Source organism: Triticum urartu, chromosome 4A (genome assembly GCF_056163025.1).
Source record: "Triticum urartu cultivar PI428250 chromosome 4A, HENAU_Tu73, whole genome shotgun sequence".
Classification (NCBI taxonomy): domain Eukaryota; kingdom Viridiplantae; phylum Streptophyta; class Magnoliopsida; order Poales; family Poaceae; genus Triticum; species Triticum urartu.
Window position 1 is genome coordinate 580963413 of NC_141876.1, and position 138471 is coordinate 581101883.

Genomic DNA, 138471 nt, shown 5'->3' on the forward strand with positions numbered 1-138471 from the left:
TGCTCAGAGTGGTGAGTCTATAAAATCTAGGGGGATTCTAGTCCTAAAAGTGTGCCCATGCTTTCTGACAGCTAGTTCTTGTTGGGGCACACATTCAGGGGGAGTTCCGTCTAGATTTCATTGACTTATCTCTTGCAAATCGTGTTGTTGTCATCATCCACCAAAAAGGGGGAGATTGAAAGGGCATTTCCCTTCTTTATGTTTTGGATGATGATGACAACCCTTTGTGGTCTAATCGTGTGCTATATATTTTAGGTTCTCGATGCTTAGGCTTACATCGGATTGCTATTGCCTCTCGAAGGAAAAGATCGAAGACGTGTCCTCTACGCTTTCATTTTCTTTGGTCGTAGAGTACCCGTACTATCAAGAGGGAATCCTCATTAGGAAGCTCTGGGGGAATCAGGTCACGTACACTTTCATCACCCTCTTTTTGCCTTCCTCAGGTGTGTGTGAGAGAGAGAGCTTTCCTTGCCTCTTCCCCTTTCTTTCCTGCTCACTGTTTCTGCCCAGCGGTTGTACCGCTCTCTGGAGCGTTTGTACCACTGGGTCTTGTCGCTCACCAGTTTTGCTCGAGCGGTTGTACCGCTGCTGTTGGAAATATGCCCTAGAGGCAATAATAAAATGAATATTATATTTCCTTATTCATGATAATTGTCTATTATTCATGCTTTAATTGTATTATCCGGAAATCGTAATACATGTGTGAATACATAGACCACAATATGTCCCTAGTGAGCCTCTAGTTGACTAGCTCGTTAATCAACAGATAGTCATGGTTTCCTGGCTATGGACATGGGGATGTCATTGATAACGGGATCACATCATTAGGAGAATGATGTGATGGACAAGACCCAATCCTAAACATAGCACAAGATCGTATAGTTCATTTGCTAGAGTTTTTCCAATGTCAAGTATCTTTTCCTTAGACCATGAGATCGTGTAACTCCCAGATACCGTAGGAGTGCTCTGGGTGTACCAAACGTCACAACGTAACTGGGTGACTATAAAGGTATACTACGGGTATCTCCGAAAGTGTCTGTTGGGTTGACACGGATCAAGACTGGGATTTGTCACTCCGTATGACGGAGAGGTATCTCTGGGCCCACTCGGTAATGCATCATCATAATGAGCTCAAAGTGACCAAGTGTCTGGTCACGGGATCATGCATTACGGTACGAGTAAAGTGACTTGCCGGTAACGAGATTGAACGAGGTATTGGGATACCGACGATCGAATCTCGGGCAAGTAACGTACCGATTGACAAAGGGAATTGAATACGGGGTTGCTTGAATCCTCGACATCGTGGTTCATCCGATGAGATCATCGAGGAGCATGTGGGAGCCAACATGGGTATCCAGATCCCGCTGTTGGTTATTGATCGGAGAGCCGTCTCGGTCATGTCTACATGTCTCCCGAACCCGTAGGGTCTACACACTTAAGGTTCGGTGACACTAGGGTTGTAGAGATATGAATATGCAGTAACCCGAAAGTTGTTTGGAGTCCCGGATGAGATCCTGGACGTCACGAGGAGTTCCGGAATGGTCCGGAGGTGAAGAATTATATATAGGAAGTGCAGTTTCGGCCATCGGGAGAGTTTCGGGGTCACCGGTATTGTACCGGGACCACCGGAAGGGTCCCAGGGGTCCACCGGGTGGGGCCACCCATCCCGGAGGGCTCCATGGGCCAAAGTGGGGAGGGGAACCAGCCCATAGTGGGCTGGTGCGCCCCCCTTGGCCCACCCCATGCGCCTAGGGTTGGGAACCCTAGGGTGGGGGGGGCGCCCCACCTGGCTTGGGGGGCACTCCACCCCTTGGCCGCCGCCCCCCCTAGGAGTTCCCATCTCCTAGGGCCGGTGCACCCCCTAGGGGGCCTATATAAAGGGGGGGGAGGGAGGGGCAGCCGCACCCTTGAGTCTTGGCACCTCCCTCTCCCCTGCTACACCTCTCCCTCTCGCAGTATAACGGCGAAGCCCTGCTGCGGTGACGCCATGCATCCACCACCACACCGTCGTGCTGCTGGATCTTCATCAACCTCTCCTCCCCCCTTGCTGGATCAAGAAGGAGGAGACGTCACACTGACCGTACGTGTGTTGAACACGGAGGTGCCGTCCGTTCGGCGCTAGGATCTCCGATGATTTGGATCACGTCGAGTACGACTTCCTCATCCCCGTTCTTTGCACGCTTCCGCGCGTGATCTACAAAGGTATGTAGATGCAATCCGATCGCTCGTTGCTAGATGAACTCCTAGATGGATCTTGGTGAAACCGTAGGAAAATTTTTGTTTTCTGCAACGTTCCCCAACAGTGGCATCATGAGCTAGGTCTGTGCGTAGTTCTCCTTGCACGAGTAGAACACAATTTGTTGTGGGCATAGATGTTGTCAACTTTCTTGCCTCTACTAGTCTTATCTTGCTTCAGCGGTATTGTGGGATGAAGCGGCCCGGACCGACCTTACACGTACGCCTACGTGAGACTGGTTCCACCGACTGACATGCACTAGTTGCATAAGGTGGCTAGCGGGTGTCTGTCTCTCCCACTTTAGTTGGAGCGGATTCGATGAAAAGGGTCCTTATGAAGGGTAAATAGAAGTTGACAAATCACGTTGTGGCTATTACGTAGGTAAGAAAACGTTCTTGCTAGAACCCTTTTGCAGCCACGTAAAACTTGCAACAACAATTAGAGGACGTCTAACTTGTTTTTGCAGCAAGTGCTTTGTGATGTGATATGGCCAAAGTTGTGATGAATGATGAATGATATTATGTGATGTATGATATCATGTTCTTGTAATAGGAATCACGACTTGCATGTCGATGAGTATGACAACCGGCAGGAGCCATAGGAGTTGTCTTTATTTTTTGTATGACCTGCGTGTCATTGAGAAACGCCATGTAAATTACTTTACTTTATTGCTAAACGTGTTAGCCATAGTAGTAGAAGTAATAGTTGGCGAGCAACTTCATGGATACACGATGATGGAGATCATGATGATGGAGATCATGGTGTCATGCCGGTGACAAGATGATCATGGAGCCCCAAGATGGAGATCAAAGGAGCTATGTGATATTGGCCATATCATGTCACTATTATTATTTGATTGCATGTGATGTTTATCATGTTTTTGCATCTTGTTTACTTAGAACGGCGGTAGTAAATAAGATGATCCCTCATAATAATTTCAAGAAAGTGTTCCCCCTAACTGTGCACCATTGCGACAGTTCGTTGTTTCGAAGCACCATGTGATGATCGGGTGTGATAGATTCCAACGTTCACATACAACGGGTGTAAGACAGATTTACACATGCAAACACTTAGGTTGACTTGACGAGCCTAGCATGTACAGACATGGCCTCGGAACACAGAATACCGAAAGGTCGAGCATGAGTCGTATAGAAGATACGATCAACATGAAGATGTTCACCGATGTTGACTAGTCCGTCTCACGTGATGATTGGGCACGGCCTAGTTAACTCGGATCATGTTATACTTAGATGACTGGAGGGATCTCTATCTAAGTGGGAGTTCATTATATAATTTGATTAGATGAACTTAATTATCATGAACTTAGTCTAAAATCTTTACAATATGTCTTGTAGATCAAATGGCCAACGTTGTCCTCAACTTCAACGCGTTCCTAGAGAAAACCAAGCTGAAAGACGATGGCAGCAACTATACGGACTGGGTCCGGAACCTGAGGATCATCCTCATAGCTGCCAAGAAAGATTATGTCCTACTAGCACCACTAGGTGATGCACCCGTCCCACAGAACCAAGACGTTATGAACGCTTGGCAGACACGTGCTGATGATTACTCCCTCGTTCAGTGTGGCATGCTTTACAGCTTAGAACCGGGGCTCCAAAAGCATTTTGAGCGACACGGAGCATATGAGATGTTCGAAGAGCTGAAAATGGTTTTCCAAGCTCATGCTCGGGTCGAGAGATATGAAGTCTCCGACAAGTTCTTCAGCTGTAAGATGGAGGAAAATAGTTCTGTCAGTGAGCACATACTCACTATGTCTGGATTACATAACCGCTTAACTCAGCTGGGAGTTAATCTCCCGGATGACGCGGTCATTGACATAATCCTTCAGTCGCTTCCACCGAGCTACAAGAGCTTTGTGATGAACTTCAATATGCAGGGGATGGAAAAGACCATTCCTGAAGTATTTGCAATGCTGAAATCAGCAGAGGTAGAAGTCAAAAAGGACCATCAAGTGTTGATGGTGAATAAAACCACTAAGTTCAAGAAAGGCAAGGGTAAGAAGAACTTCAAGAAGGACGGCAAGGGAGTTGCCGCGCCCGGTAAGCAAGCTGCCGAGAAGAAGCCAAAGAATGGACCCAAGCCCGAGACTGAGTGTTTTTATTGCAAGGGAAGTGGTCACTGGAAGCGGAACTGCCCCAAATACTTAGCGGACAAGAAGGCCGGCAAAATGAAAGGTATATGTGATATACATGTAATTGATGTGTACCTTACCAGTACTCGTAGTAGCTCCTGGGTATTTGATACCGGTGCAGTTGCTCACATTTGTAACTCAAAGCAGGAGCTGCGGAATAAACGGAGACTGGCGAAGGACGAGGTGACGATGCGCGTCGGGAATGGTTCCAAGGTCGATGTGATCGCCGTCGGCACGCTGCCTCTACATTTACCTACGGGATTAGTTTTGAACCTCAATAATTGTTATTTGGTGCCAAGTTTGAGCATGAACATTGTATCAGGATCTCGTTTAATACGAGATGGCTACTCATTTAAATCCGAGAATAATGGTTGTTCTATTTATATGAGAGATATGTTTTATGGTCATGCTCCTATGGTGAATGGTTTATTCATAATGAATCTCGAGCGTAATGCTACACATATTCATAGTGTGAATACCAAAAGATGTAAGGTTGATAATGATAGTCCCACATACTTGTGGCACTACCGCCTTGGTCACATAGGTGTCAAACGCATGAAGAAGCTCCATGCAGATGGACTTTTAGAGTCTCTTGATTACGAATCATTTGACACGTGCGAACCATGCCTCATGGGCAAAATGACCAAGACTCCGTTCTCCGGAACAATAGAGCGAGCAACCAACTTATTGGAAATCGTACATACTGATGTGTGCGGTCCAATGAGCATTGAGGCTCGTGGTGGTTATCGCTATGTTCTCACCCTCACAGATGACTTAAGTAGATATGGGTATGTCTACTTAATGAAACACAAGTCTGAGACCTTTGAAAAGTTCAAGGAATTTCAGAGTGAGGTTGAGAATCAACGTGACAGAAAAATCAAGTTTTTGCGATCAGATCGTGGAGGAGAATACTTGAGTCACGAATTTGGCACACACTTAAGAAAATGTGGAATAGTTTCACAACTCACGCCGCCTGGAACACCTCAGCGTAATGGTGTGTCCGAACGTCGTAATCGCACTCTATTGAATATGGTGCGATCTATGATGTCTCTTACCGATTTACCGCTGTCATTTTGGGGCTATGCTTTAGAGACCGCCGCATTCACTTTAAATAGGGCTCCGTCAAAATCCGTTGAGACGACACCGTATGAATTATGGTTTGGGAAGAAGCCTAAGCTGTTGTTTCTAAAAGTTTGGGGATGCGATGCTTATGTCAAGAAACTTCAACCTGAAAAGCTCGAACCCAAGTCGGAAAAATGCGTCTTCATAGGATACCCTAAAGAAACTATTGGGTATACCTTCTACCTCAGATCCGAAGGCAAGATCTTTGTTGCCAAGAATGGATCCTTTCTAGAGAAGGAGTTTCTCTCGAAAGAAGTAAGTGGGAGGAAAGTAGAACTTGATGAAGTATTACCTCTTGAACCGGAAAGTGGCGCAACTCAGGAAAATGTTCCTGTGGTGCCTGCACCAATTAGAGAGGAAGTTAATGATGATGATCAAGATACTTCTGATCAAGCTCCTACTGAACTTCGAAGGTCCACAAGGACACGTTCCGCACCAGAGTGGTACGACAACCCTGTCTTGGAAATCATGTTGTTAGACAACGGTGAACCTTCGAACTATGAAGAAGCGATGGCGGGCCCGGATTCCGACAAATGGCTGGAAGCCATGAAATCCGAGATAGGATCCATGTATGAAAACGAAGTATGGACTTTGACTGACTTGCCCGATGATCGGCGAGCCATAAAAAATAAATGGATCTTTAAGAAGAAGACAGATGCGGATGGTAATGTGACCATCTATAAAGCTAGGCTTGTCGCTAAGGGTTATCGACAAGTTCAAGGGGTTGACTACGATGAGACATTCTCTCCCGTAGCAAAGCTGAAGTCCGTCCGAATCATGTTAGCAATTGCCGCATACTATGATTATGAGATATGGCAAATGGACGTCAAAACGGCATTCCTTAACGGTTATCTTAAGGAAGAACTGTATATGATGCAGCCGGAAGGTTTTGTCGATCCTAAGAATGCTGACAAGGTGTGCTCCAACGCTCAATTTATGGGCTGGTGCAAGCATCTCGGAGTTGGAACATTCGCTTTGATGAGATGATCAAAGCGTTTGGGTTTATGCAGACTTATGAGAAGTCTGCGTTTACAAGAAAGTGAGTGGGAGCTCTGTGGCATTTCTCATATTATATGTAGATGACATACTTTTGATGGGAAATGATATAGAGCTTTCGGACAGCATTAAGGCCTACTTGAATAAGAGTTTTTCAATGAAGGACCTTGGAGAAGCTGCTTATATATTAGGCATCAAGATCTATAGAGATAGATCAAGACGCCTCATAGGTCTTTCACAAAGCACATACCTTGATAAGATATTGAAGAAGTTCAATATGGATCAGTCTAAGAAGGGGTTCTTGCCTGTGTTGCAAGGTGTGAAATTGAGCTCAGCTCAATGTCCGACCACGGCAGAAGATATAGAAGAGATGAGTGTCATCCCCTATGCCTCAGCCATAGGTTCTATTATGTATGCCATGCTGTGTACTAGACCTGATGTAAACCTTGCCGTAAGTTTGGTAGGTAGGTACCAAAGTAATCCCGGCAAGGAACACTGGACAACGGTCAAGAATATCTTGAAGTACCTGAAAAGGACTAAGGAAATGTTTCTCGTTTATGGAGGTGACAAAGAGCTCGTCGTAAAGGGTTACGTCGCTAGCTTCGACACAGATCTGGATGACTCTAAGTCACCGTCGGGTGGTAGGTGCGACATATGCCAACGGGTGGCTTATCATTGTGGGAGCCAGTAAGACATCGCCGGTGCCTGGAAACGGGATAAGGCGAAGACATGCACGCCGGCGGATCTTACCCAGCTTCGGGGCTCTCCGTGGAGATAACACCCCTACTGCTGCTCTGCGGTGTCTCCGCATGTTCACTAGATGAATCAAGTGGCTACACAATGCTCCTTGAGCTGTTTGGTGGGAGGAGGAAGAAGGGCACGGCTAGCCTGCTTCTTCTCCTTGTGTGGTGTCTAGAACTAGCAAGGGGTCGAACCCTTTGCATGGGTGCCCTGGGGGGTTTATATAGGCCTACCCCCCAGGGGTACAATGGTAATCCGACTGGGCGCGGGGCCCAGCCGTCTGTGACTGCGCTCGCCGGCTTCTGCGCCGACTGCTGGGGCCCGCCGGCTGCCAACTCCTTGGCAACAGGCAGGTCCCACTGTCCAGGACCTGGTCGGCGGCTGGTTACTGTGGCTTCATCTTGGTGACGTAGGCTTCGTCGTGGTAGGCGTGGCTACAGTGCCGCCGCTCGTCTGGCGATCGCTGTAGCCTCACCGTGTCTTGTCTCTTTAATAGGGCGTCTCCTTCGAGGGAGGCGGCTAGCCGACTACGGGGAGCCGGCTCCGTCTCGAGCCGACTGGTTGGAGGCGTGGCCGCCTTCGGGCGTCTCTCAGCCCGAAGGGGCCCACCGTCCGTGGGCCACGCTGGCGGCCCGTCGTGGGTGACGCCAAGGTCAACATGGCAACAGTGCCGCGCCGGACGGGTCATGCCTACCCCGTACGGCGCACTGTGCCAGGCGTGCTCCGGGATTCGGGGGTGGCAGGCTTTACTGTAGCCACGCCCCGTCGCAACGCCGTTAGGTGGGTGCAAACTTTGAGGGTACGGTCTCGACCGCTTTATGGGAGCCGGCTTCTTGGAGTCGGCCTTCTCATAGCCGGCTTCTTGGAGTCGGCCTTCTCATGGCCGGCTTCTTGGAGTCGGTCTTCTCATGAGGGCTAAAGTCGGACCGCCTTCCGAAAGTCGGCCTGGGTGGCAGCCAGCAAGGGGAAGGCGGCCCCATGTCTTGGATTCTTGAGAGCCGGGCGGGCTCGTAATTTTTTCAGAAGGGCCAGGGGAAGCCGGCTAGGCTACCCATGGCTATTTACTCCGACAGTCACAAACCGGATACGTGTATATTTTGAATGGTGGGGCCAGTTGCAAGCAAAGCGTTGTGGCGGGATCTACATGTGAAGCGGAGTACATGGCAGCCTCGGAGGCAGCACACGAAGCAGTCTGGGTGAAGGAGTTCATTACCGACCTAGGAGTCATACCCAATGCGTCGGGCCCGATGACTCTCTTCTGTGACAACACTGGAGCTATTGCCCTTGCCAAGGAGCCCAGGTTTCACAGGAAGACCAGGCATATCAAGCGTCGCTTCAACTCCATTCGTGAAAGTGTTCAAAATGGAGACATAGAGATTTGTAAAGTACATACGGACCTGAATGTAGCAGATCCATTGACTAAACCTCTCCCTAGAGCAAAACATGATCAACACCAGAATTCCATGGGTGTTCGATTCATCACAATGTAACTAGATGATTGACTCTAGTGCAAGTGGGAGACTGTTGGAAATATGCCCTAGAGGCAATAATAAAATGATTATTATATTTCCTTGTTCATGATAATTTTCTATTATTCATGCTTTAATTGTATTATCCGGAAATCGCAATACATGTGTGAATACATAGACCACAATATGTCCCTAGTGAGCCTCTAGTTGACTAGCTCGTTAATCAACAGATAGTCATGGTTTCCTGGCTATGGACATGGGGATGTCATTGATAACGGGATCACATCATTAGGAGAATGATGTGATGGACAAGACCCAATCCTAAACATAGCACAAGATCGTACAATTCATTTGCTAGAGTTTTTCCAATGTCAAGTATCTTTTCCTTAGACCATGAGATCGTGTAACTCCTGGATACCGTAGGAGTGCTCTGGGTGTACCAAACGTCACAACGTAACTGGGTGACTATAAATGTATACTACGGGTATCTCCGAAAGTGTCTGTTGGGTTGACACGGATCAAGACTGGGATTTGTCACTTCGTATGACGGAGAGGTATCTCTGGGCCCACTCGGTAATGCATCATCATAATGAGCTCAAAGTGACCAAGTGTCTGGTCACGGGATCATGCATTATGGTACGAGTAAAGTGACTTGCCGGTAACGAGATTGAACGAGGTATTGGGATACCGACGATCGAATCTCGGGCAAGTAACGTACCGATTGACAAAGGGAATTGTATACGGGGTTGCTTGAATCCTCGACATCGTGGTTCATCCGATGAGATCATCGAGGAGCATGTGGGAGCCAACATGGGTATCCAGATCCCGCTGTTGGTTATTGATCGGAGAGCCGTCTCGGTCATGTCTACATGTCTCCCGAACCCGTAGGGTCTACACACTTAAGGTTCGGTGACGCTAGGGTTGTAGAGATATGAATATGCAGTAACCCGAAAGTTGTTCGGAGTCCCGGATGAGATCCTGGACGTCACAAGGAGTTCCGGAATGGTCTGGAGGTGAAGAATTATATATAGGAAGTGCAGTTTCGGCCATCGGGAGAGTTTCGGGGGTCACCGGTATTGTACCGGGACCACCGGAAGGGTCCCGGGGGTCCACCGGGTGGGGCCACCCATCCCGGAGGGCCCCATGGGCCAAAGTGGGGAGGGGAACCAGCCCATAGTGGGCTGGTGCACCCCCCTTGGCCCACCCCATGCGCCTAGGGTTGGGAACCCTAGGGTGGGGGGCGCCCCACCTGGCTTGGGGGGCACTCCACCCCTTGGCCGCCCCCCTAGGAGTTCCCATCTCCTAGGGCCGGATCACCCCCTAGGGGGCCTATATAAAGGGGGGGAGGGAGGGGCAGCCGCACCCTTTAGTCTTGGCGCCTCCCTCTCCCCTGCTACACCTCTCCCTCTCGCAGTATAACGGCGAAGCCCTGCTGCGGTGACGCCCTGCATCCACCACCATGCCGTCGTGCTGCTGGATCTTCATCAACCTCTCCTCCCCCCCTTGCTGGATCAAGAAGGAGGAGATGTCACGCTGACCGTACGTGTGTTGAACACGGAGGTGCCGTCCGTTCGGCGCTAGGATCTCCGGTGATTTGGATCACGTCGAGTACGACTTCCTCATCCCCGTTCTTTGAACGCTTCCGCGCGTGATCTACAAAGGTATGTAGATGCAATCCGATCGCTCGTTGCTAGATGAACTCCTAGATGGATCTTGGTGAAACCATAGGAAATTTTTTGTTTTCTGCAACGTTCCCCAACAGCTGCCTCCGGGCGGTGGTACCGCCACCATGCTCTACAAAAGCTGGGGCGGTGGTTCCGTCCATGCACCGCTCAAGTACCGCTCGCGCTTCTGTGTTGATGCGATTCTTGGGCGGTAGTGGCCCGGTTGGTCCGGTCGTTCCACGATGACCGGTACCACTGGTGGTCCGAGCGGTTCTTCCGCTCAGGACTTAGCCGCCCAAGAGCTCAAGGCCATGCGGTTGTTCTGGCCAGGCACCGCCCAAGTACCGGTCAAGCTCCTGTTTTGATGCGGTGGTTGTGCGGTGGCCAGGCGGTTAGTCCGGTTATTTTTCTTAGCCGGTACTACCGCCCCCCCTGATCCGGTTGTACCGCTTGGTAGGGTTCTGCAGATACACCGTGAGTCCCGGTTGTACCGGGACGAGGACCGGTTGTACCGCTGTAGTGCAAAAATCGCAGTAACGGTTGGAAATCGAGGGTGACTATATAAGGGAGCTTCTCCCACCTACCACTCTCACCTTTGACCTCTCTCACTCCACCATTAATGCTCTTCAAGCTCTCTTGCCCGATCTCTCTCTCTAGCCACTCAAACTTGTTGATTTGCTAGGGATTGAAGGAGGAGACCTAGATCTACACTTCCACCAAAGGATATTTGCTTCCCCCATACTTTCTTGTGTGGATTTTGTTACTCTTGGGTGTTTGAGCACCCTAGACGGTTGAGGTCACCTCGGAGCCATATTCCATTGTGGTGAAGCTTCGTGGTTTTGTTGGGAGCCTCCAATTAAGTTGTGGAGAGAGCCCCAACCTTGTTTGTAAAGGTTCGGTCGCCGCCTTCAAGGGCACCAATAGTGGAATCACGGCATCTCGCATTGTGTGAGGGCCTGAGGAGAATACGGTGGCCCTAGTGGCTTCTTGGGGAGTATTGTGCCTCCACACCGCTCCAACGGAGACGTACTTCCTCTCAAAGGGAAGGAACTTCGGCAACACATCCTCGTCTCCACCGTCTCCACTCTTGGTTATCTCGTGCCTTTATTTGAGCAAGCTTATTTGTTTCATATCTCTTGCTTGCTTGTGTTCCTATCCTTGTTGCATCATATAGGTTGCTCACCTAGTTGCATATCTAGACAATCTACTTTGATGCAAAGTTTAAATTGTTAAAGAAAAGCAAAAATTGTTAGTTGCCTATTCACCCCCCCTCTAGTCAACCATATCGATCCTTTCAAACTCCCCATTTGCAATCTTACTCATTAGTGGTGACCGGTTGACAACATTGATGTCATTCAAAGATCCAGGCATTCCAAAGAATGCATGCCAAATCCAAGTCTCTTGATCAGCCACCGCTTCAAGGATTATAGTGGAACCCTTTTTTTGGCCGTGGAATTGCCCATGCCATGCCTTTGGACAATTCTTCCAAGTCCAATGCATGCAATCTATTAAGCCAAGCATGCCAGGAAAGCCGCGAGCTTTGTTCATCGCTAAAAGCCTTGCGACGTCTTCAGCGTTGGGAGATCTCAAATACTCCTCGCCAAACACTTGCACAATTCCGACTGCGAAGCGCTTGACACACATGATGGTTTGGCTCTCACCCATAGCCAAGTGATCATCAACTAGATCAGCCGGTTACCGTATTCCAACATACGCAAAGCGGCTGTCACCTTCTAAAAGGTGCTATGCCCGAGCTCTCCGGCGGCATTCCTCCTTTGCTGAAAAAAGCGGTTATGGCTCACTAGTTTCTCTGCAATGCGCCTGAACAACTCGGTGCTCATCCTAAACCGGCGACGAAAATATGACTCGGGGTATGTGGGATTCTCCGCAAAATAATGCCTGATCAACCTGTTGTGGGCATCGATCCTATCCCTCCAAAATTTTTGCCGACCCATAACCGAACCACCGTGCTTCGGTTTTTTTATTTATATGCATAGCTAGGATCATTGCAAGATCCTCCTCCTCTTCCATATCAAATTCTTCTTCGGAAGAATCATACGACGAACTCATCTACAATGTTGAATACTATGCTATAAATAAAAAACTACAATCAACATGCACGAAATTTATGGCTTTTGAGCAATACATACCTTCTAGGCGTTTTGTCGAACACCTTGCGGGCGCCGAGCGGCAGCGAGCGCGCGGGCGCTGTTCGTCGGAGGACCAGCACGCGCGCGGGGCGGCGGGACTAGAGGGGGGCCGGAGAAAGCACGCGCGGGGCGGGGATAGGCCGGGGAAGCGCCGGAACGGTCGCCGGGTGGCGCGGTCGGCGGCAGCGGCGTGGCTGGATGGGGGGTGGGAGGTGCGAGCGAGCGCGCGGGAGCGGGCGCAGCAAATAAGCGGCGCACGATTGCGTTTCGACCCGCGCGCTGGACTACGTATGCCGCGCGCGCTGTTTTCGCGCGCCCGCTAGAGCAACTATTCCGGTTGCGCGCGCGCTAAAACGGGGGATTTTGCGGCGCGGCGCTAGTTTGGCGCACCTGTTGAAGATGCTCTGAGGGTGATATGGCATGCTTACATGATGGTGCTCAGGTGGGTGTGCCCCCCACTCATTAGTGACTCGTCCCAACACAAAAGAATTATTCATTACATGTTACATGTAGCTAGTTGAACTCATTGGTGATGTGACACCTTTGTATTGCTTGACGTTGCGGCTCTAGAAGAAGACCTTGACAAGAAAGGTGTGTGAACTGGGAGCGAGGGTTGACAATGCCAACATTGACGTCGCTGTCCATTGAGGAATGATGTTTCAAAGATGAAGCAGGGGAGGTCGAACACGAGGTTGTAGTTGGGGATGACGTGACAAACATGGTGGGCTGGAGGGAGCGAAGCGTGAAAAGAGGGCGTGCAAGCGTGCAGTAGGTTATTGGTTGTGGGCATCTAGGAGGCATGACAACATGAGGATGCGAGAAAGGGCTATGCGCCTCAATGACATGAGATGCTAGGAGAAACACAACCATAGGGGAATGGGTATTGTGGTGGAAGGCGACGCACATGGAGGCAAATGCGGAGCTCCATTATGATGATGGTAGGATACAAGTACATAGCATGCACCATATTGCCAACATATCACTGAACCAAACTTGCAACACATCTTCAAAACGATCTGGTTTATACTCAAAAAGTTCCAATAGACAGGCTTACCAAATACACTAGAAAGCACCATTAAGTTATTAGCTAGACAATGAGGTTTAGATCTTTCTCTCTCTCTCCACACAGACACACACACACACACACACATTCTACTTTCTTATTCAACCATTCACTATACCACTTAGAAAACAATTTGGAAAATGTCTACTTTCTTTAATGAAACACAGTTCGTTACATTTAAAAAAATTCATGAATTTAAAAAAAGTTCATCGATTTTGAAAAAAACTTCATCAATCTTTGAGAAGTTCATTGAATTTGAAAGAAATTCATCGGATTTGAATAAGTTCACCAATTTTCAAGACAAGTTCATCGAATTTGAAAAAAGTTCACCAATTTTGAAAAAAGTTCATTCAATTTGAAAAATTTCATTGATTTTGGCAAAAAAGTTCATCGGATTTGAAAAAAGTTCACCGATTTTTGAGAAAAGTTCATCGAATTTGAAAAAAGTTCATCGAATTTGAAAAAAGTTCATTCAATTTGAAAAAGTTTAGCGGATCTGAAAAAGTTCATTGTATTTGTTTAAAAAAGTGCATCGGGTTGGAAGAAAAGTTCACGAACTGGAAAACCGCGCATTTGAGGGAAAAAATAAAAGAAAAAGGAAAAGAAGTAGAAAAAAGAATAAAACAAAACTGGAGAACAAATAAATAGAGGAACGAAGAAATAATGCACAAGTGGGTTAGTGGTTTGGTGGTTTGTCGCGTGTCCTTTGGATTGTTCGGGTCGCGAGTTTGATACCCAAGCGGGCAACATTTTTTGGAATTTATCGGTACACCAACAATGCAGGTCGCTAACAATTAATGGGCCAAGCCCAGCTAACGCGCTGCAGGCGCCGGTTTGCAGAAACAGTTGTAACCGGCGCCTGCAGCGCTAAATAGGAAATGCCGCTGGGAGCGGCTGAAGGGTAGTGCACGTGATATTTTTTTTTGCAGAAACACCCTCAGTTGTTTTTAAGTTTGTACAAGTCAGTGTATGGTTTAAACAAATTGGGCTGCAAGAAATGGGTCGGTGTGGGATCGAACATGCGCATGCCACGCTAGCCCTCCTAACCAACCCACTTTATCTGCTTGTGTTAAATACAGGCTACTAATTTGCTCAAAAAAATACAGGCTACTAATGTTTATATTCTTTCGAATAAAAGTGCACATTCTGAACTATATTCTCTTTTCTCTAGATTTTAAAATTTAATTTCTTTTGGGTTCAAACAAAATTTCCGCTGATTTTTTCGAAAGAAATTACGTATATTCATTCTGCACTAGATTTTCTTTTATCAAGATTATTTAGTATAAAATTATTTGAATTCACACAAAAATTTAGTAGATTTTTTCAAAAAAATTATGTACATTCGTTCTGACCTATATTTTCTTTTATCTAGATTTTCGAATTGGAAATTTTAAATTAAAATAAAAAAATTGTTTATTTGTCCAGAAAAATACGTACATTTATTGTGCACTATATTTCCTTTTATCTAGATTTTGAAATTTGAAATTATTCAAATTCAAACAAAAATTTAGTTGATTTGCCCAAAAAAAACTTATGTAGATTCATTCTGACCTATATTTTATTTATCCAGATTTTCAAACTTAGAATTATTTGAATTAAAAAATCCATTGATTTGTCAAAAAGAAATTTATGTACATTTATTATGAACTATTTTTTATTTTATGTAGATGATTCAACTTTGAACAAAATTTAGTTGATTTGTCCGAAAAATGTATGTACATTCATTCTGCACTATATTTCCTCTTATCCATATTTCGAACAAAAAATCTTTGCATGCACATGGTTATGTTTAGTTATTACAAAAAATCTAGTTGATTTCTCCGAAAAGTTTACTTAGAATATAAGTTATTTTGTTACATAGAAAAAAAGAAAGAAGTATACATAAGACAAATTGTGTCTATCTCTTTACGTCTATATAATTGTGGCCGAATGGTTGGGGCTCGCACACACTGCGAGCTTATGCGATCGTAGGTTCGAACCGGGGCTTTCCCCTTTTTCACACCTTTTTCCGATTTTGATTTGTACTTTAATTTGTATGCTTCATCTTATATAAAAGAATTGTGCTCGTTAAATCATTGTGTGCGAAACCCAGCAGGTAGTGAGTTCAAATCCTAGGCACCGCACCTGCATTTTTTTCATTTTATTATTTAAGGATTTTCATTGTTAAAAAGATAAAATGCAAGGTGGCTTTCTAAAAAAAGTGTGTGCGGATTATACACATATAGTGGCACCCCGCTACGTTGGCATGCCATGCGTGCACGGGTAGTGTAGAAAGCACCGTATACGAACGGGGGACAAGTTAGATGACCGAAAATACATATTTTGCAAGTTTATGTACCAAATTGATCGTCACGCGCAAGTTCTATGACTCCATGTGTATTTACCTCGGGCAGCAACACGTGTCTTCCCCAACATCGCAACAGCCTCATATTACTACCACCAACTCACAGGAAACACCAACTGAGGCTCGTAGGTTGCAACAACTCGGGACTTGCAACACACCTCTATCGCTTGCCATCACTCACCCTTGTAGTAGGTATGCAAAAGCCAACGACAATAGCCCGACACTCGTCATCGGGTCACCGATGATGGTCGCAACATCGTCCCAACTGGTTGCAACATCTCCGGTAGATTGGGCGCCCCATAAAGAATCTAACTATATGAGCTACACCGAATGTAGCTCACTTTTAGGGTATTTTTCTCTTTTTGCAGCACATGGTTATGTTTATTTTTAGAGCTACCACATGGTTATGTTTCTGTATACTGTTTTTTTAGATTTTTCTGAACCCTGATAAGTGTCACGTGTCAGATACGAGCACATGGCAACTTCGAACGTTTTTTATGTCAATGTTAATTATGCGAGGAGACAACTTTGTGCTTCAGTTTATTTTTTAACAAAACTTGCCATGTGTCACTGGAATTTGCTATGCTTGCGTGATTGAAATTGTCATCGAAAAACGTCAGGGCCGGAGTGACACACACATGTAACACCTATCATTATTTATATATATACTCGCAATCCAGCCCAGCGCGAACCATCGAAAGCCCATGCAAACATGCGGTGTTATCCAGCCCAGCCCAGCCCAGCCTTCATCCGACCAAAGCAGGACCGGCCGACCGAAGTGAGCTGCCCAAACGCAGAGTCCACCATGGAGACGGCCTTCTTCTCCGCCGCCTCCCTCTACCACGCCGACGACGACAGCGACGACGACGGCGGCGGCACACGAGGTAAATTAAACCCAGCCCCGTTCGCGTTCCCGTCCATTCCGCCGCCCACCTTGTGCTCCTAGCTGACGAACCCCTTTCCTGCTCCCCCCCTTTCCGGCGATTGAAGACGAGGCGCAGGTGGGCGCCGAGGGGGAGAGCCAGCAGCCGGCGCTGGAGTACGAGGAGAGGATCCACAAGTTCCCCGGAGTGGTAAAATTACCGACATAACTCTGAATCCTAGTTAATTTCGCTACTGTCCTAATCACTCTGCGAACAAGCAGATCGGCCAGAAACCTTATGTTTGCTGTCCAGTGTCCATCGTGGAGCTCGAAACCCTGGAAGCACGCTGAACCTCATGAATAGACCTGAATTTGTTTTAGGTAGATGCTTCACCATTATGCTTTGGGAGAGTGCACGCGAGTCTACCATCTGAAACTGTAGCTGACCAATCTAATTTGGCATGACCAGTTGTAGCGTCTCGGTGATAAAAGGGTTAGCAATATCGAGGGATTTTGTTTATTCTTCTTCTAAAGATGATTGTCAACCTTTGCATTTTCCGCAGGTTGCAATTCGTGTAGCGCAAAGTAGTATATTTATTGCTCCATACATAATAATGGATCTGAATGTCTGAATGTCACATTATGTCACTATAAATGTCGTTTTGGACTTTGATATGGTCTTCCAGTGTACAGTTTGACATCATTTTTCTTGAAAATATGCTTCGTCGAATAAAACAGGCACATATAAGCAGAGTACATTTCATTAGGCTTGTTTTATCGGTTTGGTGTTATAGATGCTTGAAAATTTGTCTATACTAATGGCCTTAGGAATCCAGTCTCCAAACTATGTATTGTGAGAGGGGGTATTAGTCTACCTTGTTTTATAATGTACAAAAACATTTCGCATGAGCATCAGTGATTGTGTTAATGATGCATAAATATTTGTTGTTGATTGGAAGCAAACTATGCTTGTCCAACCAAAGATTGTAGAATTTTGTAATTCTTGCAAGCAAAGTTATCTAAGTGAAGTCAGAAGCTCAGACCAAACGATGCCTCTCATATTACTAATTGATCATTTGCTCACTTTTATGATATTTTTTATGTGTAGGACTTGAGCATCAGAGAATTCTCATCTCATCAGCTAAATGCCAATTTGCTATGGCCTGGGACATTTTTCTTTGCTGACTGGCTGGTTAAGAATCCATCAATTCTGGATGGTCAACGGATCCTGGAACTAGGAAGGTATGAAAGCTATGTTTCACTCTATAAAAATGTACCTTTTTCCTTTATTTAGAATAAATGAAGTTTATGTAGTGCTTGCTATATGTATAATCGATGACCAAAAGGCTATTTTGCTATGCTTATATTGTTTGACTCTGAAGAGTAATTACTAAATTGATATATTGGAAATTATATCTCAACTTGTTTTTGTGGGTGTGTGGCTCCTACTGGGTTTCATCACTGGTCTATCTCAACTTGTTTGGAAGTAAAGGCTTTCCCATTGTATGGTCTGAAATTGTTTGCTGTTCTTATATCACAATGCTGAGACTTAGCAGTATGAAGCAAGCTGTCTATTGGTCTATCTACTTCTGGTCAAGAATAATGTGCTTTACCATTTAAGACATGAATGATTATATCTGTAGTTCATTGTTCAAGTGTGTATACCATCTCTTCTGAAGACTCATTGTTTTTATTTACTATAATAAATGATTTAGTGTGTCTTAGTGGAACAGGAGCTTTAGCCATTTTCCTGCAAAAAACATTTGGAGTGGATATCACGACTTCTGATTATGATGACAAGGATATTGAAGAAAACATAGCTCACAACTGCAGAGTCAATAAGTTGGATGTGTTACCTCATATCCGACGTAAGAAAAACCATGTACTTATACAATGTATAGTAAATGTATACACTTTAGGTGCATGGGATATGCACCACCCAGACGGGAGAACTAACTATTTGATATTTTTCATAATCCAGACACGTGGGGAGATCCATTTCCGATTCTCCAACCTGCTTGGAACATTGTCATCGCCAGTGACATTCTATTATGTAAATCCACATCTTATTTTCTGCCAATCATATCTCACTGCGGTTGCAATTCTCTGATATGTTATACCATGTGGCTTTGTAGATGTGAAACAGTACCCGAACCTGATAATGACGCTGTCCTTTCTTCTGGAAGAATCCGATCTTAACAGCCAAAAAGGTGTATGCACAAACATCACGACCAAAGCAGGTACTTCTCGAACATTCCATTCTGTAACCGGTAATACAACAACAATGCAAGAATGTGTGCTGAGTGAGTGCTCCCATGATCCCACTGGCAGGAACACAAGTGGCTGCCAGGTGCCCCATGTTCCTGATGAGCTGGCGTAGAAGGATTGGGAAAGACCAGTCGATTTTCTTCGATGGATGCGAGAAGGCAGGCCTGGAAGTGCAGCACCTGGGTGATCTCGTGTACCTCATCAACAAGAAACGCTGAACGTTAAGGAGCTCTAGGGCATGCTGCTGCAAACTGTGAGAGCCGAATCGGGCTCCATCTTCAGTTATCTAGGAGGACAAGAAACAAAATCGTATTAACTTGGAGCATGTTTTGTAGTATGGTCTTTTGTTTTCCCTGAACACAATTTTCGTGGAGAATGTACTGCACTACCGTAAGATTATTAGAATGCAAAAGATTACTTTTGTTGAGAGTGTTTTGTTTTTGTGCTACTGCTCTGGTTTTGCTGTTGAGGTGAAGTTTTTCTGAAACCTGCATCACATCCTCCTGAACATTTGCAACTGGGCTCACCGGCTCAGCCACGTGGGAAGCGGAACGGTCCACGCGGGCTGGCTTTGGGCTGGGCCGGGCCAGTGTGGCACGGTGGAAGGAAGGAAGGCGGGCCTGCTGCACTACACGGCTACACCCACCCGCGCATGCAGGCCACTGACGGACGCGGCCTCTCTCACTACACGGCTACACCCACCCGCGCATGCAGGCCACTGACGGACGCGGCCTCTCTCACCTCTGCCTGTCTCCTCCCCCCTCCCCTCCCCTCCCCTCCCCTCCCCTCCCATGTCTGGGGATGGCCCGCGGCGCGGCTCCCCCGCAGGTTGGGTGGGAGTTGGGCCATGGGTAGCTGGACTTCGCATCCTTTCCCTTGCCAAAAATGTCACACCCCATCCCTCGCGGCTTCGCGAGCTGTTGCGGCCGCGGCGGCCATCGTCATCTCGACCGCGGTCGGGGTCGTCGTCACGGTCCCTCCTGTGGCGATCGACAGGGCGAGAGATGCGCTCGTGGGGATCACGCGCATGTCGCTCGCCGTCGATGACGCCCTTCTGGAAGGTGAACCCCTTGGACACGATCTTGCGACCTTTCGTGGGATCTTCATGGATGGACAGGTGAATGATCACCCGCTGCTCCAAGCCACGATGCCTGACGATAGGCTGACCCCCCGCACGCGCCGGCAGGGTCACCCAGTTCACACGCGGCACGTTTGCCGGCGACGCCGTCCAGGCCCACACCCCCAACACCTCAGTATCCATCTTGAGCTTGGAGGCGGTCTCGATGTAGTCGATGGAGCAGCCCGGCCCGATGGCCTGCGCGATGGCGTAGTTGTCCCACGCCTGCAGCGGGAGCCCGTCCAGGCAGAGACGGACGTGGTGGACGAGGTCCACGTTCTCGGAGTGAGCCTCAAGCCTCCAAGGATGCATCTGCAGCCTGGTGTTGGGGAACGTAGTAATTTCAAAATTTTCCTACGCACACGCAAGATCATGGTGATGCATAGCAACGAGAGGGGAGAGTGTGATCTACGTACCCTTGTAGACTGACAGCGGAAGCGTTAGCACAACGTGGTTGATGTAGTCGTACATCTTCACGGCCCGACCGATCAAGCACCGAAACTACGACACCTCCGAGTTTTAGCACACGTTCAGCTCGATGACGATCCCCGGACTCCGATCCAGCAAAGTGTCGGGGTAGAGTTCCGTCAGCACGACGGCGTGGTGACGATCTTGATGTACTACCGTCGCAGGGCTTCGCCTAAGCACCGCTACAATATTATCGAGGATTATGGTGGAAGGGGGCACCGCACACGGCTAAGAATATGATCACGTGGATCAACTTGTGTGTCTAGGGTGCCCCTGCCCCCGTATATAAAGGAGCAAGGGGAGGAGGCCGGCCGGCCCCTATTGACGCGCCAGGAGGAGTCCTCCTCCTAGTAGGAGTAGGATTCCTACTAGGAGGGGGAAGGAAGTGGGGAGGGAGAAGGAAAGGGGGGCGCCGCCCCCCTTCTCCTAGTCCAATTCGGACCAGGGGGAAGGAGGCGCGCGGCCCACCCTAGCTGCCCCTCTCTCTCTCCACTAAGGCCCATATGGCCCATTACTTCTCCCGGTAGGGTTCCGGTAACCCTCCGACTCTCCGGTTTTCTCCAAAATCACCCGGAACACTTCCGGTGTCCGAATATAGCCGTCTAATATATCAATCTTTATGTCTCGACCATTTCGAGACTCCTCGTTATGTCCGTGATCACATCCGGGACTCCGAACTAACTTCGGTACATCAAAATTCATAAACTCATAATATAATTGTCATCGAAACCTTAAGCGTGCGGACCCTACGGGTTCAAGAACAATGTAGACATGACCGAGACATGTCTCCGGTCAATAACCAATAGCGGAACCTGGATGCTCATATTGGCTCCTACATATTCTACGAAGATCTTTATCGGTCAGACCGCATAACAACATACATTGTTCCCTTTGTCATCGGTATTTTACTTGCCCGAGATTCGATCGTCGGTATCTCAATACCTAGTTCAATCTCGATACCGGCAAGTCTCTTTACTCGTTTCGTAATACATCATCTCGCAACTAACTCATTAGTTGAAATTCTTGCAAGGCTTATGTGATGTGCATTACCGAGAGGGCCCAGAGATACCTCTCCGACAATCGGAGTGACAAATCCTAATCTCGAAATACGCCAACCCAACATGTACCTTTGGAGACACCTGTAGAGCTCCTTTATAATCACCCAGTTACATTGTGACGTTTGGTAGCACACAAAGTGTTCCTCCGGCAAACGGGAGTTGCATAATCTCATAGTCATAGGAACATGTATAAGTCATGAAGAAAGCAATAGCAACATACTAAACGATCGGGTGCTAGGCTAATGGAATGGGTCATGTGAATCACATCATTCTCCTAATAATGTGATCCCGTTAATCAAATGACAACACATGTCTATGGTTAGGAAACACAACCATCTTTGATTAATGAGCTATTCAAGTAGAGGCATACTAGTGACGTTTGGTTTGTCTATGTATTCACACAAGTATTATGTTTCCGGATAATACAATTCTAGCATGAATAATAAACATTTATCATGATATAAGGAAATAAAATAATAACATTATTATTGCCTCTAGGGCATATTTCCTTCAGTCTCCCACTTGCACTAGAGTCAATGATCTAGATTACACAGTAATGATTCTAACACCCATGGAGCTTTGGTGCTGATCATGTTTTGCTCGTGGAAGAGGCTTAGTCAACGGGTCTGCTACATTCAGATCCGTATGTATCTTGCAAATCTCTATGTCTCCCACCTGGACTAGATCCCGGATGGAATTGAAGCATCTCTTGATGTGCTTGGTTCTCTTGTGAAATCTGGATTCCTTTGCCAAGGCAATTGCACCAGTATTGTCACAAAAGATTTTCATTGGACCCGATGCACTAGGTATGACTCCTAGATCGGATATGAACTCCTTCATCCAGACTCCTTCGTTTGCTGCTTCCGAAGCAGCTATGTACTCCGCTTCACATGTAGATCCCGCCACAACGCTTTGTTTAGAACTGCACCAACTGACAGCTCCACCGTTTAATGTAAACACGTATCCGGTTTGCGATTTAGAATCGTCCGGATCAGTGTCAAAGCTTGCATCAACGTAACCATTTACGATGAGCTCTTTGTCACCTCCATATATGAGAAACATGTCCTTAGTCCTTTTCAGGTATTTCAGGATGTTCTTGACCGTTGTCCAGTGATCCACTCCTGGATTACTTTGGTACCTGCCTGCTAGACTTATAGCAAGACACACATCAGGTCTGGTACACAGCATTGCATACATGATAGAGCCTATGGCTGAAGCATAGGGAACATCTTTCATTTTCTCTCTATCTTCTGCATTGGTCGGGCATTGAATCTTACTCAATTTCACACCTTGTAACACAGGCAAGAATCCTTTCTTTGCTTGATCCATTTTGAACTTTTTTCAAAACTTTGTCAAGGTATGTGCTTTGTGAAAGTCCAATTAAGCGTCTTGATCTGTCTCTATAGATCTTAATGCCCAATATGTAAGTAGCTTCACCGAGGTCTTTCATTGAAAAACTCTTATTCAAGTATCCCTTTATGCTATCCAGAAATTCTATATCATTTCTGATTAGTAATATGTCATCTACATATAATATCAGAAATGCTACAGAGCTCCCACTCACTTTCTTGTAAATACAGGCTTCTCCAAAAGTCTGTACAAAACCAAATGCTTTGATCACACTATCAAAGCGTTTATTCCAACTCCGAGAGGCTTGCACCAGTCCATAAATGGATCGCTGGAGCTTGCATACTTTGTTAGCTCCCTTTGGATCGACAAAACCTTCCGGTTGCATCATATACAACTCTTCTTGCAGAAATCCATTCAGGAATGCAGTTTTGACATCCATCTGCCAAATTTCATAATCCTAAAATGCGGCAATTGCTAACATGATTCGGACAGACTTAAGCATCGCTACGGGTGAGAAGGTCTCATTGTAGTCAATCCCTTGAACTTGTCGAAAACCTTTTGTGACAAGTCGAGCTTTTTAGACAGTAACATTACCGTCAGCGTCAGTCTTCTTCTTAAAGATCCATTTATTCTCAATTGCTTGCCGATCATTGGGCAAGTCAACCAAAGTCCATACTTTGTTCTCATACATGGATCCCATCTGAGATTTCATGGCTTCAAGCCATTTTGCGAAATCTGGGCTCACCATCGCTTCTCCATAGTTCGTAGGTTCATCATGATCTAGTAGCATGACTTCCAGAACAGGATTACCGTACCACTCTGGTGCGGATCTTACTATGGTTGATCTACGAGGTTCAGTAGTATCTTGTTCTGAAGCTTCATGATCATCATCATTAGCTTCCTCGCTAATTGGTGTAGGTGTCGCAGAAACAGTTTTCTGTGATGTACTACTTTCCAATAAGGGACCAGGTACAGTTACCTCGTCAAGTTCTACTTTCCTCCCACTCACTTCTTTCGAGAGAAACTCCTTCTCCAGAAAGTTTCCGAATTTAGCAACAAAAGTCTTGCCTTCGGATCTGTGATAGAAGGTGTATCCAATAGTCTCCTTTGGATATCCTATGAAGACACATTTCTCCGATTTGGGTTCGAGCTTATCAGGTTGAAGCTTTTTCACATAAGCATCGCAGCTCCAAACTTTTAGAAACGACAACTTTGGTTTCTTGCCAAACCACAGTTCATAAGGCATCGTCTCAACGGATTTTGATGGTGCCCTATTTAACGTGAATGCGGCCGTCTCTAGAGTGTATCCCCAAAACGATAGCGGTAAATCAGTAAGAGACATCATAGATCGCACCATATCTAGTAAAGTACGATTACGACGTTCGGACACACCATTACACTGTGGTGTTCCGGGTGGCGTGAGTTGCGAAACTATTCCGCATTGTTTCAAATGTACACCAAACTCGTAACTCAAATATTCTCCTCCACGATCAGATCGCAGGAATTTTATTTTCTTGTTACGATGATTTTCAACTTCACTCTGAAATTCTTTGAACTTTTCAAATGTTTCAGACTTATGTTTCATTAAGTAGATATACCCATATCTGCTTAAGTCATCTGTGAAGGTGAGAAAATAACGATATCCGCCACGAGCCTCAATATTCATCGGACCACATACATCTGTATGTATGATTTCCAACAAATCTGTTGCTCTCTCCATAGTACCGGAGAACGGTGTTTTTGTCATCTTACCCATAAGGCACGGTTCGCAAGTACCAACTGATTCATAATCAAGTGGTTCCAAAAGCCCATCAGTATGGAGTTTCTTCACGCGCTTTGCACTGATATGACCCAAACGGCAGTGCCACAAATAAGTTGCACTATCATTATGAACTCTGCATCTTTTGGTTTCAACATTATGAATATGTGTGTCACTACTATCGAGATTTAATAAGAATAGACCACTCTTTAAGGGTGCATGACCATAAAAGATATTACTCATATAAATAGAAAAACCATTATTCTCTGATTTAAATGAATAACCGTCTCGCATCAAACAAGATCCAGATATATTGTTCATGCTTAACGCTGGCACCAAATAACAATTATTTAGGTCTAATACTAATCCCGAAGGTAGATGTAGAGGTAGCGTGCCGACTGCGATCACATCGACTTTGGAACCATTTCCCACGCGCATCGTCACCTCGTCCTTAGCCAATCTTCGCTTAATCTGTAGTCCCTGTTTCGAGTTGCAAATGTTAGCAACAAAACCAGTATCAAATACCCAGGTGCTACTGCGAGCATTAGCAAGGTACACATCAATAACATGTATATCACATATACCTTTGTTCACCTTGCCATCCTTCTTATCCGTCAAATACTTGGGGCAGTTCCGCTTCCAGTGACCAGTCTGCTTGCAGTAGAAGCACTCAGTTTCAGGCTTAGGTCCAGGTTTGGTTTTTTTTCTTGAGTAGCAACTTGCTTGCTGTTCTTTTTGAAGTTCCCCTTCTTCTTCCCTTTGCCCTTTTTCTTGAAACTAGTGGTCTTATTGACCATCAACACTTGATGCTCCTTCTTGATTTCTACCTCCGCAGCTTTCAGCATTGCGAAGAGCTCGGGAATAGTCTTATTCATCCCTTGCATATTATAGTTCATCACGAAGCTCTTGTAGCTTGGTGGCAGTGACTGGAGAATTCTGTCAATGACGCAATCATCTGGAAGATTAACTCCCAATTGAATCAAGTGATTATTATACCCGGACATTTTGAGTATATGCTCACTGACAGAACTGTTCTCCTCCATCTTGCAGCTATAGAACTTATTGGAGACTTCATATCTCTCAATCTGGGCATTTGCTTGAAATATTAACTTCAACTCCTGGAACATCTCATATGCTCCATGACGTTCAAAACGTCGTTGAAGTCCCGATTCTAAGCCGTAAAGCATGGCACACTGAACTATCGAGTAGTCATCAGCTTTGCTCTGCCAGACGTTCATAACATCTGGTGTTGCTCCAGCAGCAGGCCTGGCACCCAGCGGTGCTTCCAGGACGTAATTCTTCTGTGCAGCAATGAGGATAATCCTCAAGTTACGGACTCAGTCCGTGTAATTGCTACCATCATCTTTCAACTTTGCTTTCTCAAGGAACGCATTAAAATTCAACGGAACAACAGCACGAGCCATCTATCTACAATCAAACATAAACAAGCAAGATACTATCAGGTACTAAGTTCATGATAAATTTAGGTTCAATTAATCATATTACTAAAGAACTCCCACTTAGATAGACATCCCTCTAATCCTCTAAGTGATTACGTGATCCAAATCAACTAAACCATGTCCGATCATCACGTGAGATGGAGTAGTTTCATTGGTGAACATCGCTATGTTGATCATATCTACTATATGATCCACGCTCGACCTTTCGGTCTCCGTGTTCTGAGGCCATATCTGTATATGCAAGGCTCGTCAAGTATAACCTAAGTATTCTGCGTGTGCAACTATTTTGCACCCGTTGTATTTGAACGTAGAGCCTATCACATCCGATCATCACGTGGTGTCTCAGCATGAAGAACTTTCGCAACGGTGCATACTCAGGGAGAACACTTCTTGATAATTAGTGAGAGATCATCTTAAAATGCTACCGTCAATCAAAGCAAGATAAGATGCATAAATGATAAACATCACATGTAATCAATATAAGTGATATGATATGGCCATCATCATCTTGTGCTTGTGATCTCCATCTTCGAAGCACCGTCGTGATCACCATCGTCACCGGCGCAACACCTTGATCACCATTGTAGCATCGTTGTCGTCTCGCCAATCTTATGCTTCCACGACTATCGCTACCGCTTAGTGATAAAGTAAAGCATTACAACGCAATTGCATTGCATACAATAAAGCGACAACCATATGGCTCCTCCCAGTTGCCGATAACTTGGTTACAAAACATGATCATCTCATACAATAAAATTTAGCATCATGTCTTGACCATATCACATCACAACATGCCCTGCAAAAACAAGTTAGACGTCCTCTACTTTGTTGTTGCAAGTTTTACGTGGCTGCTACGGGCTTAAGCAAGAACCAATCTTACCTACGCATCAAAACCATAACGATAGTTTGTCAAGTTGGTGTTGTTTTAACCTTCGCAAGGACCGGGCATAGCCACACTCGGTTCAAATAAAGTTGGAGAAACTGTCACCCGCTAGCCACCTTTGTGCAAAGCACGTCGGGAGAACCAGTCTCGCGTAAGCGTACGCGTAATGTCGGTCCGGGCCGCTTCGTCCAACAATACCGCCGAACCAAAGTATGTCATGCTGGTAAGCAGTATGACTTATATCGCCCACAACTCACTTGTGTTCTACTCGTGCATATAACATCAACACATAAAACCTAGGCTCTGATACCACTGTTGGGGAACGTAGTAATTTCAAAATTTTCCTACGCACACGCAAGATCATGGTGATGCATAGCAACGAGAGGGGAGAGTGTGATCTACGTACCCTTGTAGACTGATAGTGGAAGCGTTAGCACAACGCGGTTGATGTAGTCGTACGTCTTCACGGCCCGACCGATCAAGCACCGAAACTATGGCACCTCCGAGTTTTAGCACACGTTCAGCTCGATGACGATCCTCGGACTCCGATCCAGCAAAGTGTCGGGGTAGAGTTCCGTCAGCACGACGGAGTGGTGACGATCTTGATGTACTACCGTCGCAGGACTTCGCCTAAGCACCGCTACAATATTATCGAGGATTATGGTGGAAGGGGCACCGCACACGGCTAAGAATATGATCACGTGGATCAACTTGTGTGTCTAGGGTGCCCCCTGCCCCCGTATATAAAGGAGCAAGGGGAGGAGGCCGGCCGGCCCCTATTGGCGCGCCAGGAGGAGTCCTCCTCCTAGTAGGAGTAGGACTCCTACTAGGAGGGGGAAGGAAGTGGGGAGGGAGAAGGAAAGGGGGGCGCCGCCCCCCTTCTCCTAGTCCAATTCGGACCAGGGGGAAGGAGGCGCGCGGCTCACCCTAGCTGCCCCTCTCTCTCTCCACTAAGGCCCATATGGCCCATTACTTCTCCCGGTAGGGTTCCGGTAACCCTCCGGCTCTCCGGTTTTCTCCGAAATCACCCAGAACACTTCCGGTGTCCGAATATAGCCGTCTAATATATCAATCTTTATGTCTCGACCATTTTGAGACTCCTCGTTATGTCCGTGATCACATCCGGGACTCCGAACTAACTTCGGTACATCAAAACTCATAAACTCATAATATAACTGTCATCGAAACCTTAAGCGTGCGGACCCTACGGGTTCGAGAACAATGTAGACATGACCGAGACACGTCTCCGGTCAATAACCAATAGCGGAACCTGGATGCTCATATTGGCTCCTACATATTCTACGAAGATCTTTATCGGTCAGACCGCATAACAACATACGTTGTTCCCTTTGTCATCGGTATTTTACTTGCCCGAGATTCGATCGTCGGTATCTCAATACCTAGTTCAATCTCGATACCGGAAAGTCTCTTTACTCGTTTCGTAATACATCATCTCGCAACTAACTCATTAGTTGAAATGCTTGCAAGGCTTATGTGATGTGCATTACCGAGAGGGCCCAGAGATACCTCTCCAACAATCGGAGTGACAAATCCTAATCTCGAAATACGCCAACCCAACATGTACCTTTGGAGACACCTATAGAGCTCCTTTATAATCACCCAGTTACGTTGTGACGTTTGGTAGCACACAAAGTGTTCCTCCGGCAAACGGGAGTTGCATAATCTCATAGTCATAGGAACATGTATAAGTCATGAAGAAAGCAATAGCAACATACTAAACGATCGGGTGCTAGGCTAATGGAATGGGTCATGTCAATCACATCATTCTCCTAATAATGTGATCCTGTTAATCAAATGACAACACATGTCTATGGTTAGGAAACATAACCATCTTTGATTAATAAGCTAGTCAAGTAGAGGCATACTAGTGACGTTTGGTTTGTCTATGTATTCACACAAGTATTATGTTTCCGGATAATACAATTCTAGCATGAATAATAAACATTTATCATGATATAAGGAAATAAAATAATAACATTATTATTGCCTCTAGGGCATATTTCCTTCACCTGGTGTCTCAGAACTTCAGGTCGCGGCGCCCGGCAGCGTCCGCGCAGTGGTGTTGGTGGAAGAACCGCACCAGGAAGGCCTCTGGGAAGTGCTTAACGATGCACACGTCGTCTAGCAACATGCCCATCTCCTGAACAATGGCGTTGGCGATGTCTTGCGTGGAGGCCCCGAGGTCGCGGTGGAGCCAAGCCACGACAGCGTTCGAGCCGAGGAGCGCCGCCTCCTGGTGCATAGCCGGCATGGCATGGATCACCGTGAACACCTCGACCGGCCTCTACGAGTGGTTGCCGGACCAAGCCATGGCGCGGGGGAGGGCTTGGGTACGAGGCGGGGCCGGCACAGGCGCTGCACGCACAGGGAAGGGGCGACTGGGGCGCACGACAGAGGCGCCCGGGCGGAGGTGCGGAGCAGGCTTGTTGAAGCAGTTCTTTGCTTTGTGGCCGGGTTGGAAGCAGCGGCGACAGGTGATTGGTTTGCGGCACTCGGCTTGTTGATGGCGAGGGAAGAGGCAGCGGAAGCAGAGCCCTTTAATCCAGTCCGGGACGGGTTGGCGCGGCTTCAATGGAGTAGCAGGAAAAGCCGGCCGGCGCGGCCGACGGGACGCGACGGTGACCCAGCCGTCCATCGCCTCGAGCCCCGCGGTTGCCTCCCGTGATGAATGCGCATCCAGGGCGTGTGCGCCGTTGCTGCGGACTCGGTCAGCCCAGCTGACGGAGTTAATGCGCCTCTCCTGCCCAGCCGCGTCGGCATTGAAGGCGAGCGCGTGGCCAGAAGCAGCCTGGCGAGACGCGGCGAGGAGCAGCTCGGGGGGAGTCTCAGGCACACAAGAGATGTCCCGCAGGTCGCGCGCCGGCCTGCCCGGCGGTGGGAGAGGTGGCGTGGCCAAAGCCCGATCCAGATCCAGATCCGTCATCCGCGGGACGCCTCGCGTGGCAACCGCCGTGAAGAGGGGCGGGACGGCCGTCGGGACGATGGTGGCCATCGTCGTTCTGCTGAGTCGGGCACGGATATGGGTCGTGCCGCGATGCTTCAAGGCTCTGGCTCTGCAAGTGGTGACGCAACCCGTGTGCTGGAGCTGGTGCCTGTGCAGGCCACTCCCCTGGCTGCTTCGGGACGAGGCCGAAGCCATGTGCGCCAGCCCTCGCCGCGCGCGGCACGACGCCGCTCCCAGGAAGCTCTCACGCCACCTGCCTCCCCACCTCTGTCGCCTACAACTGTGCTCCCGCCATCTCCACGCTCCAGGAGAAGTGACGAGCGCCTCTCACCGCTCTCGCAGGCTCGCCTTACCACGCTGTTGCGCCTGCTCTGCTCTCCGTCCATGCTCCAAGATCCGTTGCTCTCACCTGCGAGGCCACCAGGTTTTGAGGCCTCCCCAACGCCTCCTCTGATCTCAAGTGGTCCTCTGCGGCGCACGCCTTCGCCGGTGCGGCTGCGCAGGGGGGCTGTTGCTGTTGAAGGGGCGGTAGGACTGTAGTGCCTCGTGCCACTCTTCGAAGACCGTCAGGAGGCCATCCTGCCCCCCTGCTCCAACACCGGCTCAGGCACCGTCAACTCGCCGAAAGACCATGGCTGGGCTCATCATCTCCAAGGCTGGTGGAGGCTTCTCCATCACCAAGTCATGTGCTTCTGGACGTCCTAAGGCTATTGCGGCTGGGCGCCCCAAGGTGACTCCGGCGGCCAGAGCGGCTGAACTGCTGGTGTGCCGCACTCTATGCATCGTCAAGGATGGGCAGGATGTCACTGCTGCCGCCCTGGACGCTTTCGCTGAGCGTTTCAAGGAGCAGCTACCACCAGATGTAATCGTAGCCATGCGAGGATTGTTCAAGCTTGACTACAATAGCGCTACGGGCATGGAGGAGGCCCTCATTGCGCATGGAGGTGATGGTGCACTCGACCTGGAGTCGAACGACGACGGCACCGTGGCTCAGCTGGCTAATGCTTGAGCGCTTGCTGTTGCTGTCTACCCGGGACCATAGTTTCTTAATGTTAGCACAAGACTATGCCACGTTGTGTGTTTGGCCCGTGTATGGGGTGCTCAATGTGTTTCTAGCACGAGTTGTGCTGGCCTGTGGCCATGTATATATAGTGGATTATGTTCATGTGACCTTTAGAATGCAAAATGTTGTTGTGTCCGTTTGCACTGCTTCTTGGAAGACAGTCCTCAAGGTGCTCTCTGTTTTACATGATAGAGCAACCAATTAACTTCCTCAGTTGGAACGTAAGGGGTCTTAACTGCCTGGACCGACGACCTATGGTGAATGCAACGATTGCCTCCTCGTCATGCCATATCGTGTGCCTATAAGAGACTAAGCTCGGCAACGTCGACCAATTCACAGCAGCTTTCTTGGGCGGGCACAGATTGCGTAGCTTCGCACAAAGACCTGCTTCGGGCACTAGGGGTGGCATCTTGATGCTTTGGGATGATCTCCTTGTGGATGTTTCTTGCATCATCTTCACGACATATTGCCTCTCCGCCATGGTCCGGGTGCGAGGGACTGACGTGCTTTTCAAAATCACGACCGTCTATGGCCCCACGGACCACTCTTGCAAATATGCTTTCTTTGCCGAGTTGCTGGCTGAGAAGCCACCGTTAGGGACGGCCTGGCTTGCCACCGGTGATTTTAACCAAATCTATCGGACGCGAGATAAAAATAAGAAAAATTTCAACCGAAGCAGGATAAACCGTTTTAGGGCAACACTCCAGAGCTGTGAGCTCAGGGAAATCCACCTCCAGAACCGGCGTTTCACTTGGAGCAATGAGAGGACGAACCCAACCTTGTGCAAGCTAGACTCCTTTTTTTACAACGCCGATTGGGACACAACCTTCAACACCCATGTACTTAATGCACTTTCATCCTCCCTCTCCGATCATTGTCCGCTTCTACTTGCCGATGAGAAGGGGCCAAGAAGACCTCAGGTCTTTAAGTTTGAAAACTTTTGGGCATCCATGCTCGGGTTTGACGAGGTGGTCCAGAAGGCGTGGAACGAGAGGACTGACCACACCGAGCCATACCAAGTGCTTTACCACAAACTCAAAAGTACTGCACTCCGACTCTCCGAATGGAGTAGGGGCCTTTTCTTGAAGGCAAAAATTCACCACCAGGCCGCGCTTTTGGTGATCCTTCGCCTTGACATCGCTCAAGAGAATAGACTCCTCTCCGCCGACGAACTTGAGCTCCGGGCTAGGCTCAAGAGAAGGGTTATTGCCTTGGCCGTGCTCGAAAGATCGCGTAAGAAGCAATGTGCAAGAATTTCCAATCTTAAAGATGGTGATGCAAATACCAAATTCTTTCACCGCCGAGTTAATGCAAGGAGGAGGAAAAATCATATTCATAGGATCAAGAATGCGCATGGGTGGGTCACCGAGCACGGCGCCAAAGAAAAGCTAATCCACGAGCAGTTATCCAAGGTCATGAAGAGAGGCCCCCATAGTCGCAAAGATTTCAATTGGGAGGAGCTTAATTTGGAACCACTTGACTTGCATGGCCTTGGCGCTCCAATGGCCAAGTGTGAGGTTCTTGAAGCGATCAATGACATGCCTAGCGACAAGGAGCCGGGGCCGGATGGCTTCACGGGCCTCTTCTTCAAGAAATGGGCATTATCAAAACCAACCTCATGAGGGTCATTTCGCATTTCGACTCCCTGCAAACGTCAAATCTCCAGTGGCTCAACTCCGCAAATGTGGTCCTCTTGCCTAAAAAGGATGGGGCGGAGGGAATCACCGACTATAGACCCATTAGCCTCATCCATGTGATCGCGAAGATTATTGCAAAAGTGCTCTCCTTAAGACTTGGCCCCCATATGAAAAATCTCGTCTCCAACGCCCAAAGCGCCTTCATCAAAACAAGAAGCATCCATGCAAATTTTCTGTATGTTCGCAACCTTGCTCGACGCCTCCATGCGAGGAAGACCCCCTCCCTCCTTTTCAAGCTTGATATTCGGAAGGCCTTCGACTCTGTTAAGCGGGAATATTTGCTTGATCTCCTCCAAAGGCGAGGATTTCCGAGCAAATTCAGGGATTGGATCGCAGCCCTCCTTAGCACCTCTTCCTCGAGGATCGTCCTTGCCGGCAACCCCATCAAGCACGGACAGGGCCTTCGGCAGGGAGACCCCGTATCCCCGCTCCTATTCGTCATCGCCATCGATCCGCTACAAAAAATCTTAGATGTGGCAACTCGGAGGGGTCTCCTCCATAGAATAAGGGGGCGGGGAGCCATGTTGAGGACCTCCCTCTATGCGGACGACGCGGCCGTCTTCTTGGCTCCGATCAAAAAGGATGTTGACAACCCGGCAAGCATTTTGAAGGGGTTCGGGGAGGTACAAGCCTTTGAACCAATTTCCAGAAGAGCTCGGTGGTGCCCATTCATTGCAACCACCTAGATTTGGGTCGCCTAACTCAAAGTTTGCCGGCTGCACGGACATCTTTCCCACTGCGATACTTGGGGCTCCCCCTCTCTGTTTGGAAGCTAAAGTTGGTGGATCTCCAATTTCTCGTGGACAAAGTTGCAAGCAAGTTATCAACGTATGATGGCCAAAACATCACCACCATTGGACGTACGACCCTTGTCAAGTCCGTGATCACTTCCCAAGTGGTCTACCCCGCCACCCCGTTGGTCATCCCACCAACCATCCTTCACAGCGTCAACAAGATCGAGAGAGCTTTCCTTTGGTCCGGTTCGGACAAGACAACAAGGGCCAAATGCAAGGTGAATTAGGAGTATGTTTGACGACCACTTGAGTACGGAGGTCTCGGGGTACTCAACACTGACCAGTTTACGAGGGCTCTCCGTTTGCGATGGCCGTGGTACGAATGGAAGGAGCCCACCAAGATGTGGGTGGGAATGGGAAACCCATGTAATGAGGAGGACCTCAACTTTTTCTATGCTTCCACCACCATCACCGTTGGTAACGGTGCGAGGACCCCCTTTTGGGACTCTCCTTGGCTCCTTGGGAGAAAGCCTAAAGACATTGCCCCGCTCATCTATGAAGCTTCCAAGAGAAAGAATCGAAAGGTGAGGGAGGCCATGAAGCACAACGCTTGGATTCTCAAGATAAACCCCCCTACCAATGTCTCTGTTGAGCACATCACACAATTCTTTTGCTCTATGGTTGATAGTAAATGAGGTCCAGCTTGACGAGCTCAACGAAGATGATATCCTTTGGAAACACACGACCTGTGGGCAATACTCGGCGGCCTCCGCGTATAGGGCACAGTTCCTAGGGATGGTCCTTTCTCCCTTGGACAAAATGGTTTGGAAGGTTTGCCCCCCCCCAAAGTCATTTTTTTTGTTTGGTTGGCCCTTCAAGACAGAGTGTGGATGACAGATAAATTGGCAAAGCGTGGGTGGCCAAATTGCGATCTTTGCCCTCTTTGCAGGACAGTGCAAGAATGCGGACGTCACCTCTTCTACAAGTGCCGCTACACCCGCCGTCTTTGGTCTTCGGTCATTGAGAAATTCCTCATGCACGGGCTTGACACTTCCACTTGGCCCCAGTTCGACTCGGTGGACGAGTGGTGGGCAAGCACCTGCGCCGATGGTACGCCGAACCGCCAAGCCAAGGCCTCCCTCACTATGCTCGTCTCATGGACGATTTGGAACGAGCGTAATGCAAGAGTGTTTAAGCATAAGAGTGCTCCACCGCCAATCTTGCTCTCCTCCATCTCTGCCGAGGCCAACCTTTGGGTCACCGCCGACGCAAAGAAGTTAGGATCTTTTATTTCACGCGAATAATCCGCATGCGGTGTTTGTGGTGTGTCATGTAACAAACTCTTTTCTATCTCTACTCCTAAGGGAGCAGTTGGTAGTCTCGCTTCCAGATTTTTTTAGTCCCTCTCTCATGGTTTATTTTGGTACCTCCTCCCACCTCTGACGAAGCCACCACAAACCGAAAAAACCTCCTCCTGAGGCCCGAACCCGCACCTATTCACATGCAACCCTCAATAGACGTGCGAAGGTTAACCTGCGACAAAAAAAACCTACGACGGTTAACCAGCGGCAGAAAAACCGTGCGGCCGCAGTAGGAGCGATGAGTCCTCGAACGAGGTCTCCTTTCGTGGCTGTCCCCTTCTCACACCCCAGCCCACGCACGCACCAAAAAAACCAGCACGCACAAAACACCTCTCCTCTCGATCCCCTGGTGCGATCTTCCTGGCACCGTCGCCTTCACGGATCCGCCGCGGAACCCCTCGAACGCCTCGATCTTCTTGGATCTGCCGCCGCCGTCACCGCGGAACCCCTCGGACGCCTCCGCCTTCATGGGTCCATTGCTGTCGTCGCGGATCCACCTCTTCCTTCTCCGTTGCCGCCCCTTCGCCCCACCTGCCGGCATCGAGCTCATCTAGCGCGCCTGCCTGGTCGAGGCCCCCGATTCGTGGGCCGCCGCCGCCGCCGGGGCAGGGCGTGTCTGCGGCCGCGGCACAGGCCGCAAGGAATTCGGGATTGGCGTCCCTCGCTGCCGCCGACGTATGTCCAGGATCGACGCCCTCGCACTCCCAAAGGCGTGGCGTCGTCCTGTTCCCCTGCCGCGGTGCCGCCTCTGCCGTGCCCGCGGCCGCCGCAACGACGCCCCAGCACGTCTCCCCCTACCTCGCGCACAGCCCGAGGGTGGCGTGGGAGGCGCTCTCCGCCGCGGCGCCCGAGGGCCACGTCGACGACGTGCTCCTCTCCCTCACCAGGAACCCCAGCCCCTCCCCCTCATCCGCCGAGACCGTTGCCAAGAACGCGCACAGCTTCTTCCACTGGTCCGCTGCCTCGTCGCCATCGCCCCACTCGCTCCGCTCCTACTGCCTCCTGGTGCACCTCCTCGCCCGCGCGGCCCTCGTTAGCCACGCCTCCGTCCTCCTCCAAGCCGCCATCACCAGGCACTCCTCCTTGCCGGCTTCGCATTTCCTGGACGCCTTCTTCGCGACCTACGAGGATAGCGGCACCACCTAATGGCCCGCGGCCTCCACCTCCTGGTGCGCGCCTACGCGTAGCTCCGCCTCCCGGAGGAGGCTCTCGAGGCCTGCCGGTACCTGGCGATCCACCGCATGCTCCCTTCACTCCCCGCCTTGAACGCCCTGCTGCACGCGGCGCAACGCACCGGAACTGGGAGGTGTTCGAGCTAATGACGATGAAGCGGGTGTACGCCAGCCAGGCCACCATTGAGTTTGTCATCGGCGTGCTGAGCCGGAAGGGCACACTTGCCAGGATGCTGGGCATGGTGGAGGAAGAAGGTCGTCTTCTATGGAGCGCGCGCAACATCCCCTACCACCTCCTACTCGTGCCCTATTGGTAAGGAGCACACCCTGCACTTTACAGTTAAGTCTGGCCAGTATGACCGCATCCTCGTTGGTATTAACTCACAATTCTGGCATTTCCTAATGTGTATTTGGTGTTTTCTAAATTTCCAGTTGTCTAAGTATGCAACTGACTAAAGTTAAATTCTATAGAGCTTCCACTCTATCTTATTCTAGGCATGCTTTGCAGGGTAGTGAGTGTAGGCAGCTGGTTGTTTGGTTCACAAAGGATTGTGACTACTAAGGAAAAACATTGGTCTCCCTGTTGTAGTATGTCCAGCTTTAGCTGGTCTTGGAGCAGGTTTAATAGCTCTAAGTCACTCCAGCAATAAAGAGATGTTTGAGGCTGCATCTCCTGGACATGATTATTCTTCACTATTACCTCCCACCGGTAGGAGTGAGGCAGATGGGAGATGGCCTGATAGAGATGATGTTGAACTAGCAATTCTAGAAGATGACCTCGTTGGCGCGGTAAGTACCTTGTCTCTGTTTGTTAGTTACTGAATGATCGGTTGCTTGATTAAGATTGATTGTCATGTTCGATTAGTTATGACCTTTGTTGTAGGAGTTCAAGACCACGAAGAACCTGGCCAATTGCTACTTATCCTTGCTCAAGAGCATTGTGCTGCGATAGGCATTGCCTCAAGTGGAGCAAAGCGAAAGGTGCATCAACTACGTGGCTGCACCGCACGTGGAGGCTGGAGAAGAAGTGACCAGTGCTCCCCAAGATCATGTTGCTTGCCTTTTTCGTCTGTCTCTCTTGAACAACAAGCATATTTCCTGCCATGAGTTCTAAAACAAAGGTTGCATCTTATAGCCTGGTGTTGTTGAGCCTGCCCGCCTACTAATTCAATTTGATAAATCAACCTGAGGAATCGTTCATTGGGTGTTAATGAAGTTGTTAATTTCATTCTTTTAGTGTGTGTCAAGAATAAATCTTTTAATTAAGTCACTGTCTATGCGTATAATTTGATATATTTTTAAGACAGCGAACCGCTCCTGTCAAGCGGTTATGTGTAAAATTCGTTCTTCATGATTCTAACTTTCTAAGTGATATTCACAAAAGAATTCTTGACTATGAACATTTAAGGATACTAACTGGTATTCACACAGTGCACTTCAGGTTGCAAGGTCAAAAAATTGCAATCTTTATTTGTTCGTCTTGTACTCTTTAGTAAGTATCATTGTTTGTTATCATCTTGTTTAAATTTTCTTTGTGCTATCATCTTGGTTAATAATTCTTTGTGCTATCAGCTTTGGTTAATCCACCCAGTTTTGCATTTACTCCTTAAAAAGATTCCACTCTCATTTATGACTATGCTTGCACTTTTGAAATCTTATTGTAGCTGAAATCATTTTGATAGAAGAAGTGATCTCGGATCTGCCAACTAATATGATCATTTATTCTTTGCATAGGGGTCTAAATTCAGTTGGATGAACGATTTTTCGGAAAATATCGTGTAAATGTTCTGAGGTCTCCTTACGTAATGCTTCATTAATTCTGAAGTAGGATGAGGTCTCCTTATTCAGTTGGATACATGTGTACATTTTTTATATGATTCAATCCTTTGTTTTGGCATGTGGCCCTATTATATATGCTAATCCACCGTTATGTGCCATACATCGAAGTTCTTATGTTAGCGAGGAATTCTGTAATTCAAATGCATGGTCATAAAGGTATCTTATTCCTTCATCATGACATTTCATTATTTTGGTGTGCAAATAAATTAACATAGATATATCATATATCACATGTAATGGATAGCTTATTTTAACCTTGTTGTTTTATATTGAGGTTAATTCTCCAAAAGCTTTTATAAAACTCTTTCTTCGTACAATCAGCTTCTCTAGATAATTATGCAGAACTGCAGTCTGCATATCTTGAACGCCCGGCATTGCGTGCGCCTTCAAGCTCATTGTCTCCAACTGTTTCAGCAAATTTTATGACACGTTGATGGAGTGAGGAAGAGATAGCACACGTGGAAGGAAACGTATTATCACAATGCCACATTGGCCAAGTGAAGTGGTTCATGGTGTTGTAGAAGGAAAGATGGTTCCATGAAAGAAGCAAGAAGAACCAATGTTGAGGGAGCTTCATATGAGCAGGGCCCAACTTCATATGAAGGGATCTTGAATGCTTGTATTGATAAAGAGCATTGCTTTATCTTGAATGCTTTTTCTGAATGTCGTGCTTCAATTCATTCTATGGACAGACTGTAACTAGGAGGTGATTATATTGACATGGTGTCATATTCCGGTGACAAAATTGATAACCTCGTACAATGATCGTGTGAATAGTAGAGGGCTTGAAGAAAAGTAGATAAAGTACTCAATGCTAGGAAATTATTGTTGTTCTTGCTTCTCATTTGATTAGTATACATCATATCCAAAGAATTGATAATTGTTTTACAGCTTGTTGTTTTATTCTTCTTTTTTCAGCAATTAGTTAGCTGAATTTGTCTTATTGCATTTGATTACTACTGCTGGGCTGCTGACAGCTATTGTTCAGAAGCCTGACTGCCGAGACTAGACTAGCTTTCATGATGCACTTCTGTTGTCTTTATCCCAATTTAAGATGTTGCTATGGTGCTACACAATTGTACATAGACTATTGCAATGGGTGTTCCAGTAGCCTGATTGTTCATTATTGAATAGTAATTGCTGTCATTTTGTTTTTTTATACATCTAATTTTTCCAATGGGATATGTTCATTGCAGGGTGATATGGAGGAATGAAAAGAGACATAAGCAGCACTTGGTTAAAACTTCGGGGATGAAATTTGTTTGGCAAATGAGGAAATTTTGGTAAAGGTAAGTTGCTTCTTTCACTCGCTTACCCTGCTGTTTTTGTCTGGATTACTTCTCTAACATTTAAAAAATGGCCACTGTCAAGTTTTAGCTATCCTATTGAGTAAATCTCAATTGGTGTTTCCATATGCATGGCTGGATAAACATTATCATAATAGGTTCATTTCCAGATGTGAGAGAGCCAAGTTTCTTGTAGTATTGTAAAATGAAAGCTTCAAAAGTATTTGTGTCACATGTGATATTATTTTCATTGCTTGAAAAATACTTACTAAGCGATCCAGTCCATTTGTTCAAAATAGGTGAAACTATATGCTCTAGGTAATAATTTACCGAGCAGAGCATTCAAGTAATCCCTTTTCAGGCATGGATAGGTGTGTTACAACTGAAGGGTTTCTTGTGCTAATACTTGGAGATCTGGATGCACATGAACAATTAGCACATGTTAGCCGCCACAACTTGCGCCACATGTTACCCTCATGCACGACAAACATTGGTGCATTGATCTCAAAGGTATGCTTGTAATTAACAGCTACTTTAATGGTAACAAATTCTAGAGCTAGCTTATCCTTAATTTTTCTTAGATAGGGAAACTCTTCGTGTGCGGTGTGAGAGGGTGTGTGAGAGATTTGGGGGAATCTAGATCAAACGATCCACAATGAACCCAAAAAATGGCCAGAATTAGCCATTCTTAGTCTTCCAGTGTATAAATTGCAGCAATAGTCCATGTATCTAATTGGTGTCAAGTTATGCAAAGTTCTTAAGATTAATCCCTTCGGAAAGCTCAAACAGAAAATGAGACTTTTCATAATAGAATGCTTATTTAAACCTTTGGGGTCTATGCATCTATTTGTACATATTGATAAAATGGAAAAATATGAACAAAAACCTGAGTTTGTATCGCATCAATCCAATAGAGCCTAATTTTTTTAGTGTAGTCCTTTTTGTGATAGCATAGAAGCAACATATACATGTATAAACCTAAAACTTCTATTGTACGAGTAGGGAGTAGATCAATCACGACATCTTTTCTTCATTGGCCTAATGGAGAGGAAGCGCAGCTATGCTGGCAGCAGCAACAAACGAGTAGGGTGGATGGGACAGGCAGGGAGAACCTAAGAATCAATGGCGTCAATCCTCCGGTGGACGCCGCAGTCGGAGAAGGTGGCGACACTTCGGTTAGCAGTAAGTCGTGTCGCCGTAGTGGTCGCCCTTAGCTTGATGGTGTGCACTCATTGGAACTAGGAATCCTCCTGGGATGGCCTCCTCATTAAGACCGAGGATGCCACAACGCAACTATGCTTGGCGCAGGTCGGCTGGGACCGATGACTAGGGCGCCATCCCCCCTCCAAGTTGGATTCGGATGCCGAGTATGCCATACTGGTGGGCATGCGGGCTCAATGCTGAGGCGACAAACACGAGAGGTTTGTGGGGAGTGGAGGAGGCAGACGACGCTGGGAGAGGGGGAGGGAGGAGTGGGCGTCTCTGTGGCAGGGACAAGATGTGCCGGGGGGATATGGTGGCGGTGACTCTATGGCGGGGAAATAAGATGTGACCCACACCCGATGGATGGTGAACTGTGCGGGGAGAGCAGAAGACGGATGTCTGCGCAAGAAGTTAGTGGGAGGAGGGGCTGTTTTTTCATATATTTTTTGTAAATAAAATAAATAAAGTAGCAGTTGTTTATGTGGTGAGATAAATGTCACATAACCTCTCAAAGTCATTTTTAGAGAATAAACCAACAAATTATGTATAGGTGAGCCTACAATTTATAGCTCCTAGAAATTAGGATGCGACTCACTATCTATAAAACAAGAACATTATGCCATAATGAATATGTAATGTATACATGCATATTTTTATTTTATATTTTATTTTAATATATGTTTATATGGTTCACTTTGTTGATCGGTGATAAAAGCTGATGAATACTCCCTCCGGTCCTTTATTGTCTGCGTTCTGGAAAAATCAGTTTTTCCCGCAATGCTCTGCGCATTGGCTTTTTCTGGCTTCTGTTTCCAGCTATGCCCCTGCTTTCCAGTCGATCGCATGCATGCACAGAGTAATCGTTTGCATGCACAGAGTAACTGACCAGCGTCTCCTCAGTAGCAATTCAGGGGCAAAATAGTCCAAATTTTTATGAGTGCTCCTCTCCTTGGTATTCGGGCTGGAGCTAAAACGCAAACAATAAAGGACCGGAGGGAGTACGTATGATACTTTGAAAATATCACTATATTTTAAAAATATATACTCAATTGCATGGATTTGTCTAGCTATTTTGTTTTTGTTTTATGCTCCCGTGGAATGGTTAAGGTGAGTATTCTTTTTCGTTGTACATTCATACACCTTCCATGTGAAATATTTATGCTGACTATATATATTGCTTGTGCAGGGATTATGAGTTGAGGAAGAAAATTTTGTTATACTTTCTCAAGTATCATGTGAATGAAGTTAAAAACATTTTTGATATTGTACGAGGCACGTCAAGTATATCTTAGTTTATATTGCTTGTGCAAGGTTTATAAGGGATTATATGTTGGATCATCGCTCTCTCATATACATCATCAACTTATTAACTTACATTGCAAGTGAATTGGATTTCAATTATTTTCTGATATTGTGAAACTTAACATACATTAGGTTTATAAATAATACCAGCCAAAAATATAAAATGCCTGTGGCAACGCACGGGCAGTCTACTAGTCTTAATTAATGAATGAGGCAAAGCTTTTGCCTCCGTTTCAAAAAAAAATGTCACAACAAGAGAAAATAAAAAGCTAAAGAGGGGCGAGATTGAAGTTTATTTGGTAACTGACACATGGCACCAGAGGCACAGGTTCAAAGTATTTTTCTGAGGCACAGGTTCAAAGTATTTTTTCTGAGAGGCACAACCAATGAACAGGCTAGCAATGAAGCAGGTCTATATGCTTTCTGCAACATTTCACCAGAGAGTACTTACAAAGTACGGTATATAACACTATTCAGAATCACCTTTGTCTGAAGGTGGAGCATCCAACATTGCTACCATCCACCTCGTGGGTTCCCAGCTTCATCTTTGCTGATTTAGCTGAATTCTTCACCGATTCTTCACGCATGCAGTCTTGGGAACATCGCCCAAAGGACCAGTCACCTCTCGAGCTTCGTATAGCGCCACACCCATGTTTGTAGACTCCGGAGAAACTTCTCTATTTGGTGGAATCCTGACAATGAAGGATCAGTCTATCATTGCAAAGGTTATAACATTACCGTGATCAATGATAGAACAGCACAACTACAATTACTGTCAACCAGTTTGATGAAACCCGGTGCTAACTTGTTCTGTTGACTGCATTTTCTAACAACTGGCTAGTGTTTGCACAGATTATTAACTTTGCATTATGTCAACGGGTTTCCGTTGCCTTGTGTGCTTGCCAAATTTATTGCTTGAAATTTCCTGGCAAGTTATGAATGATTTTCTGGAAGTTCTCAAAATTTCCTGGGAAGTTATGAATGAATTTCTGGAAGTTCTTAAAAATAGGTTATGAGGCTTGCCGTTAGCCTTGTTCTCTCCGCTTCAATAAGCCATGGCTTTCATCAAGAAAGGAAAAATTGTTTGGCCAACGAATACCAGTTCAGTGTCTACTTGGAAAGAACCAACGGTTCACTCACTGTAATTGCACTTCAAATACTCTGCTTTGCCAAAATAAAAGTCCAAACAAAAGAAAATAGGAAGCAAAAATTCAAAAAAAAGATTGGGAGATTGCTCGGTAACTGGGCGCCAGGCACACGTTCAAAATATGTACAGCCCCTAAACAAGATTTTTATGAGCAATGAAGCAGGTCTATGCTTTCTGCAACATCATCTACTAAAACAGAATATGCTAATACAAGTAGCAATCAGCTAAACTTATATAAAATGGTCTCCTATGGAATGATTCGGAAAACATTTTGGTCCCACTAAAATTTTACACACGCAACAGCACATGACCATTTTGCTGTGTTCAATTCGCCAGGGGTCAGTTCCATGCCATGTTAACAACTGAATTGAGGGATTGCAAAACATGATGTATGGGGTCACAAACTCCCCCGCGTCGCCACGCCCTGGCGACTCGGGGGCGACCTAGCTCGCCCCGCCGCCACCCCCTTCTCCTCCCTCCCTTCCCCACGCCGCCGCTGGAGGACGCCGGCGGGCAAAGCCCGCGCGGTTGACGGCGGCGGCGGGGGCCCTGCCGCGCGGCGTCCCGACGGTCTGGGGGCGGCAGACCTCGTCTCGTCGCACCCCTCGTCTCCTGCTGCTCTGCCCCCTTCGCGCGATGGCTCTGGCCTGAGTCGTCGTGGCGGCCCTGCTGGCCAGTCCCCGCTCCCTGTGGCGGCTCGTGAAGGACGCCCGGGCGCGGGCTGGTGCGGGTTCGTGGCGGATCTGGTCGGCGTCTCGTGGCATTTCTCTCCCAGATCCGGTCGGTGGGGGCTGGGGGAACGAGGTGGGGTCGGCTGGTGGCTTCGCTCGGAGCTTCTCGTTGGCTGCAGGCGGAAGGTGGGGCGCCGGGGCGGCGGCCTCGGTCCGAGCTCCAGACGCGGCCTGGACGTGGACGGCGTGCGCGGATGGCGTGAGTGCTCGCGGCGACTCCGGATGCACGCGTGGAGCGAGGACCGGCGGCCGGCGCGGCGGCGGCTGGCGCGTGTCGGGCGCGGCGACTGGCTGGGTGTGGCGGGCGTGACGTCCCCGGGGTGCGAGGTGTGCTGCGGGTGGAGGGCATGCTCCTGCTCAGCTGCTTCGCTCGAGCGGCTCGATCTGGATCTGGCGCGTTGGTGCTCCGTTCTGATTGCTGCTCCTTGCGATGCAGCAGTGGTTGCTGCGGTGGTGGTGGTCGCGGCGGTGCTGCGGTGGTGGTTGGCGGCTACGGCCAGGGGGCGGTGCGTGTCTGGTCGCGGTGGATCGTGGGATCCCGTGGCCAGAGTGAGATCGGCCTCGGCAGGGGTGGTGACTGGTTGGCGGCGGTCCGTGGTGGCGTGCGGTCGGCACATCTCCGGGAGAAATCCTTGCACCGGTCTCCACCGGAGCCGGCGACGGCGGCACCCGCGGGTGCCGCGATCTTTCTTGGAAGCGTCGTCGTGGAGGTGCGCTCCTCCTCCCCACGGCTTTGGCTCCGGAGGGAAACTTCAGATCCGCTGGATCGGGCGATGGAGGCGTCTTCGCATCTTTCTCCTTCTTGGGGGCATCGTCTCGGAGCAGGCTACGACTGGGAGACTGGTGGATGACGGCATCTTCGCCGTGGAGGGCGGCATCTTGGCCGCGCGGTTTGCCGAGGCGGGGCGCTGGTTTCAGTTTGGCAACGATGATGGCGTCGAGTGGAGCTTGGGTCGCGGCGTGGTCTTCGGTAGTCGGTTCTTTCCGGCGTGTCCGAGGTGCTCTTCCGTGGTTGCTGGTTGCTTTGAAGTTGGAGCTGTGTTGGAGCGAGTCCAGGTGGTGACGGTGACAGGCATTCGGCGGTCGTTTGTGGTGGGCACGGTCGGCGCAAGTCCTGCATATTTCCCTTGCGTTGTTCGGAGTCAAAGTCAGAGTTGTCCGTTGCTTGCGCGTGTGGCCATCCGTTGGCATGTGCCGTCGTGGCTTTTGTTCCATGTCGGTGGCCAGGTTGGCCGGTGGTGCTCATGTCATGTGGGCTGTGTTGTGTTGGTTTTAGCCCGTTTTTTGTCAATTAACCGGACAATTCTTTTCTTCTTAATCAATGAAAATGGCAAGTCTCTTGCCTCGTTTCAAGAAAAAAACAACTGAATTGAGGAACCACTACATACAAGGGGGATTTCATACACATACCTAGAGAATAAGACAAACTTAAGTGAAATCGCGTATTTCACCGCCATTGGTCTGGGGAAAGGGACGTAGAGATACAATGCATTAGGTATTCAGGATCAATTTTTCCTAAGGTGGAGCAACATTGCTACGTGAAGTCTTCTGAGTTCCCAGCAACATCTTTGCTGGTTGTACCTGAACTCTTCACGTATTATTCATTTCGCGCACTCCTAGGAACATCACACAAAGGATCGGTCACCTCTTGAGCTTCATATCGCATCCATGTTCATAGAACCTGCCGGTAGACTCCGGAGCAACTCCTCCATATGGTGGAACCCTGACAATAAAGGCATTCAATTTCAGTCCATAATTATCAAGGTTATAACATGAGGTAGCCAATTATCCTGTCAACCAATTTGATGACACAAGGTGCTAACTTCGCTACATAGACTGCATTTTCTAACAACTGGTTAATGTTTGCACAAATTGTCAATACTATACGAATAAACTGCAGAGTATTGGGATATTTGCATCTAACTAGCCCTGGAGAGGCATATAACATTTCTCAAATAGGACGGCACAGTAATTGCAGCCAGATCAGGTACTATTTCTGTGTACTGTGTCAACAGGTGTTCTGTTGCCTGCTTTGTTTGCCAAACTTATTGCTGAAATTTTCCCTGAAGTTATTAGAAAATAAAAAAAAAGCTTAAAAGGTTAGGCATTGAAATCGATGTTGCCTTTGGCCTTGTTCTCCTAGCATCATTAGCAGGGAATATTGGTTGACAACCGAAAGCAAGTTCAGTGTCTCTTTGCGAAGAACAGACTGTCTGTTCACTCACTGTAATTGTAGGCATAGCTGTAGTTCAGATCGATTGCTTTGCCAAAATAGATGCCAAAACAAGAGAAAATAAGGGAAAGTTCAAGGCAAAGATCCGCGGTTGCTTGATAACTGACACATGGCACAAGGCAGTCAAAATATTTTTTGAGACGCACAGATTCAAAATATGCACGACCAATAAACAAGCTTTTTATGAGTAATGAAGCAGGTCTATATATGCTTTCTGCAAAATTGCAGAATCACCTTTATCTGGTATGTGGTATACAACACATTATTCAGAATCCTCAATACTGCTACCCAAAGGATCACCTGCCCAGCTTCATCTTTGCTAATTTAGCATCTTTCATTCATGCAGTCTTGGGAACATCACCCAAAGGACCAGTCACCTCTCAAGCTTCGTATAGCGCCACACCCATGTTTGTAGACACCAGAGCAACTTCTCCTTTTGGTGGAACCCTGACAATAAAGGATCAGTCTATAATTGCGAAGGTTATAACATACTGTGATCTAGTATGATAGAACAGCACAGCGAAAATGTTATACGGAACCTGATGAAGTTATGTACCTAGGGTAGGGGCACGGACCTGTTCTAAGAGCCCTACCCAGGGACATCCCTAGAAGAAGTCACCTTTCAATCGACTTGAAGGTATCCCACTCGACGGGTTCAAGACACTCGACCAAGAAGCTATCACTCGACCATGAAGCCAACCACTCGACTGCCAGGAGACCTAAAGTCACTTAGCAGGCAAACGGTCGGCTATTAAGTAGTCTTTATGGTCATTATAGCACTTTATTAGGGGCGTTACCAGTAACGCCCAACCTTAAATGTACCTTAAACCCTGCATCATTGAGGGCAGGAGAGGGCCGGCAAACTCTATATAAGCCACCCCCCTCCTCAGTATGAAGGGTTCGCACCCCTGTTATTCACACACGCATAATCCAATCGACCACCTCCGGGCACCGAGACGTAGGGCTGTTACTTCCTCCGAGAAGGGTCTGAACTCGTAATCCACGTGTGCTTACAGCTCCTCCATAGCTAAGATCTAGCCTCTCCATACACACCCCCCTACATCACTGTCAGAGTTAGAACCACGACAGTTGGCGCCCACCGTGGGGCAGGAATCTTAGCGCCTAGTTGGAGAAGTTGCGATCTTTTCCGATCCCTTGGATCATGGTTTCTCGCGGAGTTTTGGTGGAGGGCCGCGAGATCCGTCTCGGCGCGCTCACGTTCATCGCCGACGACTCCGCCTGGCTTCAGGAGGCACCACTCGACATCGACGCGCTCCCCGTCCGTGGTGCGACGCACTTCCGCGCGTGCATTCGTGGCGTCCTCCTGCGGCAGCCGTCGACCCAGTATCAGTCGGCCCCCGTGTCGTCTCCCCGCCCTGTCTCCCACCGGCGCAAGCGCTCCGGCCGGTCGAGACTTCGGAGGTGGGTGAAGCATGCCGTGGCCCGCCAGTCGGCAACCCCGCAAGTCGCGACAATCGAGCCCAACGAATCCCTCTACGGCCTGTTCGACCTGTCGACTGGCTCCACGGGGACCGCATCCGAGTGCGACAGCAGCGACCCGGCGGCTGAGGTTCTGGCGGTCGATGGAACACACAGTCCTCCCGGTTTCCCTCGCACCGATGGAGGCGCGGGTGGAGGCGACCCGTCGCATCCTCACGATGAATATCTCCCTGAACCTCTCACGTCAGTGCAGCGAGAGGAGCTTCGCCGCCGGAACATGGATGCACTCCACACTCCTATCGTCAGAGAAACCCCCGAGGCCCGGGCCTTGGAGGACGCGCGCTTGGCTAACTTGGCCGAGCGCACTCGACTGGAGAATCTCCAGCGAATACTCGACGAGCAAGCGCGTCAGCGGGCTCCCGAGTCCAGTCGACGTCAGCTCTTCCCGCCTACGCAGGTATATCGAACCCCAGTTCAGAATTTGGCAGCCGTGGCCCGTATAGCAGAATCGATTCAGCCCTTCCAGTCGGAGGCTGGCAGGGGCTTGTTGCAAATCAGAGCGTTGCTTCGGGCGGCGGGAAACCAGAATTCCGCCGTTTCTCAGTCGCGGAATAGGATCCACAGTCGATCCGTTGCAACAGATACAGTCCAGTCGGCTCACAGCCCGAGATCGCCCCCGAGGCGTGAGGGACGTGGTGACCGGCATGATCAGTACAGGAGGGATGAGCGGTATGATCACCAATTCGATCGTGATGATCGACGTCGAGTGCCAACCCCTCCCCCGAGGAGTGGGTCGTACGCGCCTCGACGGCAAGATGACAGACGCCCTCATAGTGTTGGGCAGAGGATTCCAGTCGACCCCAGGGACCCAGGCTTTGATGCGAGATCCATCCTCGTTCAAGGTTTGGTTGACAGGAACAGAGCTCATCGAGAAGGCCACAACAGAGATGCGCCTGCCAGCAGCAGAGTACGTGCTTCAGGGTCAAAGTGTTTCAGTCGAGCCATCAGGGCCGCAGTGATTCCTCCCAACTTCCGGTTGGCGACCGGAGTCAGCAAGTTCACCGGCGAGTCTAAGCCTGACACTTGGCTCGAAGACTACCGAGTGGCTGTCCAGATTGGTGGCGGCAATGATGAGGTGGCTATGAAGCATTTGCCTCTCCTATTGGAGGGCTCAGCCAGAGCGTGGCTGAATCAGTTAGCGCCCAGCAGCATCTACACTTGGGAGGATCTCTCTCGAGTGTTTGTCACAACCTTTGAAGGAACATGTAAGCGACCGGCAGGCCTTACAGAATTGCGGTCCTGCGTGCAAAAACCGAGTGAAACTCTGAGGGATTACATCCAGAGGTGGATCACTTTGCATCACACGGTTGAGAATGTACCAGATCACCAAGCAGTTTGTGCCTTTAAAGAAGGCGTCAAGAACAGAGAGTTGAACCTGAAGTTCGGTCGGACCGGAGAAATGTCTGTGAATCGGATGATGGAAATTGCCACCAAATACGCTAACGGAGAAGATGAAGATCGACTCCGGAGTGGCAAGCAGAAAGCAGTCGCCCAGGAAACCGGAGGCAATTCCAGTCGGAAGCAGAAGTGGAAGGCCGAGCCAGCCGCTCCTGGGGAGACCCTGGCCGTGACCCAGGGAAAATTCAAGGGAAAACCCAAGGGGCCCTGGAACCCCAAGAAAGTCAAGGATCAAGATGGAAATGATGTTTTGGATCTGCCATGTCACATCCACACCAAGAAAGATGAAGAGGGTAATTTTATTTACCCAAAGCATACCACTCGATAGTGCCGGCTCCTAATCCAGCAGTTTCAAGGCAAACAATCCAAGGACAAGGAAAAAGAGTCGGACAAAGCTGAGGACAAGGAAGACAGTGACGATGGGTACCCCCAAGTCAATTCCAACCTGATGATTTTTCCTGATGTCGAAAGCAAAAGTCGACTGAAAGTCATCAACGGTGAAGTGAATATGGTTGCCCCGGCAACACCCAGCTACCTGAAGTGGTCTCAGACTGCCATCACGTTCGACCAGTCCGATCACCCTGCGCACATTGCCACCCCTGGGAGGCAAGCTCTGGTGGTCGATCCAATTGTCGAAGGCACTCGACTGACCAAAGTCCTGATGGATGGTGGCAGCGGCCTGAACATACTGTATGCAGAAACGTTGAAAGGGATGGGCATTCCGATGTCCAGGCTCAGTGCCAGCAACATGAGTTTCCATGGAGTCATTCCTGGAAAGAAAGCCGAGTCACTCGGCCAGATTGCTCTCGATGTGGTTTTCGGTGATTCAAGGAATTACCGCAAGGAAAAGTTGACATTTGAGGTTGTGGACTTCCAAAGTGCTTATCATGCTATTCTAGGCCGGCCAGTTTATGCACGCTTCATGGCCCGACCGTGCTATGTGTATCTCAAGTTGAAGATGCCCGGCCCCAAAGGCGTGATCACCGTTACAGGCAATCGGAAGAAAGGAGAGGAGTGTTTTCAGAAAGGATCAAAGATCGCTGATGCTCAAATGTCAGTAGTCGAACTGCAAGAGTACCAGAAGACTGCTGATCCGAGTGAATTGCTGCGAGCGAAGAAGCCAGCTTCAGAATCAGCTTTTCAGTCGTCCGGTGAAACTAAGCCAGTTCACATTCACCCGACCGACCCCAATGCCGCCCCGACTCACATCTCAACGACGGTCGACTCCAAATAGGAAGAAGCGCTCATCCAGTTCCTCCGTGAGAACTGGGACATCTTCGCATGGAAGCCTTCTGACATGCCTGGAGTTCCCAGGGGGATGGCTGAGCACCGTCTACGAGTCGACCCGAAGTTCAAGCCTGTGAAAGAACATCTTCGACGGTCCGCCGTCCAGAAGAGGAAAGCCATTGGCGAGGAGGTGGCTCGGCTCTTAGCAGCGGAGTTCATCCGAGAGATTTACCACTCCGAGTGGCTCGCCAATGTCATCATGGTCCCCAAGAAGGACAAGTCGCTTCGCATGTGCATTGAATTTAAACATATCAATCGGGCCTGCCCGAAAGATCATTTCCCTCTCCCCCGCATCGACCAGGTAGTTGACTCGACCACGGGGTGTGAGCATTTGTCTTTTCTAGATGCTTATTCAGGGTACCATCAGATCTGTCTGTATGGACCCGACGAGATCAAAACGGCTTTCATCACCCCATTCGGGTGCTTCTGTTATGTCACCATGCCCTTCGGCCTCAAGAATGCTGGAGCCACGTTCATGAGGATGATTCAGAAGTGTTTGCTCACTTAGATCAGTCGGAACGTAGAAGCATACATGGATGATATTGTGGTTAAGTCACGGAAAGGTTTCGACCTACTGACTGACCTTGCCGAAACCTTTGCTAACCTCAGGAGATACGATATCAAGCTCAATCCATCAAAGTGCACATTCGGAGTTCCAGGTGGAAAGTTACTCGGTTTTCTCGTTTCTGAACGAGGAATCGACGCCAATCCCGAGAAAGTTGGCACCATACTCCGGATGAAGCGCCCTGTGCGTGTACACGATGTCCAAAAGCTTACAAGTTGCTTGGCCGCTCTAAGTCGATTCATTTCTCGTCTCGGTGAAAAGGCGTTGCCTCTTTACCGACTGATGAAGAAGTCTGACAAGTTTGAGTGGACTCCAGAAGCTGACGCAGCGTTTGCAGAGCTCAAAGCTCTGCTCTCCACCCAGCCGGTGCTTGCTGCCCCAATCAGTAAAGAGCCTCTGCTGCTGTACATTGCGGCCACAGGACAAGTTGTCAGTACAGTACTTACGGTCGAGCGGGAAGAAGAAGGAAAGGCCTTCAGAGTTCAGCGCCCAGTATATTATGTGTCTGAAGTTTTGACCCCTTCGAAGCAAAGATATCCCCATTACCAGAAGCTCGTATATGGGATCTACATGACCACGAAGAAGTTTGCACACTACTTCTCTGACCATTCCATTACAGTCGTCAGCGACGCTCCACTGTTAGAGATCTTGCACAACAGAGATGCAACTGGTCGAGTGGCGAAGTGGGCGATTGAACTCCTTCCCCTAGATATCAAGTTTGAAACAAAGAAGGCTATCAAGTCCCAAGCAATTGCAGATTTCATCGCCGAATGGATTGAACAGCAGCTTCCGACTCAAGTTCACTCGGAGCACTGGACCATGTTCTTCGATGGATCTAAGATGCTGAATGGTTCCGGTGCTGGGGTAGTCTTGGTCTCCCCCCGAGGAGATAAGCTCAGATATGTTCTCCAGATTCACTTCGATTCCTCCAATAATGAAGCAGAATATGAAGCACTCTTGTATGGGTTGCGCATGGCCGTTTCACTCGGCGTCCGACGCCTCATGGTCTATGGCAACTCAGATTTGGTGGTTAATCAGGTGATGAAGGAGTGGGACGTCAGAAGCCCATCTATGACTGGCTACTGCAACGCAGTAAGAAAGCTAGAAAAGAAATTCGAGGGGCTAGAGCTTCATCACATCCCCCGACTGAAAAATCAAGCAGCTGATGATCTGGCAAAGATAGGCTCCAAGAGAGAAGCCATTCCCAGCAATGTGTTTTTGGAGCACATCCGCTCGCCGTCAGTCCAGGAGGATCCTTTTACAGAAGAAGCCCCGCAACCGAAAAGTGCCACAGATCTGACTGAAGTCAAAATCCCTGCTGTGGTCGACCTAGTCATGGAGGTCTTGGCAATCACTCCCGACTGGACGGTACAATACATCGCGTATATCTTGAGGAAAGAACTCCCGGAGGACGAGGAAGAGGCTCGACAGATCGTCCAACGATCCAAGGCCTTCACACTCATAAAGGGACAGTTGTATAGGGAAAGCGCGACTGGAATCGGTCAGAAGTGCATAACACCAGAAGAGGGTCAGATAATCCTTGATGATATACACTCGGGGACCTGTGGTCACCATGCGTCCTCTCGGACCATTGTGGCTAAAGAATACCGAGCGGGATTTTACTGGCCAAGAGCAAATGAGATGGCAAAAGAGATAGTCGACAAGTGTGGAGGCTGCCAGTTCTACTCCAACATGTCACACAAGCCTGCATCAGCCCTGAAGACCATTCCACTCGTCTGGCCCTTTGCTGTCTGGGGACTGGACATGGTTGGTCCACTGAGAACAAGCAGGAGCGGATTCACGCATGTGCTTGTGGCAGTCGACAAGTTCACCAAATGGATTGAAGCCAAGCCTATCAAAAATCTTGATGCCAGCACTGCTATCGGTTTCATCAGAGAGTTGATATTCAGATATGGGGTCCCGCATAGTATCATCACTGACAATGGGTCAAACTTCGATTCAGACAAGTTTAGAGCTTTTTGCGCCTCTCAAGGCACACGAGTCGACTACGCGTCGGTCGCGCATCCTCAGTCGAATGGACAAGCTGAAAGAGCAAATGGTCTGATTCTCAAAGGACTAAAGCCTCGATTGATGCGTGATCTCAAGCACGCAGTAGGCGCCTGGGTCGACAAACTTCCGTCGGTTTTGTGGGGGCTGAGGACCACCCCGAACCGGTCGACCGGAAGAACGCCATTCTTTCTGGTTTACGGAGCCGAAGCCGTCCTGCCGAGTGATCTACTTCACAACGCCCCCAGAGTCGAGCTTTATAACGAAGACGAAGCAGAGCAAGCCCGGCAAGACACAGTCGACCTCCTAGAGGAGGAGAGGGAAATGGCTATGATCAGATCGACCATCTATCAGCAAGACTTGCGTCGATTCCATGCCAGAAATGTGAAGAGCCGAGCCTTCCAGGAAGGAGATTTGGTCCTCCGAGTGGATCAACAGAAACCACACAAACTTGCTCCTACTTGGGAAGGCCCCTTCATCGTCACCAAAGTCCTCCACAATGGAGCGTATCACCTCTACAATGTTGATCACCAGATCGACGAGCCACGAGCTTGGAATGCGGAACTGCTCCGCCCCTTTTACACTTGAGTTCTCCCTTGGACGAGATGTAATAAGGAAAAATTTCTGCAGTTTATTTTTACCAAAGACAAGAGTGTTCCAATAATTGCTGTCACTTTTGTTTTCATACGAAATCCCCCAGTGGGTGACTTAGCTGCGAATCCGTTTCGCCTAAGTTTGAAAAAATCCTACCGAGTGGAGAGCAATCCTCCCACTCGGGGGTTTAGCTGCAGTCCAGTACTCGCCTAAGTTCTCCCACTTAGAGACTTAGCTGCAGTCAGGCACTCGCCTAAGTTTGAAAAATCCTACCGAGTGGAGAGCAATCCTCCCACTCGGGGGCTTAGCTGCAGTCCAGTACTCGCCTAAGTTCTCCCACCTAGAGACTTAGCTGCAGTCAGGCACTCGCCTAAGTTTGAAAAAACCCTACCGAGTGGAGAGCAATCCTCCCACTCGGGGGCTTAGCTGCAGTCCAGTACTCGACTAAGTTCTCCCACTCAGAGACTTAGCTGCAGTCAGGCACTCGCCTAAGTTTGAAAAAATCCAACCGAGTGGAGAGCAATCCTCCCACTCGGGGGCTTAGCTGCAGTCCAGTACTCGCCTAAGTTCTCCCACTCAGAGACTTAGCTGCAGTCAGGCACTCGCCTACGTTTGAAAAAATCCAACCGAGTGGAGAGCAATCCTCCCACTCGGGGGCTTAGCTGCAGCCCAGTGCTCGCCTAAGTGATTAGAAATCCTACCGAGTGTGAGCAAACCTCCCACTCGGGGGCTTAGCTGCAACCCAGTGTTCGCCTAAGTGTTTAAAAATCCTACCGAGTGGCGAGCCAGACTCCCACTCGGGGGCTTAGCTGCGGCCCAGTGCTCGCCTAAGTGTTTAAAAATCCTACCGAGTGGAGAGCAAACCTCCCACTCGGGGGCTTAGCTGCAGCCCAGTGCTCGCCTAAGTGTTTAAAAATCCTACCGAGTGGAGAGCAAACCTCCCACTCGGGGGCTTAGCTGCAACCCAACGCTCGCCTAAGTGTTTAAAAATCCTACCGAGTGGCGAGCCAGACTCCCACTCGGGGGCTTAGCTGCAGCCCAGTGCTCGCCTAAGTGTTTAAAAATCCTACCGAGTGGCGAGCAAACCTCCCACTCGGGGGCTTAGCTGCAGCCCAGCGCTCGCCTAAGTGTTTAAAAATCCTACCGAGTGGCGAGCCAGACTCCCACTCGGGGGCTTAGATGCAGCCCAGTGCTCGCCTAAGTGTTTAAAAATCCTACCGAGTGGCGAGCCAGACTCCCACTCGGGGGCTTAGCTGCAGCCCAGTGCTCGCCTAAGTGTTTAAAAATCCTACCGAGTGGAGAGCAAACCTCCCACTCGGGGGCTTAGCTGCAGCCCAGCGCTCGCCTAAGTATTTAAAAATCCTACCGAGTGGAGAGCAAACCTCCCACAAGGTTATTCCGAGTGAAGATCAAGTTCCACTCGACGAATCAAATCATGAAGATATTCAACGAGAAATCAAGATCAGATAAAGCCTAAAAGGTCCCAGACCTCAGATCAAAGTACTCGAGCCCTCGGCTCAGCGGAGTTTAACGGTTACAAATCCACTCGGCATTCCGAGGCAAATTTAAAGTGAAGCATAAAAGTTTTTCATTCCTCAGGAGGAGGACTGGAAGGGGCGACGAACTCGTCCAAGTCGATCCCGTCCGCAATACGAGTGGCAGCAGCAATGAAAGCCTCCATGAAGTCTTGAAAGTTGTGCTTCCTGGTATTGGCAACTTGGATGGCGGCTAGCTTTTCTTCTCGCGCCTCCTTGCAATGGACACGGACCAGAGACAGAGCGACATCAGCACCACATCTAGCAGAAGATTTCTTCCATTCCGCCACTCGGCCTGGGACCTCATTAAGTCGAGCCATCAGGGACTCGAGGTCGTTCTGAAGCGTCGTCCCAGGCCAGAGTGATGTGTCGATCCGCGACATCGAGACCTTCAGTCGAGCAAGATAGTCAACCACGCTGGCAATACGAGACTCCAGACGGAGCACGTTCATTGCAGCCTCGTCCTTCACAAGGGAGTTAGCAGGGTCCAAGCCTGGCTCCACTCGACTGGTCTCCTCTTCAAAGTTTTGACAGAATTCTGCAAACACGATTCAAGAATAAGACAGTGACCCTACACAGACTTGGTAACTGCAAGACAGTCGGGGCAGAGTAATTACCTTCGAGCACGACGAACAGCTTCTTGGCGAGTCCACCGAGATAAGCCTCCAGATCGTTCCTCTTCCCCGCTAGCTCACCTGCCTTGTCGTGCAGAGCCATGTTGTCGTTCTTCAGTCGACTGACCTCTTGATTGGCTACCTCGAGAGCAGCTTTCAGTCTGGAGTTCTCCTGCTCAAGAGCTTCGACCGAGGCCATTTTCTCTTCGGCAAGCCTCGTTTTGTCCAAGACCTCCTTCTGTGCCTCTGCAAGTGTTGGGTTTCGTAGTAATTTCAAAAAATTTCCTACGCACACGCAAGATCATGGTGATGCATAGCAACGAGGGGGGGGGGGGAGTATGATCTACGTACCTAGTAGATCGACAACGAAAGCGTTTGGTTGATGTAGTCGTACGTCTTCACGATCCGACCGATCAAGCACCGAAACTACGACACCTCCGAGTTCTAGCACACGTTCAGCTCGATGACGATCCCCGGACTCTGATCCAGCAAAGTGTCGGGGAAGAGTTTCGTCAGCACGACGGCGTGGTGACGATCTTGATGTACTACTGCAGCAGGGCTTCGCCTAAACTCCGCTACAATATTATCGAGGACTATGGTGGCAGGGGGCGCCGCACACGGCTAAGGAATAGATCACGTGGATCAACTTGTGTGTCTCTGGGGTGCCATTGCCTCAGTATATAAAGGACTAGAGGGGGGAGGCGGCTGGCCAAGGAGGGCGCGCCAGGAGTCCTACTCCCTCTCGGAGTAGGATCCCCCCCTCCAAATCCTAGTTGGAATAGGATTCGCGGAGGGGGGAAAAGAGAGAGAGGGGCCGGCCCCCTCTCCTTGTCCTATTCGGACCAAGGGAGGGGAGGGGCACGCGGCCCATGTAGGGCTGCCTCTTCTCTTTTCCACTAAGGCCCATCATGGCCCATTTAGCTCCTGGGGGGTTCTGGTAACCTCCCGGTACTCCGGTAAAATCCCGATTTCACCCGGAACAATTCCGGTATCCAAACATAGGCTTCCAATATATCAATCTTTATGTCTCGACCATTTCGAGACTCCTCGTCATGTCCGTGATCACATCCGGGACTCCGAACAACCTTCGGTACATCAAAATGCATAAACTCATAATATAACTGTCATCGTAACCTTAAGCGTGCGGACCCTACGGGTTCGAGAACAATGTAGACATGACCGAGACATGTCTCCAGTCAATAACCAATAGCGGGACCTGGATGCCCATATTGGCTCCTACATATTCTACGAAGATCTTTATCGGTCAGACCGCATAACAACATACGTTGTTCCCTTTGTCATCGGTATGTTACTTGCCCGAGATTCGATCGTCGGTATTCCAAATACCTAGTTCAATCTCGTTATTGGCAAGTCTCTTTACTCGTTCTGTAATACATCATCCCGCAACTAACTCATTAGTTGCAATGCTTGCAAGGCTTTAAGTGATGTGCATTACCGAGAGGGCCCAGAGATACCTCTCCGACAATCGGAGTGACAAAACCTAATCTCGAAATACGCCAACCCAACATGTACCTTTGGAGACACCTGTAGTACTCCTTTATAATCACCTAGATCCATTTATTCTCAATTGCTTGCCGATCATCGGGCAAGTCAACCAAAGTCCACACTTTGTTCTCATACATGGATCCCATCTGAGATTTCATGGCTTCAAGCCACTTTGCGGAATCTGGGCTCACCATCGCTTCTTCATAGTTCGTAGGTTCATCATGATCTAGTAGCATGACTTCCAGAACAGGATTACCGTACCACTCTGGCGCGGATCTTACTCTGGTTGATCTACGAGGTTCAGTAGTATCTTGTTCTGAAGTTTCATGATCATCATCATTAGCTTCCTCGCTAATTGGTGTAGGTGTCGCAGAAACAGTTTTCTGTGATGTACTACTTTCCAATAAGGGACCAGGTACAGTTACCTCGTCAAGTTCTACTTTCCTCCCACTCACTTCTTTCAAGAGAAACTCCTTCTCCAGAAAGTTTCCGAATTTAGCAACAAAAGTCTTGCCTTCGGATCTATGATAGAAGGTGTATCCAATAGTCTCCTTTGGATATCCTATGAAGACACATTTCTCCGATTTGGGTTCGAGCTTATCAGGTTGAAGCTTTTTCACATAAGCATCGCAGCTCCAAACTTTTAGAAACGACAACTTTGGTTTCTTGCCAAACCACAGTTCATAAGGCATCGTCTCAACGGATTTTGATGGTGCCCTATTTAACGTGAATGCGGCCGTCTCTAGAGTGTATCCCCAAAACGATAGCGGTAAATCAGTAAGAGACATCATAGATCGCACCATATCTAGTAAAGTACGATTACGACGTTCGGACACACCATTACGCTGTGGTGTTCCGGGTGGCGTGAGTTGCGAAACTATTCCGCATTGTTTCAAATGTACACCAAACTCGTAACTCAAATATTCTCCTCCACGATCAGATCGTAGAAACTTTATTTTCTTGTTACGATGATTTTCAACTTCACTCTGAAATTCTTTGAACTTTTCAAATGTTTCAGACTTATGTTTCATTAAGTAGATATACCCATATCTGCTCAAATCATCTGTGAAAGTGAGAAAATAACGATATCCGCCACGAGCCTCAATATTCATCGGACCACATACATCTGTATGTATGATTTCCAACAAATCTGTTGCTCTCTCCATAGTACCGGAGAACGGCGTTTTGGTCATCTTGCCCATGAGGCACGGTTCGCAAGTACCAAGTGATTCATAATCAAGTGGTTCCAAAAGTCCATCAGTATGGAGTTTCTTCATGCGCTTTACACCGATATGACCTAAATGATAGTGCCAAAAATATGTTGCACTATCATTATCAACTCTGCATCTTTTGGTTTCAACATTATGAATATGTGTGTTACTACTATCGAGATTCAATAAGAATAGACCACTCTTCAAGGGTGCATGACCATAAAAGATATTACTCATATAAATAGAACAACCATTATTCTCTGATTTAAATGAATAACCGTCTCGCATCAAACAAGATCCAGATATAATGTTCATGCTTAACGCTGGCACCAGATAACAATTATTTAGGTCTAATATTAATCCCGAAGGTAGATGTAGAGGTAGCGTGCCGACTGCGATCACATCGACTTTGGAATCGTTTCCCATGCGCATTGTCACCTCGTCCTTAACTAATCTTCCCTTGATCGGTAGTCCCTGTTTCGAGTTGCAAATATTAGCAACAGAACCAGTATCAAATACTCAGGTGCTACTGCGAGCATTAGTAAGGTACACATCAATAACATGTATATCACATATACCTTTGTTCACCTTGCCATCCTTCTTATCCGCCAAATACTTGGGGCAGTTCCGCTTCCAGTGACCAGTCTGCTTGCAATAGAAGCACTCAGTTTCAGGCTTAGGTCCAGGTTTGGGTTTCTTCTCTTGAGTAGCAACTTGCTTGCCGTTCTTGAAGTTCCCCTTCTTCTTTCCTTTGCCCTTTTCTTGAAACTAGTGGTCTTGTTGACCATCAACACTTGATGCTCCTTCTTGATTTCTACCTCCGCAGCTTTCAGCATCGCGAAGAGCTCGGGAATAGTCTTATTCATCCCTTGCATATTATAGTTCATCATGAAGCTCTTGTAGCTTGGTGGCAGTGATTGGAGAATTCTGTCAATGATGCAATCATCTGGAAGATTAACTCCCAATTGAATCAAGTGATTATTATACCCAGACATTTTGAGTATATGCTCACTAACAGAACTGTTCTCCTCCATCTTGAAGCTATAGAACTTATTGGAGACTTCATATCTCTCAATCTGGGCATTTGCTTGAAATATTAACTTCAACTCCTGGAACATCTCATATGCTCCATGACATTCAAAACGTCGTTGAAGTCCCGATTCTAAGCCGTAAAGCATGGCACACTGAACTATCGAGTAGTCATCAGCTTTGCTCTGCCAGACGTTCATAACATCCGGCGTTGCTCCTGCAGCAGGCCTGGCACCCAGCGGTGCTTCCAGGACGTAATTCTTCTGTGCAGCAATGAGGATAATCCTCAAGTTATGGACCCAGTCCGTGTAATTGCTACCATCATCTTTCAACTTTGCTTTCTCAAGGAACGCATTAAAATTCAACGGAACAACAGCACGAGCCATCTATCTACAGACAAGCATAAACGAGCAAGATACTTATCAGGTACTAAGTTTCATGATAAATTTAAGTTCAGTTAATTTACTTAAAGAACTCCCACTTAGATAGACATCCCTCTAATCATCTAAGTGATTACGTGATCCAAATCAACTAAACCATGTCCGATCATCACGTGAGATGGAGTAGTTTCATTGGTGAACATCATTATGTTGATCATATCTACTATATGATTCACGCTCGACCTTTCGGTCTCCGTGTTCCGAGGCCATATCTGTATATGCTTGGCTCGTCAAGTATAACCTGAGTATTCCGCGTGTGCAACTGTTTTGCACCCGTTGTATTTGAACGTAGAACCTATCACACCCGATCATCACGTGGTGTCTCAGCACGAAGAACTTTCGCAACGGTGCATACTCAGGGAGAACACTTCTTGATAATTAGTGAGAGATCATCTTATAATGCTACCGTCAATCAAAGCAAGATAAGATGCATAAAAGATAAACATCACATGCAATCAATATAAGTGATATGATATGGCCATCATCATCTTGTGCTTGTGATCTCCATCTTCGAAGCACCGTCGTGATCACCATCGTCACCGGCATGCCACCTTGATCTCCATCGTAGCATCGTTGTCGCCTCGCCAAGCTTGTGCTTCCACGACTATCGCTACCGTTTAGTGATAAAGTAAAGCATTACATCGCGATTTCATTGCATACAATAAAGCGACAACCATATGGCTCCTGCCAGTTGCCGATAACTCGGTTACAAAACATGATCATCTCATACAATAAAATTCAGCATCATGTCTTGACCATATCACATCACAACGTGCCCTGCAAAAACAAGTTAGACATCCTCTACTTTGTTGTTGCAAGTTTTACGTGACTGCTACGGGCTTAAGTAAGAACCAATCTCACCTACGCATCAAAACCACAATGATAGTTTGTTAATTTGACTCCGTTTTAACCTTCGCAAGGACCGGGCGTAGCCACACTTGGTTCAACTAAAGTTGAAGAAACTGTCACCCACAAGCCACCTCTGTGCAAAGCACGTCGGGAGAACCGGTCTCGCGTAAGCGTACGCGTAATGTCGGTCTAGGCCGTTTCATCCAACAATACCGCCGAACCAAAGTATGACATGCTGGTAGGCAGTATGACTTATATCGCCCACAACTCACTTGTGTTCTACTCGTGCATATAATATCAACATATAAAACCTAGGCTCGGATGCCACTGTTGGGTTTCGTAGTAATTTCAAAAAATTTCCTACGCACACGCAAGATCATGGTGATGCATAGCAACGAGGGGGGGAGTATGATCTACGTACCTAGTAGATCGACAATGGAAGCGTTTGGTTGATGTAGTCGTACGTCTTCACGATCCGACCGATCAAGCACCGAAACTACGGCACCTCCGAGTTCTAGCACACGTTCAGCTCGATGACGATCCCCGGACTCCGATCCAGCAAAGTGTCGGGGAAGAGTTTCGTCAGCACGACGGCGTGGTGACGATCTTGATGTACTACTGCAGCAGGGCTTCGCCTAAACTCCGCTACAATATTATCGAGGACTATGGTGGCAAGGGGCGCCGCACATGGCTAAGGAATAGATCGCGTGGATCAACTTGTGTGTCTCTGGGGTGCCATTGCCTCAGTATATAAAGGACTAGAGGGGGGAGGCGGCCGGCCAAGGAGGGCGCGCCAGGAGAGTCCTACTCCCTCTGGGAGTAGGATTCCCCCCCAATCCTAGTTGGAATAGGATTCGCGGAGGGGGGAAAAGAGAGAGAGGGGCCGGCCCCCTCTCCTTGTCCTATTCGGACCAAGGGAGGGGAGGGGCGCGCGGCCCATGTAGGGCTGCCTCTTCTCTTTTCCACTAAGGCCCATCATGGCCCATTTAGCTCTCGGGGGGTTCCGGTAACCTCCCGGTACTCCGGTAAAATCCTGATTTCACCCGGAACAATTCCGGTATCCAAACATAGGCTTCCAATATATCAATCTTTATGTCTCGACCATTTCGAGACTCCTCGTCATGTCCGTGATCACATCCGGGACTCCGAACAACCTTCGGTACATCAAAATGCATAAACTCATAATATAACTGTCATCGTAACCTTAAGCGTGCGGACCCTACGGGTTCGAGAACAATGTAGACATGACCGAGACATGTCTCCAGTCAATAACCAATAGCGGGACCTGGATGCCCATATTGGCTCCTACATATTCTACGAAGATCTTTATCGGTCAGACCGCATAACAACATACGTTGTTCCCTTTGTCATCGGTATGTTACTTGCCCGAGATTCGATCGTCGGTATTCCAAATACCTAGTTCAATCTCGTTACTGGCAAGTCTCTTTACTCGTTTTGTAATACATCATCCCGCAACTAACTCATTAGTTGCAATGCTTGCAAGGCTTTAAGTGATGTGCATTACCGAGAGGGCCCAGAGATACCTCTCCGACAATCGGAGTGACAAAACCTAATCTCGAAATACGCCAACCCAACATGTACCTTTGGAGACACCTGTAGTACTCCTTTATAATCACCCAGTTACGTTGTGACGTTTGGTAGCACCCAAAGTGTTCCTCCGGTAAACGGGAGTTGCATAATCTCATAGTTATAGGAACATGTATAAGTCATGAAGAAAGCAATAGCAACATACTAAACGATCGGGTGCTAAGCTAATGGAATGGGTCATGTCAATCAGATCATTCTCTTAATGATGTGATCCCGTTAATCAAATAACAACTCATTGTTCATGGTTAGGAAACATAACCATCTTTGATTAACGAGCTAGTCAAGTAGAGGCATACTAGTGACACTTTGTTTGTCTATGTATTCACACATGTATCATGTTTCCGGTTAATACAATTCTAGCATGAATAATAAACATTTATCATGATTATAAGGAAATAAATAATAATTTATTATTGCCTCTAGGGCATATTTCCTTCAGCAAGATCTTGATCCTTCTTCTTCAGAGCTTCCTCCAGTTTATCTACGGCGCGTCAAGTGAAATCAACGTCAAGAATGGACAAGAAAGAAAAGCCACTCGTCAAGAATGGAGAACCTCACCAGCCATACCTTTTGCTTCTTCTTGCGCCTTCTTCAAATTCTCCTGAGCAAGCTTCAAGTTAAGGTTGAGCTGGATCTGCTGATTCTCCAACTCAGTATAGCGAGCTACAAGTTCGCATGATTTCTGTAAAAAGAAAAATCAGTCGATAGACGTCCAAAATAAGTTGCTTCCGAGTAACTAAGAGACAATGATGACGTTTCTAAGACTACAGCCGAATCAAGAACATTCGACAGTAGTCTCGGGGACTACACCCAGTGGGTGCACTCAGCGTGCCCCCATTGTAAAAAAAAAGTCGACTGCCCGCAGTCGATCGGATACAGTCCCATTCGACATGGCGTGACCAGACCGAGTGAAGAAATACAGCTACAGCAACACAATATAAAGACTACAGTCGACTGCCAGCAGTCCACCGTAGTCTCGGGGATTACGCCCAGTGGGTGCACTCAGCGTGCCCCCACTCGTCCAAGAATTGGCAGACACACCCAGTGGGTGTACAGATACAAAGATCTTCGGAAAAGAGATTCTTCAAACAGCATATCATAACAGACCAAGTGTTGAGTCGACTGACCTGGACGTTGCTCTGAAGAGCCGAGCTCGCGTCATAAGCTGCTTGGCTGGCCTCCCGAGCCGCCTTCACTTGCTCCATCATGATCCCCGCCTGGCGTATAGCCTCTTTTGTGGTAGCCGCTTGGTCCTCAGGGACAGGGTACGCGGCAAAAAGCGAAGGCGGATCCGCAGTCGACGTCGAAGGCCGCACACTTGTCAGAGGAATGGCGAAAGTCACAGAAGCCCGAGCGGTGTCACCACCATCCCGAGCTACAGCCTCAGACGCCGGAGCAGATTGGGGGATCTTGTCAGCCGACGCCCTCTTGTTCCTCCTCATTCTCAGTGGTTCGTTGTCGTCGTCATCCGGGAGGTCGATAACATGACGAGGGGCTACAAGGGAAACATTCAATCGACCAGAGTAGCAATAAATGTTCAGTCGACTCAAAATGGAACGTCAGTAATCGTACCAAGGTTGGAGGTAACAACATCCTCCATCTCTTGGTCGTCGTCCTTGGCGGAGATCTCAGAAGTAGCAGTGCTGCAAAACTCGAAAATCAGTCAGTTGGCTCAATGAATCGACCAAGGATCTGTCCACGGTCAACGAAGGAAAGCAAGTTTTATTATTACCCAGAAATGGTGGGGACGGCCATCTTCATCTTGGGCAGAGCCTTGGGCGGCTTGGACGGCGTCGCGCGTGGGTGCTTGGGAGCCTTTCCAGTCGGCGTAGGAGAAGAGGTCCGAGGGCGTTTCGACGACTGCCCAACAGGAGCAGTCGCCCTACCACGCTCCCGCGCTGGATCGTGTGTGATCTTGGATCGCCCCTCCGGGCGGGGGGGGGGGGGGGGGGGTCAACCTCCTCCTCCTTCTCTTCACTGGAGTCGACGTCGTCGCCTCCCTCTCCTTCACCGTCGGACTCCCACTCGCCTTGATCGTCTCCGCTCTCACCTCCGCTTGCCTCCCCTTCCTCAGTTGGCCCCTGTGCCCCGTTGGGCGTCGAGTACATCTCAGTAGTCGCCTGAAAAACAACAGACAAAATAAAGGTCAATCGACCAACTCAAAGAAGACCAATGAAGAAAACAAGATCTCAGTCAGGAGCATAAAGACATACCCGGTCCACGTCATACGAGTTGTCGAGTGGAATTACCCGCCTGGCTCCTCGGGGGTTGTCTTTGTTCCCCGTGATGCTCGACAGCCACCCCTCCAGCATCTCGTCGGTAACCTCCTCCGGGTGGACCCGAGTGGTGTCGTCGAGACCCGAGTACAGCCACATCGGGTGGTCACGAGCCTGGAGCGGTTGGATGCGCCTCCGGAGAAAGACCTCTAGCAAGTCCATACCTGTCACACCCTCACGGACAAGCTCAACCACTCGACCAGCCAACACTTTGACTTGGGCCTTTTCCTCCGGCGTCACTTTTAGAGAAGCAGGTTTTTCAGCTCGGTCGAGTGAGAAAGGGTGAAGACCAGTCGACTGTCCTGGGGTCGCCTGGTCCTGACAGTAGAACCAGGTCGCCTGCCAACCGCGGACCGACTCCGGGAAAGTGATAGATGGAAAACAGCTCTTTCCCCTCGTCTGGATCGCCAGGCCCCCGCACAGCTGGATCACCTGCGTCCTTTCGTCACTCAACTTGGCCTTCTTGACCGATTGGGAACGACAGGTAAAGATGTGCTTGAAGAGTCCCCAATGGGGGCGGCAACCCAAGAAACCCTCACACATGGAAATGAAAGCAGCAAGATATACGATGGAGTTGGGAGTGAAGTGGTGGAGCTGCGCTCCGAAGAAGTTCAGAAAGCTCCGGAAAAAAGGATGGGGCGGCAGAGAAAACCCTCGGTCGACATGGGTGGCTAGGAGCACACACTCACTGTCGCGAGGCTGAGGTTCGATCTCTCTCCCCGGGAGACGCGCAGCTTCGTGGGGAATGACCCCCCCCCCTCGACCATGTCGTCGAGATCTTCTTGCCGGATCACCGACGGCATCCAGTCGCCCTGGGTCCAGCCGCGGGGCAGAGTGGACCTTGAGGAAGATCCGCCCCGAGCGGATCTCTTCCCTTTTCCCTGCGTCGCCGCCTTCTTCGCGCGCTCCAGAGCGGATGTCTTGTCCTTCGCCATCGTCGCCGACAAATCTCGCACGGGTCTGCGGCGCTAGGGTGAGAGCGGAGGTGGCGGAGGAGCTTGCGAAGGAAGAGAGGAAGAAGAGAGCACACTGTTTGGAAACCCCGAGCCGGCTACTTATAAGAGGCCGCTCCCGAGTGGCTGACTGGTAGACCCAGGCAATCCAGTCAAATCCCGCAGCAGACGCGCGCGCAGTACGTGGCGAAAAAGGTGGCGCGGAAATCGAGGAGCTTCCGCTTTATCTCTTCCGATTACTGCAGCCGCTCCCGTCCCACGCGCTTCCCGAAATCCGAATCCCGCGACATCCGTGGGCCGCAAAACAACTTGTCAAAACAGAAGACCCCGCTCGCGCCGACACTCGGTATGTCACAAGTAAAGAAATTCACTCGACGAAAGGCCTGGAATGGATCAAGGCGACTGAAAGAGGTTGATAACGTCATCCGTGACGATTGACCCGAAACGAGGCACTCATGTAGCCCAAAGAACCGGTCGGAAAGATCTCCAACTCTTTCCCCATTCAAACCTCGATCCATTCGGGGGCTAATGATGAAGCTATGTACCTAGGGTAGGGGCACGGACCTGTCCTAAGAGCCCTACCCAGGGACATCCCTAGAAGAAGTCACCTTTCAATCGACTTGAAGGTATCCCACTCGACGGGTTCAAGACACTCGACCAAGAAGCTATCACTCGACCATGAAGCCAACCACTCGACTGCCAGGAGACCTAAAGTCACTCAGCAGGCAAACGGTCGGCTATTAAGTAGTCTTTATGGTCATTATAGCACTTTATTAGGGGCGTTACTGGTAACGCCCAACCTTAAATGTACCTTAAACCCTGCATCACTGAGGGCAGGAGAGGGCCGGCGAACTCTATATAAGCCACCCCCCTCCTCAGTATGAAGGGTTCGCACCCCTGTTATTCACACACGCATAATCCAATCGACCGCCTCCGGGCACCGAGACGTAGGGCTGTTACTTTCTCCGAGAAGGGCCTGAACTCGTAATCCACGTGTGCTTACAGCTCCTCCATAGCTAAGATCTAGCCTCTCCATACACCCTCCCTACATCACTGTCAGAGTTAGAACCACGACAGAACCATGGTTCTGCCGAACCTACGCTCGACACCATTGATCTCTGGACACTTTTCATAAGGATACGTGCATGATTGATTAAAAAATGCATGATGGAAGCTGTTTGCATATTAAACAATGCGTGACGCGGATCCACATATAGCAGGATGTTGAATCGTACGGCGTCGACCATAGGTTCGGCTGAATCATGGTCCAGAATCACGCCTCTCAACAGCACAACTACAATTACTGCCAACAACTACAATTGCAAAGGATCTGTTGACTGCATTTTCTAAAAACTGGCTAGTGTTTGGGAAGAACAAAGTACTATACAAATAAATTGCAGAGTGATGGGATATTTGCAACTAGCTAGCTAGTACTAGAGAGGCATATAACATTTTTCAAATACGATAGCACGGTAATTGCACCATGATACGATGCCAATCACAATGCACACATCATAAAAGAAATACTAGCCCCTATCGAGCAACACCTCAAACAGCAAGACACTCATAGCTGGGCGACCACATCACCGCAGAAAGTCGTAGGCTCAGAGCAACTATGGACATATTCAAACAACAGCAGATCCGAAAGAGCACTGAACTAATTGTAAGTTATTTGCTTCGGCGGGGCTAACAGCTTCTGGGAAGAGCATCCTAACCTATTCTCGAGGTCATGGCTGATGTAATCGAAGGCGCCCACAAAGCCCCCCTCCTTGATAATGTTGGACCCATTGTCAAGCAACTGATGTGCCTGACCTACCGTTTCCTCCTCCTCATCCCCTCCTCCCTCCTGACCACCCGCATCCTCACTGGGTTCAAACGATGGATCCTTTTGCTCACCTCGGGGCACAGGAGTGTAGAAGCTAACAATTGGAATCAAATTACAGAAGACATGATCATCACACACCGTGCTCACCCGCTCTGATTCTAGTTCAATTGTGAAGAGGCCAGCAACCGTGGTCATGAAAATGACGTTTGCTCCCTCAGCAAAGCCCAACACATACAATGAACTTGCTGGCTCCACGAGAGCACCATCTGGGAGCAAATTTTGCAAGTAAATGACCCGGCTCAGTACCCATCGGGCATCGGCGCCTTCAATCACCTCCCTTGTCCACAATTTGAGATGCGGACTCATCTCTTGGGTAACTCCCAGTCCACCGTCCTCCGCCAGCATGATGTTATATCGGCCATCGTAGATCGGCTCATAGTTCGGTGGGTCGAAAACAGTCAGGTCGTGCCGTGCAAAGTCGTACTCTAGGATGCACCCATCGTCAGACATGAAGTAGAGCAGAGACCTCCCAACGAGCACGCTGGAACAAAATGTAAAACACATGGGCAAGCCATGGAAAATCCAGCGCAGCTCATCCCAGCTGTCGGTTTCCGACGAGTATAGGCGCGTCAACGTGACACGCCCCCCGTCACCGTCGCTGTCATGCTCGACGCAGAAGACGAGTAACACGCCAAAAGGGCCTCTGAAGCAGTCCCGGTGGTCACACCCGCCGTCAGCTGCACAGAACACGGCCGCGGTGGCGTACACTGTCACCTCCTCGTACCGGCGGATGACATCGTACACCACGGGCACCGGTACGCGCTGCTGGGCGCCCGTGGTTGGCTCCCACACAAGGAGTAACTTTTTACATGTACAAAGTTAGTATAAAATCGAGTCACTTATTTTGAGACGGAGGGAGTATAACTTTAGTAGTACAAAGCTATATTAAAGTTGAAACACTTATTTTGAGACGGAGGGAGTATAACTTTAGTAGTACAAAGTTGAGTCACTTATTTTGGGACGAAGGGATTACAAAAGTTAAGACACTTATTTTAGGACGGAGGAAGTATTTTTCTATCTATTTTTCATTTTGCATTGGAGGAACTGGAGGTGAATAGCAGCACAACTAAGATTGCTGCTATTACAAAGACAAATAATTATTCAGGAAAAGTACCAGGGCACAAAGATAAAAGCAGAGTTACCTTTCCCGTAAAAGAAGATACATTTCCTATCAAGTAACCATAGTTTGAATTGTTCTTTCTTTCCCACAATAAAGAAGTGTTGTTATTTAGATACTTTATATATTCTGGATAAGTTAGTTTTCGCACTGTTCATTTTTTCAATGTTTGTGTGTGTTCCCCCAGTTTCTAGACTTACAAAATAATATGATTTTTTCGGAAAGGTTTCATGCCTCATAAGCTGCACCCATCCTGTACAAAAAGTATTGGTTCCTGCACGGCCGATAGCTTCAATATATGTTACATTTCTCAGTTTATGCAAATAAGCATAGAGAATGATCAGCAGCATATTCACCTCCTGCTGTACTATGGTGCAAGTGTATTATTCTTCACTTATCTTACTGTTTGTCAGTCAATTGTTCTTGCTATGTAAGGTGTGGATTCTATGACAAGTACTTGGGAACTTGCATATATTGGTGCCTCGACATTTTAAAAAAGATAGTTTTTTTTTCTCCTTATGTCCAACTTTATTTGTGATGCTCCTCATTTTGGACAGAACTTTCTCTGTACCAGGATACATGTTCAATTCCTTTCAATATGCCAGATTGTGATAAACCACACATTCACTGAAATGTGTGAGACCATCCTGTTCCAGGTGTAGCAAAGCATGCATTTTCCCAAAGATCTGCACAGATAAACACAGCCTCCGCCTCCACCATGACGAGTGATCACTGCGACAGAACAGGTCATCATGGTTGGCTCTAAGAGCTCACCGATGGCGAGTATTTTGTTGGTGGGACTCATCACTCACTGTAGTTGTAGATATAGCTGTAGTGTGACTGACAAATGGGTATATGGTCAAACTATCTACTGCTATAAAGAAGCTGGTTATGACCAAGCTAAGGTTTTCTCTGCTTTGTGCAACATCATCTAGCTACTATCCATTTTTTAAATTGAATAATACATACTAACTATCAGGAAAATAACTTATATTAAATGCCGTCCCAGGACAATCTGTTCCAATCCCAAACACAGTTCACATCCAGCATTCATGCCATGTTAACAACACTGGGTTCAGTTGGTTTCACTACTTATTTGAGAAACTATTTCATACAAATAAATTTCACACATATACTTGGAGAATAATGAAAACGAGTATTTAGCCACACAGGTGCCTCTGGGGCAAAAGGTTCAGTGGTATATACAACACAGTATTCAGAATCACCTTTCTCTGAAGGTGGAGCATCATAAACATTGCTACCTGAGGTCTTTTGAGTTCCCAGCATCATCTTTGCTGATTGAGGTCTTCACGTATTCTTCATATAGCAAGCCGCATCCATGTCCGTAAACCGCGCTGGTAGCCTGGTACACGCAGGAGCAACTTCACCATAGGGTGGAACCCTGACAATAAAGGCATACAATTTCAGTCTATAATTGTTAAGGTTATAACGTAAGGCAGAAAGTTACTGCGATCTATGATAGGACAGCACAACTATAATTATAACCAATTTGACGATACAAGGTGCTAAGTTTGTTCTGTTGACTGCCTTTTCTAACAACTGGCTAGTGTCTGCACAGATTATGAAGTACAATACGAATAAACTGCAGAGTGATGAGATATTTGGAACTAGCTAGTATTGGATAGCATGGTAGTCACACTTTGATACGATGATAATCACAACGTGCACATCATAATAGAACATACTAGGCTCTAACTCCCAAATATTGTTAACGAGTGACATCTCAAACAGCAAGAAACTCATAGTAACTAGGGACATCTTAGAACATCTTGAACCCCACTAATCCTTGTCTTACAAAATACAACAGCCAAAGGCTCAGAGCGACACTTTTCTCCCCCCCCCCCCCCCCCCCCCCCCTGCTCCTCACCACCTGCATCCTCACTATGCTTCAACGACAGACCCCTGTGCTCACCACAACTGGAATCAAATAACAAAAGAGATGATCACCGGATTCATCGCACACCCTCCTCGCCCGCTCTGATTGCAGTGGTCAGGAAAATGGCATTTGCTCCCTCGGCAAAGCCCAGCACTTGCACTCTAGTCTCTGCATCCAGGAGAGCACCAACCGGGAGCAAATTTTCCAGGTAGACGAGCCGGCGCAGCACCCATCGTGCATCAGCACTGTCACTCACCTCCCTTGACCACAATTTGAGCTGCTGATTCATCCTTTGGCAAACTCCCAGTCCACCGTCCTCCGCCAGCATGATGGTATATCGGCCGTCACAGACTGGCTCATAGTTTGGTGGGTCAAACACTGTCAGCCCATGCCTTGCCAAGTCACACTCGAGAATGAATCCATCATCAGACATGAGAGCAACTCCAATGTGGCGATCCATTTCGTCCGCCGCTGTCCGTTTGGGTCGGCGCGGACAGAAAAATCGGCCCAACGTGCCGACCCAAACGGACGGGCGTCCGCTTTTCGTCCGCGGGCGATCCATTTTCGGCTCATTTTTGAGCCGGATTTGCGTCGGCGCGGACATGCGACGGACGCGCGCACGCTCGCCTTCTTCTCTCTCCGGGCCCGCTAGTCGATGGCTCATTGGCCTCCCCTCACCCTCCAGCAACCCTCGCCCGCCTCCTTTGTCGCCGACGCCGCCGCCTTTTTTTGCCGGCGACTCTGCCAGCTGCCGCCGCCTCCACATCCGCCCAGCAACGCCGCTCACCCCCCCTCCCGTCGCCCCGTCACCGCCATCTTGCCGCCGGGGAGCAAACTGTTTCCCACCCCCGCTCCCCCAACCGCACAGCCGCCCGCGACCAAGAGGCTGCCTCGCCGCGCCGGCCAGATCCTCACCGGCACGCTCGTCGGACGCCGACCCACTCGTTGGAAGTCGGCAGGGCAGCTAGCTGGTCCGTGCGCGCCGCGACTCCCCTCGCCGGTCGTCTCCTTCTTCGATGCCCGCAAGTTGTTCGACAGTTTGCCGAGGTACGAAAATGGACTCCGCCGATGAGTTCTTTTTTCACAATTTCCTTTGCGACTCCGACGATTCATCGTCCGAAGATAAGGAGGAGATATTGGCTGCCATGTTGGTCCATCACCACCTCAACAGCCAGCAGCCGTTGTTTCGTGGCTCCATTCCGAGCCACCTTCCGGCGTTGAATCGCAAGCGAGAGAGCGGGCATTTCCTTCTTTGGAAGGACTACTTTGATACAACAAACCCGTTGTTCAAACATCACAAATTCCGCCGCCGTTTCTGATTGAGTAGGCATGTTTTCAACCGTATTAGAAAGGAAGTGGTCAGCTATGATGACTATTTCGAGTGCAAAGAGGATGCCGTCGGCAAGATTGGTTTCTCCTCTTATCAGAAATGCATTGCGGCCATCCGAATGCTTGCATATAGAATGCCCGGTGATCTCATTGACGAGTACGTCCGTATGAGCGAGTCTGTATGCCTAGAGTCCATGTATAAGTTCTGCAAGGCTGTTATTATTGTGTTTGGCCCCGAGTACTTGAGAGAGCCGACGGCTGAAGATACAACCCGTTTGTTGGCGATGAATGCCAGAAGGGGCTTCCCAGGGATGCTTGGCAGCATAGACTGCATGCATTGGAAGAGGAAGAACTGTCCTTCTGCTTGGCAAGGGCAGTATAAGGGACATGTCAGGGCTTGCACTGTCATCCTAGAGGCCGTGGCGTCTCAAGATCTCTGGATCTGGCACTCTTTCTTTGGCATGGCTAGATCATACAATGATATCAACATGCTTCAGCGCTCGCCGGTTTTTTTGCTAGGCTTGCCGAAGGCAACATCCCACCGGTGAACTTTACTGTCAATGGCCACAACTACGACAAAGGATACTACCTGGGTGACGGTATCTATCCTCAGTGGACCACTATTGTCAAGACAATACCCAACCCCGTCGGAGAGAAGAGGAAAAGATTTGCCCAGGAGCAAGAGAGTGCCAGGAAGGATGTCGAGCGTGCCTTTGGTGTTTTGCAATCTCGATGGGGCATCGTTCGGTATCCTGTTAATACATGGAGCACACATAAATTGTGGGAGGTGATGACTGTTTGTGTGATCATGCACAATATGATCGTAGAAGACGAGAGCCCGGAACGTCTGACGATCAAGGGTTTTAGTTTCAGGATGAGAATGTTGTGCCTGAGCATGGAGTAGCGGCAACGTTTGAACAGTTCACCCAATTTCATGAAGACATGCGTGATTGGGAAACTCACGTGCAGCTGCAATATGATTTGGTTGAGCATATGCGGGCTCATGTTGGCAACCAATAGATGTATCTTCTTTTATTTGGCTGCAAAACTATGTGAAATATTTTTATTTGTATCCGGTTTGTAAAACTATAATATTTTTATTCGGTAAAACTATGTTATTTGACAATATGTTTGAATGCAAATCAATGTAAATATTGGGCGGCCAGCCGGCCAAGCTGGCACATATGGGTCGGCGCGTTGGGCGCGCTGCCGACCCAAATCTAAAAGAGGGTGGCCGCAGGGCGGGCGGCCGACACAAACGGATAAAAAGCGGACAAAATCGCCGTCCGTTTAGGTTGGCCCGTTGGAGTTGCTCTGAAATAGAGCAGACAATTTCTAACGAGCACACTGGAATAAAATGTAAAGCACATGGGCATGGGCGAGCGGCGGGGCAACGAGGTGGGCTTGCCCCAGGTGACAGTCTCCGACGAGTATGCGCACGCTGACGTGAGATAGCAGTCATCGTCGGTGACTTGGCCTACCATGACCGAGAAGAGGAAGAGCACACGGAAAGGCCCTCCGAGGCAGTCTCGGTGGTTGCACCCGTCCGCTGCGGAGAAGACGACCGCCATGGGGAAGTTGCTGTCGAGCGTCGCGGGCACCGGTATGCGCTGCTGGGAACCCGTGATTGGCTCCCACACAAGAAGCTCCTGAGTTTCCGGGGACTGGGAGTTGGAGAGGAAGAGGGCGCGACCGTGGCGGCAGTCGAGGGTCCGCCAGAACCCGTTGTGCGGAGCGGCGAGGGAGAAGGACGACGCGGTGGTGGGGATGAATCATGGGATGCGCTCGTCTTCCAGGTCGTGGAGGAGGCCGAGCACCGGGGGTGTCTGATGGAGCTCGTGGAGGCGGCGGCGGAAGTGAGGGCGGGAGACGAGGCAACCCCAGGCCTTGCAGACGAGGGAGGCGTGATACGTCTCCAACGTATCTATAATTTTTGATTGCTCCATGCTATATTATCTACTGTTTTGGACATTATTAGGCTTTATTATCTACTTTTATATTATTTTTGGGACTAACCTATTAACCGGAGGCCCAGCCCAGAATTGCTGTTTTTTTGCCTATCTTAGGGTTTCGAAGAAAAGGAATATTAAACGGAGTCCAAACGGAATGAAACCTTCGGGAACGTGATTTTCTCACCGAACATGATCCAGGAGACTTGGACCCTACGTCAAGAAATAAAGGAGGAGGCCACGAGGTAGGGGGGCGCGCCTACCCCCCTCAGGCGCGCCCTCCACCCTCGTGGGCCCCCTGTTGCTCCACCGACGTACTCCTTCCTCCTATATATACCTACGTACCCCCAAACGATCAGATACGGAGCCAAAACCCTAATTCCACCGTCGTAACTTTCCGTATCCACGAGATCCCATCTTGGGGCCTGTTCCGGAGCTCCGCCGGAGGGGGCATCGATCACGGAGGGCTTCTACATCAACACCATAGCCTTTCTGATGAAGTATGAGTAGTTTACCTTAGACCTTCGGGTCCATAGTTATTAGCTAGATGGCTTCTTCTCTCTTTTTGGATCTCAATACAATGTTCTCCCCCTCTCTTGTGGAGATATATTCGATGTAATCTTCTTTTTGCGGTGTGTTTGTTGAGACCGATGAATTGTGGGTTTATGATCAAGATTGTCTATGAACAATATTTGAATCTTCTCTGAATTCTTTTATGTATGATTGGTTATCTTTGCAAGTATCTTAGAATTATCAGTTTGGTTTGGCCTACTAGATTGATCTTTCTTGCAATGGGAGAAGTGCTTAGTTTGGGGTACAATCTTGCGGTGTCCTTTCACAGTGACAGTAGGGGCAACAAGGCACGTATTGTATTGTTGCCATCGACGATAACAAGATGAGGTTTTTATCATACTGCATGAATTTATCCATCTACATCATGTCATCTTGCTTAAGGCGTTACTCTGTTTTCATGAACTTAATACTCTAGATGCATGCTGGATAGCGGTCGATGAGTGGAGTAATAGTAGTAGATGCAGGCAGGAGTCGGTCTACTTGTCTCGAACGTGATGCCTATAAACATGATCATACCTAGATATTCTCATAACTATGCTCAATTATGTCAATTGCTCAACAGTAATTCGTTCACCCACCGTAAAATACTTATGCTCTTGAGAGAAGCCACTAGTGAAACCTATGGCCCCCGGGTCTATCTTCATCATATTAATCTTCCAATACTTAGGTATTTCCTTTGCTTATTACTTTGTTTTTATTTTACTTTGCATCTTTATCACAAAAATACCAAAAATATTATCTTATCATATCTATCAGATCTCACTCTCGTAAGTGACCGTGAAGGGATTGACAACCCCTTATCGCGTTGGTTGCGAGGAGTTATTTGCTTTGTGCAGGTACGAGGGACTCGCGCGTAGCCTCCTACTGGCTTGATACCTTGGTTCTCAAAAACTGAGGAAAATACTTACGCTACTTTGCTGCATCATCCTTTCCTCTTCAAGGAAATCCAACGCAGTGCTCAAGTGATAGCAAGGCGCGGATGAGGTAGGCTGGGTCGTCGGGCGGGAGGCGGAGGAGGATCTCTTCGAAGAGCTCGTCCAGGATTGTCGGCGGCGCTGCTGCCATGGTGGTGCGCCGGGGGGGGGGGGTGGTGGTGGAATGGTTTGACCACCTGGAGCAGAACGGGGATTTTGGGGCAAATTTGATAATTTTGATCCGTGGATGAAATTATTTCACAAAATGAACTGCTCCTAAAAAAATTTCACTCAACTGACTTTTTAAGTGGCGTCCAACATGAAGGCGCCACACTATACTATGCAGTGCCTGACTGACAGGCGATACACGCCTAGCCAGCATCGCACCCGAGTGATTCAAAAATTACTAAGTCAGTGTGCAATGCCTGAGAGTTAGGCGCTACACTGTATAGTGTGACGCCTAACTCTTAAGCGTTGCACATTGACTTAGTAATTTTTAGATAGTTCGGGGTGCAATGCTGGGCAGGTGCCACTCAAAAAGTCAACTGAGTGATTTTTTTTAAGAACAGTTCATTTTGTGAAATAATTTATACACAAGTCAAAATTGTTAAATTTGCCGGGATTTTGATGTGTGCTGGCTGGTGTTTGAATGATTCGACCGAGCAATTTGAGGAGATTGGGGATTTGGTCTGCAAACTGTCCTTCTTTTATTTGATCCATTATGATTATTAAAAATTTCGAAACTTTGTGTTCCTATCAGATGCAAAATCCCATGTACGCATATTCCTCTACTATTTTGTGACCAAAAATAAAAAGAGAAACGTTACCTTTCAGCCGGCGGATGGCACTCTCGTGTCCGCCGTGTGTGAAGCCGTTGGATCACTTTTGATCCAACAGACCACGGGTACGAACAGATTCTACGCCTCGCGTCCACTGCCCTTGAAAGCCAACCATATGTGGATTAGTCTCATCTATCGTATCTATTACTAGGATTTTGCAACATCAGTGGCGACATGGCCTTGAGAGCCAACCACATATGGATTAGTCCCATCTACCGTATGTCTTATGATTTTTGTAACTTCCTTCATGTTTCTGAAATATGGGGAATGTTGCAGTGGCAACACGGTGGTGCGATGATGCGAATAAAAAAAATTCTGCAACATAATCTATGTTGCGAAAAAAGTCTACAATATTATCTTTGTTGCAAAAAAAAATCTGTAATACAACCTTTGTTACAAATGTTTTCTGCAACATGTCGTCTGTTGCAAAAACTTCCGCAACAGAATTTATGTTGCAAAAGTGGAAAAAGTGAAGAATGCCCATTAACACAGGAGTATACCAGATTTGATGGTTCACGAGGCGGCGGATCTTTTAAAAAAGATCCGCCGGCCGATGCCTAGCACGCCCCAAATAAAAATGTTAATATGTGTTTCCTTTAGAAAAATGGCGCACCATGCTCCATCATTGTTTTTTTATATAGTATAATTGAACGCGCTCACATACACAAGCATACACTCAGCTCCTATGAATGCATGCACGCAAACCCTACCCCTATGAGCACCTCCGAGAGATGTCAAGTCTGAGATTTGAACTTCCTCATAACTATCCAACCACAGATTGATTCGCACACTTCAGCATTGTTCGAAGCGGTAAAACATCTGTGTAACATGGGCCAATCCTTCGCGGCGGTGCAACACGAGCTGTGTGCGGCACGGCGAGTCTAGCGGTGGTGCGTCGGGGACCGAGGTGATGGGCGGCTGCATGACGTGGGAGGCGATGGATCAAGTTCCCTCGGGCCTCGCGGCGGATCTTGCATAGGGTCCAATGTGGTGTGCAGCGCGGCGTCTTGGGGCCTTGTGCATAGCTGGTGATGGTTGCACCCACATGGTTAGCAGATCGGGGAAGGGTCTTTGTGCGGGTTTGCTTCGGGTTGGGAGGTTGTCATGCCCCGAGTGAAAGTCTGTTCTTGTCCAGGACCAGCAACAGCGACATCGACATGACTTCCTTCACCTCCCTAGAGCCAAGGGGCTACACCCCTGTCTCCTTCCGAGGCTCCAAGGGAGACCTTTAGTCTAGGCTTTGCATGATCAGGCATTGACAACACTCTCACATCATGTTTCCTTGTTGGAGGCAAAATCTTGGAGCCTCTTGCTCGTGCTTGGCTAGGACACCAGTGGCTGGAGGCTCGACGTTCCTGGGTCCTTAGTTGGGACGGCTTCTTTGTGTGGCGCCGATCACCAGCATTGAGCAGTTTCGGTGGGCGGTGAGCGTGCTTCTCGGCATGGCCTGCCTACTTCACACGTGAACACATCAGAGCTGCCTCGCCACATGTGCGGTTGACAACTTTGCGGGTGTCGTGGTCTTGAGCTTGATGACGATGACACTGGCTTGCTTTGTTTGTTTGCGAGGGCGACTGCTCTCATTATGTCTATGTGGTGTCGAGTTTTGAGATGATGTTGGTGGCAAGCTATGCAGGGTCGTGGCAGTGTTTCAGTAGTTGGCTCTTTTCGGCGTGTCTAACAAGTTTCCTCTTTGTCGCTATGTCTTATCGCGGAGTCGGGGCTACCTTGGAGGGGCATGGGCAGTAACGATGACAGGTGATTGATGGTCATTGTGGAGGTATTTCTTCTGCAGTTGGTCGTCATCAAAGTCGAAGTTGTTTCGTCATGGTTGATGGTTGTCGATTGTTTGGCATAGGTCAACGCAGGCTCAGTGCAGTTTGTTACGGCAAGGGTTCAATCAGTGGTTGTTTGATGTGAAGTCTAAGTCGCTGACTCATTAAAGAGGGATGATTTGACACGTGTAGTCAACCTCAACGGTGGTCCTCCCTCTGCATCGCGTTGTGGATTATGTATGGATAGCCCGGTTGGCTAGTGGCCCCTTTGTGGGTTGTAACGGTTTTCGTCTGATTTTTCATAATTAACCAGGTAATTATCTTCTTATTTATTAGTGATATGAGATAAATCTTCTGCCTCGATTTTTTAACAAAAGAGACTATAAAGAAATATATTTATTTTTTATAAACATGGGAGTTTGATTCCTATTTTTTTTTAAAAACATGGGAGTTTGATTCCTGTTCCTTCCCAAATTGGCTTCTAACACTCTCTTCACGTGGCTTAGCCTATGATTTTTTCTCAAGAAACTGACATAAGCGTTAACACCTTTCAGTTAGAAGAAAAAGAATATGATGATTTATAAATGGTGATTCAAAAGAGAGAAATCCACCGATACCCGGACGGTATGCGGACTACTTTACAAGATGAGCACTACGAGAACTACTTGTGGCTCATGTTTGCAAATGCACACCTCATTGTAGTGTTGGATACAATACTTTAGGTTAACATAAGTAAGATCTCTGATCTCTTAATTAGAACACCAATACATGTGCAAAATATCATGTACTAAGCAGAATCGGTGCACAGGTGCACATTCTCCTCCTTATATATGTGAATAGCGCTAAGGGGTCAGAGACCAAAACCAAAAGTTAGTTTTGGCGTGCCCCCGATCAAAGCACAAAAGTGGGAAAAGACTCCTCTTATTCTCTCGGCCAATACAATCTGTGATCAATTCTAAGATGCAGGAGCCACTTTCCAATGAAAATGTGACGGTTTCTCTCATTCGACATATTGCAGGTGATTTAGATATGGTGTCACTTGGAGCATGGTTTTGAGGCATTAGAAGGTGTCAATTCTAACATGTAGGATCCGCTTCCAAATCATTGAGTCCTGATAGGGGTTTCCAAGGGCATTTCTGAAGCAGGCCACATAGCTGGATGGGGGGGGGGGGGGGGGGGGGGGTGGAATGGCAGACCACAACAGAGTTCCATTTGCTATTTTAAGCTTCCCGGGCTGCTTTCCTCCAAAGCGGAATGAATAAAATCGAAAATACAACGGAGCATATTATTATTCTCACCAAAAGCAATTAAGTTCCTCCGTCTCGTTTTTTTCATGACCAGACCAAGAAGAGCGTCGTTGTTTCACTAAAATCACAGGTGAACACACCACCAAACAAACATTTCTAGAAAACTGAGATCTCCCGATTAGCAAAGCAAACAAGCAGAACACATGGACGCTGAGAGTACCCTTGTTGCACCTTGACGGCCATGTGCGCTTGGCAAGCAAACCAGATCGGTGTATATATATGTAACCTATGCACCGATGGCTCCAAGAGGAGCGCGATAGACGCAAACAATGAGAAAATATGTACAGAACTGCCGAATAACCGTCACTGTACTCATGCACCCGGACCGGAAGGAATAGAATGTTACACTCATAAAGCAAAATTTTCATCCTTTTGATGCTCATGATATATGTAGGATCTCAATGCCGAGGTCGGATGCGAGAGACTGCATTGCTTGGCACCCTGAAAAGAACGGGATATTCACAGTTAGGAGTGCTTATAATTTGGCGATGGCTATCAAGAATAGTCGGCTCTGGAACCCTCTAGCTCGACGAACAACCCAGATAATCGCAGCATATGGGACCTCATTTGGAAGGCTGACGTCCCACCGAAGGTGAGAATATTTGGATGGAGGGTAGCGACAAACACTCTGGCTATGAGCCTATGAAGAAGAACAAGTGCAGGCACACGATCACACTGGATGCGACCTGTGACATATGCGGGTGTGGGGATGAGGATGAATGCCATGCAGTTGTTAGCTGTACCAAGAGTAGAGCGTTGAGATACAAAATGAGGGAGGAATGGGATCTTCCAGCAGAAAAACATTTTTGGAACACTGGTGAGGATTGGCTGCAAATCCTATTTGAGCACTGTCTCTGATAATGCACGTGCAAAAATCTCGCTGCTGTTGTGGAGATGCTGGCACCTGCGAGATAACTGCGTGCATGGAGACGGCAAGGAGCCAGTCATAGCGTCAGCTGCCTTTCTGTCGAGACTGGATAATGAATGGAAGAATGCGGCAGTAGCTGAACCGGCGCTCGATGGAAAAGGATGCGGGGCTCGGACCAATCTTTGCCCACGGGATCATGCAAGTCAGAAAATACAGTGGACTGCACCGACGAGAGGAACTGCTAAACTGAACACAGATGCCTCTTTCCTTCCTGACAGCAAACAGTGTTGGGGAGGCGCAGTAGCACGGGATCACAAAGGGCACGTCTACTTGTCGATGGGCAGGAAGCTAGCTAGGCCCTGCAAATTGTGCTCAGGAGGCTGAGGGACAGACCTTGTTGATGGGTTTGCATGCTTTGGCATCTACTCCCTCCGTTCGGAATTACTTGTCTCGGAAATGGATGTATGTAGAACTAAAATATGTCTAGATACATCCACTACTGCGACAAGTAATTCCGAACGGAGGGAGTAGTTTTAACGGGCATAGCCTGGTGGAAAGCAGACTGCAAATCATTAGCTGATGATCTCAAAGAAGGTGGCCAGAACCGGTCAGCTACCTATGGATTGATCATGGATACAAGATCGTCACTAGCAAGTTTTGCTAGTCAACAGGTGATTCACATTGCCAGAGAACGAAATTCCCTTGCGCGTGAGCTTGCAGCAGAAGCTAGGAGAACAGGGGACCATTTCCTGATTGCAAATGTACCCGATGGGTTAAGGAGCCTAATGCTCTCTGAATGTAAGCCCCCACTGGAGTAAGCCTGTTTACTCTAGTCCTCAAAAAAAAAAAGTTGTGGTGTAACTGACACATGGCATCAGGTACACGTTCACAAACAAGCTTGTTTGGAGCAAGCAAAAGTTCCCTATGCTTTGTGCAACATCATCTACGATCTGTGTTGTAAAGCTGAACAATGCACAGTACTGTAAAATATTAGGAAAACAACTCGAATTAAATGGTCCCATATCGAATGAATGATGGTGATAGTTTAAGATATATGTCCACATAGCAAACTGTTCCAAGTCCCAAACACACTTCAATCTGTGCCATGTTGATGGCAGAGGGTTCCACGACTGGTTTGAGAAATTATTCCATATACATATGCCTAGATAATAATGCAAACTTAAGAGTATTTCAACGCACAGTACTGCGGCCCTGGCATCGCCACTACAGCCCTGAGTCACGAGTATGTAGAACACATTATTCAGAATCACCTTTCTCTGAAATTGGAGCATCATCGACATTGCTACTGCAGGTTTTCTGAGTTCCCAGCACCATCTTTGTGGATTCTATCTGAACTCTTCGCGGACTCTTCATTCCGCGCACTCTTGGGGACATCACCCAAAGGATCAGACGCCTCTTGAGCTTCACATAGCAAGCTGCATCCATATTTGTTGACCGTGCCGGTACACTTTGGAGCAACTTCCCCACAAGGTGGAACCCTGACAATAAATGGCATTCAGTTTCTATCTATATGTCAAGGAGTATAACACAAGGCAGAAAGTTACTGTGATCTACGGTACAAAAGCACAACTAAAATAATTCTGTCAACCAATTTGACGACACAAGGTGCTAGCTTTGTTCTGTTGACTGCCTTTTCTAACAACTGGCTAGTGCTTGCACACATTATGAAGTACTATATGAATAAACTGCAGAGTGATGAGATATTTGTAACTAGCCAGTACTGGACACATATAACATTTCTCAAGTAGAGTAGCATGGTACCTGAACTTTGATATAAAAACGATGCTAATCACAACAGAACATACTAGGCTCTAACTCCCAAGTATTGCTCTCGAGTAACATCTCAAACAGCAACACACTCATAGCTCAGTAATCACATTACCATAGAACATCTGAAACCAAACTACAAAAGCCAAAGGCCTAGAGCAACAAGGGGCATGTTAGAACAATTACAGACCCAAAAGAGCACTGAACTACTTGCAATTTATTTTCCACACAAAGAATACATTGGCATGCTTCAGCACCGAACTAACCTGTTCTCTGTGGCATGGATAGCGCATTCGAGGATGTTGACAAAGTCCCCCTCCTTGTTAACATTGGACCCATTGTTAATCAACTGTTGTGCATGATCTGCTGTCTTCTCCTCCTCCCCTTCTTGGTCGGTACCATCTGCCTCCTCACTATGCTTCAACGACGGATCCTTGTGCTCAACTCGAGGCATAGGAGTGTAGAAGCTGACAACTGGAATCAAATTACGAAAGCCATGATCATCGCACACCTTTCTCACCTCATTTGATTGTAGTTTGATCATGAAGACGCCAGCAACCGTGGTCACGAAGATGACATTTGCTCCCTCGGCAAAGCCCAACACTAGCACTCTAGTCTCTGCATCCACAAAAGCACTAATTGGGAGCAAACTGCCGAGGTAGATGACTCGGCTCAGCACCCATCGTGCATCAGTGATATCACTCGCCTCCCGTGCCCACAATTTGAGGTGCAAATTCATAACTTCATTAACACCTAGTCCGCCGTCCTCCGCCAGCATGATGTTACATTGGTCGATGTAGTCTGACTCAGGTGGATCAACCACAGCCAGACCGTGCCGTGCAAGGTCATACTCTAGGATGGACCCATCATCAAACATGAAGTAGAGCAAAGACCTCCCAACAAGCACACTGGAATAAAATGTGAAGCACATGGGCCAGAAGGGGTGCAATGAGGTCAGCTCGCCCCAGGTGCCAGTTTCTGACGAGTATATGCCTGCCCACGTGACACCGTCGTCGTCAGTGTCATCGTCAGTGTCTACGTTGTTGACAGAGAAGATGAACAACACGCAGAAAGGGCCCCCCAGGCAGTCGTGGTGGTCGCACCCGTCCGCTGTGCAGAACACGGCGGCAGGTGGGTACACAATCACGTTCGCACTTATGTTGTCGTAAGCCACGGGCGCCGGTATGCGCTGTTGGGCACCCGTGATTGGCTCCCACAGGAGAAATTCCTCGGTGTTTTGGCCCTTGGAGTTAGAGAGAAAGAGGACCCGACCGTGGCGGCAGTTGAGGGCCCGCCAGCACCGGCGGTCTGGAACGGTGAGTGAGAAGGACGATATTGTGGTGGGGATGAAGTCTGAGATGCTCTTGTCACGACGGTCGTGCAGGAAGCCAAGCACGGGGGTTGTACGATGGAGCTCGTGGAGGCGACGGCGGAGGCTGGGACAGGTGACGGCGCAACCCCAGGCCTTGCAAACAAGGGAGGCACGGAGGAGGCAGGCTGGCTCATCGGGGGGAAGCCGGAGGAGGATCTCTTCGAAGAGCTCACCCGGGAGCGTCAACAACTCTACTGCCATGGTGGTCTCTAGATCTGGATCTGGGTGGTTGAGTGGAATGCTTCAGCCCAAGCAGTTTGTTAAAAGGAGTTAGGCATGTCTCTCCTATTTGATCTGAAAATTATTTTCTTCCCTATTTGACATCGGTTCCGAATTTCCTTCCCAACACTACCCTCCATATTTTCAGCAAACGGTATTAATTGGCACATGAAAAGACACTTGTGTCCCTCATTTCTATAATAGTTTTCTTAGAAAAACACCTCAACAAAAGTGAGCCCACATGTCAATGTTGTATATGGTGAACAGAGCAAGTGATAAAAATATGAAAAACGTTTATTTCCAACCGACTGATCTCTCATTTTGTAAACCTTGTCCCCTGCTCGACACGTGCCCTTGTGGGCTAGTCCACCTCTTCCCCTCAGCCTTATCCCTTCACTCTCCTCCACGCGTTCTCCACGTTCGTCTCTTTCCTTTCCCCATCTCTCGTTGTTCACATCCGAGAGGGGAGGGCTTCCATGGCAACGCCGACCACCAGCCACCACTGCTGCGAATCGGGAGGGACGACGGCAACCACCGCCTGCTGCATCCCGGCACAATTAGTTGCTGTTGGTGCCGCGAATGAGGGGCGTCGCAACCACCAGCTGTTGATCCTCACAGCCGGTGTTGCAGCGCAGCACGAAGGCAGGAGGGCGACACCGCTCGCCGCCAGTGATGCACGCAGCACGCAGGAGGAGGCTGGGCTGCTCACCGCCGGTGTTGCAACGCAGTGCAAAGGCCGGAGGCGGGCGCCGATGCTGCAACGCGGCACGCAGGAGGAGGCTGAGCTGCTCGCCACCGGTGCTGCGTTGGAGCTTTTTGTCGCGTGCTAGAGTTGCAATGGAGCGCCACCCGGGGCTGCAATGGAGTGCTGCCGGAGCTGCAATGAAGCTTCACCGGAGACGTCGTCGGTGCATTGAAGTTTTCTTGCCGCGCTTGGTGTTGCCATGGAGCCGCACGCCAGTGGTCCCGGTGCTGCACGCCGGGCTCCCGGAGGACCGTCGGCGATGTAGCGGTCGCGGGCGGCTCTTGGAGCTGCGTTGCAGTGCTCGCCGATGGCTCGGTGCCGCGAGGTCCCACGACACATGTGCCACAATGGGTGCTGTGTTTCTCTCGTGAAATGGGATCAGAGGAGGAAGACATGGAGTGGGGCTGTGTTGCCGTGATCGAACGGCCACCAGGGGCAGATCGGACGGCTGGCTAGGCGGATGATTTAGCAGCCGCCTAAAAATATCCGGTCCTTCCAGCACTACCACATCTCATGTTTGACCACCCGCCGGTCATCCGCACTTCGGCACCGCCCGTACAAGCTATGCCGGCTCCTGCCTAGAATCTGGTCGCCCATTCTGCATCCAACTATTGACTCCCTGTCTGTGCTAGAGTTGCACTGCCCCCGTCCATGCCCGATCGCCATGAACTTTTTACAAATTCATTAACCTTTTTTCAAAACCCGTGAACTTGTTTCAAATCCATGTTTTTTTAAATTCATGTACAATTTTTCAACTCATGAACTTTTTTCAATTTTGCAGAGGATTCAAATGCGCGCACTTTTTCCAATTCATGAAAAAAATCAAACCCATGAATTTTTTTAATCCAAGACTTAAAAAAAATTCATGAACCTTTTCTGAAATCTGCAAACTTTTTCCAAATTCATGAATATTTTTGAATCACCAGTCGAGCAACACTCAAACTAATAAGGATACTAAAACTTGAGACTAAGAAGACTGAAAGGAAAACTGAATTTGACTGACATAAAGATGACACAAACTGAAAACATAAATTAAAAAAGGGGGTACCTAGCTGTCCCTTTGAAGAAGTGTTAATCAGTCCACACGGAGGGGGGCAATGAACTCCTGCAAAAAAAACATTCAAAAGAAATAAGAGGATCCGCAGGGCCCTACTCCGTTGTATATAACAAAACTAAAGCTCTTAGAGCGTTGCGAAAAACACACAAAAAGAGAGGCAGAGCAAAACGTAGCCTGCAATTGGACCGAACTGAATGCCTAAAAATTGACCTAACCTTCAAGCCCAAATAGCTCCGTCTTGAGACCCGCCCCCACAAACAGGCAGCTCCTTCTTGGCTGCTACAGTCACTGGAAGCGACGCGGATGTCAGCAGGCTTGTTGTGCAGACCTGCAAAAATGATTTTGCTGTGAGTTGTATCTCTGACGTTCAAACATGTATCTCATCATGGTAGGATTCAACAACACTGACACTTCCATTCAATGCATTTCCAGCGTGTATCTAATCTGGAAAAATGAAGAAATAATAACCGGGAAAAGAAGGACTAAAAAAGAAAATCATTGTGAAGAAATAAAATGAAGACTAAAGAAGTGAAATGGGAGATTTAGATATTCAGAAAACTGTCTGAAAACTTGCTAAACTAGCTAACTAACCTACCTATGCGGTAACTGGCACAACCAAATAAAATGACACCTAACACTGAAACTTCTGACAAAACTGAAGAAAATGACACCGAACAGTGAAACTAGTGAGGAAACTGATGAAAATGACACCTAATACTGAAACTATTGACGAAACTGAAGAACCAAATCCTCATGTGAGGAACAATAATAATGATAAAGTTGTGGCGATGTTATCTAAAAAAAAGGAAAATCTGAACAATCCTAGATAGTGACAGAACGTCAAAAAACGAACACTGGAAAAACCTTTGCCCAAACCTGGCCTGATCGCATAGTCTTGATGTTCAGTGAATACTGAAGATGACTGAGAAGGTAGTTCTGAAAGACTGAAGAAAGAGTGATTTTAAAAATTGAAGGACAAAATACATAAATCTGAAACAGAAGAAAACTGAGGACATATATACTGAAGGACTGAAATAAAAAAACAAGAAACCTGATAGACTGAGGAATGACTGATAAGTAGGGATTTGAAAAATGAAAATCTAAGTGAGAAGGGACTTGCTGAATAATGAATAAACATGTGCACTGAAGATCAACAAACTGAATTTGAAAGAATGAGTCTGAAGACTGAAGTACTGAAGTAATAATAAGACAATGAAATTCAGAAAATAATAAAACAACAAAAATACTGATGACTAAAGAAATAATAAAACAACGATAATAATGTGCACTGATGGTCGCACCTTCCTCCCCACCGACGACAGCGAACCCTAAACCCTAAACCCTAAACCTGGTTCCGCACCCACCGACCGGCACACGGTGATGCCTCGCCCGACGGGACAGCTCCGCTGCCCTACCATCCATCCCTGCAGCTCCCGCCGGGAAAACTCGCCTTCATCCTTCCCCTCGGGGGACGGGCGCGGGTCCAGACCAGGTGGAAGAAAAAACCAGAACCCAATAGCCCACATCTTGATCCCCAAAACCCCTCTCACACGTGGAACACAGACACACCGGTGCGCCAAGATTCAGACTGAATCAACGCCTCAAAATTTGACTTAAAGCCAAATCAAAATCAGTCGACTGATTTTTAGCAAAAATGTAAAAATAAAAAGGGGTTACGATGTTAGACAACACAACTACAATTATTCTGTCAACCAATTTGATGACACAAGGTGCTAACTTCGCTCCGTTGACTGCCTTTTCTAACAACTGGCTGGAGTTTGCACAGATTATGAAGTGCTGTGCGAGTAAGCTGCATAGTCATGAGATATTTGCAACTAGCTAGTACTCAAATTATGGAGTACTGGAGACGCATATAATAACAGTTCTCAAATAGAATAAGATAATTGCAGCCAGCCAGGATCCGTACTCTGGTACGGCGAGGGAGAAGGACGAAGCGGTGATGGGGTTGAAGCGGGGGACGCGCTTGTTTCTCCAGTCCTGGAGGAGGAAGCCGAGCACGGGGGGGTGCCCAGTGGAGCTCGTGGAGGCGGCGGCGGAATCCGGGGCGGGAGACGACGCAACCCCAGGCCTTGCAGACGAGGGAGGCGCGGAGGAGGCAGACCGGGTCGTCGGGTGGGAGGCGGAGGAGGATGATCTTGCTCGTCCGGGAGCGCCGGCGGCGCTGCTGCCATGGTGTGGTTGCTGGATCTAGGTGTGTGCTGGGGAATGGAGGAATGGAATGGTTCGGCTCAACCAGGTTGGAGATGGAGCCCAACTTTTCCACTGTACAAACAATGCCTTTCGAAATGAACCAAAAAACTGTTTTTTGAATGAGAATTTCTTAAATTTCCTCTTCCTGCAAATTATAACATTCTCCCCACGTCCAACAAAAGGAACTCAACATGATTTATTTTGTGGGAGCTGCTACGCATCGGCCGGCGAATATTTTTAAAAGCTCTACCGCCTCGCGAGCAGTCGGGTTTGACGGAACGAGTGGCCAAGGGTCACCTTCTACCATTGCAACACATGCTGTGTTTTAGAATTGTTTTGCAACATGGGTTATGTTGCAGAAAATTTTGCAACATAAATCAAGTTGCGGATTATTTTTACAACAAATATCTTGTTGCAATTTATTTATTTTTGCAATAGAGGTCTCGTTGGAATTTAATTTTTTTTATCCGAGGTCTTGTTACCATTATTTTTGCACCAAAGATCTGGTTGCAGAAACTCGTTGTAGCTAGCAGCAAGCAGCGACCACGTCGCCCGAAAGAAAGGCCGGTGATCCCTTGGGACAGCAGAGCGACGGGAAACGCAGCTCCTTGCTGTGGACGCGGACACCGGTGCTCCCTTGGGACAGCGGATGCAGCTCGAGTTCAGGTGTAGCGCGACGGCCGACGTTCATTGCGGAGCAGGCGGCGGTCCAAGCAGCGCGAGGAGGCGTCGACTTAACGGGAAGCTTGGGAGGAGCACGGGCAGCCACTGCTCTGGAGGGGATGGGGATCCAGATCCCGCAACACACCAGTTGTTGCAGTGGGAGAGGTTGCAACAACTCAGTTGCAAAACCTAATTTAGATAATACGCTGCTTCTAGTTATCTATTAAGAATTAGATCCGACAGCCATGGAGACGGCGGACGTATGCATCATTATCGGTCGGGTGATCGCAATGATTTCCCTTACTTTATAGCTACTCTCTCCGTCCTAAAATAAGAGTCTCAACTTTGTACTAAAGTTAGCACAAAGTTCCGACATTTTTTTGAGACAAAGGGAGTATATGATTATTTTTTTAGAAGAATTTTGTAGCTATATATATTACCACCAACGGAGTTTTTTTTAGACAAATTACCACCAACGGAGTGGCCTCCCACAATTCCCCAACCATCCCTTTATGGGCATGGGTCCTTGCCGGTCCATCTCTTGTTCGGGCCGGCAGCCGTCCTTCCATGGTCTCTTTTTTCTGGTTCTACACTTTTCCGGTAGGTGGGCCGATCGAAGAGCCCAACACTATGCCTTATGTCCCACCTGCAGTGTGATTCTTCTTGTCTAAAAAAACAAAACCTGCAGTGCGATTCGGTAGTACGAGTCCTACTAAAACTCTTGTCATGTCCTGGGCAATAAATAGGCCGATCAACCACCGCCCACCGCACCAGAAGCAAACACCGCCGGCCTGCCATGGCGCGACTGCCGGACAAGATTCCGGCGAGCCAATTCAACGCCGCCCTATCCTTCATACAACATATCAAAGCCGGCCTCGCGTCCAGCCAGACCATCCACGCAGAGCTCCTCCACCTCCTCGCGTGCTTGGGCAGGGGCGAGACCGCCGACACCCACGCCGTCCTGGCCAGGGCGGACGCCATCCTCCGGGGCCATCCCGACCTCCTCCAGCGCTTCGACGCCTTTCTCGGCCGTCCCAGCCACCACCAAGCTGCCAAAGCCGTCCGTGAAGACCCTGTCGCCGCCGCGCCGCCGCCGAAGCGGCCCAAGAGGGAGCACCGCCGCACGGTCACCGAGTGCGCCGGGCCCATGCGGTTCTTGGAGCGGGTGAAGATGGCGGACGCCGGACTCTACGACATGCTCCTGGTGCTTCTGTTCAACGTGGAGATGGAGGGGACGCTGAACGCGCATCAAATCTACGCGAAGGCCCTCGAGGTTTTCGGCTCCGCCGACAGCCCTCTCCTCCGCGGCTTCACGGAGTTCCTGCCGCTGCCGACGGCCGGGCGTGACTTTCTGACGCGGCGCCGCGCAAAGGAGGAGCCGGAGCACGGACCGAAGCGCAAGGCCGCCCCCGCCGGCAAGCCGAGCCCGAGCGCGGCAAAGAAACCCCGCGCCAACCACGACCGGAAGACGAAGAGCGGCAGAGTCTCCGCGTTTAGGGACGCGTGGGAGTTCGAGACCACCTACTCGAAGCTGGCGGTCACGCTAAGACGCACCGAGAAATCCCTGGAAGAGCTCGAGCCAAGGAAGGAGTCGCCGGAAGAAGTCGAGCCGGAGGCGGCGCCGGGACACCATGGGCGGCCGCGCACGCTGGAGCAACTCTACCCTGGCCGCGAGTGCCAGGAGGTCCTCCAGGAGATGTATGGCGGCATGTGGGGGCAGATGCGGGTGGCGCTCGAGGACGGCGCGCGCACCGAGGTGGCGCTGCGGACGATATTGCGCAGGCTGACGAAGCTGGAGCAGGTGGCCGTGAAGATGGCGATGGGGCGGCGCGATCCCGCCCGCGTCGAGGCCCGAGTGAAGCTGCTTGTCTTAGAGCGGCGGGATGGCGCCCACGCCGATGGCGGGATGAACAAGCTTAATGTAGAGTTGTAGCCTGACCGTGTGGTGGTTCTTCGAAAGGAGCGGCGGCACGTACATTGTCGCGGTGACCCGGCCGTGCGTGCCACCGGCCGGCATGTCGTGAAGTTGAAGACCAAGATTATCGTTGCTTTGAGACGCGGTACTGTGATTATTAATTTACTTTAGCTTTTTTTCAGTTTGGTCAGTCCATTTCTTGGCCGTCGATTTTTGCTCTGAGATTTGTGCTGCATTTTTTCTACCTTTATTGTTCGGATTTGCTATTTTACAGTCAACTGTTATTCAAATTCGTCAACATTCAAATCGCTGGCCGTCCGCTGTTGCGTGAAGATTCGCGCTTGGCTGTCTGGTTTTCGGGCTTGTTTTTTCCGTCGGGTTCGGTTTTGTCCCAGCCCGTTACCGCTCCTCCCCCTCCCCTCTTCTAGTTTTTGTCCCCTTTCATTTGAGCAGTGGATGCGAGGAAGATAGAGGAACAAGCGCTTGGGCAATGAATGCGATTCCTTTCTGTTCATGTCAATTCCGAGATCCCCCACCAGTGGAGCTTGATTTCTCTCTCATTTCTCTTGGATTCTCGCCTCCTGATGTTGGTTGGTCTCTCAATTTCTCTCTCGAGCGCGTGATTTCTGTTCATTTCTCGGTGTGTAGCTTCCAGATCTAGGGGTTAGTTGCTGATGTGATTTAGTTAGTGTTCGTGTTAGGTGTGTGTTGTGATCCCGGGTCGTGTTGTTGTAGATTCATGGTAGGTGCTTGTAGTTTTAGTGGTTCGTTCTGCTTCGTGTTGTCCGCCATCGTTCCTTGTCTGCTTCATGGTGTCCGCCATTTTTATTCCTTGTCTGCTTCGTGGTGTCCGCCATTTTTGTTCCTCGTCTGCTCGTGGTAGAATCATGCGTGTTTAGTTTTGTGATTCAGGTAGATGTATGGATCAGTCATACGTGGTCTGTTCGTTCGCTAGTAGATGGGTGTTTCCTTCTCTCGATGTGTTGGTTCTATGGTTTCTAGATGTAGTTAGGTTCCTCCTCTGCCCTCTGCCGCAGGTCCCCTTTGGCCTGTGAGTGAATAAATCCCTCTTGGTGTAGGTTTAGATGTAGTTAGGTTCCTCCTAGTTACCCAACGCGTCAGTGCTCTATTTTTTATGTGTCATTTTGTGGTGTAGCCCTGTACTAGCCTTGGTGTGATTTTTATGTGCTTTTGCAATGTAATTCCTTTAAGCTTCTCCTTCTTTTAATGCCTGGGAACTGTGTATCTGATGCAGGTTTGTATATTTGCTTGTGCTGAGTGTTGTTGTGTATCCCCACTAGATCATCGATGGCGCGCGTTGCCGCGCCCGTCTTTTTTTTAGTATAATGGCGGGAAATTTGATAAATATGTGATGGCATGGAATATTGATGTTAAATACGAAATAAGGTACATAGAATTTAAGGACAATGAACTTAAAATTTTGGAACGGAGCACCATAGTGTAATCTGTGTACTGTAGTTGTAAGATCAGTCTCTAAAATGTGATTCCAACCTTCTAGGAGTTTTAGCTACAACATCATATTGTATGGTAAAAACACAAGTATAAAGACGTTGTACAATGAGCGTTAAATGATCTCCCTTAGCACTGAAATCGGAAATACACACATCAACTTGTCTTGTTCTTGATTTTACTGCATTAACAGTTTATCAATTGATTGATTGATTGATAGATAGATAGATATATGTAATCAAAGGGATCATCACATTACTTCACGATATCTGGGAAGGTCATTCTTAACCATCTTGAGAAATGTTAGATTAACCTTCACTATTTTATGATAAAAACTTCAGGGCATAATCTCAATTAGATCAGTATGGGTCTTTTTCATTATCATGTACTTTGCATAATCTGTCCAACTACTGAATTTATGTGACCTTGTAAAATTAGAAGGGATATTATTGATAATGTTATTTAACAGACATAATTAGGCTAATAACATGAATAGTGAAAAAAAGGTGACCCACCAAAAGGTATTGATTTTACTTTATAATATAACTTGAACACCACATAGGAAACTTCTGACAGAAGTTTCTAAACCACCTAAAATTAAAATGCTTGCTTTTGTAGTACTTTCATAATAATTACTTCATGTCTGCATTCATGTTTAACTTCAGGAGATCAGTGTAAAAGGAATATTATGAAATCATAATGCACTATACATCATCGCAGTAGAAGGAGGATGCCTGCAGCCCAATAACATTTATGTTATTTGCCTGGTCATTAAGGACAGTAAAATATATGTTATAAGTGAACTGTGCACAACTTTATAGTCGAATCTGATACTTCTATAACCTATATGACCAAGCAAAAATGCAGGGTAATAATACACTTACCACTCTAAGCTCTGAATCTAGCACCATTTACACAAATTGAATACTTAAATGTCTAGAAATTATAAGCTCGAGAATTTTCTGGCTAACAATACACTGATATGATGGCATCTATTTTATCGTCAAAAGTAGCAGTTTCCCCTACCGGAGCACGTTTTGCAAGGTATAATCAGATTCTCCATCTCTTAATTCAAATGCATGTCTCATATATTCCCGAATTCAACTGTCCAAATATTAAGAAGCGAACAACTCCGGCAGCTCTTGAGCCAACACATTGTACCTAAAACATAAATGGTATGGTAAGTTGATATGAACATCCGTTTTTTTTCTTTGCGAAAACGATATGAACATCCGTTACATCAATGGACTATAGATTAATGGCATATGCTGTACTGAGTCCATGATGTACTCCTCGGCGCTTCACACATAGAGAATAAAGACCGTTGAGCACAATAGTCCCTCTTGTGCATTGCATCAAACACATGACATGTACACTGTCAAAGAAATCAAATTCTGGATAGCTTCAAGAAAACACGGGGCACAAAAACTTAATTGGGTAGATAGCTTGCTTGAGCAAAGCCAGCCACCGCGCGCCGTGGCTGCCATTGCCCCGCTTGTCGGACGATCAGTGAACGCCTGAACGGAGCACCAGTGAAAGCTTCACCATCCAAATATTTATGTTACAGACCTTTTTTTGCAGGAAAGTATTCCAGACCTTATTTCTGCGAAACGAATAACTAAGCATATTTTGTATCATTTGAACATTGTTTAAAGAAGTAGAGAGGGGATCGGATCGGACCACATAAGTTGATTTCAGTAGGCTTCCAACTGCTGGCCACCACTGTCGATACAAGATGTAAGATCGAGCATGACAGTACAACCTTCCCTTCCTCCTTGGCTTCACCTCCAAGCCGCTAAGAGAAGCTCAAAGCATTGCGCTTCCATAACAATGAACGGCGATGTGGCGAAAACCCCTAATCTAGGGCTTCGACTGCCTGGCCGTCAGGAAACATAGAAATTAGTCATGAAAAAAGCAAGATGGAGAATTAGGCAACCAGGTAGAGGTTGCCCTGCATCACGAAGAGGTACTTCCCTGCCCTGGCGACTGACGACTGCCCTGCCACCAGCCCACCACCAGCGATGGCAAAGACCCTGGCGCAGGGACCCATCACGAGGACCCGACTGATCCTTCATCATCGCACCGTCGTCAGCATACAGCCGCCACAACCTCCATCCGTCCCCCGTCCGCGATCTTAGCCGTGAGACGCGGCCAACGACCTCCATTATCGCCCTCGTCCCACGCCCACCGGTTGAATGGACCGCCCCCAAATGCTAGGTTCTATAGATCGACTCGCGACCCGCATCCCACATTGGATACCCTCGATCGATTGCTGCTGGATCCTCTCGATCCAGTGGTACTGGATACCCTCGCGCCCGGCGCTTATAGCCTGGATCCACTGGTGCCTCGCCTGGATTCATACGCTGGCCACCCACATCGAAGCCGCGTCGGCTGCATCGAGCGCCGCCATCCCCTCTCTGTAGAACGATCCTTGGAGACGGAGCGGTCCTCTTTTTTTATTGAGAAAAGGAGACGGAGCGGCACTCGCTGTGAGGTCCCGTTCGTTGCGTTGGGCCCAAGCAGGGAAAACGGGCCGGCTGCAGCCCAATTAACAAGAGGGGTCAGAAAAAGCTACGGGAGCAGCTGCCCTTGCGACATTTAGCCCACTTCGCGATTAAGGTACAGCTGACTGAAGATTCAACGGTGAAGAATGCCAAGTTAATGAAATCCAACGGCCAGAAACGCCTAATTACTGAGAGGGCAGGGAAAGTGCGCAGTTTTAATGTATCTAAATAGTTTCAGTGTCATATACACTAAAATTACTCTGTATTTTGCCTCAAACTTACTGTGTAATCCCCATAGTTTCGGTGTAATATACTATGCAAATTGCACTATATTTACTGTACCCATAGTTTCAATGTTTTTTCACTCTAGAATTACTAGTATTTACTGTGTATTTTGCCTGATTTTTACTCTGTAATTCATCAGGTAGTTTCAGTATAATTTACTATAGAATTACTGTGTAATTCATCTTGTAGTTTCAGCGTAATTCACTATACTGTGTAATTCATGCCGTAGTTTTACTGTGTAATTCACTCTAGAATTATTGTGTAATTCATCCCGTAGTTTCAGTGTAATTCACTCTAGAATTACTGTAATTCATCATGTAGCTTCAGTGTAATTCACTCTATAATTACTGTGTAATTTGCCTAATAATTACTGTGTAATTCATCCTATAGTTTCAGTGTAATTTGTCCCTTCGTTCAGTATAATTTACGCGAGTTACTGTGTAATTTTAATTTTCAGCTATATAATTCCTGACATTTATATGGGCCCCAGTGTAAATTCCCCTAGAATTCCGATGGTTTATATATGTATTTGCAGTGTATTTTCTCACATTTTTGCAGTGTATTTATCTTGGTTCAGTTATGTAATTCCTGAATTTTGGCTTTTTTGTTTATTTTTGTATTGCTCTCTCATGCTATTTTTCACTATAGTCTTTCTTCCCAATTTTTACAGTGCCCCTAGTTTTACCGTGTAATCGCCTTGCTTATTATATGTATTTACAATGTAAATTTTGCCCTAATGTGTAGTGTAATATTCATGCTTTTAGCTTTGTAATTTATAGGTTTTAGTTTAATGGGTAAGCTTCGGAAAGTCTCTCACCAGGACGTTTCATTAGTATCATCTTTTGAGAGTGCAGATTCTGTTGGTGAACCATTCGTGCCTACTGACTTTGCAGAACATGGATCGTATCCGATGTCTATGGGAGTTATTTCTGTCTTATTTTTCTAGTTATTTCTTTCAGATTATGTTATCAGTTTTATTTATTTTGGTTGTGTTGTCTTTTTATTTCCAGGAACTTTCTGGTGATGAAGGATCCTTTGACAAAGCTCTTTTCAAGTTTTATGTTCATCAAGTTTGTTTCCTTTTTTTTCTTTTTCTTGTGCTTGTTGATTATGTTGTTGGTTATTTTTCTCTTGTTGAGGTGACTTTTGGCTTTATGTTTTTTTCAGAAGTAAAATCATTGAAGAGGAAGTTATCTTCTGTTGGTAGAAGAAATGTGCTTCGTCCTCCTCCTTTTGCCATGATGCTCTCATTCGGTTTTAGCTTGTTCATCTTATTATTTCCGTTTTGAGTGCATTATTCGTGTGATGTGGTAGTGTTTTTATGATCTAATTTTTGTTTTCTGTTTTTTCTCACTTCTTCATCTCTGTTTCCTTTGGCTTGTTGTAGAGGCAGAAATGATCTACTGATTGCCCTACTTGTTCGACCTTCACCAGATATTCTGAAAAGTTTTTCTATGGGGTAGTTGATGGCATGTGTCCTAGGTATAAGTATGTCATCCAGACTTATTGTTCTCGTCATGCTCCCAATCTACATTTTTGGAGAAGAAATGTCAGTAATAGTACAATTAGCAGTTGTATTTTAACAGTGTAAATACAGCAGGTTTGTTCCAGTGTAAGTTGATGCATTCTTACATTGATACATTGAAATTTCTATGGAATTTTCACTGTAATTTCTATGCAATTTGCACTGGGAATTACTATGTAATTACTAGGGGATTTGCACTGTAATTCTTGGTCTATTGCTGTGCATTTTCTTAGCAAGTTTCAGTGTAATTTATACAACTATCAATGTCACAGTGTCATTTATACAAACTATCATTTGCACTGTAATTCTTGGTTGTGCTACTATTCTTTCCAGTGTCATCCAGGCACAATGTGTTCTTGCAGTGTAATTTATACAACTATCCAAGTTCTGTCTACCGCTAGTGATGAATTATTTCCAGAGTATCTAGTTTTTGTCTACTGTTTGTTTCTTAACATATATCTAGTTTCTCCGACGCATTTGTTTTGGAGATATTCCCTGTAAGAGAGGTGAAGCGGGTGAAGAATTCAAGTACTAGGTGTAGCAGTAGATTTTGTTCCTCACCTATTGATTTTCCTGGGTTTCCCCAATTGTCAGGCTGTTGTTCTTCCTTCTTGCTCGTCTCCAGGTACACCTTGCTCTCCATGTTCACCCCTCTGTCCCATGGCTGTCTACTCTTTGTTCTTCCCCCCGCCCTTCTTCCATAGTATGTCGGCCTGATTTGTTTCTTTCTTTGTGGTGTGTGTTAGGTGAGAATCTCTGCTGTTATGTAGGAGGGGTTGGATATGTCCCAAGGAGCTTGCCTTTTCCGTGGGTAGCAAGTTGATGGCGAGCATTAGTTGTGGATCCAAGGAGGTTTGTGGCCAGTTGTTAGCGGTGGTCCAGCGAGGTTTTGTGGTGGCGCCGGTTTAGTTGAAACCGGGTCAGGGTTTTGCCCAACCCGTTTTTCCCGAAATAATAAAATATATTGTGGCCCGTGGGGGGAGGGGGGTTGGGAACTTGGGACAAATAGGTATCATCTGTTCATTGGTAGGAAAATTTGAAAGTTGTTGAATTGGAAAACAGTCAAATACCAAATAGACAGTCCCTTATTGTTTTTCGTTGTTTCTTAAATGTTTCTTATGTCGATTTGCAATTTTTTTAGTATCTCTATGTTTCTTAAATGTTTTTTTGAGGGGTTAGACAGTAGGAAAGGCTCCTACTGCTTAGTATATTACCATGGGTAAAGTATGGTACAATGTGTTACATCTTACATATGCACAAAGGCCAGCAAGCACCCCCACGCAGGGGGTAAGCAGTGCTAGTGAATTATGGTATTGAGTCAAGTATGGAAGTAACTATCTGTTTTTTGTGATCGGGGACTCTATGTCTAATATCAGCGAAATCCTTCTTGAATCTAATCCTCCAAGATAAAATTGATGGTGCTACTTGGCGAAAATAGTTATTGTTCCTTTTTTTCCAAAGGCTCCAAGCAGCTGTTGGAAATATGCCCTAGAGGCAATAATAAATTGATTATTATTATATTTCCTTGTTCATGATAATCGTTTATTATCCATGCTATAATTGTATTGATAGGAAACTCAGATACATGTGTGGATACATAGACAACACCATGTCCCTAGTAAGCCTCTAGTTGACTAGCTCGTTGATCAATAGATGGTTACGGTTTCCTGACCATGGACATTGGATGTCATTGATAATGGGATCACATCATTAGGAGAATGATGTGATGGACAAGACCCAATCCTAAGCCTAGCACAAAGATCGTGTAGTTCGTATGCTAAAGCTTTTCTAATGTCAAGTATCATTTCCTTAGACCATGAGATTGTGCAACTCCCGGATACCGTAGGAATGCTTTGGGTGTACCAAACGTCACAACGTAACTGGGTGACTATAAAGGTGCACTACAGGTATCTCCGAAAGTGTCTGTTGGGTTGGCACGAATCGAGACTGGGATTTGTCACTCCGTGTAAACGGAGAGGTATCTCTGGGCCCACTCGGTAGGACATCATCATAATGTGCACAATGTGATCAAGGAGTTGATCACGGGATGATGTGTTACGGAACGAGTAAAGAGACTTGCCGGTAATGAGATTGAACAAGGTATCGGGATACCGACGATCGAATCTCGGGCAAGTATCGTACCGATAGACAAAGGGAATTGTACACAGGATTGATTAAGTCCTTGACATCGTGGTTCATCCGATGAGATCATCGTGGAACATGTGGGAGCCAACATGGGTATCCAGATCCCGCTGTTGGTTATTGACCGGAGAACGTCTCGGTCATGTCTGCATGTCTCCCGAACCCGTAGGGTCTACACACTTAAGGTTCGATGACGCTAGGGTTATAAAGGAAGTTTGTATGTGGTTACCGAATGTTGTTCGGAGTCCCGGATGAGATCCCGGACGTCACGAGGAGTTCCGGAATGGTCCGGAGGTAAAGATTTATATATGGGAAGTCCTGTTTTGGTCACCGGAAAAGTTTCGGGGTTTATCGGTAACGTACCGGGACCACCGGGAGGGTCCCGGGGGTCCACCAAGTGGGGCCACCAGTCCCGGAGGCTTGCGTGGGCCAAGAGTGGTGAGGGACCAGCCCCTGAGTGGGCTGGTGCGCCTCCCACAAGGCCCAAGGCGCAGCAAAGGAGGAGAAGGGGAAACCCTAGGCTTAGATGGGCCCTAAGGCCCACCCTAGGGGGCGCCCCCCCTCTCCCCCTCTTGGCCGCCACCCCAAGACCCATCTAGGGCTGCCGCCCCTCTAGGGGTGGGAACCCTAGAGGGGGCGCGCCCTCCTCCCCTTCCCCTATATATATGAGGCCTAGGGGCTGCCCAATACACGTGATTTGATCTCTCTCGTTGGTGCAGCCCTCCCTCTCTTTCTCCTCATATCCCGTGGTGCTTAGCGAAGCCCTGCAGGATTGCCACACTCCTCCACCACCACCACGCCATTGTGCTGCTGCTGGATGGAGTCTTCCTCAACCTCTCCCTCTCTCCTTGCTGTATCAAGGCGTGGGAGACATCGCCGGGCTGTACGTGTGTTGAACGCAGAGGTGTCGTCCGTTCGGCACTAGGATCATCGGTGATTTGGATCACGACGAGTACGACTCCATCAACCCCGTTCTCTTGAACGCTTCCGCTTAGCGATCTACAAGGGTATGTAGATGCACTCTCCCTCCCCTCGTTGCTGGTTTCTCCATAGATAGATCTTGGTGACACGTAGGAAAATTTTGAATTTCTGCTACGTTCCTCAATAGTGGCATCATGAGCTAGGTCTATGCGTAGTTTCTATGCACGAGTAGAACACAAAGTAGTTGTGGGCGTTGATTTTGTTCAATATGCTTGCCGTTACTAGTCTTATCTTGATTCGGCGGCATCGTGGGATGAAGCGGCCCGGACCGACCTTACACGTACTCTTACGTGAGACTGGTTCCACCGACTGACATGCACTAGTTGCATAAGGTGGCTAGCGGGTGTCTGTCTCTCCCACTTTAGTCGGATCGGATTCGATGAAAAGGGTCCTTATGAAGGGTAAATAGAAATTGGCATATCACGTTGTGGTTTTTGCGTAGGTAAGAAACGTTCTTGCTAGAAACCCATAGCAGCCACGCAAAACATGCAAACAACAATTAGAGGACGTCTAACTTGTTTTTGCAGGGTATGCCATGTGATGTGATATGGCCAAAAGGATGTGATGAATGATATATGTGATGTATGAGATTGATCATGTTCTTGTAATAGGAATCACGACTTGCATGTCGATGAGTATGACAACCGGCAGGAGCCATAGGAGTTGTCTTAATTTATTTATGACCTGCGTGTCAACATAAACGTCATGTAATTACTTTACTTTATTGCTAACCGTTAGCTATAGTAGTAGAAGTAATAGTTGGCGAGGCAACTTCATGGAGACACTATGATGGAGATCATGGTGTCATGCCGGTGACGATGATAATCATGGAGCCCCGAAGATGAAGATCAAAAGGAGCAATATGATATTGGCCATATCATGTCACTATTTGATTGCATGTGATGTTTATCATGTTTATACATCTTGTTTACTTAGAACGACGGTAGTAAATAAGATGATCCCTCATAATAATTTCAAGAAAGTGTTCCCCCTAACTGTGCACCGTTGCGACAGTTTGTTGTTTCGAAGCACCACGTGATGATCGGGTGTTAGATTCTAACGTTCACATACAATGGGTGTAAGACAGATTTACACACGCAAAACACTTAGGTTGACTTGACGAGCCTAGCATGTGTACAGACATGGCCTCGGAACACAGAAGACCGAAAGGTCGAGCATGAGTCGTATAGAAGATACGATCAACATGAAGATGTTCACCGATGTTGACTAGTCCGTCTCACGTGATGATCGGACACGGCCTAGTTGACTCGGATCATGTAATCACTTAGATGACTAGAGGGATGTCTATCTGAGTGGGAGTTCATAAGATGAACTTATTTATCCTGAACATAGTCAAAAGGGATTTTGCAAATTATGTCGTAGCTCGCGCTTTAGTTCTACTGTTTAGATATGTTCCTAGAGAAAAATTAGTTGAAAGTTGATAGTAGCAATTATGTGGACTAGGTCCGTAAACTAAGGATTGTCCTCATTGCTTCATAGAAGGCTTATGTCCTTAATGCACCGCTCAGTGTGCTGAACCTCGAACGTTGTCTGTGGATGTTGCGAACATCTGACATACAAATTTTGATAACTACGTGATAGTTCAGTTAAACGGTTTAGAGTTGAGGCACTGAAGACGTTTTGAAACGTCGCGAAACATATGGGATGTTTCGAGGGCTGAAATTGGGATTTCAGGCTCGTGCTCACGTCAAGAGGTATAAGACCTCGGACGATTTTCTTAGCCTGCAAACTAAGGGAGAAAAGCTCAATTGTTGAGCTTGTGCTCAGATTGTCTGAGTACATCAATCATTTGAATCGAGTGGGAGTTGATCTTCCAGATGAGACAGTGATGTTTCTCTAAAGTCATTGCCACCAAGCTGCTAGAGCTTCGTGATGAACTATAATATATCAGGGACATATATGATGATCCTTGATATATTCGCGATGTTTGACACCAAAGTAGAAATCAAGAAGGAGCATCAATTGTTGATGGTTGGTGAAACCACTAGTTTCAAGAAGGGCAAGGGTAAGAAGGGATACTTCATGAAACGGCAAATCAGCTGCGGCTCTAGTGAAGAAACCCAAGGTTGAACCCAAACCCGAGACTAAGTGCTTCTGTAATAAGGGGAACAACCACTGGAGCAGAATTACCCTAGATACTTGGTAGATGAGAAGGCTGGCAAGGTCGAGAGAAGTATATTGGATATACATTGTGTTGATGTGTACTTTACTAGTTCTCCTAGTAGCACCAGGGTATTAGATACCGGTTCGGTTGCTAAGTGTTAGTAACTCAAAATAAAAGCTACGGAATAAACGGAGACTAGCTAAAGGTGAGCTGACGATATGTGTTGGAAGTATTTCCAATGTTGATATGATCAAGCATCGCACGCTCCCTCTACCATCGAGATTGGTGTTAAACCTAAATAATTGTTATTTGGTGTTTGCGTTGAGCATAGACATGATTGGATTATGTCTATCGCAATACGGTTATTCATTTAAGGAGAATAATGGTTACTCTGTTTATTTGAATAATACCTTCAATGGTCTTACGCCTAAAATGAATGGTTTATTGAATCTCGATCGTAGTGATACACATGTTCATGCCAAAAGATATAGGATAGTAATGATAGTACCACCTACTTGTGGCACTGCCACGTAAGTCATATCGGTATAAAACGCATGAAGAAGCTCCATGTTGATGGATCTTTGGGCTCACTCGTTTTTGAAAAGTTTGAGACATGCGAACCATGTCTATTGGTGTATATGCATGAAACTCCATGCAAATGGACCGTTTGAACTCACTTGGTCTTGAATCACTTGAGACATGCAAATCATACCACATGGGCAAGATGACTGAAAGCCTCGGTTTCAGTAAAATGGAACTAGAAAGCAACTTGTTGGAAGTAATACATTTTGATGTGTGCAGTCCAATGAGTGCTGAGGCATGTAGTGGATATGGTTATGTTCTTACTTCACAGATGATTTGAGTAGATGTTGAGTATATTTACTTGATGAATCACGAGTCTGAATTATTGAAAGGTTCAAGTAATTTCAGGGTGAAGTTGAAAGATCGTCGTGACAAGAGGATAAAATATCTATGATATGATCATAGAGATGAATATCTGAATTACGAGTTTGGCACAAAATTGAGACATTGTGGAAATTGTTTCACAACTAATACAGCCTGGAACACCATAGTGTGATGGTGTGTCCGAACATCATAACTGCACCCTATTGGATATGATGCATACCATGATGTCTCTTATCGAATTACCACGATAGTTTATGGGTTAGGCATTAAAGACAACCACATTCACTTTAAATAGGGCACCACGTAATTCCGATGAGATGACACCGTATGAACTATGGTTTAGGGAAACCTAAGCTGTCATTTCTTAAAAGTTTGGGGCTGCGACGCTTATGTGAAAAAGTTTCAGGCTGATAAGCTCGAACCCAAAGCGGATAAATGCATCTTCATAGGACACCCAAAACAGTTGGGTATACCTCCTGTCTCAGATCCGAGAGCAATAAGGGATTGTTTCTGGAATCGGGTTCTTTCTCGAGGAAAAGTTTCTCTCGAAAGAATTGAGTGGGAGGATGGTGGAGACTTCATAAGGTTATTGAACCGTCTCTTCAACTAGTGTGTGACAGGGCACAGGGAGTTGTTCTTGTGGCACCTACACCAATTGAAGTGGAAGCTTATGGTAGTGATCATGAAAACTTCAGATCAAGTCACTACCAAACCTCGTGGGATGACAAGGATGCGTACTACTTCAGAGTGGTACGTAATCCTGTCTTGGAAGTCATGTTGCTAGACAACAATGAACCTACGAGCTATGGAGAAGCGATGGTGGGCCCGGATTCCGATAAATGGCTCGAGGCCATAAAATCCGAGAGAGGATCCATGTATGAAAACAAAGTGTAGAATTTGGCAGAACAGCTCGATGGTCGTAAGGCTGTTGAGTGCAGATGGATTTTAAAAGGAAGACAGACAATGATGGTAAGTGTCACCATTGAGAAAGCTCGACTTGTCGTTAAGATGTTTCCCGACAAGTTCAAGGAGTTGACTACGATGAGACTTTCTCACTCGTAGCGATGCTAAGAGTCTGTTGGAATTATATTAGCAATTACTGCATTATTTATGAAATCTTGCAGATAGGATGTCAAAACATTGTTTCCTCGATGTTTTTTCTTGAGGAAAGGTTGTATGTGATACAACCGGAAGGTTTTGTCAAATCCCGAAAGATGCTAATAAGTATGCAAAGCTCCAGCAATCCTTCTAAGGACTGGAGTAAGCATCTCGGAGTTGGAATGTATGCTTTGATGAGATGATCAAAGATTTTGGTGTATACAAAGTTTATGAGAAACTTGTATTTCCAAAGAAGTGAGTGGGAGCACTATAGAATTTCTGATGAGTATATGTTGTTGACATATTGTTGATCGGAAATGACGTAGAATTTCTAGAAAGCATATAGGGTTATTTGGAAAGTGTTTTTCAATGGAAAGCCTGGATTAAGCTGCTTGAACATTGAGCATCAAGATCTGTAAGGATAGATCAAAATGCTTAATGGTACTTTCAAATGAGCACATACCTTGACATGATCTTGAAGGTGTTCAAGATGGATCAGTCAAAGAAGGAGTTCTTGCCTAAGTTGTAAGGTATGAAGTTAAGACTTAAAGCTCGACCACGGAAGAATAGAGAGAAAGGACGAAGGTCGTCCCCTATGCTTAAGACATAGGCTCTACAGTATGCTATGCTGTGTACCGCACCTGAAATGTGCCTTGCCATGAGTCAGTCAAGGGGTACAAGAGTGATCCAAGAATGGATCACAGGATAGCGGTCAAAGTTATCCTTAGTAACTAGTGGACTAAGGAATTTTCTCGATTATGGAGGTGATAAAAAGTTCGACGTAAAGAGTTACGTCGATGCAAGCTTAACACCTATCCAGATAGCTCTGAGTAGAGATACCAGATACGTATAATGGAGCAACAATTTATAATAGCTCCAAATGTAGCGTAGTAGTTGCATCTACAAGATGACATAGAAATTTGCGAAGTACATACGGATCTGAATGTTGCAGACCCGTTGACTAAAACCTCTCTCACAAGCAACATGATCAAACCCAGAACTCTTTGAGTGTTAATCACATAGTGATGTGAACTAGATTATTGACTCTAGTAAACTCTTTGGATGTTGGTCACATGGCGATGTGACCTGTGAGTGTTAATCACATGACGATGTGAACTAGATTATTGACTCTAGTGCAAGTGGGAGACTGTTGGAAATATGCCCTAGAGGCAATAATAAATTGATTATTATTATATTTCCTTGTTCATGATAATCGTTTATTATCCATGCTATAATTGTATTGATAGGAAACTCAGATACATGTGTGGATACATAGACAACACCATGTCCCTAGTAAGCCTCTAGTTGACTAGCTCGTTGATCAATAGATGGTTACGGTTTCCTGACCATGGACATTGGATGTCGTTGATAACGGGATCACATTATTAGGAGAATGATGTGATGGACAAGACCCAATCCTAAGCCTAGCACAAAGATCGTGTAGTTCGTTCGCTAAAGCTTTTCTAATGTCAAGTATCATTTCCTTAGACCATGAGATTGTGCAACTCCCGGATACCGTAGGAGTGCTTTGGGTGTGCCAAACGTCACAATGTAACTGGGTGACTATAAAGGTGCACTACGGGTATCTCCGAAAGTGTCTGTTGGGTTGGCACGAATCGAGAATGGGATTTGTCACTCCGTGTGACGGAGAGGTATCTCTGGGCCCACTCGGTAGGACATCATCATAATGTGCACAATGTGATCAAGGAGTTGATCACGGGATGATGTGTTACGGAACGAGTAAAGAGACTTGCCGGTAACGAGATTGGACAAGGTATCGGGATACCGACGATCGAATCTCGGGCAAGTATCGTACCGATAGACAAAGGGAATTGTATACAAGATTGATTAAGTCCTTGACATCGTGGTTCATCCGATGAGATCATCGTGGAACATGTGGGAGCCAACATGGGTATCCAGATCCCGCTGTTGGTTATTGACCGGAGAACGTCTCGGTCATGTCTGCATGTCTCCCGAACCCGTAGGGTCTACACACTTAAGGTTCGATGACGCTAGGGTTATAAAGGAAGTTTGTATGTGGTTACCGAATGTTGTTCGGAGTCCCGGATGAGATCCCGGACGTCACGAGGAGTTCCGGAATGGTCCGGAGGTAAAGATTTATATATGGGAAGTCCTGTTTTGGTCACCGGAAAAGTTTCGGGGTTTATCGGTAACGTACCGGGACCACCGGGAGGGTCCCGGGGGTCCACCAAGTGGGGCCACCAGTCCCGGAGGCTTGCGTGGGCCAAGAGTGGTGAGGGACCAGCCCCTGAGTGGGCTGGTGCGCCTCCCACAAGGCCCAAGGCGCAGCAAAGGAGGAGAAGGGGAAACCCTAGGCTTAGATGGGCCCTAAGGCCCACCCTAGGGGGCGCCCCCCCTCTCCCCCTCTTGGCCGCCACCCCAAGACCCATCTAGGGCTGCCGCCCCTCTAGGGGTGGGAACCCTAGAGGGGGCGCACCCTCCTCCCCTTCCCCTATATATATGAGGCCTAGGGGCTGCCCAATACACGCGATTTGATCTCTCTCGTTGGTGCAGCCCTCCCTCTCTTTCTCCTCATATCCCGTGGTGCTTGGCGAAGCCCTGCAGGATTGCCACACTCCTCCACCACCACCACGCCATTGTGCTGCTGCTGGATGGAGTCTTCCTCAACCTCTCCCTCTCTCCTTGCTGGATCAAGGCGTGGGAGACATCGTCGGGCTGTACGTGTGTTGAACGCGGAGGTGCCGTCCGTTCGGCACTAGGATCATCGGTGATTTGGATCACGACGAGTACGACTCCATCAACCCCGTTCTCTTGAATGCTTCCGCTTAGTGATCTACAAGGGTATGTAGATGCACTCTCCCTCCCCTCGTTGCTGGTTTCTCCATAGATAGATCTTGGTGACACGTAGGAAATTTTTGAAATTCTGCTACGTTCCCCAACAGCAGCCACAAGGAAGATGTCCATAATCATGGCTCTCTGGTGCAAGGTTTTGAGGTGCAACAACAGGTCCAGTCTGTTTCCAAGCGCAGGCCATGAAATGTTAAGCTCATTCCAGCAAGTCGATCACATTGAAAGTGCATCTGAAGAAGAGGTGTTCCAAAGTTTCTTCAACATGTCGACCATAAAGCAAGCAATCGTAGTTGTTGCCAATATTATAATGCCGCCTTTTGAGCATGTTCCTAGTGTTTAGATGATCAGACAATAGGAACCATCCAAAGACTTTGAGCTTGGGAATACTCCGGGCCTTCCGTAGCCACTTGAAAGCATCATGCGCAATCACCTCTCTAAATAAGAAAATGTAGTACGCAAAGGTCTTGAAATCAGCTGCTCCCCATGAACAAGTCCAGGTATCTGTTGTGTCTGTCAACTCAAGGGGCCTCACATGCTGCTGCAGCGCCCTCAGTTCATCGTGTGCCTGAGTCGAGAGGGGCAGGTGAAAACCTTGATCCACGCTGGTAATGGAGAGGAACTGGTTGATCGAGGCATCTTCCAGGGTGGTATATGAAAAAGCTCGTGGGTAGATATCAGCAATAATAACCTCACCCCAGTCATCTTTCCAGAAAAGAGCTGAGGTACCAAAACCAACATTAATCTTGGCGACCCCCCTGTAAACTGGCATTAGTTTGATGAGTTTCCGCCACCAGAAGGAACCACAGGCAGCAGCTGCATGGGGGACTATGGTTGAGTAGTAGGAATCCCAAAGCAGGTGCACCCAGGGGACATCAAGTTTGTTGAAGAATTTGTGGAGCATCTTAAGGAGCATCGCATCATTTTGAACCTTTAGGTTGAGCACTCCAAGACCACCATTCTTTTTTGGTCTACAAACCATGTCCCAGGCAGCGAAGGAGTTGCATTTCTCTCCCTCATCAGTTTTCTTGATCCATAAACCGTGGCGTCTGATTTTATCAAATTGATCAATTATTTTGGGTGGAAGTCTAGAGTGCCCATCGGGTAAATGCCTAGGGATGTCACTAAGGAGTTCATAAGAGCCAACTTGCCCGCATACAACATCAACGACATGGCCGCTGTGATCCTGCCTTCAACTTTGCAAATCCAGGGAGTAAGATCAGAGACATTCGGTTTAGTGGTGCCAAACGGTAGCCCAAGGTATGTGAACGGCATTTGAGTGCATGCACATCCAAAGATGGATGCGATTTTGCTGTAGGTATCCTCGGGAGTGTTGATCGGGATCAAAGTTGACTTATTGAAGTTGATGTGCAAACCCACCGAATCAGCGTAGTCTTCAAGGATTTTTTTCATGCAAGTAGCTTGCTCCCGACAGGCCGGCATCACAATGATCGTGTCATCGGCATATTGAATGACCGGAAAGTGATTATCTCGATAGGCAAGTATAGGAAGTTGCAGCAAGTTGTTATTGAGAGCCTCATTGATAGCAGTTTGAAGCAAATCCGTAGCAAGGACAAATATCAGAGGGGACAGGGGGGTCCCCTTGTCTCACTCCACATTTGCACCAGAAATTTTTACCAGGGACGCCATTGAGAAGGACAGAAGATCTTGCAGAAAAAGAGATGCATGTGAACCAATCGATCCATTTCTCGTTAAACCCCATACTCCTCATGATCTTGATGATGGCTGAGTGCTGCACCGTGTCAAAAGCCTTAGCGAAATCCAGTTTGAGAAGGATGATCGGTCGCTTAGAGGCTTGGCATTGGTGAATGTATTCGAAAGCCCATGCAAGGCAATCATTAATAGAACACCCTTTAAGAAAACCGTACTAGTTACGATGCACTATCTGTAAGATGATCTTTTGAAGCCGATTAGCCAAGAGTTTGGTAACTAACTTGAGACAGCAGTTGAGCAATGTAATAGGTCTAAAGTCATTGACCATCTCAGGGGCATGTTTCTTGGGGATCAAGGTAATAAACCCATAGTTGAGGCTTTCAAGGTTGAAGTTGCCTTTGTGAAACTCATCGCACAGACAGTAGAAGTCATGCTTAATTATTGGCCAGTACGGTTTCATGAATGCACCGTTGAACCCATCCGGACCAGGTGCACGGTCAGGTGGCATCTCTTTAATCACGTCGTCAATCTCCCTCGGTGTGAAAGGAATTGTCAGACTCTCAAAATCCACCCGAGAGCGAAGCATTTGCGATAGGTTGAATTTCATCTCTGGGGGTTTTGAGGCACCCAAGTGCTCTTTAAAGGCATCGAAGAGTATAGTTTCCATCCCTAAATGATCGTCCACCACAGAATCATGATTGGTTTTCAAGCTGGAGATAAAATTCTTACGATATTGCTCTGTTGCCACGGCATGGAAAAATTTAGAGTTTTTGTCGCCGAACTTGATCCACCTAATCGTGCACCTCTTTTTCCAGTATTCTTTCTGGTGTTGCAATAATCATAAGAGATGATTCTTGAGTATTTTTATAAAGTTACTCTCTGGGACCGTGAGGGTACGGCGATCTGCAATGTGATCCAGTTCAAGCAAGGCTTTGTTAGTGTTTTCTAACGCAATTTTGAGCCTAGAAATTTTTTTGCTCCAGCAGCTGAGGTCATGTATGAGGTTTTTGAGTTTCTGGCAAAGGCTAGTCGCAGCATTAACTGATTTTCCATATTTCAGAGGCCTATTCCAAGCTTGGGACATCACGTCCATAAACCCAGGGTGAGCTATCCAGTAAGTTTCGAATCTGAAAATTTTACTTTTGGGAATAGTAGTTTGAATCTCAACAGAGCAAGGGGTGTGGTCAGACACATGTCGACCAAGAGGATTGACCATGGTGCTAGGAAAAGAAGCAGTCCAATTGAGAGTTGTAAAAAACCAGTCAATTTGCTCGAGCAGAGGGTTTTGCCGCATGTTGGACCGGGCATATTTTCTACCCTTGATAGGTATCTCAGTTAAGCGTTGCTCACGTATGAAATCATTGAACATGAACATATCAAGTATGTTACCTCCTGGTTTATTTCTGTTATCTGGAGATCGGATGTAGTTAAAATCACCCAATAAGAGCCAGTCTTCAGTGGACGGGATATCGATGTCAAACAACCATTTGGTAAAACTAACACGTTGCTCTCCTTGGCATGGCCCATAGATGTTAACAAGTTTCCAAGAGTGAGAAGAAATCGTGGATTTGAACGCAACACCCAACGCAAACTGTTCCTGAATGAAAACCTGTCCTGTGAATGCAGAACTGCACCAGATCGTAATGAGACCGCTAGACGCGCCAACAGAGGGAATAAAAGCAAACGTACCAAAACGCGGCGGGCAAATAGACTTAAGGGTGCTTGCATTAAAGTCTTGCATCTTAGACTCTTGAAGACAAATGATCGAACAACCAGAAGTGTTGATCGCGTTTGAAAGAGCTAGAAGTTTCTTAGGAGAGTTCATGCCACGGATATTCCAGCAGAGTACATTCCACTTGCGCAAAAGGACCATAAGAAATGCAAAGAGAAAGCTTTAGGTCGACGTGGCTGGTGAGGGAGTCCTGGATTAGGGGGTCCTCGGACAGCCAGACTATATACTTTGGCCGGACTGTTGGACTATGAAGATACAAGATTGAAGGCTTCGTCCCGTGTCTGGGTGGGACTCTCCTTTGCGTGGAAGGCAAGCTTGGCGATTCGGATATGTAGATCTCCTTCTCTGTAACCAACTCTGTGTAACCCTAGCCCCCTCCGGTGTCTATATAAACCGGAGGGTCTAGTCCGTAGGACAACAACAATCATAATCATAGGCTAGCTTCTAGGGTTTAGCCTCTATGATCTCGTGGTAGATCAACTCTTGTAATACTCATATCATCAAGATCAATCAAGTAGGAAGTAGGGTATTACCTCCATCGAGAGGGCCCGAACCTGGGTAAAAATTGTGTCCCCCGCCTCCTGTTACCATCAGCCTTAGACGCACAGTTCGGGACCCCCTACCCGAGATCCGCCGGTTTTGACACCGACATTGGAGCTTTCATTGAGAGTTCCACTGTGCCGTCGCGATAAAGGCTTGATGGCTCCTTCGATCATCGGTAACGATGCGATCCAGGGTGAGGTTTTTCTTCCCGGACAGATCTTCGTATTCGGCGGCTTCACACTGCGGGCCAACTCGCTTGGCCATCTAGAGCAGATCAATAGTTACGCCCCTGGCCATCAGGTCAGATTTGGAAGCTTGAACTACACTGCCCATATCCGCGGAGAATTGATCTTCGACGAATTTGAGCTCATGTCAGGCGCGCCGCACAATCACGACGAGCATGACTTAGCTCTGCCATCAGACGACGTTCGGGAGATCGCACCTGCGGTTACTCCGGCCCTCAATCCGGAGCAGATCGTGCCATCCGAGGACGGATGGATGGACCCCGCCACGGAGGCCGCACACTCAGCAATGATAGAGCCGAATACTGACTTCACCTCGTATGAGACCCATGTTACCGGACCCTTGGATTCGTCCCCGGCCACAGGCTCCGAACCGCCTGCGTCCGTGCCTATCCAATCTGATTGGGCACCGATCATGGACTTTACCTCCGTGGATATTTTTCTGCACTCACCCTTGGGCGATGTGCTAGATTCATTGAGGTCTCTCTCCTTGTCAGGAGACCCTCGGCCAAACTATGTCCGGCTCGAGTGGGAAGCGGACGACGAAGGAATTCGTTCCCCACCCACCACCCACTTAATAGCCACTATCGACGACTTAACCGACATGCTTGATTTCGACTCCGAAGACATCAACGGTATGGACGACGATGCAGGAGAGGAACAGGAACCACCGCCCATAGGGCGCTGGATAGCCACTTCATCACACGATATATACATGGTGGATACACCCAAAGAAAACAATGACGAGGAACGGAAGGATGCAGCGAAGGATAGTCCCCTCGAGAAGCAACCAAAGCGATGACGTAGGCGCCGCTCCAAATCCGACCTCAGCAAAAACAGCGATAACAGCGCAAGAAAGAATAATATCCCGGTCGACTCCAAAGAAAACGACGACCATATGGACCCAGCGATGGAGCAGGATGAGCCAGCGGACAGCGAACATAGTACAGAGCCGCTGTCTGATCACGGCAACGCCGTGGGTAAAGCTCATCAACCTGTCTCCGGAGAGGAGAACAGTCCGGACGATGATGCACACATCATCCCGAAAAGGCACTTGGAACAAGAGAACCTCCATAGAAGGCTTATTGCCACCGCGAGGAGCCTGAAGAAGCAGAAGCAAAGGCTTATGGCCGCGCAGAATACGCTCAACAGCAGATGGAATAAAGTGCTTGACACTGAAGAAAAGTACGGCGGCAGTCGCCACACAAAGAGCTATCCAAAGCGCAAGCTGCTGCCTGAATTCGACGATGAAGCTTTAGAGCCCATTCAGCCGAAAAATAAAACAGCCGATCAGCCGGATCAACCACCCCGTGGCTACAACAGGGCGGCTAACGACGTCGCACACAAGTCAGCGCACGATTTACGCAAAGACCTGCACAAAAAAGCCGGTATGGCCAGGTCCATCTACGGATCCAGGAAGCGCGCTCCGGCACAGAATCATGGCCGCCCAAACGACTATACTGACCGAATAACAGCTCGGTATCAAAACCAAACGCTACAACCGTCCGAAGAATGCCATGACACATCCAAATACAGGGGTGCCGCACACCCCCTATGCTTCACCGATGAGGTGCTGGATCATGAATTTCCAGAGGGATTCAAACCCGTGAACATAGAGGCATACAACGGAACGACATACCCTGGGGTCTGGATTGAGGACTTTATCCTTCACATCCACATGGCTCGCGGAGATGATGTCCACACCATCAAATACCTGCCCCTCAAGTTGAAAGGACCAACTTGGCAGTGGCTAAAAATCCTCCTCGAAAACTCAATTGGAAGCTGGGAAGAGCTTGAGGATGCTTTTAGGGCCAATTTTCAAGGGACCTATGTCCGACCTCCGGACACTGACGATTTAAGTCACATAATTCAACAGCCCAGAGAGTCAGCCTGAAAGCTTTGGAACATATTTCTCACGAAGAAGAATCAAATTGTCGACTGCCCGGATGCCGAAGCCTTACGACTTTCAAGCACAGTGTCCGGGATGAATGGCTCGCCAGACACCTCGGCCAGAAAAAGCCAAGGACAATGACAGCCCTAACAAGCCTTATGACCCGCTTTTGCGTGGGCGAAGACAGTTGGCTGGCCCGTAGCGGCACCAGCAACCCAGGCACATGCGAAGTCAGGGATGGCAACGGGAAACTGCGACGCAATAAAAGCAAGCGTCGAAACAACGAAGACAGCCCAGACAACATGGCGATAAACGCCGGATTCAGGGGCTCTCGACCCGGTCAACGGAAAAAGCCATTTAAAGGAAGCAGAGATGGACCGTCCGGCCTAAACAAGATTCTAGACAGATTATGTCAGATTCATGGCACCTCCGACAAACCTGCAAATCACACCAAGAGAGAATGCTGGGTCTTCAAGCAGGCCGGCAAGCTAAACGCTGAACACAAGGGGAGGGAGACACCAAGCAAAGACGAGGATGAGCCTCGCCAGCCGAACAATGGGGGACAGAAAAAAATTCCCACCAGAGGTCAAAGCTGTTGGGGAACGTAGTAATTTCAAAATTTTCCTACGCACACGCAAGATCATGGTGATGCGTAGCAACGAGAGGGGAGAGTATGATCTACGTACCCTTGTAGATCGCAACGGAAGCGTTGACACAACGTAGAGGAAGTAGTCGTACGTCTTCTTCCCGATCCGACCGATCCAAGCACCGTTACTTCGGCACCTCCGAGTTCTTAGCACACGTACAGCTCGATGACGCTCCCCGGGCTCCGATCCAGCAAAGCTTCAGGGATGAGTTCCGTCAGCACAACGGCGTGGTGATGATGATGATGTTCTACCGACGCAGGGCTTCGCCTAAGCACTACAACGATATGACTGAGGTGGAATATGGTGGCAGGGGGCACCGCACACGGCTAAGGAACGATCACGAGGATCAACTTGTGTGTTCTAGGGTGCCCCCCTGCCCCCGTATATAAAGGCGCAAGGGGGAGGGGTGCGGCCGGCCAGGAGGTGGGCGCAGGAGGAGTCCTACTCCTACCGGGAGTAGGACTCCTCCCCCTTTTCCTTGTCCAAGTAGGAGAGAGGGGGGAGAGAAGAAAAGGGGGGGCGCCCCTCCCTCCTTGTCCAATTCGGACTAGGGGGAGAGGGGGCGCACGGCCTGCCCTGGCAGCCCCTTCCTCTTCTCCACATTAGGCCCATAAGGCCCATTAACCCCCCGGGGGGTTCCGGTAACCCCCCGGTGCTCCGGTTTTATCCGAAATTCATCTGGAACACTTCCGGTGTCCGAATATAGTCATCCAATATATCAATCTTTATGTCTTGACCATTTCGAGACTCCTCGTCATGTCCGTGATCACATCCGGGACTCCGAACTAACTTCGGTACATCAAAATGCATAAACTCATAATAACTGTCATCGTAACGTTAAGCGTGCGGACCCTACGGTTCGAGAACAATGTAGACATGACCGAGACACATCTCCTGTCAATAACCAATAGCGGGACCTGGATGCCCATATTGGCTCCTACATATTCTACGAAGATCTTTATCGGTCAGACCGCATAACAACATACGTTGTTCCCTTTGTCATCGGTATGTTACTTGCCCGAGATTCGATCGTCGGTATCCAATACCTAGTTCAATCTCGTTACCGGCAAGTCTCTTTACTCGTTCCGTAATACATCATCTCACAACTAACATATTAGTTGTAATGCTTGCAAGGCTTATGTGATGTGCATTACCGAGAGGGCCCAGAGATACCTCTCCGACAATCGGAGTGACAAATCCTAATCTCGAAATACGCCAACCCAACATCTACCTTTGGAGACACCTGTAGTACTCCTTTATAATCACCCAGTTACGTTGTGACGTTTGGTAGTACCCAAAGTGTTCCTCCGGTAAACGGGAGTTGCATAATCTCATAGTCATAGGAACATGTATAAGTTATGAAGAAAGCAATAGCAACATACTAAATGATCGGGTGCTAAGCTAATGGAATGGGTCATGTCAATCAGATCATTCAACTAATGATGTGATCCCATTAATCAAATAACAACTATTTTGTCTATGGTTAGGAAACATAACCATCTTTGATTAATGAGCTAGTCTAGTAGAGGCATACTAGTGACACTCTGTTTGTCTATGTATTCACACATGCATTATGTTTCCGGTTAATACAATTCTAGCATGAATAATAAACATTTATCATGATATAAGGAAATAAATAATAACTTTATTATTTCCTCTAGGGCATATTTCCTTCAGTCTCCCACTTGCACTAGAGTCAATAATCTAGATTACACCGTAATGATTCTAACACCCATGGAGCCTTGGTGCTGATCATGTTTTGCTCGTGGAAGAGGCTTAGTCAACGGGTCTGCAACATTCAGATCCGTATGTATCTTGCAAATCTCTATGTCTCCCACCTGGACTAGATCCCGGATGGAATTGAAGCGTCTCTTGATGTGCTTGGTTCTCTTGTGAAATCTGGATTCCTTTGCCAAGGCAATTGCACCAGTATTGTCACAAAAGATTTTCATTGGACCCGATGCACTAGGTATGACACCTAGATCGGATATGAACTCCTTCATCCAGACTCCTTCATTTGCTGCTTCCGAAGCAGCTATGTATTCCGCTTCACATGTAGATCCCGCTACGACGCTTTGTTTAGAACTGCACCAACTGACAGCTCCACCGTTTAATGTAAACACGTATCCGATTTGCGATTTAGAATCGTCCGGATCAGTGTCAAAGCTTGCATCAACGTAGCCTTTTATGATGAGCTCTTTGTCACCTCCATATATGAGAAACATATCCTTAGTCCTTTTCAGGTATTTCAGGATGTTCTTGACCGCTGTCCAGTGATCCATTCCTAGATTACTTTGGTACCTCCCTGCTAAACTTATAGCAAGGCACACATCAGGTCTGGTACACAGCATTGCATACATGATAGAGCCTATGGCTGAAGCATAGGGAACATCTTTCATTTTCTCTCTATCTTCTGCAGTGGTTGGGCTTTGAGTCTTACTCAATTTCACACCTTGTAACACAGGCAAGAACCCTTTCTTTGCTTGATCCATTTTGAACTTTTTCAAAACTTTGTCAAGGTATGTGCTTTGTGAAAGTCCAATTAGGCGTCTTGATCTATCTCTATAGATCTTAATGCCTAATATATAAGCAGCTTCACCGAGGTCTTTCATTGAAAAACTCTTATTCAAGTATCCCTTTATGCTATCCAGAAATTCTATATCATTTCCAATCAGTAATATGTCATCTACATATAATATCAGCAATGCTACAGAGCTCCCACTCACTTTCTTGTAAATACATGCTTCTCCAAAAGTCCGTATAAAACCAAATGCTTTGATCACACTATCAAAACGTTTATTCCAACTCCGAGAGGCTTGCACCAGTCCATAAATGGATCGCTGGAGCTTGCATACTTTGTTAGCTCCCTTTGGATCGACAAAACCTTCTGGTTGCATCATATACAACTCTTCTTCCAGAAATCCATTCAGGAATGCAGTTTTGACATCCATCTGCCAAATTTCATAATCATAAAATGCGGAAATTGCTAACATGATTCGGACAGACTTAAGCATCGCTATGGGTGAGAAGGTCTCATCGTAGTCAATCCCTTGAACTTGTCGAAAACCTTTTGCGACAAGTCGAGCTTTATAGACAGTAATATTACCGTCAGCGTCAGTCTTCTTCTTGAAGATCCATTTATTCTCAATTGCTTGCCGATCATCGGGCAAGTCAACCAAAGTCCATACTTTGTTCTCATACATGGATCCCATCTCAGATTTCATGGCTTCAAGCCATTTTGCGGAATCTGGGCTCACCATCGCTTCTTCATAGTTCGTAGGTTCATCATGATCTAGTAGCATGACTTCCAGAACAGGATTACCGTACCACTCTGGTGCGGATCTCACTCTGGTTGATCTACGAGGTTCAGTAGTATCTTGATCTAAAGTTTCATGATCATCATCATTAGCTTCCTCACTAACTGGTGTAGGTGTCACTAAAATAGTTTTCTGTGATGTACTACTTTCCAATAAGGGACCAGGTACAGTTACCTCGTCAAGTTCTACTTTCCTCCCACTCACTTCTTTCGAGAGAAACTCCTTCTCTAGAAAGGATCCATTCTTAGCAACGAATGTCTTGCCTTCAGATCTGTGATAGAAGGTGTACCCAACAGTCTCCTTTGGGTATCCTATGAAGACACATTTCTCCAATTTGGGTTCGAGCTTATCAGGTTGAAGCTTTTTCACATAAGCATCGCAGCCCCAAACTTTAAGAAACGACAACTTTGGTTTCTTGCCAAACCATAGTTCATAAGGCGTCGTCTCAACGGATTTTGATGGTGCCCTATTTAACGTGAATGCGTCCGTCTCTAGAGCATAACCCCAAAATGATAGCGGTAAATCTTTAAGAGACATCATAGATCGCACCATATCTAATAAAGTACGATTATGACGTTCGGACACACCATTACGCTGTGGTGTTCCGGGTGGCGTGAGTTGCGAAACTATTCCACAATTTTTCAAATGTACACCAAACTCGTAACTCAAATATTCTCCTCCACGATCAGATCATAGAAACTTTATTTTCTTGTTACGATGATTTTCAACTTCACTCTGAAATTCTTTGAACTTTTCAAATGTTTCAGACTTATGTTTCATTAAGTAGATATACCCATATCTGCTTAAATTATCTGTGAAGGTGAGAAAATAACGATATCCGCCACGAGCCTCAATATTCATCGGACCACATACATCTGTATGTATGATTTCCAACAAATCTGTTGCTCTCTCCATAGTACCGGAGAACGGTGTTTTAGTCATCTTGCCCATGAGGCACGGTTCGCAAGTACCAAGTGATTCATAATCAAGTGGTTCCAAAAGCCCATCAGTATGGAGTTTCTTCATGCGTTTTACACCGATATGACCTAAACGGCAGTGCCACAAATAAGTTGCACTATCATTATCAACTCTGCATCTTTTGGCTTCAACATTATGAATATGTGTATCACTACTATCGAGATTCATCAAAAATAGACCACTCTTCAAAAGTGCATGACCATAAAAGATATTACTCATATAAATAGAACAACCATTATTCTCTGATTTAAATGAATAACCGTCTCGCATCAAACAAGATCCAGATACAATGTTCATGCTCAACGCAGGCACCAAATAACAATTATTTAGGTCTAATACTAATCCCGAAGGTAGATGTAGAGGTAGCGTGCCGACCGCGATCACATCGACTTTGGAACCATTTCCCACGGGCATCGTCATCTCGTCCTTTGCCAGTGTTCGCTTAATCCGTAGTCCCTGTTTCGAGTTGCAAATATTAGCAACAGAACCAGTATCAAATACCCAGGTGCTACTGCGAGCTCTAGTAAGGTACACATCAATAACATGTATATCACATATACCTTTGTTCACCTTGCCATCCTTCTTATCCGCCAAATACTTGGGGCAGTTCCGCTTCCAGTGACCAGTCTGCTTGCAGTAGAAGCACTCAGTTTCAGGCTTAGGTCCAGACTTGGGTTTCTTCTCTTGAGTAGCAACTTTCTTGCCGTTCTTTTTGAAGTTCCCCTTCTTCTTCTTCCCTTTGCCCTTTTTCTTGAAACTAGTGGTCTTGTTGACCATCAACACTTGATGCTCCTTCTTGATTTCTACCTCCGCGGCTTTCAGCATTGCGAAGAGCTCGGGAATAGTCTTATTCATCCCTTGCATATTATAGTTCATCACGAAGCTCTTATAGCTTGGTGGCAGTGATTGGAGAATTCTGTCAATGATGCAATCATCTGGAAGATTAACTCCCAATTGAATCAAGTGATTATTATACCCAGACATTTTGAGTATATGCTCACTGACAGAACTGTTCTCCTCCATCTTGCAACTATAGAACTTATTGGAGACTTCATATCTCTCAATCCGGGCATTTGCTTGAAATATTAACTTCAACTCCTGGAACATCTCATATGCTCCACGACGTTCAAAACGTCGTTGAAGTCCCGATTCTAAGCCGTAAAGCATGGCACACTGAACTATCGAATAGTCATCAGCTTTGCTCTGCCAGACATTCATAACATCTGGTGTTGCTCCAGCAGCAGGCCTGGCACCCAGCGGTGCTTCCAGGACGTAATTCTTCTGTGCAGCAATGAGGATAATCCTCAAGTTACGGACCCAGTCCGTGTAATTGCTACCATCATCTTTCAACTTTGCTTTCTCAAGGAACACATTAAAATTCAACGGAACAACAACACGAGCCATCTATCTACAACCAACATAAACAAGCAAGATACTATCAGGGACTAAGTTCATGATAAATTTAAGTTCAATTAATCAAATTTAAAGAACTCCCACTTAGATAGACATCCCTCTAATCCTCTAAGTGATCACGTGATCTAAATCAACTAAACCATAACCGATCATCACGTGAGATGGAGTAGTTTTCAATGGTGAACATCGTTATGTTGATCATATCTACTATATGATTCACGCTCGACCTTTCGGTCTCCGTGTTCCGAGGCCATATCTGCATATGCTAGGCTCGTCAAGTTTAACCTGAGTATTCTGCATGTGCAAAAACTGGCTTGCACCCGTTGTAGATGGACGTAGAGCTTATCACACCCGATCATCACGTGGTGTCTGGGCACGACGAACTTTGGCAACGGTGCATACTCAGGGAGAACACTTCTTGATAATTTAGTGAGAGATCATCTTATAATGCTACCGTCAATCAAAGCAAGATAAGATGCATAAAAGATAAACATCACATGCAATCAATATAAGTGATATGATATGGCCATCATCATCTTGTGCCTGTGATCTCCATCTCCGAAGCACCGTCATGATCACCATCGTCACCGGCGCGACACCTTGATCTCCATCGTAGCATCGTTGTCGTCTCGCCAATCTTATGCTTCCACGACTATCGCTACCGCTTAGTGATAAAGTAAAGCATTACATCGCGATTGCATTGCATACAATAAAGCGACAACCATATGGCTCCTGCCAGTTGCCGATAACTCGGTTACAAAACATGATCATCTCATACAATAAAATTTAGCATCATGCCTTGACCATATCACATCACAACATGCCCTGCAAAAACAAGTTAGACGTCCTCTACTTTGTTGTTGCAAGTTTTACGTGGCTGCTACGGGCTTAAGTAAGAACCAATCTCACCTACGCATCAAAACCACAACAATAGTTTGTCAATTTGACTCCGTTTTAACCTTCGCAAGGACCGGGCGTAGCCACACTCGGTTCAACTAAAGTTGGAGAGACTGTCGCCCGCAAGCCACCTATGTGCAAAGCACGTCGGGAGAACCGGTCTCGCGTAAGCGTACGCGTAATGTCGGTCCGGGTCGTCTCGTCCAACAATATCGCCGAACCAAAGTCTGACATGCTGGTAGGCAGTATGACTTATATCGCCCACAACTCACTTGTGTTCTACTCGTGCATATAAAATCAAACCATAAAACCTAGGCTCGGATGCCACTGTTGGGGAACGTAGTAATTTCAAAATTTTCCTACGCACACGCAAGATCATGGTGATGCATAGCAACGAGAGCGGAGAGTATGATCTAAGTACCCTTGTAGATCGCAACGGAAGCGTTGACACAACGTAGAGGAAGTAGTCGTACGTCTTCTTCCCGATCCGACCGATCCAAGCACCGTTACTCCGGCACCTTCGAGTTCTTAGCACACGTACAACTCGATGACGCTCCCCGGGCTCCGATCCAGCAAAGCTTCGGGGATGAGTTCCGTCAGCACAACAGCGTGGTGACAATGATGATGTTCTACCGACGCAGGGCTTCGCCTAAGCACTACAACGATATGACCGAGGTGGAATATGGTGGCAGGGGGCACCGCACACGGCTAAGGAACGATCACGAGGATCAACTTGTGTGTTCTAGGGTGCCCCCTTGCCCCCGTATATAAAGGAGCAAGGGGGAGGAGTGCGGCCGGCCGGGAGGTGGGCGCAGGAGGAGTCCTACTCCTACCGGGAGTAGGACTCCTCCCCCTTTTCCTTGTCCAAGTAGGAGAGAGGGGGGAGAGAAGAAAAGGGGGGGGCGCCCCTCCCTCCTTGTCCAATTCGGACTAGGGGGAGAGGGGGCACGCGGCCTGCCCTGGCAGCCCCTTCCTCTTCTCCACATTAGGCCCATAAGGCCCATTAACCCCCCGGGGGGTTCCAGTAACCCCCCGGTGCTCCGGTTTTATCCGAAATTCATCCGGAACACTTCCGGTGTCCGAATATAGTCATCCAATATATCAATCTTTATGTCTCGACCATTTCGAGACTCCTCGTCATGTCTGTGATCACATCCGGGACTCCAAACTAACTTCGGTACATCAAAATGCATAAACTCATAATAACTGTCATCGTAACGTTAAGCGTGCGGACCCTACGGTTCGAGAACAATGTAGACATGACCGAGACACATCTCCGGTCAATAACCAATAGCGGGACCTGGATGCCCATATTGGCTCCTACATATTCTACGAAGATCTTTATCGGTCAGACCGCATAACAACATACGTTGTTCCCTTTGTCATCGGTATGTTACTTGCCCGAGATTCGATCGTCGGTATCCAATACCTAGTTCAATCTCGTTACCGGCAAGTCTCTTTACTCGTTCCGTAATACATCATCTCACAACTAACATATTAGTTGTAATGCTTGCAAGGCTTATGTGATGTGCATTACCGAGAGGGCCCAGAGATACCTCTCCGACAATCGGAGTGACAAATCCTAATCTCGAAATACGCCAACCCAACATCTACCTTTGGAGACACCTGTAGTACTCCTTTATAATCACCCAGTTACGTTGTGACGTTTGGTAGTACCCAAAGTGTTCCTCCGGTAAACGGGAGTTGCATAATCTCATAGTCATAGGAACATGTATAAGTTATGAAGAAAGCAATAGCAACATAGTAAATGATCGGGTGCTAAGCTAATGGAATGGGTCATGTCAATCAGATCATTCAACTAATGATGTGATCCCATTAATCAAATAACAACTATTTTGTCTATGGTTAGGAAACATAACCATCTTTGATTAATGAGCTAGTCTAGTAGAGGCATACTAGTGACACTCTGTTTGTCTATGTATTCACACATGCATTATGTTTCCGGTTAATACAATTCTAGCATGAATAATAAACATTTATCATGATATAAGGAAATAAATAATAACTTTATTATTGCCTCTAGGGCATATTTCCTTCAAAAACAGTGAACATGATTTACGCAACTCACATACCGAAGAGGAGGCGCCAGCGCGCACCCCGAGACGTATACGTCGTGGAGCCCGTCACCCCCAAGTTCAACCCTTGGTCGGCCCACCCGATCACGTTTGATCGCAGGGATCACCCGACTAGTATCCGACACGGAGGATCGGCTGGCTTGGTGCTAGAGCCAATAATTGACGGATACCATCTCACCCGAGTCCTTATGGACGGCGGCAGTACTCTTAATCTGATATATTAGGACACCGTCTGCAAAATGGGGATAGACCCGACAAGAATCAGCCAAAGCAATACTACTTTTAAAGGAGTAATGCCAGGCCTAGAGGCCCGCTGCACGGGCTCTCTAGTACTAGAGGTTGTATTCGGTTCTCCCAACAACTTCCGACGCGAAGAATTAACCTTCGACATCGCTCCATTCCGAAGCGGCCATCACGCACTACTCGGAAGAACGACCTTCGCTCATTTTAATGCAGTACCGCATTTCGCATATCTTGAGCTTAAGATGCCCGGTCCACGTGGCATCATCATAGTTAGCGGAAACACAGAGGGTTCCTCACGTCCGGAGGAATATGTGGTGGCTCTAGCAGCCAATCACTGAACGGCCTCTCCAACCAGAAGAAACGATCGGTCATCAAGACCGCAGCCATGGTTAGACGAGTCCGGCGCACCACTAGTTGTAACAGCTCAGATAAACCTGAGATTGGGTCAATGGATATACCCCCATAGGTGGTGCTAGGGGCTTCCCGCATGTAAAAAGGGCTACAGTTCGACTTGACCCTATTTAGATTGCATTTTAATGGTTTATTAAGAACTCCCGCAAAAAAATGGTTTATTAAGAATAACCAATTTTTCGCACGAAGACTTTCACCTACGTTTTTCTCTTTTATAGATGATCATCGTGCTACACCCTTCCAGGATACGGCACAACGGAGACACAGACGCCAGAGGCGCAGACGTGCAGCAGGGTCCCGTTCAAAGGCTTCTTTTTAGATTAAGACCATGTGTAAACCTTTTTTACTGTCTCTTCTTGCTTCACTCCCTCCGGATACTCAACACAACCGAAAGGGATGCTGGCGTTATTTGGCATTTCGTCACATCAGACTAATGCAAGTACCTGGAAAATCAGGGCTCATTATCGAGGGCGTTACTCAGCGCAGTATATGTTGTAAAGTCCGAATACCTTAGGGAGTGTTCGGCGTCGCGAGTTTGGCCTTATATGCATCAGCTCCAAATCATGTCTTTGGTCAATAGTTGGGTTTGCCCGGCTCCCGTGTTTTGCTACCATACGTTCCGCTCTATCGGCTAAGGTGGCACCGTGAGAACTACTGCGATTGTGCCCTGGTTCATTTGAATGAGCACCTCAGTAGAGAAAGCCGAAAACGGACTGTCATGATAAAGCGCGGGACTGGTCAACCACTCGACGACTCAGTGGAATCTTCGCGATTCCTCTGCATTAACGAAGGACCGGTTTCCCGGTCATGTATGTACGCGCACCGTATTCGGATGAGCGCGGAAGTACCAGGGGCTATATAGTAGCCCCACGGTCAAACTCCTATGGCTAAGTGAAAGTGTTAAAGCTATATAGTCCGATTGCCTTGTTCACCGCGCTATCACCTCCTTAATGGACCAAGACGTTGGGTAAAGTGTGAATACGTGCTTTTCCGAACACCCCCGCATTATGTGCGTGGGGGCTGAAGCCGACGACTGCAAACTTTCAGGTTATATACTTACATAAATGGCCGCACAGGAGGCATCATAATACTTTCAGGAAAATGTATAAACACAACCTTTATAATCCAAATAGTATTGTTTTTACAATTGGGATACATGTCACTCGAACATGATACTCTTCGAGCACTGAGCCTCTATTAAACGGGCGCCTTCTAGGACTTCTTCAAAATAGTGCTCAACCGAGACCTGGCCTACGGCCGGATCCCGGGTTGCAATAGTGGTGGCCTCCATCTCTGCCCAGTATGTCTTAACACGGGCAAGAGCCATCCACGCACCCTCTATGCACGCCGACCTCTTTACAGCGTCGATATGCGGCACAGCACTAAGGAATCGTTGCACTAAACCAAAATAACTATTCGGCCTTGGTCCCTTCGGCCAAAGATGATCCATGACAGACCTCATGGCAAGTCCGGACAACCTATGGAGCTCGTCCCACTCGACCATTTGTTCATTTAACAGCAGCGGACGCGTTGGAGCACTGAACTGCGACTAGAACAATCTTTCCACTTCATGATCTTTCTGATCTTTGAAAAACTCAGTCGCATCAGCAGCACTCATTGCCAAGTCCAAGTACGCGTCTGTAGCACTCCATAATTGATCCAGAGGGGCATACTTTGGATCTCCGAACTTCGTCCACAACAAAAAGGGCTTCCCAGCCGTGATATCTCCGGCTTGATGTAGCTCCTCCTTCACCGCTCTGATTTTAGAGCGGGTTTCCTTGGCTTCTTCCACGGCTTTCTTCAGGTCAGCCGCTTTCGCTTGGCTTTCCTTTTCAAGAAGCTCATATCGGCCGGCGGCATCTTTCAGCTCAACAGCCATCTTGGCTATTTTATCTTCGCTCTGGTGATGAGCAGCCTGCTCGGCTCTTAAGTCTTCAGCCGCCTTTAGGGAGGCTGCATCACTTCTCCTGGTTTGTTCCTTGGCTCGGGCAAGTTCCACCCGAAGGGTCTCCACGGCGGCAGCTCCATCTGCAATCACAACATATTATAGATACTAGCATCATGCTCCTCTTAATATTTGTTGACCACCCGAAAATACATACCCTATGCCTCGTCAAGTCACTTGTTCACAAGCGCAATGTCAGCATCTGCCGCGTCAAGTTGCCGCCTCAGTCCGGCAAACTCAGCAGTCCGGCCAGCCACCGGACCCTCAGCCGCCTGCACATGAAAGCGGCGTGATCATTACCTGGGACTATGATCCTCTGTTTGCCACCTCTGGACAGCAACCAGAGTCTCAGGGGATACTATCTGTATAGAGCACACCTAGCGTGTGCGGTACCGTCAAAAAATTTATATATTTTTGCGTACCTCAAAGCCTCTTAGCAGCCTCGTAAAAGCCTCATGCAACCCACTTTTGGCGGATGAAATCCTCTCAACCATCGTACCCATTAAAGTACGATGCGCCTCTGAGATAGCCGCTTGCTCCAAAAGACCCATTAGTGCGTCCGGTTGTGCACCGGACAATCCCAGACTCTTTATGTTGCTCTCCTTAGGAGTCGAATACTCCAGACTTCGGGTGGCCGAAGGGTTACCTTCTGGCCTTGGCGGATCAGGAGAAATCCTCCGTGATGACACCTCAGGGTCGTCCGCCCCAGGAGGCGGGGAGACTGGGGGAGGCGTTTCTGTCTCCATCATCTCCGGAAGAAAATCCCCCGAAGACGAACTCTGTCGAGAAGGGCCACGAGCCGGACTGCAAGATATATGTCTCGGTTATTGTCCTCGGAGATAAAGCAGGATATATTTACCAAAAGTACCCTTGTTCACTTACAGCTCGGTGGAAGGCTGGCCCCCTTGCGGGCGATGTGCGGTAAGGACGCCCTCCGGGGCAGGACCCCCTGGCGCAGGTTTCTTCCCTCGTTTGGAAACCTTCGTTTCCAAGTCTTCAGAGACGGTCCTTTTCCTTCCTTGTGGAGAGGGGATTCTAGATTCTTCTCCCCGATTATCCTCCTTCACGGAGGCACTAATTTCCTCGGTTTGGATGAGTAATGTGTGAAGCCCGCTTTCGGCTTCTTTATTCCTCCCTTTATCTTCCCCTGATGGCACTTGATAAGGTGCGTGCTCAAGCATTCTGACTAGTACATGATCCGGTGAGCCTTCGGGAAGGGGCCGAACACCTGATCCTCTCCGCCTTTCTTATCCAGTCCTGGCCGAGAGCGATTTTTTCAGAATGATGTTATGACAAATAAAAAGACAGCATGTTTGGCCGCAGAATTACTTACGTGGGTATCTAAATGGTTGCAGTTGATACCCACATCCTCAGTGGTGTCCGGACACTTTATTCGTGATCCGAAGAACAATCCATACATCTCTTCGAGTGTCATGCCGAAGAATTGCTGAATAGTTCGCGGTCCTTCCGGGTTGAACTTCCACATACAGAGAGATCGACGTTGGCATGGCAGGACCCGACGAACTAGCATAACTTGCATTACCTTGACAAGACTGACATCCCTCTTGAGGAGATCTTGGATGCAACTTTGCAATGTCAGCACGTCATTAACTGGCCCCTAGTCCAGCCCCTTGTTGACCCATGACGCCAGTTGCGGCGGGGGACCCGAGCAGAAGGCGGGGGCAGCTGCCCACTTTGTACCTCGGGGAGCTGTGATGTAAAACCACTCTCGCTGCCATAAGTTGGACACCTCCGGGAAGGAACCCTTTGGCCATAGAGCATCGGCGCCTTTGCTTATTATGGCACCTCCGCATTCTGTGTGTCGCCCATCGATCGTGTTCGGCTTCACGTTGAAGGTCTTGAGCCATAAGCCGAAGTGTGGGGTGATGCGGAGGAAGGCCTCACACACGATGATAAACGACGAGATGTGAAGGATGGAATCTGGAGCTAGATCGTGGAAATCGAGCCCGTAATAGAACATAAGCCCTCTTACAAAGGGATCAAGACTAAAGCCTAGCCCTCGGAGGAAGTGGGAAACAAATACGACACTCTCGTTGGGTTCGGGAGTGGGGATGACCTGCCCTTGAGCAGGCAGCCTGTGCGAGATTTCGGCGGTCAGATACCTGGCTTCCCTTAGCTTCTTGATGTCCTTCTCTGTGACAGAGGAGGCCATCCACCGACCTTGAAGGTTGGATTCGGACATGGTTGAAGGTCCGAAGCGCTTAGCCTGAGCCTTGGGTGTTGGAACTCGAGGTGGGGGAGGGGAAGGATCGAGCGCGAGAAGAAAAGGACAGGCCTTGGCCCCTTTATAAAGAGGGTGAATATCAAGCGTCCTCCGCATGGCCATTTGGAACTTGCCTAAAATCGAGGAGTCATACTAACAAGCACGATTGGGTTACCCACACCCGTATTGATGAGAATCCCGTGATAAGGGGAACACGATCTCTGCTTTGACGAGATGTGCCAATAAAACCGCCTCGCAACACGTGCAGTGGCAGGCTGGAAAAAATGGTTCGTAATGACCGGACCACGGCAGATGTCACGTTATGAAAAGTTGTCAGCAGATTAGATTTGTGGAATATTATACTCTCTACGGTGGTATGTGGAATTTGTTTTACAGAGTCGAACACAATCCTTGTGTTCAAAATCTTCTATGGAGTATTCGGAGAAGGAACCCGCCTTGCAATGCCAAAGACAATCTGCGCGCTGGACTCATCGTCATTGAAGCCTGGTTCAGGGGCTACTGAGGGAGTCCTGGATTAGGGAGTCCTCGGACAGCCGGACTATATACTTTGGCCGGACTGTTGGACTATGAAGATACAAGATTGAAGGCTTCGTCCCGTGTCCGGGTGGGACTCTCCTTTGCGTGGAAGGCAAGCTTGGCGATTCGGATATGTAGATCTCCTTCTCTGTAACCAACTATGTGTAACCCTAGCCCCCTCCGGTGTCTATATAAACCGGAGGGTCTAGTCCGTAGGACAACAACAATCATAATCATAGGCTAGCTTCTAGGGTTTAGGCTCTACGATCTCGTGGTAGATCAACTCTTGTAATACTCATATCATCAAGATCAATCAAGCAAGAAGTAGGGTATTACCTCCATCGAGAGGGCCCGAACCTGGGTAAACATTGTGTCCCCCGCCTCCTGTTACCATCAGCCTTAGACGCACAGATCGGGACCCCCTACCCGAGATCCGCCGGTTTTGACACTGACAGCTGGGTGATACGTCTCCAACGTATCTATAATTTTTGATTGTTTCATGCTATTATATTATCTGTTTTGGATGTTTATGGGCTTTATTATGCACTTTTATATTATTTTTGGGACTAACCTATTAACCCAGAGCCCAGTGCCAGTTTTTGTTTTTTCCTTGTTTTAAAGTATCGCAGAAAAGGAAAATCAAACGGAGTCCAATTGACCTGAAACTTCACGGAACTTATTATTGGACCAGAAGAAGCCCACGGAGTATCAGAGTTGGACCAGGAGAGTCCTGGGTTGCCCACGAGGGTGGGGGGCATGCCCATCCCCCTGGGCGCGCCCCCCTGCCTCGTGGACAGCCCGGAGGTCCACCGACGTACTTCTTCCTCCCATATATACCCATATACCCTAAAAACTTCAGGGAGCAGAATAGATCGGGAGTTCCGCCGCCAGAAGCCTCCGTAGCCACCGAAAACCAATCTAGACCCGTTCCGGCACCCTGCCGGAGGGGGAACCCCTCACCAGTGGCCATCTTCATCATCCCGGTGCTCTCGATGACGAGGAGGGGGTAGTTCTCCCTCGGGGCTGAGGGTATGTACCAGTAGCTGTGTGTTTGATCTCTCTCTCTCTTTCTCGTGTTCTTAAGGTGATACGATCTTGATGTATCATAGCTTTGCTATTATAGTTGGATCTTATGATGTTTCTCCCCCTCTACTCTCTTGTAATGGATTGAGTTCTCCCTTTGAAGTTATCTTATCGGATTTAGTCTTTAAGGATTTGAGAACACTTGATGTATGTCTTGTGTGGGATACCCGTGGTGACAATGGGGTATTCTATTGATCCACTTGATGTATGTTTTGGTGATCAACTTGCGGGTTCCGCCCATGGACCTATGCATAGGGGTTGGCACACGTTTTCGTCTTGACTCTCCGGTAGAAACTTTGGGGTACTCTTTGAAGTACTTTGTGTTGGTTTGAATAGATGAATCTGAGATTGTGTGATGCATATCGTATAATCATACCCACGGATACTTGAGGTGACATTAGGGTTTTGGTTGATTTGTGTCTTAAGGTGTTATTCTAGTACAAAATCTATTATAGATTGAACGGAAAGAAAAGCTTCATGTTATTTTACTACGGACTCTTGAATAGATTGATCAGAAAGAATAACTTTGAGGTGGTTTCGTACCCTATCATAATCTCTTCGTTTGTTCTCCGTTATTAGTGACTTTGGAGTGACTCTTTGTTGCATGTTGAGGGATAGTTATATGATTAAATTAGGTTATTATTGTTGAGAGGACTTGCACTAGTGAAAGTATGAACCCTAGGCCTTGTTTCAACGCATTGCAATACCATTTACACTCACTTTTATCATTAGTTACCTTGCTGTTTTTATATTTTCAGAATACAAAAACCTTTATCTACCATCCATATACCACTTGTATCACCATCTCTTCAACGAACTAGTGCACCTATACAATTTACCATTGTATTGGGTGTGTTGGGGACACAAGAGACTCTTTGTTATTTGGTTGCAGGGTTGCTTGAGAGAGACCATCTTCATCCTACGCCTCCTACGGATTGATAAACCTTAGGTCATCCACTTGAGGGAAATTTGATACTGTCCTACAAACCTCTGCACTTGAAGGCCCAACAACATCTACAAGAAGAAGGTTGTGTAGTAGACATCAAGCTCTTTTCTGGCGTCGTTGCCGGGGAGGTGAGTGCTTGAAGGTATATATTTAGATCTTGCAATCGAGTCTTTTAGTTTCTTGTTTTATCACTAGTTTAGTTTATAAAAGAATATTATAAAAAATGGAATTAAGTTTGCCTCATACGCTTCATCTTTTTAATATCTTTCGTGAGTATGACGGAAAGGAAAATTGTGCCAAAGTGTTAGAAGAAGAATGCATTAAAATGTTTGGCACTAAATCTTTAATGATGAGCCAGATTGCAATGTTGTTAGTATAAACTCCTTGAATATCCATAGTACTAATGATGATTGCACTAGTTATGATGAAAATGTCTCCTATAAACATGTCAATTTTTGTGGAGTGCATTGGGTTTGCAAGTACACACCAAATAGGGAAGATATATATTGTAAGAGGCATAAGCATTTAGAAACTAAATTGTTGCAAGAAAGGCTAGATGTTTGTGCTGAAAGATTCAATATTTATCGCCATCCTTGTGAACTTTGCAATGAACATGGTCATTTAAAGGTCCAATGCTATTTGTTTCATGATCAAGTCATGTCCAAAAATTGTGATAACTTGATTACCCTTGAGCATCATAAAGAGCTTAATCTTCTTTTGGGTTATGAAGAAATGAAACGTATAACCGAGGGTATTCCAAAATTTAATCTTGATAAATTTCTTGATTTTGATCTAGAGGAAATTTATATGTATTGTGCGGTGAATTGCATTGAAAACCCTTATATTGCCAATTACATAAAGAAAAGAAAACAAATAGAGGATGAAGAGAATACTAATGAAAGGGAAGAGACTTCCCAATATCCTCCTATTATTTCTTATGATGAATCAGGTAACGAGGAGGAGCCTTCTATTCAACCAATCTCATTAATAAGGAGCTCCAAAAAGAAGATTAAACCCACACATGATGTGAAGAAGAAAAATAAAAGACGAAGAAGCAAAGGTAGAAAGGTATCTCTCCCAAATAATGTTGCTCCTATTACTCATTGTGATGATGGTAATTGCTATACTACCGGTGCTATCCATACTATTGATGATGAGAGTGATTATGCTTATGATATGAAAAGGCCCAAGCTTGGGGATGCTATGTTTGATGAAGATGATGTTTTTGAGAATATATTTGCTGCAATTAATGTTTGTCCCAAGCTTGGGGATGCTACGTTTAATGAATATGATATTTTTAGTCTCCCAAGTTTTGATATGCAAATTTATTATGATGAAATCATGCCTCCTATTTATGATGATTATATTGATGAAAGTGGATTTGGAGAGGTCATGACTTTATTTTGTGATGGATCCACTATTCCGGAAGAGGTTCCAATTGATTGTGAGAACAAAGTTGCTATCTATGATGATTATTGTGATGACTTGTATGCTATAAAGAATAATGATATCCATGAAACATGTCATCATGATTTTAGTTTTCAATTGTATTATGCCTCATATGATAATTATTTTATTGAGTTTGCTCCCACTATTATTCATGAGAAGAATTTTGCTTGTGTGGAGAGTAATAAAATTTCTATGCTTATAGATCATGAAAAGAATGATTTAGGTGCTGGTTATATTGTTGAATTCATTCATGATGCTACTGAAAATTATTATGAGGGAGGAATATATGCTTGTAGGAATTGCAATAATATCAAGTTTCCTCTCTATGTGCTTAAAGTTTTGAAGTTATGCTTGTTTTACCTTCCTATGCAAGTTGATTCTTGTTCCCACAAGTTGTTTGCTCACAAAATCCCTATGCATAGGAAGAGGGTTAGACTTAAATGTGCTAGTCATATTATTCATGATTCTCTCTTTATGTTTAATTCTTATCCTTTATGTGAGCATCATTGAAATCATCATGCCTAGCTAGGGGCGTTAAACGATAGCGCTTGTTGGGAGGCAGCCCGATTTTATTTTTGTTCCTTGATTTTTTTTCTCCTGTCTAGTAATAAATAATTTATCTAGCCTCTTTTATGATTGAGTTTTTATGTTTCAATTAGTGTTTGTGCCAAGTAGAACCGTTGGGCAGACTTGGGGAAAGTTTTGTTGATCTTGCTGTAAAAAACAGAAACTTTAGCGCTCACGAGAACTGCTGCCATTTTTATTTAGAAAGTGATATTTAGTTAATTCTTTTTGCAGATGATTAATAGATAAATTCTTCACGTCCAGCAATTTATTTGAGAATTTTTAGGGTTCCAGAAGTTTGCGTTAGTTACAGATTACTACAGACTGTTCTGTTTTTGACAGATTCTGTTTTTGTGTGTTGTTTGCTTATTTTAATGAATCTATGGCTAGTAAAAGAGTTTATAAACCATAGAGAAGTTGGAATACAGTAGGTTTAACACCAATATAAATAAATAATGAGTTCATTACAATACTTTGAAGTGGTGTTTTGTTTTCTTTCGCTAACGGAGCTGACGAGTTTTCTGTTAAGTTTTGTGTTGTGAAGTTTTCAAGTTTTGGGTAAAGATTCGATGGATTATGGAATAAGGAGTGGCAAGAGCCTAAGCTTGGGGATGCCCCGGAAGGCATGCCCAATTTCGTCTTCGTTCATCGGTAACTTTACTTGGAGCTATATTTTTATTCGCCACATGATATGTGTTTTGCTTGGAGCGTCATTTTATTTCATTTTGTTTTGCTTGCTGTTTGAATAAAATACCAAGATCTGAAATTATTAAATGTTAGAGAGTCTTCATATAGTTGCATAATTGTTCGATTACTCATTGATCTTCACTTATATCTTTCGGAGTAGTTTGTCATTTGCTCTAGTGCTTCACTTATATCTTTTTAGAGCACGGTGGTGGTTTTATTTTGTAGAAATAGATGAACTCTCATGCTTCACTTATATTATTTTGAGAGTCTTTAGAACAGCATGGTAATTTGCTTTGGTTATGAAATTAGTCCTAATATGATGGGCATACAAGAGGGATATAATAAAAAATTTCATATAAGTGCATTGAATACTAAGAGAAGTTTGATACTTGATGATTGTTTTGAGATATGGAGATAGTGATATCAAAGTTGTGCTAGTTGGGTAGTTGTGAATTTGAGGAATACTTGTGTTGAAGTTTGCAAGTCCCGTAGCATGCACGTATGGTAAACGTTGTGTAACAAATTTGAAACATGAGGTGTTATTTGATTGTCTTCCTTATGAGTGGCGGTCGGGGGTGAGCGATGGTCTTTTCCTACCAATCTACCCCCCTAGGAGCATGTGCGTAATGCTTGCTTTTTGATGACTTGTAGATTTTTGCAATAAGTATGTGAGTTCTTTATGACTAATGTTGAGTCCATGGATTATACGCACTCTTACCCTTCCATCATTGCTAGCCTCTTCGGTACCGTGCATTGCCCTTTCTCACATTGAGAGTTGATGCAAACTTCGCCGGTGCATCCAAACCCCGTGATATGATACGCTCTTTCACACACCTCCTTATATATATCTTCCTCAAAACAGCCACCATACCTACCTATTATGGCATTTCCATAGCCATTCCGAGATATATTGCCATGCAACTTTCCACCGTTCCGTTTATTATGTCATGCATCATCATTGTCATATTGCTTTGCATGATCATGTAGTTGACATCGTATTTGTGGCCAAGACACTGTTCATAATTTTTCATACATGTCACTCTTGATTCATCGCAATCCCGGTACACCGCCGGAGGCATTCATATAGAGTCATATCTTGTTCTAGTATCGAGTTGTAATCTTTGAGTTGTAAATAAATAGAAGTGTGATGATCGTCATTAATAGAGCATTGTCCCAAAAAAAAAGAGAAAGGCCAAAAAATGGGAAGGCCCAAAAAAGTAAGAAAATAAAAAGGGGCAATGCTACTATCCTTCTTCCACACCTGTGCTTCAAAGTAGCACCATGGTCTTTATGATAGAGAGTCTCTTGTTTTGTCACTTTCATTTACTAGTGGGAATTTTTCATTATATAACTTGGCTTGTATATTCCAACAATGGGCCTCCTTAAGTGCCCTAGGTCTTCGTGAGCAAGTAAGTTGGATGCACACCCACTTAGATATTTTGTTGAGCTTTCATACATTTATAGCTCTAGTGCATCTGTTGCATGGCAATCCCTACTCCTTGCATTGACATCAATTGATGGGCATCTCCCTAGCCCATTGATTAGCCGCGTCGATGTGATACTTTCTCCTTTTTGTCTTCTCCACATAACCCCCTCATTATATTCTATTCCACCCATAGTGCTATATACATGGCTCACGCTCATGTATTGCGTGAAAGTTGAAAAAAGTTTGAGATTACTAAAGTATGAAACAATTGCTTGGCTTATCATCGGGGTTGTGCATGATGAGAGCATTCTTGTGTGACGAAAATGGAGCATGGCCAAACTATATGATTTTGTAGGGATGAACTTTCTTTGGCCATGTTATTTTGAGAAGACATGATTGCTTAGTTAGTATGCTTGAAGTATTATTATTTTTATGTCAATATTAAAATTTTGTCTTGAATCTTATGGATATGAATATTCTTGCTACACTAAAGAGAAATACATGATGAATATGTTAGGTAGAATTCCACATCAAAAATTCTATTTTTATCATTTACCTACTCGAGGACGAGCAGGAATTAAGCTTGGGGATGCTGATACGTCTCCAACGTATCTATAATTTTTTATTGTTTCATGCTATTATATTATCTGTTTTGGATGTTTATGGGCTTTATTATGCACTTTTATATTATTTTTGGGACTAACCTATTAACCCAGAGCCTAGTGCCAGTTTCTGTTTTTCCTTGTTTTAGAGTACCGCGGAAAAGGAAAATCAAACGGAGTCCAATTGACCTGAAACTTCACGGAACTTATTTTTGGACCAGAAGAAGCCCACGGAGTATCGGAGTTGGACCAGGAGAGTCTCGGGCTGCCCACGAGGGTGGGGGCGCGCCCACCCCCCTAGGCGCGCCCCCTGCCTCGTGGACAGCCCGAAGGTCCACTGACGTACTTCTTCCTCCCATATATACCCATACACCCTAAAAACTTCGGGGAGCAGAATAGATCGGGAGTTCCGTCGCCAGAAGCCTCCGTAGCCACCGAAAACCAATCTAGACCCGTCCCGGCACCCTGCCGGAGGGGGAACCCCTCACCGGTGGCCATCTTCATCATCTCGGTGCTCTCCATGACGAGGAGGGAGTAGTTCTCCCTCGGGGCTGAGGGTATGTACCAGTAGCTATGTGTTTGATCTCTCTCTCTCTCTCTCGTGTTCTTGAGGTGATACGATCTTGATGTATCGCGAGCTTTGCTATTATAGTTGGATCTTATGATGTTTCTCCCCCTCTACTCTCTTGTAATGTATTGAGTTTTCCCTTTGAAGTTATATTATCGGATTGAGTCTTTAAGGATTTGAGAACACTTGATGTATGTCTTGCGTGGGATACCCGTGGTGACAATGGGGTGTTCTATTGATCCACTTGATGTATGTTTTGGTGATCAACTTGCGGGTTCCGCCCATGAACCTATGCATAGGGGTTGGCACACGTTTTCGTCTTGACTCTCCGGTAGAAACTTTGGGGTACTCTTCAAAGTACTTTGTGTTGGTTTGAATAGATGAATCTGAGATTGTGTGATGCATATCATATAATCATACCCACAGATACTTTAGGTGACATTGGAGTATCTAGGTGACATTAGGGTTTTGGTTGATTTGTGTCTTAAGGTGTTATTCTAGTACGAACTCTATGATAGATTGAACGGAAAGAATAGCTTCATGTTATTTTACTACGAACCCTTGAATAGATTGATCAGAAAGAATAACTTTGAGGTGGTTTCGTACCCTACCACAATCTCTTCGTTTGTTCTCCGTTATTAGTGACTTTGGAGTGACTCTTTGTTGCATGTTGAGGGATAGTTATATGATCCAATTATGTTATTATTGTTGAGAGGACTTGCACTAGTGAAAGTATGAACCCTAGGCCTTGTTTCAACGCATTGCAATACCATTTACACTCACTTTTATCATTAGTTACCTTGCTGTTTTTATATTTTCAGATTACAAAAACCTTTATCTACCATCCATATACCACTTGTATCACCATCTCTTCGCTGAACTAGTGCACCTATACAATTTACCATTGTATTGGGTGTGTTGGGGACACAAGAGACTCTTTGTTATTTGGTTGCAGGGTTGCTTGAGAGAGACCATCTTCATCCTACGCCTCCTACGGATTGATAAACCTTAGGTCATCCACTTGAGGGAAATTTGCTACTGTCCTACAAACCTCCGCACTTGGCGGCCCAACAACGTCTACAAGAAGAAGGTTGTGTAGTAGACATCACTGGGCCATCGTCGTCCTTGGTGAGCACTTCCATGGTGAGCTCGTCCGCAGGAATGGCGCAGAGGTGAGTGCCAATGTTCTGCATGGTGGCAATGGCCGTAGGAGGGGGTATGTCTTCAGATTCAACCTACATGTGATGAACAGAAGAGTTCACATTGGACACCACTGAGGGAATGATCCGGGGCTTCACTTTGGACTTGGGGATGCGTGACTCCTGTGTCTAAGTGATGCGGAATCCGTCATACTTATTGTTCCTGGTGCTGCGACAAAGTGGTGCAGTAGTGATGGGAGCGGTTTTTTCCCCTTTGCGAGCCTCCAGGAGCAGAGCCAAGCCTGACGACGAAGCAGTAGAGTTCATGGGGGCAGGCACAAGCCCTTGCACATCAGTTGACAGAGAGATGTTCTCAGAGCCTGTGTTGGAAACATCTGGCATAGGTGCAGGCGTATCTTCAGAGGAGACTAGTGAAACAGATTCAGATAGCCCCATGGTAGGTTTAGAAAGTTCAGAGTTACCGTGACCAGAGCTCTCCATAATGCTAGAGTGGGAGGTAAGGGAGAGATTAGTACCAGCGCTAGACAGAGTAGCAAGCGGAGTGGGACCATCATCCTCAGACTGAGCAATCTCCTAAATATCAACAGCAGGTGATGACTGAAGCTGTGTGATCTGAGTGAGCTAAAGACCATTTTCATCTGATGAAACTTGAATCTCGACATGAGCAGAGACAGGATGCACCACATAGGCCGATCTCCAAGGTCCCATGTTTGCCAGGAAGGGGCGAAGCGCCTGATAGATGGAAGCATTTAACTGTTGGCAAGGGATGGGGTCAGCAAGCAGTAAGGACAGCAGTTGGTTGCCCTGAGAGGAAAGCCCAAAGTGCAGGCCATGGTTATGTATATCCACCGAAATTGTGAGTTGATCGGGCAAGTTGGTTTGGACAGGGGAGTTTCTGGCTCGAGTTATCAGAGCTAGAATCTTTAGAGACAGTGATGGAGTCGTTCCAAGCATCAGCAGCATTGTCTGTAACGTTGTTCTCAGGAGTGACACCATCTTGCACCCTCAGACCTTAAGCAGACAACCAGGCCTGGAGATTCATGAGATGGGGTGGCATCGCCAGCGGCTGTGCCACAGCTGGCGGTGACTCCGGCCAAGCATCCCAAGCAGCCAAGTTCTGATTCTGATTAGGGGCATTACCATGCGCAACAGGGGCATCGTTATTGGGTGCGGCGTTCTAAACAAGCCAGTTTGTGGACCTGCTACTGGTAGAGCTGTTCAGCCGTAAGATCTGGACCAAACTGTGGGTGGGGGTTGCCGTCTGGAGGAGGTGGTTCCTCGCCGGCAGGGGGAACCTCAGGTAGCATAGCATTCCAGTTGTTGCTCCTCAAAATTGTCACCTGCACAGTCCAGCAGTCTCTAGCCCCCCCCCCCCCCAAGCTGCCATACAACAAAACTTTTAGGCATAAGACGAAGATGTATAATCTGTGCCTTAACTAACATGAACCTTCTGTCTTGTCTAGGGTTGTACCAAGAGATCAGAGATCCATACCCACCCAAAGCTTTCGTGATGTAATAATCGGTTTGATAGTCATATGGAAAACCAAAGAACATAAGCCAAACAGCAGGACCAAAAGTAGTTGTGCGCCTATTAAGAGCTTCATTGTGCGGCACAAAGGTGATGAGCAAGTCCTCCTCTTCCAGTTCAAGAGGTGTAGCCACAACAAAGTCACGAAGGCAAGAATCCGCAAATCCAAAAATCCCAATGCCAAACGGATGGTCACTTTCCTCAGTGGTAAAGAGATGAGCCTCATGGAGCAAACCTTGAACAGCGCCACGGACTGCCGTGCGTTGGTGAAGAGGAACGTGGCTTCTAGCTTCAGCGATCGCCAGAAAGTCGTGATTCAGAGGGGGATTGGCCCCACCACCATCCCGTTGCGCACCAGGCGATCTGCAGGTCCTGGCTCGACGGCAAAGCCCGGAGGAAGGAAGGGGACAGGGTTCAGAGGATAGTTGGCCATGACGGATGAGTGGGATGGGAGCGACAGTACTGGAGGGGAGGGGCAGAGCGAAGGTGGTGGTAGGATGGTGAGGCTGACTTTGGGCGGTGCCGTTTGGAAACTCGAGGCAGAATGGGGAGCGTCAGGGGTAAGGTTGGAAAGATTGATTTTCTTGGGGACCCACCTCCATTTCTCATGCCAGCGTTTGGAGAGACAGGATTTTGCCACATGGCTATAGGACCCACAAAAGTTGCATCTGACCGTGGAAGGAGGCCTTGACCGAGCCTGCTTAAGATGGACAGGAGGAGCCCTAAAATCCAGATGATTATCCTGGTTTCCATGTAGCTGAGATGTAATGCCAGAATTTGAGAGCTGGGAAAGCCGCGAGGGGCAATTAATCACCGTGTGATCCGGCGTGGAGCAATGAATACAAATAATCCTGGCTTGGCAAGAAAATCGACTGTGCCCCCATTGAAGGCAACACGAGCACAAATTGGCCCAATGCACGGCAAGAAGCGTGATTTCCTTTTCCGAGTAGCTGGCTTGGACCAGATCTGCTTTGTGTTGGGCCGACAAAGTAGGAGGCCATTTCTTGTGAGGAGGCGCGTATTTGAAAGCCGAAGCTAAAAAACTTTGAGGAATAGCCGGTATTGGATCATAATGGGGCAATTAAATGTGCCTGGCCGTAGGAATGAAGGCAATTGATTATCCTCAAATTTTGCTTGCTCCTAATAAATGTCCCTTAAACGTAATCTTTCCTCCTGGGCCGCAGTCACCGTGGCCTCATAATGGCTGGAAGAAATAGATCCGAATTTGATTTTTGGAATATGAGAATGAAGCTTCATCTGATCTTGATGCGCATCACTCCGCGAAGAAGAAGCTTCAACATGATGGGTATTGGTAAAAACCATATTCTTGATAGGCAGTAGCTCAAATTTGCTAAGCTCTCGGCACGAGGCAGGATTCGAAACGCCCATATGATGAGACAAAGACATGCTTGATGGGACCGCAATAGGCTTGTGAGCCGAAAGCAAGGGCAACTCCTCATCAGCATGCCAAGAGATATTGGCAAGGTGGCTACGATTAAAACAACCATTGAACAAATGGAAATGGCAAATGAAATCCGGCCAGACTCGATCCTTGAGCCCATAGATAAAATTAGGGCCGGCCCTATGTTTCGGGAGGCCCTAAGCGAACTCGACGACATGGGCTCCTAAGTCTTAATACCATATATATATATATATATATATATATATATATATGAAAATGGTTGTGTACTCCTGGGAGTACGTACTCCCGTTTCTCATATACCACATAGATGAATCTTTTATACCACTTTATTATTTTTAATATACTTCATTAGTAATTATTAGATACCCCAAAATGAGTTTCATGAAAAAATTCATGTGAGTCTACATATTTTTAAATGTTTACATATATACTGATGTGTTTGTACGTGAAAAGGGTATATTACAAAAAGTACATCGCAGATGATAATTTTTCAACAAAACTCGTATTAGGGTATCTTAGAATATTTAATGAAGTATATTAAGAATAATAAAGAGGTAAATTAATGCCTATATGAGGTATATTGAGAATGGGAGTACATACTCCTAGGAGTACAGAAGAGGAGTCCTATATATATATGAAAAGATGTATTTGCGTGATACATAAACAGTATATATAACTTCACGTGCATAA

The 138471-nt window shown here is 47.1% G+C and overlaps 6 protein-coding genes, 1 long non-coding RNA gene and 1 pseudogene across 9 annotated transcripts; 4 read left to right on the top strand and 4 right to left on the bottom strand.

The window, feature by feature from the left end:
• Positions 1-16692: 16692 nt before the first annotated feature.
• LOC125554341 (S-adenosyl-L-methionine-dependent methyltransferases superfamily protein) lies at positions 16693-19494 on the top strand. Its single transcript, XM_048717917.2, has 8 exons — positions 16693-16821; positions 16928-17010; positions 17908-18041; positions 18525-18667; positions 18781-18852; positions 18935-19039; positions 19131-19292; positions 19387-19494. Exons 1-7 carry the CDS (start codon positions 16743-16745, stop codon positions 19283-19285), a joined length of 771 nt encoding a protein of 256 aa, XP_048573874.2. The 5' UTR covers positions 16693-16742; the 3' UTR covers positions 19286-19292; positions 19387-19494.
• A 12646-nt stretch (positions 19495-32140) lies between these two features.
• Positions 32141-32812, top strand: LOC147976806 (uncharacterized). The gene has a single exon (XM_087520976.1). It carries the CDS (start codon positions 32141-32143, stop codon positions 32810-32812), a length of 672 nt encoding a protein of 223 aa, XP_087377102.1.
• A 2471-nt stretch (positions 32813-35283) lies between these two features.
• Positions 35284-42609, top strand: LOC147976807 (uncharacterized). 2 transcript variants are annotated; one of them, XR_015601693.1, is made up of 6 exons: positions 35284-36467; positions 36663-36943; positions 37038-38699; positions 39190-39282; positions 39641-39789; positions 41669-42609. It is a non-coding gene; the product is annotated as an uncharacterized LOC147976807 (long non-coding RNA). The 2 variants fall into 2 exon arrangements; XR_015601692.1 differs by having other exon boundaries at positions 37038-39282.
• A 24243-nt stretch (positions 42610-66852) lies between these two features.
• On the bottom strand, positions 66853-69559 carry LOC125554897 (uncharacterized). The gene is made up of 2 exons (XM_087520977.1): positions 69476-69559; positions 66853-67953 (listed from the first exon to the last, which is right to left on the bottom strand). The coding sequence occupies exons 1-2, from the start codon at positions 69557-69559 to the stop codon at positions 66925-66927; spliced, it is 1113 nt and encodes a 370-aa protein (XP_087377103.1). The 3' UTR covers positions 66853-66924.
• Positions 69560-70178: 619 nt separating this feature from the next.
• On the bottom strand, positions 70179-75082 carry LOC125554896 (uncharacterized; annotated as a pseudogene).
• Positions 75083-80728: 5646 nt separating this feature from the next.
• LOC125552898 (uncharacterized) lies at positions 80729-87144 on the bottom strand. 2 transcript variants are annotated; one of them, XM_048716613.2, is made up of 5 exons: positions 86829-87144; positions 85117-85229; positions 82029-84949; positions 81775-81926; positions 80729-81219 (listed from the first exon to the last, which is right to left on the bottom strand). In XM_048716613.2, the coding sequence occupies exons 3-5, from the start codon at positions 83079-83081 to the stop codon at positions 81024-81026; spliced, it is 1401 nt and encodes a 466-aa protein (XP_048572570.2). In that variant the 5' UTR covers positions 83082-84949; positions 85117-85229; positions 86829-87144; the 3' UTR covers positions 80729-81023. The 2 variants fall into 2 exon arrangements, with proteins under 2 accessions (XP_048572570.2, XP_048572569.2); XM_048716612.2 differs by having other exon boundaries at positions 81775-84949.
• Positions 87145-88564: 1420 nt separating this feature from the next.
• On the top strand, positions 88565-89801 carry LOC147976808 (uncharacterized). Its single transcript, XM_087519060.1, has one exon. The coding sequence runs from the start codon at positions 88572-88574 to the stop codon at positions 89706-89708; it is 1137 nt and encodes a 378-aa protein (XP_087375186.1). The 5' UTR covers positions 88565-88571; the 3' UTR covers positions 89709-89801.
• A 15953-nt stretch (positions 89802-105754) lies between these two features.
• Positions 105755-106537, bottom strand: LOC147976809 (uncharacterized). The gene has a single exon (XM_087520978.1). It carries the CDS (start codon positions 106535-106537, stop codon positions 105755-105757), a length of 783 nt encoding a protein of 260 aa, XP_087377104.1.
• Between the last annotated feature and the right edge of the window lie 31934 nt (positions 106538-138471).

What these genes read in the sequence shown, in the direction of transcription:
- LOC125554341 (XM_048717917.2), top strand. Translation starts at nt 16,743, where the DNA reads ATGGAGACGGCCTTCTTCTCCGCCGCCTCCCTCTACCACGCCGACGAC. An exon ending in CGACGGCGGCGGCACACGAG is followed by an intron (nt 16,822 to 16,927) that starts GTAAATTAAACC and finishes CGGCGATTGAAG; the next exon opens with ACGAGGCGCAGGTGGGCGCC. An exon ending in TCCACAAGTTCCCCGGAGTG is followed by an intron (nt 17,011 to 17,907) that starts GTAAAATTACCG and finishes TTTTATGTGTAG; the next exon opens with GACTTGAGCATCAGAGAATT.
- LOC147976806 (XM_087520976.1), top strand. Translation starts at nt 32,141, where the DNA reads ATGCTCGGGTTTGACGAGGTGGTCCAGAAGGCGTGGAACGAGAGGACT.
- LOC125554897 (XM_087520977.1), bottom strand. Translation starts at nt 69,559, where the DNA reads ATGATGCTGGGAACTCAAAAGACCTCAGGTAGCAATGTTTATGATGCT. An exon ending in GTGATTCTGAATACTGTGTT is followed by an intron (nt 67,954 to 69,475) that starts GTATATACCACT and finishes ACATGTAAAAAG; the next exon opens with TTACTCCTTGTGTGGGAGCC.
- LOC125552898 (XM_048716612.2), bottom strand. Translation starts at nt 83,081, where the DNA reads ATGGCAGTAGAGTTGTTGACGCTCCCGGGTGAGCTCTTCGAAGAGATC. An exon ending in ATCCATGCCACAGAGAACAG is followed by an intron (nt 81,220 to 81,774) that starts GTTAGTTCGGTG and finishes ATTTATTGTCAG; the next exon opens with GGTTCCACCTTGTGGGGAAG.
- LOC147976808 (XM_087519060.1), top strand. Translation starts at nt 88,572, where the DNA reads ATGGCGCGACTGCCGGACAAGATTCCGGCGAGCCAATTCAACGCCGCC.
- LOC147976809 (XM_087520978.1), bottom strand. Translation starts at nt 106,537, where the DNA reads ATGGTTTGTAGACCAAAAAAGAATGGTGGTCTTGGAGTGCTCAACCTA.